The following is a 140670-nucleotide window of genomic DNA, read 5'->3' on the forward strand; positions in this document are numbered from 1 at the left end:
AGCAAAAGCCAAGTTAAACCTCTGAGCTCTATGTGAGAATACAGACTTAGGCCCGCAGCAACCTTTAAGGAAAATCGCGTGGTTACAGAAAAACCTAGACCCAGACCCCCAGCAACCCTTGAGGAAGCTGGCGCGGCTAGAAGCAAACCCAGACCCAGCTGGGCAAAGAAGTAAGCCCCCTCTGCAGTCCAGAACCTAACCCAATCTCTAGCTGACAAGCCCCGCTCAATCACTTGTAGATAAGGCAACCACATTGGGAAGATTAGAGTTAAGCTCAGTGTCCAAGTACGTAACTTGAGGAGAGTTAAAGTCCGAGCAATAGCTAACCAACTTTACACTTGTAGAGCCCTTGCAGACCACATCGGTAACCAGAACCAACAGACCTTGCTTGACAGGATTGCACCAACCACCAAGCTCAGTTAGTAGACCTCCCTCTTTGAGGAATGGCAGAAACAAAGCACTAGACTGACTTAGAGAAAACTATGTTTGACAAGCAGGAAAAAACAAAGCTCACTTGTATAGACAGGATAAGACCAAGCTTATCAGACAGCTGGCCCCTGTATCAAACTCTCTCATTGTTCTCAAACAACCACCACCGCTGCTTCAGCACCTCAGAAATCAACCAGGAAGAAATCCATCAAAGCCAAGCAACCTCTTGTGCTTCTTCTAGGTAAAAAAGAATTCTTCCCTAAGACCTATTTCTTTGTCTCATAGCCCTTAACATTTTAAATAAAAATGAACTTAGACAAAGCAAATATCTTCTAGTTGCTCCTATTTTTTCACTCCACCCTTAGGAAAGTAGATTTGTTAGATGTTATGGTGGCTGACCTTATGGGGCCTTTCCAAGTTGATTTGATTTATGGCAGTAAGTATCTGCTCACAATGTGCAATGTAGCAACAGGATATACTTTTGTGAAGGTTTTGAAACAGAAGTTGGAGGCAAACCAACATATCATGGAAAAAATTCTGTGCCTGGAGCAAGCCACTGGGAAAAGACTTGGGACACTCAGGAGCAACAATGGAGGTGAATTTGTGAACCAGAAGCTCAATGATTTCCTGGCGGCAAAAGGGATTTTGGTGGAAAAGGCCTTACAATATCACCATTACCAGAATGGGCTGATCAAGAGGTTCAATAGAACAGTGGCCAACATGGGGAGGACGGTCCTTATCAATAGTCCACTTCCCAAGGAATTCTGGAGCTATGCTTTTGTGTGGGAAACCTATGTCCTAAACCAAGTTCCAAATAAATTCAGTGGTGATAAAACCCCGCACAAATCTATGTTTGACAAAAATTCTCAACATGACAATTTCTGGTTGTTTGGGAGCAAAGGCTATGTTCATATTCCTCAAGAGAAACGGAAAAAATTAGCTGAGCAAGCACTAGAAGGTCACATGTGGCGCTGGGAGTAGCAACAAATCAGACAATCTGGGTGAGGCATCTTTTGAGGGATGTTCTGAAGAAAGATTGTGCAGGTCATTTTTTTGCAACAACCAGTCAGCAATTAAGGTTTTGATGGACAACGTGTCCAACAAGGGGACGTGTCATACTGACAGTGACTTCTACATCACCAATGAGTTGCTCTTTCAACGCAAGACAACTCTTCAGTGGGTAAGAACAAAGGATCAGCTTGCTGATATCTTCACCAAATGCATGTCACCTGAGAGCTTTGCCACTCTAAGAAACAAAATCTTGTCCTGATGATTTTTCTAACTTAACACAAGTCCCCCTGGTGGGAGGCTCGCTGTGGTTGGCCGCGAAGCGGCCCCTCCTGCAGGGAGGGACTTTTGTATTATCCCCAATTTCATAGGGGAGCAGAAAGTACCAAATGGCTGCAAGGTTTTTTAACTTTTTAATAGCTCCGCCCCCAGAAACTCCAAAGGTTGGAGCCACAGCTTTCTGAACTTTTGAAATCTCCTCTACAATTCTATCTCCTCAGAATTTTTGTATCACTGTCAATGTATTTTTAATAAATTTTTGAAAAGTGACTTCTCAAGAAATGGATCTGCACAAGGATTCTCAAGGCTGTATTGCTTGAAGATCCTGTGGACCAACAAATCTGCATGCTTTCTAGGTTGTATGTAAAATGAAACATTGTATGTACATAAGCTAAGATCACCACTTCCCGGCAAGAATATCACCCAGCCATGGGCATGGCATCACAGCACAGCTCCATCACAGGCATGGCTACCTGCCATGTAGTTATGTACATACATAGATACATGTGTAAATAAAAACTGATTTAAGCAAAACTATAATGTCATGAAATTGAATTAAAAAAAACTCTGCATTCTGAATCATTCATTCTCTGTGGCCTCTTTGTTGTTGGAAACACTCCCCCCTGCCCCAAGTCAGGCAGCCAGTCCTTTCTCTAACATCGGAATGAGGTGTTGGATCTGCTCTTCTCCGCTTGGGACATTGGCCCATTCAACAATGTGGTGAGCCTAATCAAAACTTTATTGCATCACTCAGACACCTAATCTGAAGGAATCAGCGCCAACACCCTCTAGAAATCATCCTCGTACACATAATCCAGGCCCACAGACACTTCACAATAGCCTAGAATCATCTCTACAGGCGCCTCAAACCCTTCAGTATTTGCTTTCATTGATGGCCCTCCACACTGGGTAATAAAATATGTACAAATTCAGGTTCAAAGTGGGAGAAAGTCCACCATCAAACAGAGCCAGACTATTAGGAAAGACCCTGATTTTTCACTACATCTTACTCCTCTATATTCCAACAAGGCGTAACTATTTCTCAGATGCATGGCGGCTGATGCACCATGGTTATTGTTTCCTCTTATGTCATCCCAAGCCATGTAGTAGATGCCTTGTTGGAGGATTTTGTACCCTGTTTCCCATCTTTCTCTTTGTCTCAGAACAGGCTGTTGTCCCCTCATTATAAATGTAGAGCCTTTTGGCCCATTCTGTTTGTCCCCCATCAGATCCCCATTTTCTCTGGTCACAGTTTAACGTTAGATATCATTAGAAATATACTTACCTTGAAAGAATTACCCTTATAGTGGAATACCAGTAACCAGTCTGACTCTACTCCTTTTCCCATCATTTCTTCTAGAAAGCACTATTCTCAATACTTCATCAGCCACACTTTTCTTTAAGAGTCCGTACTCTTATTCTTGTTCCATATTACTCTCCCAACCTGAGAGGCAGCCCTTCATGCACTCATCCCTCTCTAAGCTCTATTCCCCCAAGAGTAGTTCCACAACAGCCTCCTTATTCCTGGGCAATTTTTTAGAATTGACAACAAATATATCAGTGTCTTTCTGCACCACAGTGGCATTGTTTTCCTTGGATTCATTTTGATCAACACAAACCCAACCTGTGGCTGATGTCTCACACCCTCCTGCATGACAGTTGTGCTAACTGATTCAGCGTGCATGGACATGCATGATGAGCGCTGGAGTTTGAAGTAAATTTAATGATGTGGGTTGCGTATTAGCTTGTCAGCAATGGTCCTTGTTTGCATTATCACAGTGTTGCCAAGAGGCCAAACTGTTCAGCTCCGCAGGTGGCGGGTGGTCAGTTTGCATAAATAGAGCTTGGTATTTTGGCCACAGGAGATGATTTCTTCTCTCAGCTTGATGTGGATCAGGGTGTAAATGGGTCAGGCCAACCCAAAACTGACCCAAGACCCGTTGGGTTGGGTTTGGGCAGCCTATTTCCTAATTGGTTCAGCCTGCAACCCGACTACATATGGCGCCTCCAACAGTCAAGTTGGGGTTTTTTGGCATCTAATAGGCTGGGTCAACATAAGACCCAAACCAACCCAACCCAAAAAAGTATGACATTGGGTCGGGTTCGGGCAGCATACCCGACCCAACCCAACCCGCGCTAAATGTTGGGTTGGGTTTGGGCGCTGTTTTTCAACCCAAACCCAACCCGTTTATACCCTGAGATGTGGAAATCAGTCAGCCACCCACCAAGCTTGAAGTCATGGTGAAGATGGCCATTCTTGTGCAAGAAAATGCTGCTCTGCCTCCCGGCAAGCCTCTGCTCTTGATCTATGCATTTGTACATATCTGATTTCCAAATTTCTAACCCTCCCTCTACTGAGCTCTTGTATTTCTCTTTTCTTTCCACGCTTCCAGCTTCACTTTTTTTATTTTTTTTGTTGTATTGTGTTTTTCCGGGCAGATTGTTTCCTACCCCAGATGTGTGCGCAATAAACACCGACTCTCTCTATGTTACCGGTGGCATTGTGCGTTGCACATTGCGTCCCGCTACTACGAGCAAGCGGGAAAAACCTGCCAGTTTCATCTTGCCGCGGACGGTTGCACGCGGTAGTTGTGCTGGGGTGCCGGACATATGGCATGCATTGTTTTGGCCGTGTGGTTTATGAGCCACTGTGCATTGGCCGTCTATTCTGGCCACCCCATTTGGTGGACGTGCTGAAAGCCACCAACTAACGTCGGCTGCTTCCATCTGATGACGTGGAATTCGGACGGCAGATTGGGCAAGGGGGTGGAAGACGGCTTCATGAAGCCATCGTGGGGCCTGGCACGGGGCCCGTGACTGGGCCGTATGATGTTGCGGGGGAGGTCCTGTCGTGAGACGTAAAGGATCAGCCCGTCCCCAGACGTTCTAGTGCAACCGGGGTGTACATCCCGGAGTATGTCCCAGGTGGCATGAGCCACTTCAAAGTCGCTCCCTGCGGGAGGGTCCGCGTTGTGGCCAGCCACAGCAAGCCTCCCACCAGGGGGGACTTGTGTTAAGTTAGGTTGAAGTGTACATCCCTTGACTGTTTAAGGCCAGGCACAACAATCTTTGCATTGACCTACCACTATTTGTTCGAGATAGAAGTTTGCTTGGCAATCCACTTTGGCTGTTGCTCTCACCTGGTACTTGCTGCGGGCCACTTTTTGGCAGTTCCCCGCAGCAAGTGTGGGAAGTGAGGCAGCAAGGATGATTCCTTTGCTGACCCCAACCAGGGAAGAGAAAGAGGTCTGAAGGTTTCTATTCCCGGCAAACATCAGAAAGTGGGGGTTCAGGCGCAAGCCCAACCCCTGTCATGACAGGCGGGTGGGTGGTGTCTAAAAGTTCGCAACTCTGAAGCAAGCATCACACTGGTGATCTAAGGTGGGGGGAGGAGCTTGCAGCTAACTTATCAAAGTCCCTCCCCATGTGGGAGGTCAGAGTTCGGAGTTCGGGTGGTGGTCCGGGGGGTGACTCATTTGGGTGGAGCTTAAGTTTGGCTGGTGGCGAAGCCACCCCTCCCGCAGAGAGGGACTTATGGCTAAAGCGACTGTTTGGGTGGGAGACCACCCACCAAAAAGTGATGGAAAATCACTCTTTGAATTTTGTAGCCTGCAGCTTCAACGCTGCCCCCCCCATTATCGGAACTTAGAGCATCCTTACCGGTCAAGCTATGTTGGCGCAAGTTTTGACTTGCAGCTGTTGCAAACTAAGTTAGCGACAGCGATTCAGCCATATTGGTTTGGCTTGCGCGGGGTGGAGCTGAGTGGTGGGCGCGGGAAATGGCAGTTAGCTTTGAGCTAACCGTCACTAAATGTAGTGACGGTTAGCTGAAATTCAAGCTTCCCACTAATTTAGCTTGGGCTTAGCTACACCCGGTGTGGTTGAGATTGGTGGCTAAACTAGCTAATTTCGAGCTAAACTAGTCACCGGTAAGGATGCTCTTAAGCTGCTTTATACTTTGTTGATTTTTTGAGCTCATCACATCAACATCACATTTTCCAAGTTTTTTTCGATAAATTTTTGTAAAGCCCACCCATACTCAAGACGGCGGTCTTCACAGGCGGTGCCTGGCCCCGCAGGCCTGTGCGGGTCAAGTTTTTGTTTCTCTTATTTTGGCTTTGCTTGTCTGCTATACTTTTTCCTTTGAAAATCTGAGCTGACAGGAAGGAAGATGAGGTGCAGGCAAACTTAACACAAGCGTACCCTCCTCGGGGGAGCGTAGCGACCTCTGAAGGAGGGACTTGCCTCTAAAGTCGCATGTCTGGCCCTACAGAATCAAGACAAATGGCAGGGAGGACAATGGCAGGGAGGACCCTACGCTCCCCAATTTTCCCCAATATCACCCTCTAGACTTCCAAATCTCTCCTTGCCTTTGGCACCATTACAATCACCAGCTTCTTAGCTTATTTTCCCCCACTTCAAACTCCCCCATATGCATCCCCCCTTGTAAGAAACGTCCTGTAAATGTTGTTACATGGTGGATTTCTGTACCCAATCCCCCCCTTCGAGCCCGCGCGGGCTCAGGGAATTTCAAATTTTGAGCTCAAAAACCGCTGGATCACCTCTCCAGAACCACTTCACAGTAGGTGGAGTGGGCTAGTAATTATGTGTGTCAGCTAGGTAAAAAACTCTGAAATTGAAGCTGAGATTGCAGGCTACAAGTCTGTCTACTCAGATTTTTTTTAAACTAAAAACTACATTTTTAAAAACATTTTGAAAAGAAAATATGTGTTTTTTTGCCATAAACTCTCGAGTCTGTAGGGCCAGTGGTGTGACTTTAGAGGTAAGCCTCTCCTTCGGAGACGCTTCGCGCCTCCTCGGAGAGGCTTTGTTAAGCTCGAGGTGCAGGTGCATCTGTCGATGCTCGGGACCTCATATGTAGCTCGCATAACGAGCGAGCTACAGGCTCTCAAAGTTGAACCAGGATTTTGCCTCATGGTCTCAGGCGAGCACCCCCACTTTGGGTCGAAGTCCCTCCCTGCGGTCGGCGGCACTCTGCTCCCCACTCAGCCCCGCAGAGGAGGGACTTTGTTAAGTTAGAGCCTGCAGCGGAGTGCTCTATGGCTACTCCCTCGTCGGGGTTCATATATGGAATCCCGCCTTTGCTGGCGAAGCATGCGCATAGCGCGAAGCTCCGGCTCGATCACCCAGGTGCCCTACGCTTAGCCGCCTCCATGGACAGGGGGAACTCGTCGGTTCCCTCCTCGATCCCCTGCAATCTACGAGGCCAGTCACGTCGGGTTGATCAGTTGAGTTCGAATGAGACAGCTTGGTCCAACTTCAAACGCATGACAAGGGCATCAGTGATCACAGTCTCGATGTCATTACTTTCGCGTTTTGTTAACAGCTGATAACAATGTTCAAATTGGACGGAAATACTTAAAGCCTCACATCATCATTTGTCTTTCGCCCATCCATACTATCAACATATCTTATCTTACTCTACTGAACCCTTCGTAATCCCTTCATTAAGTATCTGTTTCTTCTTGTTTTACTGTTTTCTGTTCAGTCTTATTCATCAATCGTTCGTTGTGCTTGATTCTCGAATCATCAACTTAACCCGCGCTCTCCTCAACATCATCAACATCACCGACACACCAAACTCCTGGCTTCATCAAGCTCATCCGGTCGCATTTCCGCCGGGTTGATTCCTCCACAAGCACACTCACTCTCTTCAACCTTGATTGACGCGTCTTTTCAGGTAAGCAAAATTTCCAACCAACCCAGGAGGTTCAACCCTTTTGCTGATAGTCACTAAAAACACATCTTCTACATTCATTCGCGTTGCTACATTTGCTGCTCTTTCAGGCTAAGCAGGAATCAATCATTTCAACCTTTCCGCGGCAATGTGCGCAATCATGAAGCGGGCGCTTCAGTTACTTTGCTTATCAGCTCTTCTCCCCACGTGCTTGTCCGCACCATCCGCTACAAATGCCCCCCTTGTCGTCTATCCGATTCGCAGTCAGCGGCCTCCAGTAGCGCGCGTCGGCCATTCTTTCTCTTGGTCTTTGCTCCCCGGCACTTTCAACACCTCAACTGGCACCAATGGAATGACATTCAAGGTGGAAAATCTCCCCTCATGGGCCACATTCGTACCCGAAACGCAAACTTTCAGTGGTACACCCACCAGCTCCGACTTGGGTTTTACCACAGTCACAGTCCGGGCGTACAACTCGGCTAACACGGGGTCAGCATCTGATACACTTCGCTTGCTCGTAGCCAACGGCCAATCAGCAACCGTCAAACTACCCCTTCAAAGTCAGCTGGGAAATGGGGCCGTCTTAGGATCCGCCAAATTTGATCATTCCACGCAAGGCATCAGTGTCCCGCCCAATTGGTCCTGGTCTGTTGGACTGCTTCGGGATACTTTTGTTGCCGACCACAAGACTGGGATTTACTACACTGCATATGAAGCAGGCACAACCAGTTTACCAAGCTGGATCAAATTCAATGCCGCTACCGCTACTTTCGATGGAGTCAGTCCTAATGAACAGAAGGACACTCTAATCGTCGTGTATGGCAGTGACTACTTTGGCTACGGTGATGTTCAGCAAACCTTCAGAATTACGGTATCTGCACATCTCCTCGATCTACTGGCGCCACTTCCTGCTCTCAATGCGACTGCCCAAAGTATTGTCAATTACACGATTCCCTTTGATGCATTTACAATCGATGGGGCTCCCAAGAATTCCTCAGCAACAATCAGCGCTCAAGTCGATTTATCTCAAACCCCATTTCTCACCTACGACCCAGTCCATTTTTCGATCAGCGGAACTTTACCGGCATCTCTTGCTCCATCCGCCACCGTCTCGATCCCCATCATCTTTTCCACCCCTACTTGTCACAACGTCGTTTCGACCGAGCTCTCCTTGCTAGTGGTATCTGGACTTTTCACCGCACCAGTCTTACCCCCCTTATACATCCATCCAGGAGAGAACTTCAGCCTTAATTTGTCCCAGTACACTTCAAACCTCAATGCCACTTACTCTCTCGGAAGCATTACACCTTCAAGCGTCAGTTCATGGCTCCAATTCAACAGTCATCCGTTGATGATCTTGGGCAAAGCACCATCGACGTTAGAAAGCAAGGCCCAGAAAATCGATATTGCTTTAGAGGCCTCTGGATTGAATGGGGCGAGGTCAACTGCTCATTTGCCGGTGATTTTTGCCACGGAATCGAACAAGGATGGCAACTACTACATGAAGTCTGGCCTTCGGGCTGGAGTGAAGTTGTGGTTGATAATCATTTTCGGTACTTTGGGTGGTATTATGTTGTTGATTTTAATCATGAGAACATGTCGTAATCATTGCTCCGCGGACGGCAAACGAGAAAGCTTTCAAGATGTCTACCACCCATACTACACCTATGCAACTGGCAAAAACGGGGAGAAATCTTCTGACAGTCCAATGAAGGGGACTCCTTACAGCGCAGGCGATACATTGATCGACGCTCGCTCTCCCGCCTGGACCTCAAAAGCTGGCATTGGAGGGCCAATGATGGCAATAACTCAAACCGAATTGAGTATTGCTGGAGCCGAACCTGTTCCGCAGTCTGGCTTCAAGCGCCTGGACGTTTTCAATGTTTTCACAAAGCCATCCGCCAATCGCACCTTCTCGCCAACCCAACCACCATCCCTCCAAGGATTGGGAATCGCTGAATCAAATTACCGAGTTGTCCATGTCGGTACCGAGTCTGGATCAAAGCCCACTGAGGAGGCAGAGGTGGATTGGCGCTCTGGCTCTGAAGATTCTGGCAGTAGAGGAACGGACGCGGGCGTCAATGCAGCATCATCATCCGAAGGTCAAAGATCAAGCTGGAATACAACCGGCAGCTCCAGCCTTTTCTATTCTGATACTCAAGGCGATGGGAGCGATCTTGGCTCCTCTCGAAGCGGCAGGTGGTTAGAAACTCCTTCGGGATCTACACCCAGACGGCGCAAGGATTTCGTTCCCAGTCCCAGATTAAGGAACCAAGACTTTTCCTCACCCTCTGCATCATCGGCGGAAGACGTCGATATGGGCACTATTCGGATGGTCGTCAATGATGGTACCAGCTCTAGCCCAGCCCGTTCGATGACTGATGAGGACGTTAAAGCTTGTTCCGAATCGATTGGAGCCATCAAAACCGCCAGTTATCGTCGGATCACTGCTGACTACTCATCCGCCTCCGGTTTAGGGTCAAGTGAACCCAGCTCTGGTGCGCATCGCCCAAAGCTCATTCCTTTCCAGGGTAGACACATTCCAAGGGATGAAGACTCGCTTACTTCGTCTGCATCCGACGATCAATCCTCCGCAGCCAATCCCAGTGGCCCAGACTCCCACCTCCGGTTGAGCCGTCCAAATGAGCCTGATATTACTCGACGTCAAAGACTGAGCATACAATCGGATCAATATAGGTTTGAGCCGAGCACATCCAAGCCTGGATCTCCTGCCACATCAGCTATATTTTTTGCTCCTTCAGATCAACCCAGATTTCAAACCTCTAAGCCGTCCCCCTTATCCAACAACTATGCCAATGGTGTAACCAGCGCCGTTCGCTCGCATAGCCCATTGTATGAATCACATACAGCCGAAAGCTTTAATGAAAGTTCAAACCCGCTCGAAGGTCTTTCTGATCGCAGTCCCGTAGGAGAATCGGCGGTTTTCAGCATTGGAGTTGGGGAGCCATTCCACATGACACCCAGTGTGAAGCCTCAAACAACCATCGGAGCTGATGGGTTAGAGCATAGCCTGGCTCTCGGCGATGTTCATACCTATTACGCCTTGACGGATTACCCGACTCAACCGGAGTTGGATCGCAAACAACTGCCAGACTGGCTGCATTTCGATGCCAGTGAATGTGAAGTAAGTAAATTTATCACTTAGGTGATAACCATTGATATGCCGTGACTAATGCAATGCTTCTCCGTTCTAGATTTGGGGAATTCCGCGTAAAATCGACGCCGGTCCGATTTCGATTCAGATCATCGAGAGCAAGCCATTCTCCCGTGTTAATAAATCACCCACAGATCCATCGAATTCTATTGATTCACCTGCGCTTGGTCGTCAAAGAGAAGTTGAAGACGTTGTAGCCCGATTCACATTGGATGTTGTCGATAAAAGCTCTTTCCAAGGTTCATCTCACGGCAATGTAACCACGGTTACGTTTTAACCTGAGTCTTTTGATTGACAGTCCCCCAGAAATATCTCCGACAGTTTTCATTTTTTAAATTCTTCAACTTTGTAGCGTAATAATTTGTAAGATGCTAAGCAAAATCATGATTGTATTGTTTTTTTCTTTGATAACTATGCCCAGCCATGATCACTCGTTTTTTTTAAACCTTGGTTCAGAAGAATTCAGTTGACACTTAATCTTCCCCAGCTTTTGTCATCTCTACATCTGTTTATTTCTCACGTGGATTTAATCATCTTTTAATTTAACCCAGTTCATGTCACCTCAAGTTCTCTTTACCAAGCGCTGGCTTTTTCGCGGTTAGTTTTTGCTGAAGCATATTCATGTGCATATGCCAACATGTTGAAATATTTTCCAACATAGGGGATCTGGCCATGAGAATCTGAAATGAATCAGGCACCTAAGCAGATTTGTAAGTCAACCTCTTTAAATGAATATGTAAGCTTTGAGGTCCCACCCCTCAGCTGATCGCAGTCGCCAACGACAAGTTTGCTCTCAGTCTTATAGCCGTATCCTCAACAGAAATGCAGCCTGAACGGTGAATGTACAAGGTCTTCAGTCTTGACTTACCTATGAGATGCAGGGTCATAGACTCATGCGAACTTAACAAAGCCTCTCGAACGGGGGTGTAAAGAACGCGGCCCTTTTCACTTCAAAACCTGATTTGGAACTTTTCTCCAATAGGGGGGTTCACAATTGAAATTTGTAAAACTCTAGGACCCATTTTAACCTGTTTATGAACATATTTTTAAAAAGTTGATAAATTGCACTGATTGATCAGTCACACCTTTTTCTGGATATCTTGCCAAAATTGGAAAATTATGTTCATAAAGGCCTTAAATTGGCCTCCAAAGTTTTATAAAATTCAATTGTGAACCCCCCTAATGTACGATTTTTAACGTGTAATATAACTTCTTTTGAATTTTAAATTTGTAACAAAGATTTTGGAATGATAAGGTAGATAACAAAATAAATCTCTTAAAGAAAAAGGAAATTACAGCGCCTTCTTTGAATATATATAGGAAAATAACTTTTTAGAATTTGAGGGAACATCTTGGAATATAGAATTTATCTTGTATGATCGGTCCTTTGTTGTCATCTAATGAGCGCATCTCTTGATCCGTGCGCGTCGCGTAGAAACTTTTCGTAGATAATAGATGTTTTGACTTTTTGTTTCATGGTTTCCGACCCGTGTTTGACAGGGGGCGTCCAGGGTGTTGTCATGAGCTGTCATGTGTATTCTCTTGAGTATTCTCTTGAAGGAGTTGTTGTGTATTGTATGTATTTAGTTCATGCTGAGAGCCAAACGGTCAGGACTCGAGAGATGTCAGTTGTTAATCATCTACATATCAGAAATTCATGTCCCTTGAGACATTTGTAATTTTCCCATAAACCTCGGTACATAGCCGTGTTCCTGTTGGTCCATTCAGGTCCATTCCCGTCTAATTTCCTCCCCAAAGCCCTTGGAGTGAACATAAATACCAGTCGTTCTTGTTTACCAGCCAGAAAGTTATCATACAGCTAGTGAGATTGACGGCCCTCAAAATGACTGCACCCAAAACCACAAAAAAGAGAATTGATGGCGGATTGGATGTCCAGTTATTTCATAGTCGGCTCGAGTTCTTCATCAAGTCTTGGATGGTCTGTACATTCTTCTGGGCTTTTGTGATGGAGGAGCATTGATTGATTCCTTTCTCATGTTTACATCCATCATGTTTTTTGTTTTGTTTCTCCAGGGTGCTGGCGGGCCTGGTACGGAAAAATTACGATCATGCGGAGGGATCCTGTTGGGCGAATCTTCTCCGCGCGGGGAAAACAACGCACTGCATGTTTTTCTTTTCGGAGATTTACTGCTCGAAACGTTGATGTTTATCACCCCCACCGCCGTCACGATGATTTGTTCACCCAAACAAGCAGGTATCATTGCGCCTCTAACCAAGCCTCACCAGGATCAATTTGTGTCAAGTGTTGGCTTCAATGTTGATGTGAGAATGATTGTCAAGATTGCACGCTCAAACTGGAAGAAATACCTACTGGCTTCCGTAGAAGGCGTAATTTCAACATCAGAAGAAATCGGTTGCATGTCAGAAGATAGTAATTTTGGTGCAAGTCCCAGTTCACAAGGGTTTCTTGTTTATCTTTGCTGTTGCTTACCCTCCCCATTGAACTTCCGCGCAGAAATGGCGGTCGTTTTTGGAGAGCCAGGGGAAAGAGGAATTAATTGATGAGGCCACTATCATTTCAGATGAGGTCTCCGTGATCTTAGCAACCAAGCGCACTCAAGAAATAGTAAGTTTGTTTTGCTTTTCTGGCCAACTGCATGCTGAGCTGTCTTTGTGACTAATGATAAGGCTATCTCCCTCAACTTGCCAATGTTACTCCAGAAACGTACGGGAATTGCTTGTAAAATCAGTCGGCAACTGATGTCACTTATGATCGATCAAATCATCAGTCTGATACGTAGCGGCGAAGAAATGTATGTTGTTCAAGTTACTTACTTGGAATTCTTATTCAGTTGATCCTTAATCAAATTTGTGTTCGGAAATCATCAACAGAACAAATCAGGAAGTTGGAAAACTCATTCAGAACGAGAACCGTGGTGGTAGGATGAGGAAAGGATTGAATTTTGGGCCCGATGTAGGCATGGCGCTGAAAAAAGTTTCCCTGCCCCTTGGCATATCTTCCTGGCACCTGCTGACTCTACTTTTGCTCTTAACATAGTTTGATTGGAAAGACGTCCGTCTGCGCTGCATTCCCGTAGTTAGATCGAATGGTGCTTATAAGTTCACTCAGTCATCCCAGTTGGGTGCCATGCGACTTGGAAAAACGGGAATCTTTCTGGTTGGCTTGGGAATCCAATATAAATCTTATTGCTCGTATATACTTCGTACTCTAATGGTTGATCCACACCCAGTGAGCCCATGGTCCTTCCCCAAGATTGATGGGCACCGTATTGACATTCCATTGCCACCAGACACAACAAGAAAACTACAAATACTTGCTGGAATTGCATCAATTTGCTCTTGCAGAACTCAGAGCAGGGTTATCTGGCCATCAATTTTACAATTTAGTCTTCAGAAAAGCAAAATCCGACCGTCCCGAGCTTTGTCTTCCATTCAGCTTTGGAAACAGTGTAAGCTTCTCACACCGTTTGCTTGCAAAAAATAGAACAAAACCACAGCAGTACTAATCTTTCAATCCCATGTTTGATAACACTCCAACTCCGTATACTTAGGTTGGGGTAGATCCTAATAATCAATTGTTAAATTTGGAGAGAGACTGTTCCATAGTTTTGAAAAAAAATATGGTGTTCAAATTGTTTCTAGGCTTCTTCAACATCAAAGATCCGTTTGACAGGAAAAAGAACTACTCCCTTCAGATTGCTGATATCGTCCTGATTGGCGAAAAATGCTCTAGAATTATATGCGACAAGGGGAAGCCCCCAAATTTGGGGTTCCAGGGGGTGTTAAAGTCATAGGGGTTTGTAAATCACAGGAGGTGAAAGGCAAAAGGGTAATGTGACAGCTCAAAGGAAACATATTAAATTTTTCAAAACTTTGATGTTGCAATTCCTGGGTGACTATCTACAGAACAGGCATTCAGTCAAAGGAAAGCAAATTTGAAATGAAAACTTGGTAAGAAAAAAAATTAGTGCAAACTGGTGAAATAAATTCAATTTTAGTTGTGCTGGAAATACAATTGTTGGGCAAATTTTGATGAGGGGAATTCATAAACTCTGAACATGAGAAAGAAATTCTGTGTAGACAATGTTTTAAGTTTCATATGAAGCCTGGCCACTTTCAGGCTGATGAATCACTACCTTTGTATTTGGCTTGACTTGCTCCTTGAAAGTGCAACATAGAGCTGGCAATGACTAAAAACAGGTTCATGAAGCACAATACCAACATTTCAAATTGTTTGGCCTTGAGATTTATTAATTGTCAGGGAGAAAGCCAGATTGACAGGTAATTGCTTTCAAATTTTCTTGGAAGGCAGTCCAGATCACTCGTCTGGGTCAGATATGAAAGGAATGTGAGGAATAGCCACAGAATCATTAACTCGGTTACCTGATATGACTCTTGGCTTGCATGAATCACATTTGGACCCAAGTTTTCCACAATCAACCTGGTTCCATTACAAAGTCCCATTTTCCAATTCAGGTTCCTGAGCATTATTATTGGCACTCCATGTTTTAGTTGAAGAATATGAGGTGGGGACCCTGAGATGTTCAACCCTTTGATATAATCTTGCAAATATAGGTTTTGGGGATCATCTTCCACAGAATAAAAGCTTGTGTAAGTTCTCCCCTGAGATGGAATGGATTCTAGAATTCTATAGTTGATTTGTTTTAAAGAAATATTCTTGCAGTCTCATGAGATGACTCAAATTTTGCTCCTGAGAACCCCCATGAATGACCATAGAAGTAGGTGGGTTTATTTTGTTGTTTGATTGAGTGATACCTTCACATCTCCAATGGATAAGAGAAAATGCTGAAATTGAGGATCACCTGCTGCACACGTATTGGCTGGAAGTTAGATGATATTTTGTTGAATATATCTCCAGCAGTAAGAGTTGAAAATGCTTGCATCAACAATCTGGGGACATGTTCCCTTCCGCACCACTGGTAAAACCTGATGTAAATAACCTCCAAGTACAATTACCTTGCCATCAAAGGGTTGATCTGAATCCATCAAGTCTTGGAGTAATCTGTCTCAGTTTTTACCAATTCAAGGGCATGTCTATGTTTCATTGGGGCTTCATCCCAAATGATAAGCTTTGATTGCCTCAACACATCAGCCTTTTGAGAATGTTTTTTGATTGAAGAAACTGAATTTTGCAGAAGCTTTTGAGGAATTCCAAAATTCAACTGAGTAGTCCTGCCATATTGCATGTTCATAGCTGCAATTCCTGTGGGTTCACAGAGAACAGAAATTAAGATGGTATGGTTAGGAAAATGAGAGCTCACCACTTCCTGCACCTGTGATAGCAACTCTTTGGGTTGATCTGACATTTTCCAGTAAGCAGTTGTATCACAGATCCCCCTGGACCATCATTAAAGAAGCAAGTAGGTTGTTCTAAATAACATGCATTGATGATCTGATCAAAGGCTAATCTCTGCTGATTGTTCAAATGATTTGCATTGTCAATTTGAGATATCCACACATTGAAGACCGTTTTGTAAAAGGATTGGATTGATCACTTCAATCATCTGATTTGTCATGAGTGCATCATCTTGAAATCCCTGATGGATCTCCAGTCTTCAGTCATGTAATGGTAGGAAGAATTCCATAAACACAGAGGGTATGAAGGTTTAAATGTTGCTATAAATATTCCAAATAACTTTTGCAAATAAGATGGCATCATTTTTTCATTTGCTTCAGCCATTTTGGCTTCCAAATAATGATCATTTTACAACAGACCCCGGGACAAAGAAGCTGAACAAAAACTGTTATAGATTTGTCTCCAAAATGTACAAAGATCCTCAAAAGAGGTTGCACCAGTGACATGATTGAGTAGTAGCCGTAAATGCCATCTTTCTGGATCAAAAGGATAAACTACAGAAATTCTACCAATTGAAAAACCCCTCTGCCTTGGCTTCCATTCTTTGCTTGTGGGGTGCCATGTATAGTACTGGATGTCAAAACAAATTATAGAGAGAGAAGTTGCAGATAGTTTGAAAGAGAAAATCCTCCAGCATGCTTCTGGAGCTGCTAACCATCAAGAATCTCTGAATCTATTCACCCCATCAATATTTTCTTCAACATCCAAGGCTGATTTATCATAATATTTGTACAGGTATTTGACTGCACAAATTTCTACATTGATGTGACAGTGAAATTTGGCTGATAAGTATGAATTGGAGGGCACAACCCAGCAGTTGTCAATGACAAAGCGGTTATTTCCTCTTGTGATTGTTGGTTCATTGTAAAATCTCCTATACAAAGAATTTTCATTCATTAGAAGAATTTTCATTTATTAGAATTTCAGGGGTGTTGATTTTGGGATTGTTGTTATGAGTGTTGTTGAAATTGCATTTGATTTAGTGTTCTTGCATAATGTTTGGGAAAATGAACATCTGGAGGATTAGAAACCCCTCTTGAAAATTGTTGTGATGGAATGGGAAAATGAAAATCAGGGTTATAAACCCTTCTTGAAGTGTGTTCTGATGGTATGTATTCTCTAAAGTGGCCGGTCTGTTGATTACCAAAGTGGTGGTTCTGTTGATTACCAAAGTTGTTGTCCAAAATTGATCCTGTCCTGGTAATTTTGTGTACATGAAGATTATCTAGATCATTATAAATATGGGAAATATTGTTAAACCACCTCTTTTTTGTTATTGTGAAAATAAAATGAAGGGGAAGAAGATGCTGCAAAATAATGTTGTGTTTCTTTGAATGTAGCTTGCCGTTCCGCAGCATAAGCTCTTCTCAACTGTTCTCATTGGATTGTTGCATTTTTGCAATGAAAAAAGCAAAGATTTGAGAATTGGAATGGGGAAGTTAATTGAGGTGTGGTGAGGGGGACAGTATGAGGTGTGATGATGAAGGGGAAAGTATACTAATCAAAGGCAATGGGTGGTGTCTGATGAGTGGATTGGATGAGGTAACTAACAGCACAATGTGTGGTTATATATGTTCTGAGATGAAGGTGCAGACAGGAAAAATCCTCAGGGTTGATTTGTAGCCAAGTCAGACAAAGCAGATTGCTTGAATAGAATTGGTTGTTGTGTGTAGCAGTGTTTGATGAAGCAGGTTGCTTCAACAGACTCGGTTGTTTGTGTGTAGCCAAGTCCAATGAAGCAGATCTGTCATGGAAATGGATATACCCAACATCCCTCAGCGAGTCCGTTGAAAGGAGTTGGTTAACCTGAATGGACTGGGCAAACCCGTTCCTAGAGTTTGATGAACGGAGTCAACACACCCCAGCAAGTGAAGTCCGTTCAGCGAGCCTGTTGAAAGGAGTCGGTTACCCTGAACGGACTGGGTGACACGTTCCTAGAGTACGATGAACGGAGTCAACGCACCCCAGCAAGTCCATTCAGTGATTCCGTTGAAGGGAGTGTCAGTTTACATGTGTACCAGTCCGTTCCAACTTCCAGCAGCTCACTGCTTGGACAGAAGTCCGTTCAAACTTGATCAAGCAGTCTGGTTCAAACCAAACTGCTATGGTAATGTCTCACCCAAATCTGCATGACCAGGCTTGAACGGACTTGGCAGTACAAAAAGAGCATCGACGCCGGCGTTACTCGCATAGACAGATTTTGTACAGGTTTGTTTGGCCCCCAGACCCTATTCCTTTAGTTATATGTAGATGTAGATGTAGATATGTAGATGTAGATGTAGATGGATTAAAAGAACAATCACAAATCACGACTTGGACTGAAGAGTTTGATCCAGAGAAAGAATCAGATTGCAGCAGCGACAATGAGGAGCAAGGCTCTACCCAGGGTAGCGCACCCGTGGCCACTACTATACCCCATACTATACACATACACAAAACCCGCGCGCGGCGGTGCCTATAGTACACAACTCACGGTTATAGAAATGCCCTCTGAGATCCTCCAAACCTCTTGAGCCTCAAACCCTTCATCCCCCCTGAAATCCGACAAGTCTTCAAGAACCCCTCCCGATGTATCCTCCCAGCCAGACCCTTACATGATCCTCACAACACATCACCCCACCAAGTAACTAAACATCACCCGGCCTCTCAACATCACTCCTCAGCCCACACCGGCTGCCGAGCTCACATCGTGCTCCGGAAACAGCATCAACGCACACTCAGCTCAGCTCAACTTCAATACAACACATCAATTTGAAGCTTCCATATATTCTACACACCACCCAGTTGCTTTCTTGTTATTTTGTATTAGTTTGTTACTCTCATTAAATGCAAATTGGAATTGAAAAATAAGTTCAATATTGAGACAGATAATATGGTGACAAAACATGTGGATAGATTTACAACTAAATGTTTCTGCCATACATGGAGATTTAAGGGTTAAAAGAAAAACTGAGAGGCCTGAAAAAAATGGAATTGAGAGAAGAGAGATGTAAAAAACAGAAGAGAGATGTAAAAAACAAGTGCAAAATGTGGACCAAGAAAGACATGAAGTATAATCTAACATCATCGCAGTGTTGCTATGATTCATTCGGTTTCCCCTTCGGTGGCAGATATGAGGGCTCCGTCCGCTGCATCTTCACCATTGTCCAGTTCCACACCAAGGATTGTTTCCTCCATTTCTTCATCAACACCACCAAATAGTTCAGCCGCTAATGGATTACCATCCTTTACCTTGTCAATCATTTGATCCCAGTCTGATATGTAGTCCCGGTTGGCCAGAGGTTGACATTGCTGCCACAGCCAGTGAATCTTATCCGACCACTGGTGCATTAATGCACCATGAGCTTCCAAGCGTCGCATAATCTCTTGCTTGATTACAATATACTTGTATTTTTGCGAAAAACCGCCAAACAACAATTGATCCACGTGATCTGGGGAAAGCTCTTGGCCACCGTCTGCCAAATAGATATCCAATTGAGAAATACCTGTTGAAGGTTACATTGTCAGAGCATCTTTATCTAAAAATAAATCAATCGCACAAACACCTGAACTGACGATCTGCAAGGTAGGCTACTGATTTTTCCAGTCAATTGTAGTAAGCCACTCCCCATCCCACAGCCCGGCACAATTCTTGGGCGAGAAGCTGCAATTCCTCTTGCACCCGGCTGAGAGTTAATGTTGCAGTAATCCCCGCACGAACATCGCAATCAATTGCCCAAGGAGCTTTGGAATGGTAGTATAGACCATCATTCCAAAACCGATGATCAATCTCGAAGGTAACAAAATTGTCATACGTCAGGGGATAGTCAGCTGCATCACTCAGTTTCTGATTGGGGAACTTTGTGACATAATTGGCAAAGCATCAATTGAAGGCATCGATGTACTTCTTGACCGCTGGTCGGCGCGCCTGTAGGGCTTTGTATATTTTCTCCTTGAGCTTTGTACCCAAACGTGCACCGATCGATTTTGATTCAAGAAGAGGGCGCTTTTCGGCTTGGATGTGTACTGCCTGTACGAACAGGTCTGCTTTGGCGCTCCAGAGGAGCAAAAGAAGTTTTGATTCTTCATCTGTTCCAAGCAAGAAAGTCAGATCATTCACAAATCACCGTACCAGTTATAAGACATATGAAACATACCATTCATCACACCACGCATGTCCTGTTCACCTGTTAATTCATTCAGCTCCTCCCGCAGATTTTCTGAAAGCTCTAAGATGGAAGCCAAAAGATCGTTCACTTCTTCTTCAGTAGCTAAAAATATCTCAGGTCCGCGCAAGCAATTCCTAAAAATATGGGTCTATTAGACAAGTAAACGTGGATTGAATTGATTCACAAACACTTGCCTCAAGAGTTCTAGAACAGCCTCTTTCTTGTACAACGAGACCAACTTCATACGACGTTCTTCCTCATCCTCTGTGTGATTAGTTTGAAAATTCTGCTGTGCATTCCACTGTTCTTTGAAAAACTCAATTGTGTAGTTTGTGGGCGTTGATGAGTGCGGGTTTTGAATGTTTTGCAGGCCAGAGAGAATTGCTCGAGCTTTGTCACGGCGTTTCAAGGCTTTTCGAAATTTCCTCTCAAGCCACGAAGCTAGAATTTTTGAAGAGTTAACCTTTGGAAATTTTGGGGTTGGTGAATAAATACTTACGTAAATTTGTGATACCTGTTAAATTCAGATATGTCAAACAGTGGGCGATTGAACCCAGTCAGTGGTTCCTTGTTGCGTATCGTAGTGGGCTGACTAGTTTTGAAAGAGAAGACCATAGGCGTTCAAGCCCCTCGCCATCTGAGAGACCCCATCCTGTATTGTACCGGGGGTGATAATCGAGCTGACAGACCCAGTTGTGAACATAGGCATGAAATACGGAAGTCCCAAACTTGATTCGATGGCGATGTTCCGAAAGCAGATTTCTCTAAATGACTCAGACAAATAAGATGTAAGTAGAAACACAAGAACAGAACAGAGAATAATAAACTCACCGCATCCATGTATTTATCAAGAGAGCATCCGATGTCGTAGAGAATTCCAAACTTCCGTTCCTCGCCACACTCCGAAATTAGCTTGTCGATAATAGCAATGGGAAGACATTGTTGCTCGCCAGACTTGAATATGTTACCCATATATATGGCTGAGTCATGTCGACAGCAGCAGCCCATGAGTCCTGTATCATCACAGCCCTTCCAAGTAGACTCATTGCGCTTATCATCTGCAGCCTTGTGTGAATCAGTACACCGATCGGCCTGATGATTATCAATTCAAAATAGTTTTTAGTGATTGGGTTTCATGAAATCCTGACAGGAAAGTAGTTGAAATGACCTTTGAAGGGGGGCTGAGCTCGATTTCCTTTTCCCTTATGACCCGTTTCATATCATCAAACTCGTGGGGTTTGAGGAATATTCAAGGAGTTTGAAGAGGTCGGTAGTCCTTGCTAGCATTTGCGTGATGTCGATGTTGGAAATTACCATCAAGGCACACAATTAGCTTGTCTCGTGTGGCGTCCGGGTAGTCTTCGGCGTTTGGTGGACAGGGGCCAAAACAGGCAGGAAAAGACTCAGTTGCAAGGATCTCTTGCGGTTCCAGTTGTAGAACATTATATACAAGCTCGGTTGACTTATTTTCCAACGCACGATAAAGATCAATGGCCGACGAAAAAGGCTTCCGCATCTCGCAAGCCTAAAAGTGTGAGGAGTGTGAGGTTTGAGGTTCAGATGACAAGTACTGCACCGGAAGCAGTAATACTGAAAAGTACTCACATGTTTCTGTTTACGAGCAAATAATTGTTCGGACCGAGGTTCAAGCCAATCTCGCAAGGCAGTCATGAATGGAAAGGTGCCAACTTGGCAGTTATTCCATAAATGATGATGAAAAATGAGCAGGGGGAGGGAAAAAGCGGTTTGAGGTCTGATGGGTGATGCTGGGAGGAAACCGTGCTTGAGGAGACAAACAGCATTGCTCGTGCAGTTGCAAAATTTGAACTTAATTCGATGCTGGCCTGATAATTAGAAATTGTAAAAATCTGATTCTGACCCGAGCAAGCAGACATCATGGGGACTTACTGAATATATCCACCATGTCCACAAAGCGACTTCTCTTTTCTTGTGGAAGACAGTTGCATCTAACAAAAGGAGTATACGCATTTTGACCAGACCAGTTCTTTGTGCGGCCCTTCAGGTCGATGTACACCGCAAACAGTTGGTCCATAACGCTTGTCCAGTTGAATTGCTGGGCTTCCTGTCGCCAACGCTCCTTGTCTGCTTCGATCGCTCGATCAAGGTCGTCGTCTTCATCAAGGGGCGCAACTAACGTTAACCACTCGTCATCCAGTGTGTCGGGGCTTGTGTGATTGCCACTGGTACCTGATTCGGGCTCGTATGGGTTCTCCATCAGATGTTCAATGACCTCTTGATCGCGAGACAGTTGTTGGTTCTCAATATCACGACGAGCCAATTGCAGACCTAGAAATCTTGTACGTGCGGCAGCAATCCGTTCGGCGTTTTGCATTCTTCGAAGTCGTTGAGTGAGGGTGCCGCTCACAGGAGCCTTGTAGAGTTTTAATGCCATCCTGTGTGTATTTAAAAAAGCAAGCGTTTCACATGCAAAAATAGAATAAGAACCTTGTGCAAGTAAGGTGAATGACAGTAAGCTACGTGCCTGGAAAATATAATTGGTGATTCTCATTCGGCGCCGGGCGGCCAGAAGACTTGTGGTTTAAATTCCAAGCAGTATTGGATGCATTTAAGTCTTTCGATTCATGCGAGATGGGGAGTCGGGCAAGGGCCTGGTAAGATTTGAGTTGGTTGTTGGAAACGAGCAAAGGCGAGTCGACGAGAATGTTGGAAAAATGCCGAATCAAGCTGGAATCAATGGAGGGTTGAACAATTGATCATGTAGAGAGTTAAATGATCAATTGCAAAGTCAAAAACTGACAGCCTAACATGTGGAGAAATGAATGAAAGCGTTAGCAAGAAGCAAGTGCCCAAGCAGATGAGACTAGTCTTTCCTTGATGCAGCTAGCATGAAGAAGCTATACTTCAAAGAGTTTCCCAACCAAGTTCTTAAGTAGATCGGGATCACTCTTTGAAGGTCCAGCTCCAAGGCAAGTGCATCAAGTCAAGTTGGCAATGCGTACAATGCAGAAAGACTTACTCTTTATTTGGGTGAGATGCCGATGGCAGTTGGCCACGATGGAGAATAATTGCTGGCAGTTCGCAATAGGGGGCGGCGCGTCAAGTTGGCGAAGCGGTGGGTGGAGGGGGTGCCAGTCAAGTGGGTGAAGCGGTGCGTCAAGGTGATGCCAGTAACGTGGGTGAAGCGTTGAGTGGAGGTGATCCGTACACCACGGGTGCAAAACAATATTTCAAACCCGCTTTGACTCCGGCTTCAAAATATTTTCCAGCTTGAGTGGGGATAAAGCATTATTCCTATCCCCAAGTGCCTATAACTTTTTGGTTATAAGAACTGAACATGTAAAAATTTGGGAGCAAGAAGCAATCAATCACATTTTAGATGTGCACTCTGATGTAAAAAAAATTGGGAGCATGGAGTAATCAATTAATGTTTCTTTTTTCACATTATGTCCTTATTCCTTAGCACAAAAACCCTTTCTGAGTTATTATGGGAAGTCACTGGGAGGCTGAAGAGCAATTGGCAACATATGCCCTATAGTTGTAAAAGTTTTAGAATTAGACTGGTAGATCTAATTCTATAGACTGGACATGGTGAAAAATCATAAGCGTGAAGAAACATAGTATTTATTACCACGGTTGAAATTCATTCCTTTTCTCAAAGAAAGCCTTGCTGAGCTATTTATTATATTTACTTGGTATGTATTTTTGTTAGGTGCTCAAATAGATGTGTACACTGTTTGATTAAGATATTGATACCCAAATTTTCATATTGGAAGTGGCAATTTATCCAATTTTTAACAATTTTGTAACAATTGAATTGCATTCTTAGTGGGAAGTGGAATAGATGTGTTTCTCCAAAATACAAGTTATTTGTAGTGAACACTGGTCATTTCAGTGGTGATGATCAACATGTTTGAATGATTGAAACATCAATTGGTGGTATTACTGTATATTATTCACCACTTTCAATAATAAATTGTGGCAAAAAATGTCCTTGATAAATGTCCAAAAATTATAATTGGCAAAACAAATAATTTTCTCAGTTCTTCATTTTTCAAAAAGGGTATCCCAACTATAAGTGCCACTGACTTTATCACATTTCTACTGCTGGTCTTGAGACCCCCTTAATGAATCATAAGTATTTTACAGCCTAAGTATTCAGAATTGAAATGTTCCCTAATTAAAGGCTCTGGAAATTCCTCTTCATGTAATTCTCAGACCAAAAATATATCTATTTTCTCCCATTGCCAAATCACAATTATCTCTACCAATTATACTGCCATGCAATCTGGTCTAGCATCATGCCAAAAAACCTAGACCAAAAATATATCTATTTTCTCCCATTGCCAAATCACAATTATCTCTACCAATTATACTGCCATGCAATCTGGTCTAGCATCATTCCAAAAATCCTGTTAGCATCACACTAGCCCCTTCCTGAAAAGACCAATGATATCAATCAACTGCTGGGAAAATTTTTACGTCATTGATTTGTCAAACAGAAAAGGTTTATACCAATGTGTTGCTCCACCCTACTTTTACCTCCCGAGCAAATGTTCTCATGAAATCTGAAAGATGTTCTGGCCCACTCCCTAAACTTTTCACCATGAAAATAGTACCCTTTGGAAGGTGCTGTGAAAGTATCTGATTATTGCAAAGGTATTAAGTAGACAATTTTTAATGTCAAATAATGCTAAGGTGACCTTTTTTTGGGTACCTGGTAGAATTTGATGGGGTGGATACGGGTGTGGGTCCTGCTTTCAGTGCTACAGTACAGGTCCCCGGGATACACCCACCCTATGCTGATGCGGAGGATTGCACCGTAGCCATCAAACGGGATGGTGCCACAGCCCGCGGCTGGCCAATCTCACTCGCAGCACCGCAGTCCTACTGTTGGTTTACGTGTAATCCAACAGTAAGACTGCGGCAAATCACAACACCCGCCTTTGGCAACTTGCGCTTGACTCTCCGCGGCGCGTGCACTTGCGCTTGACTCTTGGCGGCGCGTGCACTTGCGCTTGACTCTTGGCGGCGCGTGCACTTGCGCTTGACTCTCGGCGGCGCGTTCACTTGTATGTATCTCCGGGCTTTTTTGCTTCTTCCTCATCTATTGGCTATTCATCTCATCGCTTCCTCTCAGGTGATTGCTCTAGAACTGTCCTGGAACAAATGTCTTATCAAGGTTTAGGATCATATCCGAATGGCGGAAATCACAGCGCAACATTCTTTTCTAGTGCTCAGCCCACTAGGGAATTTCAAAACCACACGGAAGGCCAGAGGTGAGCAAGTCATGTTATACCCTCTTTTGCTAATGATTATATTACAAACTGATCAAAATCCTCAATTATTTTCTATCAGTTTACCGTTTACATTTGACAGACGTACATTCAATCCAAACCCTTACCGAAGTCAATGTAGAAGTACAGATCTGAACACAAACATTAACACCTATAATAACCAGAATACGGGGAATTACCAACTTCATCGAGGCTCTGTTGGGATAGGCCAGACCAATTTCAACAGCAGCAGCCGCCAAAATCATTCAACCCCCTCTCAAAACAACTTTCTAGATCCTCGGCAAGCTCCCGCTCATGTAGAACCTCTTCAAGTTTCTTCGCATCAAGCTCCAGTTCGATCTTCTCATCCGAATAGGTTCGGCCAGGTCAATTTCAACCATCCAACCAATCAGCAAGATAACTTTTCCCACTCTCGGAATGACTTGATGGATCCTGGTCAACTGTCTTCACAATGTCACCCTTGTGACAGGCGTTCAACCCAGCTGGATCCTTGTTGCGGTCCTTTAAAACAGTCAGAACAGCGTCTTGGTCTTTCGCAGTATGACCCGACTAACCCGGATCCTTTTAACAGGTCCTCGCAAGATACCTCTCCGTCTACGCCGCAATACCGACATCTTGAGTCCGCAGTGACTCCAGCAACCCGTAAGACTCAAAACCGCTCAGATGTTTCCACTTCAAATTACCGCTCGGTGGCCGCGCCACGTGTATCCACACTTCTAAATCTTCAAGAAGAGCTCCGACGCGGTGAAGAACAGCTTCAGCATGAGCGTGCCAAGGCAGTCAAAAATGGTAAATGTTTCAATTTTTCTGATTTTTTTACTGCTGGGCTCTGTTTTTTGTACTGACTGAAGTGGATGTATGTGACGGTTGTGGTACATATCAAGCTGCCAAGAAACAGGCACGTGCTGATGCAAAGAAGAAGAAGTCCCAGGGAGCCGCAAGCAACACAAATCTACTTGATCCAGACGTATCCCTTGGGCTTGACTTCTCACAGATGGATCGGAACAAATCTAGGCTTGTCAACCATGAGGTTCAGAGCAAGCTCGACGACCAGGGAGAAAACTATCGAGATGGCGAGAACACGGCTGAAGGAAGCTTTGAAAACTCTGATCCTAGACCCTCGAGCAACCCTGAACCCTCAGCTCCACCAAAATCCAAGTCACAAATGATGTTGGCACCTCACCTGGTTGAGGAGTTGAAGACAATGGATATCAATGAGCTTCAACAACAAGTCAATAAGCATGCTCATTATGTCCGATTGTGCTCCGCTGATGAGGTGGAGATCCAAGAGGCTTACGAGGAGTTTCAAAGGCAGTTGCTTATTATTGCGGCAAGCAGGAGACTTCAATTTGATTCGGTGCAGTCCTATTTGGGTGCAGAAAACCGCACACGAGGTTCAAACATGTATACCAACTTTTGCCGGTATGATCCCGAGGCTATCAAGATCCGAGACGATAGTGCGTGCTTTTTTCATTCCCTTTGCACATTGCCAGAATCTTAGGCTAACTGATCAATATGTTATTGCAGAATCTCTTTCAATTCAAGAGAAAGGCTCAAAGTACGGAGCCTTATGGCGCGAGCTAGATGAAGCAGACCAGCAGAAGTACAAGGACCCAGAATTTCTAGCAACATTTCCAAATCCTTTTGTAAGAGAGCCCAAAACAGCCAAAGAAGCTTCCGAAGACGAGAATATTGAACTCTCCGACGCTATTGATACTGCTAAGAACAAGTCACGCAAAAGACGTTCTGGGAAAGGGATTGACGCCAATCGTTGGGCTCGAAAGGTACTGGTTGATGTGAGTAGTCCATCCGCAGTATTTCTGGCATACCCCTCCCAGCTTCAGTTGATATTTGCTGATAGTTTGACTCGTTTCCAGTTAAAAAACTTGGAGAAGTCCCATGCTATCGAAGGGTACTTAGTTGTAGTATACCCTCACCTGAAAGGCAGAGCTGTACTGAGTGGGGGAAGTAGAATGGGCGAGTCGTTCCTTGACATGTTTGAAATCGATCCAAACCCAACTGGTGCGTTTCTAGATTTTTTCAAAGGCCAATTGGCTTTGGGGAAGGTTATGGGGGGAGAAGCCTTTCTCCCCCCTCGAAAAAGGAAACGATTGGCGGCAAATCCTCATTTGACCATTGAGAATTGCGCAAACGACCTGGGTAAGTGTGTGCAATTAGGTTACAGGCAGATGCAAAGCATATGAACAATGCTGATGTTTTTTGACCTTTATCTAGCCTCGGGGACTGTTAATCCCATACCTGGGGGGGAGGACATAGATCACTTACATGCAGTTTGAACAAAATTGAAATATGCTCTTTGTACGTATCTCAGTATCTGCACTGTTTTTGTAGTGCTGATAATTTGCTCTTCAGTCAAAGCTACGAATGGTGTGGCACGTAGGGGATGGCCTGGCAAGAATACCCAAAAAAAATTGGCAAGCTTGAATGTTATATTGCGGGTCCAGCCAAATCCTCTTCAAGTTACACCAGCCTGTTTCTGTGGAAGGTCTGCAAATATTTCGGAGGGGGGTGCCGAACGACTTCATATTGCCATTGAAAATGGTTGGGTTGAACTTCTAGGAAGCCCCACAGCAGATGTCGCTCAATGTCTGGGTGATACAAACGAAGAAACACTTCTCGATGAATCGAATTGAGTTCGCGTCCCCGTTGGTGCCATGCCACCTTCAGAAACTACAAGGTCTAGGAAAATACGAAAGAAACCGACTATAAAAGGTGCGACCATCAAATCTGCTAAGCCAACAAACTCAAATTCAAGAAAAGAGGCTTCATGCTCGAAATCCAAGGCAAGTAAACCATCCGAACGTCAAGTGGTGAAGGAAGCAAAGAAAAAGAAGCAGAATTATGTCTCATCTCGCCATGCTGATGACAAGTCAGCTAGTTCAACTGAATCCAACAGTGAAGAATTGGAAGATGATCTTTTCAAGGGAAGCAGCGACAACGAGGACGGTGAAGACAATGCACCGGATGAGGGCGACAATGAGAGAGATAACTAAACTTTTGTCTCCACTATGGTTTTTTTATCATTGTTCAATTCCAAGTTTTTTTTTCCTTCCAAGCGCATGTCGTTGTAAATCTCTGGTATCCACATGTTTTGTCACCATTTTATCAGTCTCAATGTCAAACTTATTTTTTTTCCAGTTTACATTTTATATGAGTAACAAACTTATAAGACACAATCACAAGAAATGAAGTTAAAAAACTTAAGCAAGTCTGTGGTGTGAAGGAAATATAAAAACTTCAAATTGCCATGTGTTGTATTGACATTGAGCTGATCTGAGTAACGGGTGAGTGTGTTTTACATGGGGCCTATGCTGTTTCCGGAGTACGATGTGAGCTCGGAAGCTGGTGTGGGCTGAGGAGTGATGTTGAGAGGCCGGGTGATGTTTAGTTACTTGGTGGGGTGATGTGTTGTGAGGATCATGTAAGGGTCTGGCTGGGAGGATACATCGGGAGGGGTTCTTGAAGACTTGTCGGATTTCAGGGGGGATGAAGGGTTCAAGGCTCAAGAGGTTTGGAGGATCTCAGAGGGCATTTCTATAACCGTGAGTTGTGTACTATAGGCACCGCCGCGCGCGGGTTTTGTGTATGTGTATAGTATGGGGTATAGTAGTGGCCACGGGTGGGGTAGCGAAATATGGTCCCAAAGGTCAGATGGCGATCTATCGGGGTTTTATCAAGAGGAAGCAGAGGATTGCAGCCATGGTTCTGAAGAGGAATTTTCTACCAACCAATACGAAATAACGGAACGCGATTTTGCCGAGTTTCGTCAAAATGAAGAAGATCGGAGGAAAGATCTTAAGGAGGAGAAGTCCACCAAGGATAACGGCTTAAGATTGAAAAGGTCGGAAAGCTTCGAGAAAGACCAAAATAAGTCTAAACGTCAAAAACTTGTTACTGCGCCTTCAATTAGCGACTCAGTCGACATGGGCTCCAATTCAAAAATGGACATCGACGTAAGACCGCCGGTAGCCGGTGAAGATTGTAACTCCACGACTGGCAAACGAGCTGTCGTGGCCAATGCAGATATTCCCCAAACTTTTGAGGAAGTAAATAACGCTAAACGTCAAAAACTTGTTGCTGTGCCTTCAACTAGCGACTCGGTCGGGATAAGCTCCAATCCAAAAATCGACATCGCCATAGGATCGCCGGTGGCCGCTGAAGAGTATAGCTCCACTGCTGAGAACCGTGCGGCCCTAGTCAACCCCCACATTGCCAAAAGCTCCGAGCAAGAGCGGGGTGACGCTAAACGTCAAACATCTCTTCCTGCGATTCCACTCAACGACCGAGACTGCACGGAATCCAATGCAAAAATCGATATCGACTTAAATTCGTCGGTGGCCGGTGAAGATTTCCCATCTACTACTGAGAACCGTGCGGCCCTGCTAAATGCCGATATTCCAAAAAGCACCGACCAAGAACGGGGTGGCCCTAAGCGTCAAAAATCTCTTATTGCGATTTCAATCAACAACCCACATTGGATGGAATACAATGCGAAAATTGACATCGACATGAGACCGCCGGCGGCCGGAGAGAATTGTAACCCTAACGCTGAGAATAGTGCAGCCTTAGTCAACGCCGATATGCCAAAAAGCCCCGAGCAAGAACATCAGAACGTTGCACGCCAAAGACTTCTACCTGCACTTTCAATTAACAACTCATTCGGCATGGGCTCCGCAAAAATCGACATCGAGATAAGATCACAGGTGGCCGGTGAATATTGCACCTCCACCGCTGAGAATTGTGCGACCCTAGTCAACGGTACAACTATTACGCTGCGGTTAGCATAAGATACCCCCTTGGCGGTTTTTTAGCGCCGCTACGTGAAGCTTTTTTCTAGCGTTCTGTGTACTTACTGCTACAGCTAATTCATAGTTTGAAATATGTACGGACTTACTTCACGACACCCCAGTGCGCGCTTCTAGAAAAACACTTAGCGCACGGGCCCCCCAAAAAAGGGCTAGCTTTTGAGTTTTCATTTCAGATATCAACTAAGGGAGTCATGGTCTGTCTTGATTACCAATACCTGTTGAAGCTGAGAAATGAGGGTCGAGGCTGAGAGCAAGGAAAGAGGGGCCTGAGGAACAACAAGCTCAGAGAGACTATGAGTTAGACAACAAAAGGGGCCAAGGGAGCCCTCTAGGAGGGCGAAAAGCTGCTCGCTTGCTTGGCGGAAAAGCACACACGCTACAAGAGGTTGTATCCTGTAGAGACCTCAGGGAAATGCGCGCAGAAGCAGATGATTGTTATTCCTGTCTAAGCCTGTCTAAGCCATGGATATATAAGCTATTACAAGTGGAGGGGCCAGAATGTGGGACAGAAGGTGAACTATGCATATGCAATCTGGAGGGAGTGAGAGAGTGACAAGTCAGGAAGAGGACAGGTGTGACAGGGAAGGGAAAGCGGAAGAGGGAGAGACCGGTAACACTGGAATTTCAACAATACAGTTGCGAGGGGCATATTACTGTACAGAGTAAACCCCCGGGGGTCCCCGGTTCGGAATTTTTGGATCTGGGAGGGAAAAAAAACCCGGGAGATTCAGCCTAATTTGGCAGGATCTGACAATGAATTTATGAATGAACGACCTCTGGGATGGTCTTGAGTCCCAAGGAGAAGCAGCTGGTGATGCCCATGTGTGGATCAAACAGAACCTTGGCAGATCATCCTTGAAGACATATGTACCCGGGCAAGAACAGGAGCGACTGTGCCAAGAGTAAAAGTGGCGGGCTGCAGGTTGGAAAACCCATCTGCTGATGATTGATCTTTGAACGTGGTTGTCTCGCGCCATCAAGCTTGTTATGTACCTCTCCTATGTTCACATTGTGTGAAGGGTGATGAGAGGATTCTGAAGAGGGCACTTGGACTCTGTACTAAGGGCTGACGTGCTCGGACCCCATGGCTATGGGTTTATGAGTTCCATAGTCATGGAATTACAGCTTATAAAGCCATAATTATGGGTTTATGGCATGTACTTAGCAGCGGGTTTGTAATGTAGGGGCCAAAAAAAAAAAAAAAAAAACTGGCTGGTCAGAAACCTTAGCCTGGATAGAACTAGAATCTACAGCCTCCAAAAGGCCCAAAACTATCATTTATATGTTGTAGTAAGCCCATATGCATGGGCTTAATTTGGCCCGCGTCTCAGATTTGATTTTGCGGGCGAGGTCGTACAGTAATATGCCCCTCGCAACTGTACCCCTCCATATGAGGTGATAGGGGCTCTCCTAGCAACACTGCAAGAGCTACGCTTCGCTACAAAAAGTGGCTTGTTTGCGTATCAAAGCGGAAAAACACTACTCTGGATCCAGAGTAGCGTTAGCGCTAGCGGAAAACCGCTACTTTGAGCGGTAGCGAAGCGCCAGAACCGCTACTGCAGTTTTGGCCTGCCCGTAGCGAAGCGCTTTTTTTCCCGCTTTGCTACAGTATAGCGCAGCGAAAAAATTGACGCTTTTTGGTGCTTTTTGGCGCTAAGAGCGCTTTTTAGCGCCAAAAGCGTAGCAAGCGGGGTCACTTTTCTTCCAAAAGCGTAGCGGGCATGTCTGCCTTTTGGTGGAAAATGCCAGAAATAGTACTCAAACATCAATCCTTCATCATTTTATGATGTGCAGTATTGATGTTTGAATGGTGCTACAGTAGCGCAGCAAAATCACTACAGTAGCGTTTTTTCCGCTACTATAGTGAGAAGCGTAGCAAATTGTTGCTACTCTCCGCTAAATAAAGCACACTATTTTCTTCATTTTTTTCCCGTTAAAAAAATGTAGCAAATAGCGAAGCACCAAGCCCGCTACGGAAAGCTTAGCGAAGCGGGGCCAAAAACCGCTACGCTGCCTCTTTGAGTAGAGTAGCTCTTGCACTGTTGCTCCTAGCGACGCAAAAAAATAATGGAAAAAATAATGATTGGGCGCCCTTTGGGGAACTGAGGCGCAGGCTCCCGTTGTGGTGATCAATTCTGGAACACGTGTCAAATTGTCCACAGGGCAATCAGTGCGGCGCACAGGGGGTGCGGAAACGGTGCGGAGCGGAGCGGAGCGCACAACTAGACTCAGACTAAGCAGGCCAGCACAGACTGGATAGCGGAGGCGGTAACTGGGGGAAGCCATGGCAGCCAGAAGGGCGGCGTGTGGGATCCTGACATCATATGCTAGACAGGGGTGTGGAAGCTAGAGAGAGGAGTTTGATGGTGGTTGAAGGCAAGCGGCGGAGACAACAGGAGTTGGTGTGAGAGCGGAGCTTGGCGGATTACATGTGTGTGTGTATAGCGCTTGGCGGATGACAAGTGTGCGTCTGTGAACAGAGTTAGCGGATGGCGTGCATGGGAGGCGGGCAGAGGATATATTTTAGTTCTCTTCCTTTTCTCTATAAAACCACAGTGGGGGAGGGAGGATTCTGCATCATACTCCCCACAGACTCTCCTTTTTTTACGGTTTTACTTTACTTTGCAGATTGTTGTGCTTCTTTTACTTTGCATATGTTGCGGAGCAGAGTTTTACGTTGCAGACTTGCTTTATGTGTTACGGTTGTGCTTGCTTTACGGCTGTTTTCTTGCAGTTTTTGCGGAGTTTTGTGGCGGAGTTATCTTCTTTATGCGGCGGAGCTTTATTTTACTGTTTACTTTTGCAGAGCTAGATTATTTTACGTACTTTACTTTATTTGTCCCACTCAGAGCCCTACAACGCGGCAGAGCTGTGGAGCGGAGTTTCTCCAGATCACCCGACTTTACCTGGGAGTCATCTTGGAGCGGCGGGGTCCTGAAATTTCTACGCAAGGACCACTTTTGTTCACCACACCGTACCCACGGGCTAGCCCCGATTCCTAGGCGGAGGAATTTGGGGGAAGGTAAAAGTTTTTGATATGGTCCAGAAAAGAATTGAGAATCAGGGAATTATAAAGAGAGCATGTGGAGGGAGGATTTTTTGATTTGAAACAATGAGGATTCCATTTGTCGGGGTTTGGTGGATTGAGGATTGGAAGGAAAAGAAATCAGGGAAGCAAGTCCGCTAACAAAGGGAGAAAAATGCAATCTAGCACAGGCTTGAACAGGAAGAGTGTCAGAGTACTCAGAAGAAAAACTTAGAGTATTGGGAACAACAGGATTAGGATTAGGATCAAGAATGATGGATGATCTGAAACAAAATGTATCAAAGCATAGGTCCTTGTCCAGAGGTTTGATTTTAACAGCTTTGTGAGCTCCTACAGAGTAAGTTGGCATAGAAGGTTCCCCTTCCAGGTAATGGGTAGCAGTAGGTATGGCTGGTCTAAGATAAGTTGGTTGTTTTATAGGAGCTGATTCTGAGTGTCTGGGCATAAAATTTTCAGTAAGGGGATCCAAGGCAGGGCTTCCAGTAGTAGAGGGACTTCCATTTCTCATAGGTCCAGGGTTTTCAGGTAAGTTTTTTCCTCCAAAGTGGGTGGGATTGGCCTGATTTATGACTCCTCCAGTATTGGATTCCAAGTCAGGTCCAGGTTGTTGAGTTGATCCAAGGTTGGGCTGTCCTCTAGGTTCCATAGTATTAGGTCCAAGGTCACCAGTAGTAGGCATTTGTCCAAGGTTTGTTTCTCTTGAGAATACAACAAAAGAGGGCATAACAAACCTTTCTATAGCTGACTCCAAGGTGGTTCTAGGTAGGTATTGGGACTGAGAGTTGGATCTGAAGTGTCTGGCCATATTTAAGGTGGTGGTTGAATTTTACAAATTGTCTTTTGCAAAGTCACCTCTATGTAAAACATACCCAATGCAAAAGTACTCCAAACCCCCAAATCAATTAGTTTTGCACACACCTCCGACCAAACTGGTCAATGTAAATCCGAGTGTGTAAAAGCCAATCTCAGGGGGGTGCATTGGTATATTCACACCCACATCCCTTACACATCATAGTACATAGGGTGTGAAAATACTCACCCCCCCCCCCCCCCCGAAGTAAAGAAAATTACACTCCAACTCTTACAGTACTGTGCAGTCAGATGAGAATCCCACCACGCATCTCTGCTGTGTTCCCCACCTGTATCATGAAGATCCAGGATATCCCACCACATCAGATGCTTCCACCAATGGTCATAACCATCCCGCTCCTCGGGCCAAGACCTCAAGACCCCACCTCCACCCTTCACTTTCCCCATACCGCACCCCACATCTTCCGGCTCAAGCTTCTTTCAACTCACGTACTCTCCGCAACCTAATACCCCCACTCCTTCTAATAAACTTTATTTTCCTTTTATCTCCACCCACCAATGGCGCAAACACACTCCACCAAACCCAATCAACCCGCAAAGCGTTGTGGTAGACGGAAAAGTGAAAAATCAAAAGTTTTTTCTCATACATATATTTACTCACCCTAGGCCTCAAGATACCACCAAATGGACCTCATAAATGGATTCTACGGACAATTTTACCCCTAGTCACCACTGGAAGCGTCACTGGAACCCCGCTGGATTGGAAGTTACACCCTCTTGGACCCTCATGGACACAGCCAGCCCCAGTCATCAACCTTTCACCTCTCCCAGGTATAAACATACTCAGCACCAGCCAAACACATACTCTTTTCTATCCCTCTTATCTCCATTGCATATGCAGGGGACCAACCCCATTTCCTCTGTATTTGACATGTCCCCGCCTCATTTATGCACCCCTTGCAGCTGCATGCAGTCTTCTGACCCCATTTCTGCACTCCTTGCATTATTCTGACACCACTTATGCACCCCTTGCATGAGGTACCCCTGTATTTGACATTTCCCGGCTTTGTTTATCCACTCCTTGCATTAGTATGACATCCTCTTTCATTTCTCACCCCACTTTTTGCCTGTACTTAGTATCTTCTGACACCACTTGTACGCAGCCCACCAGCTAAAATCCCTCATCCAGGGTCCCCCTTGTAGCTAAAATCCCTCACATTTGTCTATATAAGGAGCTCTCTCCCCCCCAGTTGTTTTTCCTCAGCTCAGTATTCCCCAGTTATTTACATACCACCCATAGTTTTACCATTACCCATACAACACCTCATAACAGCCCTTACATTTGCAAATAACCACTGAGCTCACTCTCATAACTCTCATATCTCTTTCTTGACATATCACTTGCCTGTCACAAGTTACCTGGTTCCTGGTTCAAATCCCAACTAAGACATATACCCTTCTCAGTCCAGACACTCTTCTCAACTTTTTATATCACCCTCTTGAGGACCTGTGTTCAACCACCACCGGAAACATCGAGTCAACTTTCACCCTTTCCATCATCATACACTCTTAACTCTCACACACCTGTTGTCAAACAACTTCATCTGGAACTAGACCAGACCTATCACTTGATTAAAACTTGCCAAGCTTAGCTTGGTGGGTCTTGTTATCTGATAGCAGAAGGGCAGATTTTTGCACCTCCATCATCCCCTTCACCATTCAGCAAAATGGTTTCACAAACCTAACTTAACTAAGTCCCTCCCGAGGAGGCCAAAGGCCTCCCTCTGGGAGGGACTTAAGCCTTACAGGTGATTTTGGCCTGAGAGGTACATCAACATTCAGGGCCTCTGGGTGGTTCTGTTTTTGTGTAATCACCCTCTACATTCAGACTTAGAATCATCAGAAGGCTGGGTATATCATACCCTTTTCTGGTGGCTCTTGCTGGTGCCCAATCGTACAATGTGGTCAATGTAGAATTGAGAAAACCCCATGACAGCTAAGACAGCTGAGTTTTTGATGTTTTTTTAAGAGGTGGGGCAGGTAGAAATGTGACATGAAAGTGCATCAAAAATTAGCCAAGATGTATGGCTTTCAGATTATCCAAAAACTTTGGTGGAAACACCGTGGGTTATGGAGCTATAGCAACATTTGTTGGGGAGTTGGTTTTTGGCCGTTGCTCTCAGCCCTAAATCACCGATACCGCATAAGTCCCTCCGGTGGAGGCGCTTCGCGCCTCCAACTTCGGACTTAGTTAAGTTAGTTCACAAACACTTTTGAGTCTTACAGCGTAAATCCAGCTCACATTGTCCCTTGAAACCCCATGGCCAAGAATTCCCGCGCCCAAAACCGCCTTCCTTGGATATACCGTCCACCTCTGCTCATAGCGCCTCCAGCAAACAGGACGAGCCACCCAGACCGCCAACAGCTTCCAACTGGCAACTTCCATGGGGTATGAGCAATGACCACAAGACCTTCATCAACCATGGCTGCATCTTGGACAGCCAGGGGTACCCCATTTACCCCAATCAAAACACAACCTTTGTCCTCAAGCCCGGTGCCAAGATCTGTAATTTTGGCTCAGTTGGCTTCACCCGGCGGACCAATAACAGCAGTAACACAGACAACAATGGCGCCTTGTCCGGTTCAATTGCCTTGGTGTCCTACTTTTTGATCAGGAGAAATGCGACTACACAGGGTTGTAAGGGTCCGGTGGACCCTCACTGAAGAAAGGAGGAAACAGTGCTTGGGGCGGGCCGGAGCCGACAAGTTCTAGTTCCAAACGGTGGGGCTTTGGATTTCAAGGGCTATCTGGGAGAGAGGAAACTCTCTCTAGTAAGTAAAACTAGTCATGAAGGAAAGGAAAAGGGCTCACCTAGCCGGGAGAGAGGAAACTCTCTGCCGGACTAGGAAAGGAGAGGGTTGACTATGTGTACTCGTCTGCGCGGGGTTCACAATTCCGTGAACCTTCATGTGAAACCCTGCTGAAGGCAGGGGCTTCACAAGGGTTGCCTCCAACCGGCGCTGGCAAAATTGCTGATTTGCTCGAGAGGTGAGTGTCTTTATTCTTGTAAGAATCCAACCAGTAAAATTGCTGAAGAATTATCCATATAAATTTTTTGAAGGGACGCACCCTGTCCAGGAAGGCCGGCAAGTGCAACGGAAAAATCTACTGACAGTCCTGCGACCCGGTTTGATTTCCACTCCAGCGGTTGGGCTCTCCTCCGGCACCACGGGTTCCACAACCACCCATGGCCAACAGGCTAGCAAAGGACGGGTTGGCAATCGTCAAGAATAACCCATTGGCTGGAGCTCTGCAATTGAAGTTACTTACTCCTACTCCCCCGCAAATCTTGTACACTCTATTTCCTGCTAATTTCTTGAACGTTGCTCTCCAGATTGGAAACACAGGTGATCCCCAACAGCCAATCACCAGTGTCATAGACATACACAAGTCTCTTGGTAATTTGGATCGGCTGCGCCATCTCCGACGCACAATCCTAAGAGAAATGAACCTTGCCCCCAATAAGGACGGAGGCGGTGTGGGTGACAGGTTTGTCCACAATATGATTCAATGGCAGGAGTTAGTCCCTTTGACCCCCTCTTCTCTGCAGTACCACACCACCATACTGAATACTTCTCTCAAAATTACTAGACAGGGCCTGGAGATGATTTCATGCTTGTTCCACAAGGGGGACAAGCATTTCACTTTTCAGACTAAGTGGATGTCCAAGCGCCTTCTCAACCAGAAGTAGTCTTGGTTAAGAATGCCCATATGATGTTTCAGAAAAGCACCAATTGACCACCAATCAACAGAAGATATTGAAGGGCTTTGGACAACTGTATGGCATTTGTGCACTCACAGAAGGTTTGTTCAGGTCCATCCCTTTCCCTAGGAAACCTGTTGGCCCGTACAGGCCTGATGCAGGCCCGTCCAAAAAGCCTCCCCAAAAGTGTGGCCCCATGTTTTTTACGGGGGGGTAGAATTTTACAAGTCATAAGCCTTGTAAATTGCATCCATTGTGAAATTATCACAAGCTGGGAGGCATTCATAATTTTCCACACCTCCTCCCATATTTTCCACCATTGTAAAAAAAGCATTTTAAAAGATACCTTGGAATTTTTTTGTCCAACAGACTGAAATGTAATTTCACAAGTGATTCTCTTACAACAATCTCCCTTGTAAAAAATAAGCCCCGCAAAATAGCGCGTTGTGGTGTGCCAAATCTGTTTCAAGTATTAAATTACATAAAGTGTTGGTTGAATACATGAGAAGGAGGCATATTCTTGGATGTATTATTGCATGATTAGATTCTAAAGGTCATTTAACCCCTAGTCACTCACTTGAACCACTAGGCTAGCTCCACTCAGTCAAAAGTTATTTGGATTAAACTGTTTGTGACAGAACATAATCAAATACTATAGAATTATATTTGGTAGTACATAGTATAGAATCAGGTACAAGTACATAGTTAGGGTGTAGTTTATACAGGTGCACACACGTACCCCTGTATGGTCGCATGACATCATCAGTCACATGTTGGATCACACGTTTATCAGAAGGCTCACTAGCTAAAATCCCTCAATGGAAGCTTCCATGCAGCAAAAATCCCTCACAGGAGAAGTCAAACCAGCATAAATCCCTCAACTGACTTCCCCACAAGCAAAAATCCCTCACATTTTTCTATATAAGGAGCCTTTCCTCCCCCCTCATTTGAATTCAGCATGTGAATAGCAGCCACCAACCAACCAGTCACTCATTCATTTAACAGTGTGATCTCAAACATCCACTCACCCAACACCTGTGATCATAATCAGGTTCTTAAATAGCTTGTGTCATTGCACATCATCTACATTGTTTGATCTAAGTCTGATAGAGACTACTGCACATAGTGATCTCTATCAAGGTTTTGCCACAACAATAAATAAATTTTGTTGTCAGAATCCTTGTGTAGTACAATAGAGGGGCAGGTCCTTCAAACCACCCGTAACATAAATATTGCTTAACTGCAAATATCATATTTGTTATCTCCCCCTCACAGAACTGCCACCTGTCCCAAAGGAGTTCTCACATCTGGTGTCCCAACAGTGGCCTACAAATTCAGAAGATCAACGATAAAAAAAAAAAAGATTTATCAGCAACACGAAATCAATAAACAGTGGATAACAATACAGACGAAAACCGAGACGAGGAGAGGATTTGGCACAACCTTGGCTTGTTGGAACAGGAAAGAGAATTTGTCAGCAAATACATTGACGCGGTCCCCCGAGGCGACAAGGACATCCACGAGACCTTAGCAAGTGTGCTACAAGGAAACAACACAATGGCTGAATCAAGTAACAACCCGGAAGTGACTCTCAAGGACAAAGAAGAGGAGATTTCTCAGCTACAAGCTTTGCTGGAAGAAATGATGCAGGAAATGAGGGAAATGCGCAAGGAACGAGAAAGAATGCAGGCCTTACTTCACACACCTAAAAATACACCAGCCCCAGCACAACAGACTGCCTTAAGATTTGCCATGTCAACCCCTTACACAGATAGGGCACAAGGATTAGACACAACTATTGGAGCAGGAGATGAAACATTCTTAATGTCCCCAGGGCCATTACCTACAGCAGGAGGTCCATCACCAGAATCAAGTCAGGCCCGGCCCCGTACTAAAATCACCTTGCCAGACGAGCGTAAAGGAGTCATACTAGACGTAAAAAAGACGAACCTTCACTTTGACGGTACAGAAGTAGAAACATTTATACAGAGGGTAGAGAAAGTTGCTTCTATTCAAGGCGCTGGTGCAATTGATCTTGCATTTCAACTGCCACTCATCATTAATAATAAGAAGATAAGTGAAGCGTTGGAGCAGATGGAAGGACACGAGACGGGCGATCGGGAGCTTCTAAAGAAACAGATGATTAGGAAATGGGGAAGGGCTATTCCATTCAGGAAATATAGGGAGGATGCCATACCACAGTTGATCCAGAAGGCTCAAGAAAGTCAGGGTATTAAAACTAGAGTTGAATACAAAAAGTTTGTTGGTGAGCTTGAAGAAATGACAGATTATTTTGCTCGAATGGGATACAGTCACTTGAACCCAGAAAGCGGGAATCCTCTTTGGAGGGCTCTTTCCCCTGAGCTAAAGAAAGAAGTCACCAAAGAGTTAGCTCACGCCAAGGAGCTCAAGAAAACCATAGATGGGCGTAATATCATTCCAGAACTAGATACTTTAAAGAAATATGTTGACATGGCTCTAATAATCATTGATTTTGATGATGATGAGGCCACATCAGCTACTAAAGAATTGCCCAAAAAGAAGGTTGCAATTCAAGATCCTACTGAGACAGAGGAGTTGAAAGAGAAAGTAAAGAAGCTCACCAATGCACTAGAATACCAGACTAGAGCTGCACCTCCTCATCTAAGCAGGCCTTCATCACCCGGATTTTCAGAATCAAGACCAGGATTCTCAGACACACGGCCCCGTTTTACACCATTAGAGTGCTACTACTGTAAAGAGAGACACACTTTATCTGAGTGTGAATCATACAACCAGGACATACAAACTAGAAGGGTGTTCAGATATCAAGGGGTTTACTACTATCCAAATAGGCAGCCCATTGTAGTAGAAAACAACTCTTCGGTACGGCAGATGGTGCAGAAATTCCATGAGGAGCCAGATACTGGACGTTCTCCCTCTAAAGAAAACCAGGGACCAACATCTGCGGTAATAGAGTTAGAAGAGTGGGGATCTTGGGTTCCACCACAAATGCACATTGATGAGGAAGAGCTACAAAACAACATTGGATTTGGGCTCAGAAAATCACAAAGGATTCAGGAGAAGAACAACCCACCCAACAGTCAACCATTACCTACCAAAAATCAAGAGTCAACCAGCAAGACTCCACCACCCAATCAGGAAGCATTGAAAGCCCCCATTAGAAGAAAGAGCTTTCCAGGATCCTGGCTGGAGGAGGAAGAAAATGCAGAGGAAGAGGCAGCGCAGCATAAGCCATCTGCATTCAAAAAGGGTAGACAATCTAGTGATACACCTCAAGGAAGGAAGGAGGAGTTAACCAGCAAACTAGACAAAACCATACGCAACAAATTTTATAAGCAGACATATACACTCACGTTAGAGGAAATCATAAAGATTGCTCCACATTTCCTGAAGGGTCTACAGGAATCCCAACCAGAATCTGAAACAACCGGGAAAGAAGTAAACAATGGTCAATTGAATTGTTCTATTGGAATTGAACCCAAAGAGGAAGAAAACACACGTCTCAATTACGCTTGCCCTGTTGGGATGGTAGATATGACCATCAACAAAAGGAAAATCAGGACTTTAGTTGATACAGGTGCAGAAATGAACATCATCCCAGACACTCTGGCAGATCAGTTAGGATTAGTAACAACAGAGATTTTTATGCGTCTTAGAGGGATTGGAGGCCATTTTACACCAATTGTTGGATTAGCAGAAAATATACCGGTTAGTGTGCTTCCTGGCTACATCCATTTGGCCAATTTTTTTGTTGTCAGAGGTTCCGTCCACACAGTCCTGGGTCGTCCATTCCTGGCAGATCATAAAATAAGATTAGAGTTGTCCAATCAGAAGGGGGAGGTCTTGAGTTTCCCTGACTCAGAAGGTAGAAGAATGTGCATACCTATCTGCTTACCCAGCACACCAGGCTGGCACAAGGAACCTCCTAAGCTTCGACAGAATTGTTCCTTTCAAGTGGTTGATTGGGATTTTTTGGGACAGCTTGGAAAGAATATGCTAAACAAAAAAGAAGAAAATATCCCTGTAATTGACTGGGAGCAGCTGGAAGATTTGGAACGTCTTCAAAACCCTTTGAATCAAATTAGGGAGGAAGAAAGCCCACATCAAACAGATATACCATGTAGCTCCATTCCTGATCAAAATATAACAAAGGAAGACCCATGGAGAGTTTACCTGTCAGAACCAGTAAATTGGGCCAATGAGATGGGCGCTGCTAGTCTCACAGAGGATGAACAAAGGCGCACAGATTTACCACTTGCAGAGGCAGAAGTAGCATGGGCATCAGAACCCCACAGAGATACCATAGAACTGGGTTTGGAGTGGTACTGGATTGAGCACTATATTCCCCGCCGGTTCAGGGATGTTTTTGACAAAAGAAACAGGCCAAAGAGGGGAAGAAAGGGGCAAGAATGGCTCCGGGAGTTACCAGGAGGGTTCACCGACTCACTGGATTTTTTGCAGCTTTTGAACTTCTCAGCTGGGGAAGCTTTTGTTAGGCACGGCACTTGGACTTCACATTTTGGTTTTGTCAGTAGCAAAACACAACAGAGCTTGTATTCCGGTGGTGGTAAGAAGTGGTATAGGACTCATGTCTCTAGTCAAAAGCCTAAAATAGATAAATGGAGGAAGCACAAGTTTTATCCTGCCACTCTTGGGGGGGCAGATGTTTGTTAAACAAAAAACAAATAAGCAATGTTTTTTTTTTCCTTTCTTTGAATTTCTATGAATATGATTAGAGTTAGAGATAGGCAGAGGAGGAAACAAGCTTTCTGTGTTATTAAGGGAGAGAGGAAAAGATAAAAAAAAAAAAAAAAAAAAAAAAAAGGGGGTTGACTACTGGAGACGGTAGCATCAACCACTCATTTTTTTTTTGTGTGTTGTCCATTCCTTTACTGTACCAGTTAAATTTCAGAATCCGCCAGTCTGCTCCATCACATCAGGACTGGAAGAGGGTGCATAAAAAAAAAGGGGGGAAATATATTAAGTTAGCAAGTTGTAGAGTGTGTATAGAAATAAGATAGAACTTACTAGAAATAAACAGATTTAATGTACCAGTCTTCCGCGGCATACATTGAATTGGTAATCTCACGAATAGCTCCCCGTTCGTCGCGAAGGGGGCTGAAACCAGTGAGAAAAGGTTCAAGGACTTGAAGGAGTTGGAGAAAAGCGGCCCGGAACCGGACGCGAGGATCGGTCGGGGGCAGGTTCACGGTAGGAGCGCGGAACAGAAGAGGATCGATTGCAGGAGGAGGCGGCGAGGCGAGGCGGAAGTGAGCTTGGAAGGGGTCATGAAATTCAAAGGTTAAGGGGTTGTTGTTGTTGGGAGAGCGGAGGACAGTGTTGAGGAACGTATTGGTAGCAGTCTCTAGAGCGGTCCGTTGGAGTTCACTGTGATTGGAGAAGCAAGGGGTGCTTGGTCGCGGCAATAAGACGTCCAACGAGGGAGCAGCCTCAACAGGAGCTTTGCAAACTCCTACCAGAAAAAAAAAAGGAAGAAGAAGAAAAGAAAACGGTCAGATAGAGCAAACAGGAAGGAGACTATACTGGCATCACGAGTAAACCTACTTTCAGATCGCGCCGCCACAAAGCGGCCCTTTGCGTCTCTAAGACGGGCCTGAGGGGGCTTGGGTTTAGCCTGAATTTGCCCGGAAAAGCGAGCTCGGCGGGATCTCGGCCTGGATCTTCTGCGAAGGGATTTGGATGGGTGGTAGGTTGGATCGCTGGGGTCGTCGTCGATACTTGAGCAGGAGCTTGGAAGCTCAGTCATGGATTTATATCCAAGGGTTGGCTGAAAGGGGCCTTCGGATGGTTCCTTATCACCTGCAAGAGAGGGAGGAGGAACCATTCAGCAAACAGGGGACGAAAAACATTGTAAAAAAGGTGGATACCTAGCTCATAAGCCTCGATTAGTCCAGTCGCAACGGTGGTGTCGACTGTAACCATGGGTTCCACCGGGTCAGGAGTATCTTTGCGCGAATCAATACCTTTTTAAAGAAGGTAGTGTTGGGCGCTGTCGTCAGCAGTGGAAGGATAAGGTAACAGTCAAACAGAAGGGAATGCAGGATACAGTCGTCGAGTTCGTACTCTCCGTCCTGATCAGATAGTGCAACGGCGGACATAGCCCTTTGGTCACATGGCCGAGCTGCCGCTATCAAGCGTTCCCGTCGTTTGCCAAATGTTTCGCCTAGCCAGGAAGCGACTGAGAGCAGCAAGCATTAGTGTATACGGATTAGAAGAGGATTTTTGCTCAGCTACTTACCTGGCTGGAGGCTGTTGTCAATGATTGATGGTGGGACTAAAAATAAATAAAAATGAGCAGGATGCCAGACACGAGTCCAGAGGAAGCAGCGGTAGGATGCGTACCAAAATTTGACATGGGCTTGTGCTGAGAGCCTGGGTTGGAGGAACCAACGTCAGAAGAGGCATCACCTGTAGCTGAGGGGAACAAAGACAAAAAAAAAAAAAAAAAAAAAAAAAATTAGGGACTTTTGGGTCTTGAGAACAGGGTAGGATAAATGGTAGACACGTACGACGGAGGCTACCATCAAATATTTGCCGGATCACAGATCTCAAACAAGGAGGGGTATGGATAGATCCAAAAGAAGTAAAAGAGTCACCATCCTCATCAAAAGGGTTGGGAGTCAATCAATCAGAAGAGATAGAGTAGACGGAACGGTTGGGAGAGTGGGGAGGAACCTCAGACATGACGGGAAATGATGCTGGAAAACGAAGAGGAAAGTGAGAGGAAAGCTCACCCTTTTATAGACAAGACCAATCTGTAAAAAAAAAAAGAAGAAGAACCAGTCAGCAGCAAAGGTGCTTCAAGTTATTCGCACGATAGAAGCGGACTCAATAAGGTCTTCTGTATCCATTGTTGGCACCACCTGCACGGCTTATTCTTTTCTGAAGCATGAGTAAATGAAGGGAATGAAGGCAAAACACATCAGCTTGCATTTGTCATATGGCGAAGCCAATAAACTTAAAACTTTGGAGTTGGATTGGCGTTTGGAGGGGGAACGGAGGCGGCAACGGCGTCGGCAGATCATTTTTTTTGTGGGATGCATTCAGCCCAGTCGCATACACACTGGACAACAGCATATGTACCTCAGGAGGCGGAAAGAGGGTCAATTAGAGTTTCACGTACAGGGAGGAAGAAAATTGTGGCAAGTATGTACGTACTTTGGAGCCCATCATTATTCTGAACGGCGACCGGCGAATTGGCAAAGGTGACAAGCAGGGAGAGAGGAACTGAAGCGGCGATAGTCCAGAAAGATCACCTTTGTGAAAGTAATGGAGCTGGCGGCGAATGAAGTACAGGAAAGATCACGAACTACAATTAGTGGCGTCCATAGAAGCGGCATTCTGTGAGGCGTCTACAGAAGAAATGTTCATAGAAGTAAAGCAATTGCTCCAGTCAGTCGGCAGCGTGTCTAGGCTATACTGCATTAGCCGCACACAGAGATTTTGGGGAGATGACGAGACTTATGGGACTTACGAGGCCGTGAATCAATGCGTCGGTGGCTGGTACACCGGCATGCTCTTGATTACAAGGGTCAGCTCGGCTGCTTGAGTTCGAAGAACCCGCATGCAAGTTTACACTCAAGTGCATATATCTACATAAGCGCACCCTAGTACAGCAGTTTCTTTCGGACACATCTGTACCAGACTATGTACATAAGAACCCAATATAACCACTATAAGACACTTATGGGTTTACTTGAAATAAGCTATGGGGGTAAACAGATCAGAAGGGAATAGGGAACAAATGGAGGGCAGGATTAAAAGTCAAGTATACCCATACAAAAAAAAAAATCACTGGGATTTAGTTGGTCCTGTATGACCTTAAACTGCGGCAAGTCCTAAACAGACTGAGAAACTACAAAAATATTTTCAAACCATGGCAAAATCAGTTCTAGCAGCGAAGTACAAAACAGTGGATAAGAAAATCAGACCAATTAACCATCCCATGCCTCAAGACATAAATCCCCCGCTTCAGCGCCCACTCTTGTCAAGGGATCCTTACAAAACACCTCTCACACCTCATCCACCTGAGTTTATTCCTACTGCCAGGATTACTCATGAAAGGTTGAAAGCGGTGAATTTTGGACCACCCAAGTGGCTTTCTGAGCAAGAATTAAATCTCTTAAAACACGTCATTGTGATACGCAAAAAGTCAGTGGCATTTGATGAGGAAGAAAGAGGCCTATTGCACCATTCATACGGCCAGCCATACAAAATCCCAGTTGTAGCGCATGAGCCATGGCAAAAGAAGCCAATACCAATTCCAAAACCTATTCTGCCACAGTTTGTAGAATTAGTAAGAAGGAGAATAAAAACTGGACTATATGAGCAATCCACATCTAGCTATTCTAGTCCAGTTTTTGTGTTACCAAGTCAACTGGGAAGCTCAGGATAGTTCATGACCTTCAAGTCTTGAATTCAGTAACAATAAAAGATGTGGGGCTACCCCCGAAGATTGAAGAGTTTGTTGACTCTTTTTCAGGAAGAGCATGTTACGGCCTAGGGGATATAATGGGTGGCTACGATGAAAGAGAACTTGATCCCACATCTTGGCCACTTACAACTTTTGAGACGGTCCTTGGCAGACTACAATTAACCCGACTTCCACAGGGTGCAACTAATTCGGTAGCAGTTTACCAAGCTCAGATGACCTGGATCCTTCAGCAAGAGATACCGGATCATGTGGGGATCTTTATTGATGATGGAGGGATTAAGGGACCAAATTCAACCTACAATAATGAGACTTTGAAGGAGAACCCGGGAATACGGAGATTTGTCTGGGAATATGCTATTACCTTAGAGAGAATTTTATTTAGAATAGAAGAAGCAGGGCTCACCATATCAGGAGAAAAGTTTGCTTGCTGTGTTCCAGCTTTGGACATAGTAGGACACGTTGTTTCGCAGGAGGGTAGAATCATGTCAGCTCAGAAGGTCAACAAGATACAAAGCTGGCCAATACCTAGGAGTAAAAAGGACATCCGTAGCTTCTTAGGTCTCTGTGTTTATGTTAGAATGTTCATCAGAAATTTTTCAACCATAGCTGCATCACTCAGAAGACTTACCAGGGATGACGTGGAATTTGAATGGGACAATAAATGTCAAAATGCCTTTGAAGAGTTGAAGAAAATTGTTGGGGAGGAAATCATATTAAAGAATTTGGAATATGGGGAGGGGGCAGGAAGAGTAACATTGGCGGTAGATTCCAGTTACATTGCAGCAGGAGCAGTTCTCATGCAAGAAGACAAAGAGAAAACTTACAGACCAGTAATTTATGAATCAGTAGGCTTTTCCAGAAGAGAATCAGATTACTCCCAAGCAAAATTGGAGTTGTGTGGTGTGGCAAAAATTCTAAAGAAATTACAGACTATCCTTTGGGGACAACATTTTGAGCTTCAAGTTGATGCAAAGGCACTTATAGAAATGATCAATACTCCAAGTCTTCCTGCGGCACCTATGACAAGATGGGTTGCATTTATTCAACTATTTTCGTTTGATTTAGTACATAAACCAGGGAAGACATTTACAATGCCAGATAGCTTGTCAAGAAGGCCCCCAGATGATGATGAAGAATTGAAGGAATTTGACGAAGAAGAACCTTGGGTAACCCCTCATCCAGGCTTTGGAGCTAAGGAGATTAATCTGACAACTATTGGGGTGGAAATAGAGGCCAACACACAAACAAAATTTTGGCGGAAAATGGAGGAATATTTGACTACTTGGAAAAGACCCACCAATTGTGAAGACAATGAATTCATCAAAATAAAGCGTAGGTCTGTGATGTTCTTTGTGGAAGGGGGTCAACTAAAAAGGAGGCGGATACCTTACAATCAAATAGTGGTCTCAAATCCACATATTCAGGTTCAGGACCTAAAATCTTTACATGAAGACTTAGGGCATAGAGGTGTATTGGAAACCTACAGAAGAGTGAGAGAAAGGTTTTGGTGGGAAGGAATGAAGAAGATGGCCAGGAAATGGGTTCAATCATGTGAATCCTGTCAAAAGAGGAGCAAGGATTTACCTAAGGAAGAAGGAAAATCTACTGCCCCCTCAACTTTGTTCCAAAGAGTAAGCATGGATGCAGTACATGTCAAAGCTGGTAAATGGAAATACATTGTAGTTGCAAGAGACGATTTCTCCGGATGGGCAGAAACCGTGGGTCTAACAAATCTCAAATCAAAAACAATTGCAGAATGGTTTGTATCCGAGTGGGTGTGTTGGTATGGAATACCAAAGGAAGTTACCGTTGATGGAGGGGCAGAATTTAAGAAAGAATTACAGTTGGCTATGAAGAAAACTGGAATAAAGCTTAGAGTTGTGACCCCTTATTACCCAGAAGCTCAAGGGATGGTGGAGCGAGGACATAAAGAAATAAAAGATGCACTAATAAAAATGTGTGGAGAAGACGGCCGGAAATGGAAAGAATACTTACCCTTAGTAACTTTAGCTGATAGAATTTCAACCAAGAGGTCAACTGGATACACCCCATTTGAACTACAATTTGGACAGCCAGCAGTCTTGCCAGTGGATATGGAGCTTAAGACCTACCTCAGTGTGGATTGGACAGAGATCAAAACTACAGCAGACTTACTTCATATAAGAGCAGATCAATTAGCTCAGAGAGATGAGAGTATCCTGAAAGCCAAGGAAACATTGGAAAAAGCTAGAAGAGATTCCGTGAAATACTGGGACCGCAGACTTGCACATCAAAGAAGGGAACCGCTTAAACCGGGGGATATGGTCTTAGTGTATAATAAAGCTTTGGAAAATCAGTGGGGTTTGCTGTTCAAACCCAGGTGGAATGGACCTTATAGGGTAATAGAGCAGATAATGAACGGGCCCTACGAGCTTGAAGAACTTGATGGGACCAAGCTGGCACGAAGATATGCTGCTAATCAGGTGAAGAAGTTTTATCCACGAGGAGAGCTGTATGAAGAAGAAGACACTATAGAAGAAGAAGAAGAAGAAGATGATGAAGAAGAAGAAGAAGAAGAGGAGGAGAACATTGAAAATGCAGAAGACAGGGAAGAATAGATTGAGTGTACATTCACAAAAAAAAAAAAAAAAAAAATTAAAGAGAATCTAAGCAGAAATCATAGAGTATAAATAATCTCAACGGTAAATCAAAATAGGCAATGAAAAGTTGGGAGACAGAAGTAAAGATCTGTATCATGGATAAGGACTGAAGACATATCATGGGACGGATAGACTTTCATTTGACAAGGAAGGGAAGTTTAAGCAAGGTTCATACACTAGTAGCTACAATATATGAGGATTAGTTTTGGAGTTTAGAGTTTAGGTTAGAGATATTGGGTAAATGGATATAACTATTGGATTAGATATATCTACAAAGTTAGAAGTGTTAAGTGTTTGAGCTACTGGTTATGGATATTGTGCAGGACTTGATTCCAGTGTTAAAAGGAAAGATAGAAGTGCTGGTTTATGTCTAGGAACTTTGAAGTAGATGTAAATTTTTTTTTACTCTTTGTTTCTTTTGTACCCTTTCTTGCTTTTGATACTTGAAACAGGAATGCTGCGGACAGCATTAAGTTGGGGGTGGATGTGGTGTGCCAAATCTGTTTCAAGTATCAAATTGCATAAAGTCTTGGTTCACTGTATGATAAGGAGGCATATTCTTGGATGTATTATTGCATGATTAGATTCTACAGGTCATTTAAACCCTAGTCACTCACTTGAACCACTAGGCTAGCTCCACTCAGTCAAAAGTTATTTGGATTAAACTGTTTGTGACATAACTCAATTAAATACTATAGAATTATATTTGGTAGTACAGTGCCCGGAAGAAAGTTTTCATGACACTTCTTTTGAATAGGAGACTTACAAACCATGCCTCTTAAGTTCTGAGTTATTGGGAGGATGGACAGAAAGGTTTCAAAAGAATGAATATAAGTAATGTTTTTGGAAAAAATAAGTGCATAATAGCTGAAAATATTCTTTCATGAAATGATAATTTTGGAAAATCTTTAATACTGTTCCAAAAAAAAAAAGAAAAATCAGAATCAGTAAACTGACATCCAACATGAATGATAATAAATGAAAAAAATGAGTACCAAAATAAATTTCAAATTTTGGGTGGCAGTGAAAACACATCAAATACTGTTTTTTTGTTACCTGCAGTGCAAATTTGGAATTTTTGATGTGTTTTCACTGCCACCCAAAATTTGAAATTTATTTTGGTACTCATTTTTTTCATTTATTATCATTCATGTTGGATGTTAGTTTACTGATTCTGATTTTTCTTTTTTTTTTTTGGAACAGTATTAAAGATTTTCCAAAATTATCATTTCATGAAAGAATATTTTCAGCTATTATGCACTTATTTTTTCCAAAAACATTACTTATATTCATTCTTTTGAAACCTTTCTGTCCATCCTCCCAATAACTCAGAACTTAAGAGGCATGGTTTGTAAGTCTCCTATTCAAAAGAAATGTCATGAAAACTTTCTTCCGGGCACTGTACATAGTATAGAATCAGGTACAAGTACATAGTTAGGGTGTAGTTTATACAGGTGCACACACGTACCCCTGTATGTTTGCATGACATCATCAGTCACATGTTGGATCACACGTTTATCAGAAGGCTCACTAGCTAAATTCCCTCAACGGAAGCTTCCATGCAGCAAAAATCCCTCAATGGAAGCTTCCATGCAGCAAAAATCCCTCACAGGAGAAGTCACACCAGCATAAATCCCTCAACTGACTTCCCCACCAGCAAAAATCCCTCACATTTTACTATATAAGGAGCATGTCTTCCCTCCTCAGTGGGGGCATGCCACTCAGGCAATCCTAATCAGAACACACATCTCACTCAGAAGCTACAAGCTAAAATCAACATAAATCCACTAGTGTGATCTCAATCAAGTTGCCCATCAACATCTTTCATACCTCAGAGGATATATAAGTAGTCAAGTAGCAAGCATCACCACTTGTGCTCTTAACAAGTCAAAGTGATCTTAACCCATTGTACTCTTAACTGAAGGTTAAGGAGGAGGACAAAAGACACTTTGAATAGTTCACATCTTCCATTAGTCTTTTTTTTTGCAACATTCTATATCTCAGCACATACTTCTCTCACTCAATAAACATATAAACCATATAAACCATATAAAACATATCTTACGTTCCTACTGATTTCCACCACCAACTCCATTTCCCCGTATCCACTCAACATTTCCGCTGAATTCAAGTTTGATCTAGGTTTGATTAGAGACTGCTACATATAGTTATCTCTATCATTAGTTTGCCACAACAATAAAAATAAATTTGTTGTGATAACTCTTGTGTAGTATTATAGAGGGGCAGGTCTTTCAAACCACCCGTAACAGTTGTAAAAGCTTCATACATACTTGAAATATTATAACTGCTATTTCCCCCTCGCAGAACTGCCACCCGTCCCAAAAGGAGTTCTCACATCTGGTGTCCCAACAGTGGCCTACAACCTTCAGAAGATCGACAAGTGAACTGATGAATCCCTGCAACTGACACATAATAGCAATGAACAAGTGAAGGATTCAAATGCGGAGTCTCACCTCAACATAACATTTGAAGATATGATCTCAACTGATGTGATCTTAAATGATGTGATCTTAACAGAGGTGATCTTAAGTGATGTGATCTCAACAGATGTGCTCTTAAACAATGTGATCTTAACCAAGGTGCTCTCAACCAGAATGTGATCTCAACCAAGGTGCTCTCAACCAGAATGTGCTCTCAACCAAAATGTGATCTTAACAAAGTCACCTTCACCTCCACCTTATACACCAATTTAACTCCACCTTAACTCCATATTAACCCATGGGATCATCATCCAGTAAATTTGGTATCAATCATGCTAGATGGATGGATCAAGGGAGCAAGAGTCAATCACACCCACGGGGTCCATCAAGACCTTAAACTGATTCCATAGTTGTGAAGAGGAAAAGGCCCATCATGACCGTAAACTGATTACATAATTGTGAAAAGAATGGTCCTGCATGACCATAAACTACAACTCCAATCAGCTAGGACCTTTATCAACATGAATTGCTGGATCAAAAGGAATAGAAATCAGCAGCTATGCTGAGGACTTACTGGCACAACCAAGACTGACATGAATGAAGAAGGAGATAATTATGGCTCATACGTGATATCCTGTCTCAATCTTCTAGACCAAGTAGTTTATCAAATTAACAGACATGGAAATGTGGAGAGACACCCAAGGAGGTAAAATATTGGACAACATTTGGCCCTTTGTTATATAAAATAGAAGTATAGTTAGGCCTTAAAAGGAATACGATATGATGGAATGGAATCTGTCAGAAACATCAACCACATTCCTTTTCTTTGGGCCAACGACAGTGGTACAGAGTTACCAGGAGAGCGTTAGGATCCTTTGATTCGGGAGTGGCAGAGGGGGAAAAGGTTTACCTAGGACATACATATACTAGAATTTGAAATAGCAGAAGGAGACTAGATCAGAAAATAGAATATCTGTTTGGATTTGAATCAACACCACACCAACAACTTATCTGAGGAACACGAGGAATAGGAGAGAAGGATACAAAATTTGGTAGAAAAAACAAGGATTTACCACAAAATCCATGGATAGAATTTCAGACAGGCATGACAAGACAGAAGACAGGAGGAAAAATTTATATCATGAAGAAGAACAGAAGACACAACATGGAACATTAATCAATTTCATTTTTGAGGAAGGTAGGGTAAGCCGGATTCATACACTAGTAGCTACGGTTAAGATTGTTTTTAGAGTTTGTGGTAGAGATATTGAGTAAAATGGGTAGAGCTAGTGGGTTAGTTAGTTCCATAGATTGATTAGTATTGAGTTTATTTAGCTACTAGTTATGAATAATGCGCAAGGCTTATAATTCCAATAGTAAAGAGATAGATAAATGATTCATGTTAGGTGTAAGAGCTTCAAAGTAGATTTAGATTGAGTACTACCTGTTTTTTGAGCCTATTTAATACTTGAAACAGGAATGCTGTGGACAGCATTAAGTAGGGGGTAGATGTGGTGTGCCAAATCTGTTTCAAGTATTAAATTACATAAAGTGTTGGTTGAATACATGAGAAGGAGGCATATTCTTGGATGTATTATTGCATGATTAGATTCTAAAGGTCATTTAACCCCTAGTCACTCACTTGAACCACTAGGCTAGCTCCACTCAGTCAAAAGTTATTTGGATTAAACTGTTTGTGACAGAACATAATCAAATACTATAGAATTATATTTGGTAGTACATAGTATAGAATCAGGTACAAGTACATAGTTAGGGTGTAGTTTATACAGGTGCACACACGTACCCCTGTATGGTCGCATGACATCATCAGTCACATGTTGGATCACACGTTTATCAGAAGGCTCACTAGCTAAAATCCCTCAATGGAAGCTTCCATGCAGCAAAAATCCCTCACAGGAGAAGTCACACCAGCATAAATCCCTCAACTGACTTCCCCACAAGCAAAAATCCCTCACATTTTTCTATATAAGGAGCTTTTCCTCCCCCCTCATTTGAATTCAGCATGTGAATAGCAGCCACCAACCAACCAGTCACTCATTCATTTAACAGTGTGATCTCAAACATCCACTCACCCAACACCTGTGATCATAATCAGGTTCTTAAATAGCTTGTGTCATTGCACATCATCTACATTGTTTGATCTAAGTCTGATAGAGACTACTGCACATAGTGATCTCTATCAAGGTTTTGCCACAACAATAAATAAATTTTGTTGTCAGAATCCTTGTGTAGTACAATAGAGGGGCAGGTCCTTCAAACCACCCGTAACATAAATATTGCTTAACTGCAAATATCATATTTGTTATCTCCCCCTCACAGAACTGCCACCTGTCCCAAAGGAGTTCTCACAGCGTGGGGCCAAAAAACTTCAAATTCACAAGGCTTCACTTACAAGGGATGTATTTTTGCCTTCACAACGGTTGCAAAATTCTCACCAGGCAAAAGAAAATGTGAAATTTACGAGCCATATAAAAATTTGCAAGTGATAAATTTCAAAGCGCCAAACATGGAGAAACAAAAAATAAAAAAGAGACCACGGATACCCAATAGCCAAACCTCGTCATCCCTAACCAAATTTAGCTTTGCAAACCCTTGACTCCCCGGAGGCTTTTTGTTTGCAACCGCTTGCTTGTTCCGCTCCAGATGTTGCACTGACACTCTCTTGGGGCCGACTGGCAGTACTCTTGGGCTTTGTTTGAGCCATGGAAACCTTGGCGGCCTCCAAAGATGCCCCCTCGAGTACCTTCTTATCTGCCGCCGCCTTGATTTGCTGATCTTCCACTGTTGGAGGGTCTTCAATCGCTGGAATCAGTGCCTGAATCGCTGGATTCAGTGTTTTCCTGCTTGCAGATGGATCCAAAACATTGATGGCCGACTGATTTGTAAATTGGAAGCGATTCACCGGTCAAGGCCGCTTGGTCTAACATTAATTTTGTCGTACATACAACGATCTCCGGGCACCACATCACCAATCTGGAAAAAGAGGACAATCAGAAAACCTAGCAAAGAGTACATGATTAGTATGCCCAAATGAAGGAACCCACCTTGAAAGCAACAATATCACTTGGGACTAAATTAGCTGACTTAATCTCTGACCAGCTTCTGTTGTGCCGTGCCTTCGCTTTTGGGGCAAGGGAGTCGATGAGGGCTTTGACAGCATGGCCAGCGGACCTTTCTTCGTAGCATCCAATCCCGGAGCTCTGCGGACAAGAAGTGAAGCTCAGATGAGACTTTCATCTCTCCAATGCTAGCTCATAATGACTTACAATGAGGGGCAAAGCCGTAATAACATTGAAATCCTGCCAGTCTGGGGAGCAATGTTGTTGGAGAGTCCAATCGAGACTCACAACAATGGGCTACATAATACGAACCCAGTCCCATGCAAGTTCACACATGTTGGTATTGGATGCCTGGAAGGCGGCATCCAGGCCATTTTTGCTTGTTCTAGGAGTGCAGAAGGCAGCGTCAGTGATTACCAGCTTGTAACTGCAGCTGGTTTACTCACTACAACAGCACCCAAATGTCTTCGAGGCCAACCTTTTCGCCATTGGGGGAGCAAAGCGACCTCCGAAGGAGGCGGAGGGTCCCTGCGGGACGGCGTCCCCCCTCCACAAAGGGAGGGACTTAGTCAAGTTAGCTTGAAGCTGGCGTATGAGGTCGGTGGAGGGCAGGCGGCAATAGAAGGCGGAAGGACATACTTTTGAGTGGGTGGAAATCCAACGTGATTGAGGCGTTGAGGCGTGTAAAATTTGTGTATCATCCTTAGTTGGAATACTTTTCCGGGTGAATACAGCATTGTAAAACAAGGCTTGTAACCTGTATCCCGTAAAAATACATTTTGAAGTTCTGATGAAGAAATTCCAAAGGAGGTGTCACAAGGTTTGTGAAACATGCAGTGTAATATTATGTAAATGCTGTCCACATGGTATATTTGCATGGTATGTTTTACAATGTATAATTTACAAGGGCCAAGACAAGTCCAAAAGCCCCGGAAAAATACATATTGCCCCATACATCCCATAAAATCCCAACGCATCCATTTCACAAGGATTATGCCTTGTGAAATAAGTTTTGTAAAATTCACGGACCCGGTTTTTTACGGGGCTGTTGATTTTTACAATTCCTCTTTTACAATGTAAGGACATTGTAAAATGATAACATTGCAAAATTACACATTATCCACAAAACAAATAATTTTACAAAATTGCTCACAATTGAGGGCATTGCAAAACCAGAGAATGTAAAAACTAATTTGTAGATTTGCACATGATCCCTTTTTATGTACAAATTTACCATGTCATTCTTACCACGCCCAGACATTGCAATGGTGCACCAGAGAGGCAAAACAATTAATTTTGCAAATTAATTGCTTTACCAAGTGGGGCCCATTGTAAAAAAAGTAATGTAAAATTACATATCCCTCCGCAGGCGGGCAATTTTGCATTGCCTTGCAAAAAAAGGCCCTATGGCCAAGAAAAAAATCAAAACAAAGCAAAACCGCCACGTATCAGAGGGAGAACAATAGTGAAATCAGATGACTTAAAAAGAAGCCCAAGTAAAAAGCAAGGAGGCGGAGGAGAAATGATGGGGAGAAGAAAGCACAATAAATCAAAACAGGCGAATCAAACACCTGTGGTACCCCTCGAGGACCTGCGCAACCCTACTCTTGTCGGTCTCGCCGCCAATGGCCCACCTGCACCTTTTCGAGGTGCAGGTTGGCTCGCCATTTGATGAGGTTGATCCTCCTTGCCAATCACCAATTGTGCTGGTTGGCTGGCCGATTGAGCATGTTGATTTTTCCGGGTCACCGCATACTTTTCTTTCTCGATGTTCCAGTGAGATTTCCAGTTGGCAGCCGCGCGTGCCGTAATGCGCTCCCAATCCGAATCGTTTAACAGGGCAGACACAACGTTCAACCGGTTTGCTTCAGCAGCCTCCTTCCTAGGTCGTCCTTGCTTCCCGGTTGGTTTATTTGCAGCTGTGGATTTCTGCATTGGTTGATTATCTGAGGCACGGTCACAAGCTGGGTGTTTGGGTCCGGTGTCATGATCACTGTGGTCCGGATGGGAAGGGTCGCCAATCTGAGCAGTCTGAACAACCGGGCGGACCTTTGGAGGGCGGCCACGCCGGGCTGGGAGCTTTTCAGTGGGGTTGATCATCGGTGCACGAGATTCCACTTCTTTGGATTGAGGTTTTGGCTTGGTAGAAACCGGCTGAGCCTTCTTCAGACAAAGAAGGATCTTGATTGGTTTGCTTGGTGGACTCAAAGGATTGCCTGGAGCATCATGTTGCTCACCATCTTCACTGGAATCTTCTCCAGTTTCTTCGCCGCTAACCTCAGTGGAATCTTTGCTGGAATTGTCAGAGCTGGAATGTTGGGAATCAGATGAATAGTCCGAGATTTTCTCCTTCAGGTTCTTGGTAGATTTGTTTCTGATGATCGCCGGTTCGGCCGGTTTCAAAGAGTCCACGGTAGCTTCACCATTGTAAGATATTTTCAACAGGCTCTTCATGTGTGTGAAAGGAAAACCCAAGGAGATTGTGGGGTTATCGCAGCGGATCCTCTCAATACTTTGGTCAACAAAACTAGCTTCATTGTCCGTCCACTCTCGCGAGTAAAGAAGCCAGCTGGTATTTGGGTGAGCTCCACTGATCTTTCCGGGGACGGTGTCGACCATCTGAGCGTAGCCGGCATTCACACGGTCATTGTGTAGCCAAATCCCGGTAACTCCTCAAACGGTTTGCAGTACCTTTCCCCAATAGTGACCATCTCCCCAATATCCTCGCGACATGAGTGTGTATACCTCCCCCGATATGGTGAGCTTGAAAGGCCAATTCATCTCACCCATGAATTCAACCTGTTTCTGTTCATCAATGATTGTTGCCGAGTCGATTTGAAAGTAAAGGTGAGGGGGTGATTTGCCATTGGGGAATGAGATGATTGATGTTTGTTCTAGGAAGTTGCTGGGGGAGGGATTGTCTTCACACTCCAAAGGCTTACTTCGACGGGGTTTTTTGGATCGCTCGGCACCACAACTCTGGCATTGTAGACCGGAAGTTCCAGCCAGTCCAGAAGTTGACCACCGGGTGATCAGAAGCCCAGCGTTGGCGCAGTTGATCGCATTGGCTTCAAACATAGAGTTAGTGACCTTTAGGGCCACCAAGCGGCGATCTCCTCGGGGATGATCGATTGGCTTCTTGTGAATCTTCCGGGGGCAAGAGAATTCTCGAGTTTCTTGAATGGAAAACAGACTCTTGAGGACCTCCGACGAGTTCGTTTTTGGATCCAAGATGATTTCCATGAAGAAATCACACGATGCAAAGGAACCCGGGATGAAGGAGTCAGGATGGAGGCTCCTAGCCGCTTCGAATAGTTTGTTTGATCCACGAGTGAGGATCGATTTGAGATTCTTGTTCTGGATGAGCTCATTGGTGGTCCGGGAAGTAAAATGGGAGACAAGAGTGTGGAATAGACTGGTATTTTTCCCGCCGGGGCTTTGGAGCCAAAGAGGGCTGTAGATTGCATAAAGGGAGTCCAACGCAGCCGCCAACCAACATCGATTCCGTGTTAGCGAATCCTTTGAGGCAGCGTACAACATGAAAGTTGTGTGCATCGCCCTGTTGATGTTAAGAGATTTTGGGGGCCTGCCGAGCTTTACTCGTTTGGTTGGATGATTGACAAGGGCTTGGGTGGTGTCTGGAGGGCGCCCATCGTTCATTGCGGCCCTCTGCCGCTTGGTAGGTTTGATCCAACCAATCGAGTGGGCGATGTCTTGCTGGTTCTTTGGCTTGATCCCATACCGGATGGGGATGCCACGCATAGTGAGCTCGTGGTCCTTCTCCAAAGCTTTGACAAATGCAAAGAGCTTGGCAAAACCTGGAATCAAAGCCTTCTTTCCAGAACTGATCAATCAATCAAGTCAGTGTTTTTTTTATCTCCAAACCAGATTTAAGATGAAAAGACGAGGAACCGAACCTACCTGAACATGTAGTAGACTCGGTGCATGCTCTCCTGAGCATTAGTAGAACTTGGGAGCTGATCATTGCCGTTAGGACAGTCCTCGAGCATCTTGCGGCGGCTGGGGAAAAGCATCGATTCAACATCGGCCATAGTCCACCAGTCAAGCCAAGCCTTGACCTTGGGGAATCTGCGCCGCATCTCATCGATTCTCTCGTTGTGGGTTGGCCCACCTTTTTCACACGGCTGCAGCAGGGCAAGACACTTGGCTTCAAATAAAGCCTAAAGTGAGATTAAATGTAAGCTAGTGTTGACGTCTCAAATAAGAAAACAAACCAGAACTAACCTGCTCATCAGGCATGATGACCGCCCGGTTCCGCTTGACCCTTGTCACTGATTGTCGGAAGTGCTCGCGGCATCCCTTCAGTTTCTTCATGGCTTCCTCACGGTTGGTTTCGCCAAAAACATCCATGTACGCCGCCACAAATCCAGATTGTTGAGCTTTGGAGAAATCCACAACACTTCGCGCCATGTTCTCGCGCTCGCTTTGCAGGAGTGAGGGGATGAGGAATTGGCGGAAAAGGACAGAGAAGTGGACTTTGTAGTACAATTCACTCAGCCCACGTATCCAGCTGAGCTGGACGGGAATCCATCGAGAAATTTCGTCGCAGTACATGGAGGTTGTGAGCAGATAACCTGTGGCAAAGAAGCGGTAAGTGACGTCCGAGATCAAGCCGCCCGAGTACAGATTGTTGTTGTCTTCGCGACAATCCAGAAGCCTCTGAGACATCCACTCAGTCTGGAAGGTGATGTGTTCATGTCCTGCGTTGCACGCAATCAATATGGTTTCCATGCCGTTCCTGTCAAATTAGATCATTAGATTGTAAAGTTAGCAAATGTAAATGTAGACAAATCGATTCAAAAATAAAATTACTCAACAGCTGCCATTGAAAAAGGTCGTGCATGAACCTATCACTACTATCATTAACACCCTTCCCTGAACCAAAATCGATCTGCTGAAGTATCTGACGACAAAGGTGACAAAGCCGGTCCGAGTGGCCAAGGGATTCATGGATGTTAACAACACTGTCACTTGGCTCGCCAGGCCCACCGGCTTTACCAATCTATATTTTGATCGGAAAATATTTTAAAGGTCAGCTTATCTGGGTGAAATGAAATTGGAGGGAGGGGGAGCTGGGCAGAAACAAAAAAATCAAACCTTGAGCTGGAGCGCGGATGCCTTAGGATTTTTTTTGACAGTTTCAACTAGATCCTTCTTTGCCAAGGGGTCTGGTTTCTTTGACGATGGCCACCAATGATTGTGATTACCTCGGTGTCGGAGGAGACCCCATCCAGTTTTCTTGTGGATATCGAATCAACATTGAGTTCCCAAGCAGCTTTGCCAGCGGATCTTCCCTGGGCATCGACCTGCAAGCCCTTTGCATGAGGGGTTACTGAAATGAAGAAAAAAGTTTGCATTCAGTCCTGATGTTGTAATGAATGAGAGGGAACTAAGGACTTACGTGCTGAGAAGCTCTTCAATTTTACCGTGTCCAGTCGGCGGGGGGCCAGCATAATCACAACCATTCTCATCGCATCGTAAAACACCACGGCAGTAATATCGCGTGACTTGCCACTCGTCGGACTTGGTGTCGTTGCTGGATCTCTTGGTGAACCCAACCGATCCAAAATTCACAATCTCGGTACCGGCGGTGAGGACAAAAGTGGTAGATCCATTCGGGTAAAGCGGATACCCCTGCCTGTCTAACCGGCAACCATGATCAATAAAAGTATTGAAGCCTTCATCCATGGCGGTAGGGTACTGCCAGTTTGGCTCGTCTTCAGGTTCGGTAGGATTCGGCTTTTCAATTTCAGGGTGGGCGGAGGTTTTGGAAGTCTGTGTGTTTCCGGAATTGGGAATGGATATTGCGGGGGTCTTCACTATTTTGGGCGCCAATATTGTGGGGGTAGCAGATAATGTCGGATGATTGAGAGGAGGAGTGGGAGGAGGGTTGCGGGCGGTGTTTTTCTTTTTGCGGGCCATGGCCGCCGTATCAAAGGATATGTATTAAGGAATAAGCAAGGTTATAGCTTATCAGGTATTAGGCGTGCAGATTATTGGAATATATCAGGATTGATGTCTATTAACGTATCAGGAGCTCTATTAAGGTTGTTGATACCTGTGGGAAAGTCCGAAAAAAAGTGATCGATCAGGCTGACAAAGAAACCTAGAATCTCTCGACTGACCAGCTGGAAGATGGTTGTGTCAAGCCCTAACCTAGGCCGTCACTGTGGAGATATAAGCTATCTAGGGGGGTGAGATAAGCTTCCCAGAGCTTGGATGGGCTGCAAGTCTGAGAGGTTGTAAGCTAAGGTATTGTAATACTAATTGTTTGGTAGGTTATGTACAGGTTTACATGCACTGTAACATGCAATGTAACAGCGCAGACCGTAAAAGTAAAGATTACAGGTCACCCGGGTGTGAATTACAAAATGTAATTTACATCCTGTGAGCTTACATTGCGCGGTTGGGACGACATAAATTGTAAAACTAATTAAATGCATGTATTTTTGCATTTTTACAATGCCCCCGCTTTACAATGGGGTAGCATTGTAAAACACAGTTTGTAAAAATCACTCACCCCGTTTTTTACTCAGGTTGACACATTTTTTTTTCTTACCAAGGCTACTCTTTCAATGGGCCCAGTGGGCTTAGTGGGGCCCATGTGGGCCTCATCAGGCCCATCCAAAAAATCTTCCCAAAAATGTGCCCCCTTGTTTTTTATTCAGTTTGACCCATTTCACATTTTAGCAGAGCATGGGAATTCCAAACAAATACTATTTTTTCAATGGGCACAACAGGCTTGGTAGGGGCCCATGTGGGCCTCATGCAGGCCCGTTCAACTAATTGCCCCAAAAATGTACCCTATTGTTTTTTACTAAGTCTGACACATTTTTATTTTTTTGGCTGAGCACGCTCAGTTGGCATTTTTTTTCAGTAGGGAGTGATTTCTTTCAATGATTTTCCCAACCTCAAATTTTAAGTAATTTTTTTGGGGAATTCAATCATCCTTGAAGTATCATGTCCTCCTTCTGATTTCGGGTTGGATGAACAGCATCATGCAGCTCTTCCAGAACAGCCAGAAACCCTGACCAAATGTCCTCAAAGTTTTGAGGATATGGGGTGTTTGCAGTTTGAATTTTTCTCCCACCAAAAGTGTCAAAACTCATCATGCCAGTTTGCCGACCTATGGACCAAGTCTCCCCTGTGGGGAGTTCGCTTTGCGAACCGGCCAGGCGCCCCCCACAGCGGCAGACTTGTGTTAAGCTTGAGGGCTATATTGCTAGCAATGGTAGAGAGAATGTGGTCCGGGATCTCTGCCAAGCTAGGCAGGAGGGGGAGTAAGCATGTTGTTTGGTGAATGTCACATGAAAGGGTACGTGTACCCTTGTAAAACCCGCCAGGAGTGCGGGGCTTCACACAAATGCGTGGGCAAGTGTTTGATTTTGAGATTATCAGATGTCATAAGCAGGACAGGAAAGAAGGGGAGATGAAATAGGGGCGGCAGGCGGCGGAAGCCAGAGACTGGCAAATGAGGCCATATTCACGTGCAAACGTGAGTACCAGCCTTATCATTTGCTACACAGTCAGATTAACATATCAAAACACTGTTTCAATAGCGCACAAACGGAGCATTTACATCCGCCAACTTCGATGCGACAAGGAAGAATGAGTTCTCTGGATTCTCCCGATGCCCCTATCATTGGGGTAAATCCGACCAAAGACTATTCAGTCAAAAAAATTGTTCCCAAGGATTTCTGTCGGTGAAACACGTTTAGTCAGCAAGTTAACATCAATCACTCGACCCACAGGGACTATTCTCGCGCTGTCGAGGAGAAAGAAGTGAATCTGAGTTGAACTTACCAATCCAATAACCATCGGGATCTTGGATGAAAGCTAAATTAGACCGACCACCGGGAAAAAATCTTGAGCCCCGCTAAAGATTCCAAAGCGATCTTATGGAAAATCACAAAAACCACTTACCAATCCCTTTCATTGAGCCGTCATTTAATTTTTTCTGAAACTGCAGCAAGCAAATGATTCAGGACGGCTGATGACTCCACGTGACTTGGGACTTTTCGATTGATTTGAGACCGAAGATGTGGCTGAAGGGAGGGTCACATACTTTAACTTGTTTCTCTTCCAAGTAAGCACAGGTTTTTTCAACGTCGTCGCAAGTTATCGCAAGATGTCCAAACCCTTGAGGAGATTTGTTACCATTATGATAGCCGGAAAAGTTATCATCGGATTCGGTACCCCAATTATGGCATAACTCCACGATTCCTTCGCGATGGAGTGGACTCGCAGACTTTAAATCTTGATTGGAATCCTGGAATCCTAAGAAGTAGTTTGTAAACTTCGCAGACTCGACTTCCATTTTTCTCAATAGCTGAATGACCGATACGCGCGCATGAGGCGAAGTTTTTGATCAGTCTCAGTAGCTGTATTGAAAAGGAACCTGCGGGAATACATAAAAACTAACTAACGCACTTTCATCCCCAGAACATCTTGATAAAATTCGAGGCTGATTTTGGGATCCCTAGTCGATCATTGAAGTTAGACATTGGTGCGTCAGCCAATTAAGATTATTTGATACAAAAAAAATTCTTCAGCTTGTTTGGATCTCACTTGATTCTGAACATGGTGTGATCTGAGAAAGAGAAGTTGAATTAATTTGGCTAGGGTTCTCGGTAAAAATTATTGTTAAATGGGCATAGGCAAAAAAGAGAACTCACTGAGCTTAAAGGTTTGTTGGGAAGCGATGTGCGACCTGCGAATTGAAGAGTTGGCAAACAAATAGGTAGGGTTCGTGAGATTAATCAAGCGATCAACGATGGTCCTCATCCTAGCTTCAAGCGACTTTGTCTCAGGGACTGAAGATCGAAGCAAAAAAATAAAAATAAAAAAGGGATGTAAGTTAGGGTTGCCCACGGTTTTTGAGCTTACATGTTGTTCAAATCGTGCTGAATACAGGCTTGGGCAGGCGTATGGATTGTCTTTTCTTGAAGCGATTGCTGGATGCGTGATGCTACACACCCCAGAGGACAAGAACCCCAGTGCGTCATGAAGTGTCGATGTTCCGCCCGTCGGATATCATAGACTCCCGGAGCATCCGACCACTTGTACATACCGTCTCGAACAAAGCAGCTTCAACATTGGTGAACAAGTTTTTATCTTGATTATGACAGCCCTTGGCAACTTTGTAACAATCAAGGATGAAGAAGGCGAGAGAAACCTCAATGTTCTGGAGGAATTTCGCCTTCTACGTTAACATAGCCAAGGTGACACTGCCATTGCAATCAACTAAAAATATTGCGGACGACATAGACAACGGACAATAACTCCTTGAAAGCTGTTAATTAACATCAAGCGCTAAAATGAAAAATAAAAAGTACAAAAGCTCTATAGTCTATAAGTAATAATCAAAATATTGACCGATCTGCACTATCCGAAAGCGAGCCTGTTAGCCAATTTTTACAGTGTACAAAGGCTTCAGAGGAAAGAAACGTTCTCTATGATTGGGCAATGAAAAGTAGTCGTTGCTGCTCAAACAACTTGTGTTTTTTCATGCCGGTTTTTTCGGCTCTCTTCTAGAACAAAAAGCAGGGTCTGATTCAGTTTTCTTTATCGGAATCATGTTTTTCTAAGGAGGATGTGACTCCTTCCTTAACCTGAACGGGTTTCGAGTGATCCCTGAAACTTTCGCTAATTAGTTGGATGGGTTCGAGGGGTGGCTTCGAAATCGCCGCATTCTTCATAGACATGGAAAATTGGGCTTTGGGTTTAGGACTTTTGGGCAAAAGCTTTCGGTTCTTGAGTTCGGCGGTGGACTCTTTCGGATCGAGGTCTCCAGTATCACATTCTGACTCGGAGGAATTGGTGCCCCAGGAAACACTTCTGAGGATCATCGGAGATACAGCTTTGGAAGCCATCAATGAAGGCAGTCTTGCTAGGGGAAGCGGATTGGTTTTGGAAGTGCTTGCGGATAGTATGTTGTCGAGGGGCAACGCTGGCTTCATAATCGAGTCCAGTGAGTCAGGCATACCGGGTAAGTTGACACGAGGCGATAAGCCCATCGCTGCATTGAAAGGGGGTAAGCTTGGCATATCTAGACGAAGACTTGGTCCTGACAAGCTGAAGTTGGCATTTTGGGAATGATCGGGCTTGACATGGTCCAAGAAAGCAGCAAAAAGGTGATCGAAAATCGAATTCAGGCGCGTCGGATACTTGAGTAAGACGCAGTATGCTTCGGTAACAACTGCGAGCAACATTGCTTGAAGAATGTCTGGTAGTTTGAAGTTCAGCATCGTGATCCTGGTCTGTGGTGCTATTGGCCCTTTAATGGGCTTTTCGGTTGGTTGAATTTCACTAAGTTCTGCATGACCAGAGCTCGATTTATCCCCAGCCAGGGGCAAAAACCTTTCAAGGGATTGGTCGCGTGCTGAAGTCAAATTAAACTTCCCCGTACTTCCGATATTTGTGAGACTGATTGCTTGGTCAGGATGAACCACACTTCCGATAGACTCGGCAAATTTGACTGCTTGGGTGGGATTGACCATTCCGGCTATGTTATCCATGGTAGCCTGGACTCTGAAAGCTGGGCTTGCGTAAAACATGTCCAGCTTCGATCGAAGTTGCTTAACTTTGTCGTTTTGACCTTCCGAATGAAACTGCGAGCGACTTTCGAGCGCCGATATCCTCATTTGGATGTGGTTGAGTATTCGAGGGGTGTATAGCAGAGCAGCGCGATCCTTGGACCTTTGGACTCGGACAGCTCGCTTCAAAATGGTTTTCATCAACCCTACGAGGCGGGGTCTTTAAATGAAAATGTCAGGAAAACTATTTGCTTAGCTAGCGATTAGCTGAACGAGTGACTCACATTTGGCTTTCGATGAATCCAGGAGGGTGAGTACGTGTATGCTTTGGATCGTATTTGTGGATGCCCCAGTCCAAAGCAAAGATCGGTTTTACCGGTAGATGGTTCATGAGCGATTGTAGGCCCATCGTACTTGCTTCCTCGCCGTCGGTGACCGATGCCTCATAACATTCGACGTCAAAATTTTCTACGAATCGAAAGCTCAATCTGATGTTTATCGGGGGCATGTTGTCTGGTGAACCTTTTGTCCCGACGACATTAGCAAGCGTTTCACTCAGGCAAATACGCATCAGCCTTTGTATCCAGTAGTGGTGAAAGATTGCTATCTTCACGTCAATCGCGATGGACGAAATGTCAAATATCGATGCGAGAGCTTCCTTGCTAACCTGCACTGGGAAAGCAGGAGTGAATTGATTTAATCCACCACCCAGTCTGGTACCCCCATAAAAACCAGGAAAAAGCCGTTTGAGTTAATAAGGGCTCCTAGATCTAGAGAATATGTGTTGCGCTCACATACTAGCGCTTTCATTTGAAGCTGTGGCCAAGACGTTCTCGGGGGCCTTGGGGTTCGTTAAGACATCACTGATTGGCACCAGAGCGGAAAAGAGCTCTACAGACAAGTAATGTTCAGTGAGTTTTCGGAGAGTCGCTTGACGGTTGTGTGTTTAATTACGCTCCATGAAGATGTGACGCGGCACTTACCCAACAGTTCAGCTGCCGACGAAGAGCTCTTGCCGATGAATTTTTGGAGAAATTGACACGCTTGAAAGGAGTCCATTGTGGAGACAGCTGAACAGCTTCGGAGTTTGCGATAACTGGGAGATAGTGTGATGGACGTTTGTAGACTAGTAGGACTGCTTGTGTGGATCGGAAGGGTTTCTTCACGTATTTGGTGGATTTCAACAGTTTGCCGGTCCTCGGAGCTACACCCAGGGTTTCTTCACCAAGCGAGGTCCAGAGATTGACATCTAAGAAGGCTTCATTAAAAAACGGATTTGCGTCGTGGTGGGTGGGCGTGATGAGATATTTTACAGGGTCAACACGCATCAAGCTGTGCAATAGTACCCTTAAGCACGCCTACTGACCAGTGCCCAACGCGCAAGCTAGGAGAGCTTGCTTGAAAAACGCACAGTCCAAGTTTAGGATTTGTCTTTCATGAATGCGCTCAAGCGTTTGTGATAACATTCTACATTCACTTTCCACCCTGTGCGAGACTCTTTGGAGCTTTGATCGAGAGAAAAGCCTCGAGAGCGTTCTCCTGTCCTCAGATGGCCGTGATGACCTACCCTGCAATGACGGGTCCGGGGGCTGATTGAATTCGAATCAGCAGAACCGATGACAGATGATCTTTCCTCGCGGGTCATGCGCCGAGACTGGAGCTATTCAAGATTACAATTGCGTGGTGAGAAGCAGCAAGTTGAGCAGGCCAATCGCAAGTTGTGTGATGATAACGGCGGAAAGGAAGTTGGTATCTATTCTGAGGGAGATGACGTCAATTACAACGCCATGATTGAAAGCTGATCGTGAAGAGATCACACGAGGCCAGGCATTAAGCCATTGTTGACCGTTTCTTCCTGTTTCTCTTTTCTCATCCGATTGTCCAACAGTGAACCCCTTCTTCTATTTATCATTGGTCGCGCTATCAGAGATTGCCTCAATCATTTCTCTCGCTTCCGACTGCTCAAACCCGGGGCCGTACCATCACATTCTCAGTTTGATTTCTTAAAAAAATCAAAGCGCTGCCCAGGCCATGCGCACCAGCCATTTACCTGGCCTACTACCGCTGACCCAGCAAACCGTTTCTCAAACGATAGCTCTCTCGGCACACGTCCTCCAATTGAACCGGTTGATCACAATGTTGCGAAACAGCGCTAGGATCAGACTCATGCAGAAAGCTGATGGATTTCAGTCTCACGGAAGGGTAGTTATTTGATTTGAGAGAAATGGCATGTAAGCAGTATGTCGGCGGGTCGGCGGGACATAGACTTTATAATGTATTGGATAACTGGAGAAAAAATTACCAAGGCAGAAGAGAATGAAAATGATGAGCCGATACCACTTTCTGAACTTTGGAGAGGGGAACATTTGTTTTAACAGAAAGAAAGCTGGCGGTGACACCTTGTTGTCTCAAAAAGGCCGAGTGGTTACTATATGTATTTGCCGCACCAAGATGCCAGATTTTAGAGTCTCGCGATTGCAGCCTCCAATTGTTGGATCTGTACTGGCAAACTCTCGCGTAACTTTGCAGTTTGTCGTGGTTCTCGGAAGCGTGACAGCGCAGTAGGATCATTCGTAAACCATTTGATTCCTCGCTCATCGCAGTTTTTGAACAGGCGCCTCTCGACGACGTAGAGGCATATCGCATCGACATACCTGCTCGCAGCGGTCAAGCAGTAGCTTCTCAAGATCGTCCTCATCTGAACATCCTCAGCGCTTCCCTCAACACCCCATTTCTTTGCGAAATCCGTGTCCTGGAGCGTGGAGGGCTGGTTTATCTCGTCATCCAATACTTCGTGAGCGTCGTGATCCATGATTTTTTTCTGTTGGTGAACGAATTCCATCATTCGTTCCGAAAAGTAATTGACGAGTATCTGGTCGCAGCGTTGTCCAATCACTTGTGCAAGCGTATTCATGGCGATTTGGCAGACTTTGGCGATGTGTCCCTGAGTTACCGACAACCATTGTTCTACGACGCGCTTGCAAAGGATTACGAATGCTTCGAGTGGCACCATTCCTTTTAGCTCGCGACCCCTAGTGGCCCTCATGATACTTCGGACGTCCAATGATTCCGTTGCTTGATTTGTTATCGCAATGATTTTCTTATGAAACGCCTCGTTGTACTGCGTCAGGGAAGTAACAATATGCGGCGAAAATTAACTACGATGGTTTTGAGAGCCAGCGAGGAAGAGAAAAAAAGACTGCTTACATCCCGAACTAGAGATCTTAGGTAGTGTTCCTCGCTAAAGTCTCCTGCGCCATAGTGGCCGTCGACTAGGTACTTGAACTGTTGCATTACATGATTGATATTCCTTTGAATTGACATAGATTTTTCAAGATCAGTCGCGATAGCAGGTCCAAGCGCCTCCAACTGTGCCGACAGGGTCTCTTTGCGCTGAATGATGTCCTTTCTAATCCCGGATAGTTCCTTCTCGACTTGATCGGTTAACGTGTCAGTCAGCTTTTCGATCAAGCTCTGGATTCCTCTTTGCGTCACAGGGATACTGGACCAAGGGGGACGCTCGAAAAAGGCAGACTCCTTTTTCAAGGTTCCTTCTCTAGGATCACCTGCCCGACAATCCTCATAGCCTTTGTTCTTAATAATGTGGTATCCGCGCGAAAGATGCCAAAGTTTGCCAGAAAGTATTTCGAATACTGGACCCTCGGTTCCCCGATCAAGCAGATCAGGTTTTGTGAGAACACACAGAGTCCTTTTCCCCGCTTCATCGAATCTCCGGATATAACTTATAGCCACGTTGTTTACGAAATCGTGATTGGCTGGGATGACTGCTAGAACGATGGTTCGGGGCTCAGCTATATATGTCTCGACAAGCTTTGCGATCTCTTGTACGATAGTTTCAGATTGGCCGACGGCATGGGTGTGGACGTAGCCCGGAAGATCGACCAATGTAAGCATGGGTAGTTCGGGTCCATTCAACTCGACTGTCAGGATCTCATCATAAATGGATCGATTTTTGGTACCCTTGAACAGTGCCTTGGCATTTTCGATGACCGCGGCGACATCGTCCCTGGATTGAGGTGCTTTTAATTGTGGGTGAACTTCCCCATTGACGAGAACTCGAGCCGAAAACTCAGTGGCAGAGCGCATCATCACTTGAGTCACGAAGCATGTACACATGCCCGCGTCTTTGGGGAAGGTTACCCCAGAAATATACTCAAGCAGAGCAGATTTCCCGCTCGACTGATCGCCCACCACGGCGATTTGCGGCAAAGGGATTGTACTCGCCAGGCCCAACTTCCTGATTTCATCGACTTTATCCAACAGGCTGCGGGGACAAGAAATCGTGGTGCCATCTTCGTCCATTGACAATTGAGGTGCCACACCGTTGATTTGTCGCCGGCATGTGGTGCCTCCGGCGCAGGGGAAATTGGTTGGGTCTGCTAAATATTCTGCACTCGATGACATGTGGCGGGGTGCTCGCCGGATCGCCCTGCGAGGACGGGAGGGACTTGTGTTAAGTTGGGATGACATGGCGCCTTGGCGCAAAACATGGAAAGCACGCGCGAATGTGAGAAAAGAGCAAAAGAAAATCGAAAGCAGAGTCGCGTCTTTACTTACCGACTAATCAACGAAAACTTCGCTAACTTCCTTTAGAAGCCAATCATATACAAAATATGCTGTCCGCAACAGAACACCCCCGGAAAAGATATTAGAGCTTCGAATCAACCATCTTGGATTTCAGCAGATTCTCAAGCTTACGATGAGAGTGACAAGCGTTAGCGCAGAAATGAATTTGAAACCAAGTAAACGGGAAAGAAAGCCTTCAAATGCGTTTGCTTATAAAAACCCTGGCAGTGACGAAAATTATAACATGAACGGATAAAGTTGGGAAGGAGGGAAGCCCGATTAGCTTTTGATGTCTACAGAGTCATAATTGAAAGGCTATTTTCTGAACTTTACTTACGGTATCAGTCCCGATTTCCCTAAAGATCACAACAGATAGGATAGTAACAACTGTTTGAGGGTTTTTCGCCAACAGGGCACTACAATCAAATAACTCATATCAGCTGTTAGCAAAAACTAGCACGAAGTATGGACGTTTGCGCTTGACGTCGGTTTAGAGTACGGAAATTTGTATTAAACACACGATATTTTTTTACCTTGATCGCCGCAAAAGTGGCTCCGAAATTGAAAAGATCAGAGCGGAAACGATAGACAGGTTGCAGACTTCCGGCACTGCACTGTGACTACACAGCACTCGGAAGTAGGTCAGATTCTGGTTGGGATATTTTGAATCTTAGAGGTTTTGGATTGCTGATGATAGATTTTTGGCACGAGGCGACAGGGATGCTATCAAAGAGATGGGTTGGTAAGAGAGGGGTTGGTAACGACGATGACAACGAACTCGACGTAAGGTGAACTCGTGGAGACAACAGCAGGTACGTATTTATACCCCTGTAAGTCCCTGTAAGCCAGCTATCTAAGGACAAGAAGGATACATGTCTGGGAGACAAGAAAATACCCCAGAGGAAAAGAAAGAGAAAGCTTCGAAATTGTTCTATATCGTCTAAGATTAGTTGGAAAAACCCCAGAATTCATTCTCGACGAGAACTGCAAACTTTTTCGAAACTTCTTAGAAGGCTGTTGAAACTTGTGAGTCATCAAGAAGCGAAGCTTAAAAAAGAAAAGGGGCGGTGTGAGCTAAGGATAGTGGTTGGGCGGGGTGTCGAAGATCAAAGTTTTTGATGCTATCAGTCAAGAATTGAACCTCTAGTCCTACAGATACGGGAAATGGTCGCAGGTCTAAAAAAAATTGCCCTAAAAATGGGCCAGAATTGCGGTTGAGGGTTAGCTGAAATTTTCGCAGTTAAAGACCCCAAAAAATACACCAACATGTTCTTCAAATATGAAAGAAAGTTTGCTTTACTCAAAGACCGCTTTCTCGATTCTCAAAGGGATGATGTACCAGGATTAGCGGCAGCCATGGCTGAGTTCATCAATGCATGGGCTTATCTGGATATGAAAGAACCGATTGTGCTGAAATGCAGATGTTGTAGTAAAAAAAATACTAAAAAATTAAGGATATGCAGATGTATTATGTTGTACTCCAATGTATAAAGAAACTAGAGAGTAGTCAAGGTGTGGTGACGGAAAGGTGTTTTAAAATTAGTATGCAAGTCCTTCCCTCCGCGAACTTAACTAAGTCCCTCCCCCGCCTGAGGCTTTGCCGGAGGCAGGTGGGACTTAGTTAAGTTCGCTCCCTCCGGGAGTGGTGGCTTCGCGACCAGCCAAAGCTGCACGTGCCAGAAGGAGCAGGAGCAGGACCTGGCAGGACCTTGTGTTAAGTTCGACTCTGCCTCTGTCACTTGAGCGCCCCAAGCCACCACTTTCGAGTCTTTTTCTGGTTGAAGTTTGTTGTTCGACTTTGTTTTTTTTTCTTTCTTCCAAGGTGAAGTTTTCTCAAACTGTGAACATCTCAGGACCAGCCCGAGCTGCTCCTGGTTGGAAGTAGAAAATAGTACCCATGCCATGGTGAGCAACAAACCGACATGGTTACCACGGTACAAGAACTCCACTTGGTGGAATTCACAGGGGCCAAAGGCCGATTTGTGGAACCGACGGAGGCCGATTCAGCACTTACCGGGCCCAACCTTGTCGGTTCCGTGGATTCTCTGCCGGATCCACGATCCCGCTTGGCAGGGAGTACCTCCGGCGTGTAGACAATGGGTCAATGTGACACTGAGCTGGAATGGATAACTTACACTGATTTTGGGTCACTATAAAACACAGAAAGAAAGGTGAAAAAAGCTCAAATTTTTGATGGAAGTACTGGCTCATTTCTTTTGTGTGGTCTATCCCACCAACGCTGCAAATCCGCGAAGAGTGGCAAATACAAGCAAGAATGAGGAACTTTTTATTTGGAGGGAGATTGGTCATCTGCTGAGTGATGAAAAGCAAGAAACAGTGTATCTATATACCAGGTATCTCAGTCGTATCTTCTCCGCTTATCACGGTCGTCCTTGGGTGGCCGGTCGTCATCATGCTTTCTTTTGTCGTAGTCGTCAGGTTCTCTGCGACTTCCACGACGGTCATCATAGTCCTTGTCTCGATATCCTCGGTGATCGTCGCGACTTCTCCTGTCTCTGTCGTCTCTTGAGTGGCGATCACGATCCCGATCACGGTCCCTGTCTCGTTCCCGTTCCCTATCCCTATCTCTATCTCTGTCCCTGTCCGCGCCACTTGGACCAGCTGGCGGCGACATACGTCCCTCTTGCTCTCGACCCTTCTCTCCTCGACTTCCCCATCCATTCTGCGAAGTAGTTGAATTCTGGGCTGCTGCGGCTTGCGCTCGCTGTTGGCCAAAGTGGGCCGCTTGAAGACCTGCAGTCAGACCAGGATTGTTGTTGAGCAGTGAAGGGGCGTTGAGTCCGTGTGGACGAGTGCGCCATTCTTCAATCGTTTGTCGAAGTTGCAGATATCCTAAGTGCATCTGTGATTCCATCAGGCAACATCAATTTATCAGAGAAATATTTGCTTATTTTTCGAGTCAACACCAGCGGCTTACTTTGCCGCCAAAATGGTCAGCCAGACGTCGATCACTGTCCAATATCGAAAGATACGCCCCACAAATATCGCAGACACGCAGCTTCTGATGACCAGACGCTCCAGAAGTTTCTGTAGAAAGATTGCAATGGTGGGTAAGTTGATGATCGAAACAATCTTATATTGCTGGATTTATAGGGACTCCTACTGACCAGTCAGCTGCTGCAGCTCTCGCTCTTTCTCCAGCTTTTCGGCCTTAAGAGCTTCAGCTTTGGCCAATTCGGCCATGGATTGATCAACTTGACCGGATTCCCCTTTGATTTTTCAACGCGCAGAAGTTGGAACATGTCAACTAAACGGACTTTAATTGTTAGTAGAAAGGCCATCTCGCGAACGGTAACCGACCTAAATTTTCGACTTCAGCCATGGCCCCTTCGTACGCAGTTTGAATTTCTCCGATTTCACGCATCTGGAGCGATCAAAGTGGTAAGCAGATCAGAGTCACAGTGGCCCGTTTCAAAGAGTCCAGTAGAGACTAACCAGGGCGGTGGTACGGTTGTTCTCTTCGGGCGTCTTTTCCAGACGTTTTTGGGCTGCACGGATACGTCTATCGCATTCTTCGACGAAGCCAAGGATGTTGTTTTCATATTCTCTTCTCATCGATTGAACTAAGACGGCGTTTCTTGTAATCAACATCTAGACATCATCCCTTCGCCTCTTTATTGTGGATTGGTATGATGAGCGAAATCAACTGACGTTCTTGAGGAGAGACGATCTCAGTACTTTCTTCTGGATTGTCACTTTGACTGCGTTTCAAGGCAGCTTCGTACTCTCCTTTTAACTTTTGAGAATGTGTTTTTGCACAGGCACCCAAGTCCATTTTCTATTTCCCGAAGACAAGCACCATCATCAGCTTCATCACCCACAATGAGCACGGGAGGAAAGAAGAGGGACTGAACTGTATTTGTAAACAGATCGTGAGGGCATGCTCCACAGAGATAGCTTCGGCATACTTTCGGATCGGTGAATTTCAAGTCGACTTGAATCTGCACAATGGCAATGAGGAAAAATAAAACTTGTCAATTCAACTGAGTACCACTTCATTGTGATTCGTGTGATTTCTGGCTGACTATACCCATCGCCTCCGCGCCCATGAGATGTTCCAAGTTCTTTTGCAATCGGGGGGATACAACATTCGGTTGGCAAGGTTAGTCAGGATGGTATGGGGAGCTAGAGGGTATCAGCGAGTGGATGTGGACGTACCTTGCGTTGCAGTTCGGCCAATCGACCCATCTTGCGATGATGTTGTGGTTCTACCAGGAGTAAAACGTCGGCTGGTGCTGTCGATGGCTGCTCCAGTGGCTGGCAAGTGGATGACAGTGTGACACGGAGTCACGGACACCAGGAGGAAGCGATCCCCGAGCGAACGGGTGACCGGGTACTCCGGGGCTCGGTGGGTGCAGGCGCGTTTCTCGATCGGCGCCTTTCGTTTGTCAATACCCACCGTAGGACCCTGGCAAGCCTCTGCTGAATTGGCTCATGTGGTAGCAATACAGCTTTTGTTTCCAAAATGATGCTCATGAAAAATTGCAATTTGGTAGCATTTTTGGATTTTTTCTTGACCTGACATACTCATGTAGTTGCTGAGAGTTGCCATGGAAGGAAAATTGCTCCAGGTCAGAGAAAAATGTACTCAGCTGCCAGCAGGACAAAACAAGTCGTCAAAAATAGAAGATGGCTGAAAATAAATCATTTCATGGAGGGGGTGAAGATTAAGGCCCTGTTTGGCAGTGTCATATTACACAGCGTAATAATAGGAAACATGCTGCATTAGGGGGGGGGGTTCACAATTGAATTTTATAAAACTTTGAAGGTTGTTTTAAGGCCTTTATGAACATAATTTTAAAATTTTGGTATGATGTCCAGAAGAAGGTGTGACTGATCAATCAGTGCAATCGATCAACTTTTTGAAAATATGTTGATAAACAGGTTAAAATGGGTCCTAAAGTTTTACAAATTTCAATTGTGAACCCTATTACATATGGTAAAACATGTCTTTTTAGGATAAACTTTTGAAAGTCAACCCTCATAAGGCTTGGCAGTTTACTTCCAAAAGATCAGGTGGAAAAGTAGTGTCTTACACAATGTAGGGGGACATGGCAAGATTATTTATTGCCTAATAATCTCACTGCCAAACAGGGCCTAAATTTGTGAACGTACTCAGAGTCATGTGAATGGAATCAAAAATCGGGTTTCAAGCACAGAACCCAATTTCTGCGGATAGCAAAAGTGCATTTTGGCCCACATGCACACAAGCCAGTTCAATGGAGGCATGCCCGGGTCCTCCCAGGGTGCCACCTGTGACATGCAAGTTAGACAAGCAAAAAAATCTAGATTACACGGATCTTGATGGAAAGCCTCCAAGTTTTTGAGTTGATCAGTTGTTCTGAATCCATTGATTCCTAATCAGAGTCAAAGGGCAGTTCATTGTGAAAGATTGGGTATGGTAGTTATCTTTTGGCAGGCACACTATGTTTTACAGAACACATCCTTCAAGATTTCAGGATGAGGAAGGAGCTTGTATCTCCAGCCTCTCAACCAACAATGCATCTATTACACTACAGTTAGCATGTAATACCCTAATTTAGCAGTTTTTTAGCGCTGCTACGCTAAACTAAATTGTAGCAGACGGACTATTACAAATACAGCTAACTCAGATTGGGCAAAAAAGTGCAATTTTTGCTACAAATTACAGCAAATTTAGCGTAGCTAAGCGAGCCGCTAATTAGCTGTAATTTAGCGGGTTGGTATTACACTAAAAATTACAGCCCCAGATTATTAGCAACAAGCACTACAATTTAGTTTTAGCGGTGCTAATTACATTTAGCAAATAGATGCATCATTGTCTCAACCCATGAGTTTGCAGTGTCATTCTGTGACATGTAAATGATATCCATGTACACGAGAGCCTGCACTTTATCCCCCCTTTAATGCTCAAGCCTCCTTCTTTTCTGCTCTATGTAATCAATCAGAAAATTTAAAATAATAATAATAATGAAATTCCTCCTCTTTTGGCTCTGCATTCTGTCCCCAGACAGTGTTGAAAACGCCAGTGTGAAAAAGTGTGCCCCCTCACTATCTTCTCTGCTCCTGCTGATGTGTAGCCTCCACCCCGGGGAATTTTGTGTTGCACTCCACCCATTGGTCTCCGCAGTTTTTCAGGTTTGCCTCCGGCTCCCACGAGTTCTCTGCTGGTCCAAATGTGCTCCAACTAGCAAGGTATTGCGGGGTCCACCCTCTCTGCCAACAGTCCAAGACCCTATCCACTTCCACTTTAACTGGCCCTGGGCTCCGTGTGCGCTGTTCTGCTATATTTCCATCAGGATTGTGCTGCAGAGTGACAAGACTGGGTGGACTCCCTGCAAGGGGGTCGGAAGGGTCAGTTTGTGAGTGGGACTAGAAATTCTACTTGTTGAAATCTTATACCAAATTCCACTGAATGTTATTTATGATAATGTCTTACCATAACATGTAGCTTATTTTTGATCTGATTAAATCTTTATGGCGGCCTTTTATGTCATTAGAACTCTGAGGAATAGCCTCCTGTATTATAATCTTATTCAACTTATGTCTCTAAGTTATCTTTATTCATTATCAACTTTAAACTTTATTCATTATCAAAAACATGTATATAAAACTTTATACATACAAGTAATTCATCAGTTCTCCTCTTTTCCTGAGTTGACCACCTTGTGCCCCCTCCAAGGATCTTGAGACTGTTCACCAAAAACACCCTCTCTCCCTTTTCTCTTACCCTCTTTGGTGAGAATTCTAACACTACTAGCTATTGGAAATGTTCCTAGCCAGTGGTGGTCCCGTTTCGGGCTGGAGTGGGTCGTGGAGACGTTCCGCCTGTCTAACCAAACCTTGTCACCAACTCTCTACATCGGATTCGGAGTATCCTTCACGCTCCTGTCAAGCTGGCCTTTCGTCATCCCTTGGGCCTCCTCTGGGCAGAGCTTGAGCGCCGCCTGCACTTCCCCCGACTGCTGGAGGTGCTCTACCACTGCAAGGACAAGTTGCACAGTTTGCAGTCTGCGGTCGGCCTGCCGCTCGCGTCGGATCCCGGGCAAGCCGCCCCGCCCGACCCGGGCCGACCCACAACACCCACCCCCCGCCGCAGAGCAGGCGTGCAAAACACGAATGCCTCGCGCCGCGGGATATACATGCAGGAGCGCGGCGCGGCGCCAGAACGGGGCTGTTGGCAGCTGGCAGAGTGCATAGCTTGCACACTTTGAAGAATTAGATACATTGCAGAACAGGGCGGCCATGAGCCGGCAAAGACGTGGTGGAGCGGGAGGAAAGAGCGACGCAGCGAGTGGGGGCTGGGCGCGGCGGACACCAGGCCGACAAACACGGGGCCAAGCGGAGGGAGCGGTGCTACTTAACAGGCGCGGGGGGAGACAACAGAATGGGCACCGATGGCGCGGAGGGGGGGCTGAGAATTAAGAGAGAGAGAAAGACGAAGAGAAGAGACCGGCGGGCTCACAGCTGACTAGGGAAAGCGGCGAGATGATGTATATGATGTATGTATGCATGGCGTGTATACGTTAAGCAAGTAAAGAAGTGTTCGAGAGAGAGAGAGAGAACGAGATGGATAAAAAACGGAGACGTATTTGGAGTACACACACTCATCTACACATACGAGAACAGTCGCGGATACATAGCACATAAAGAGAGAGAGAGAGGAGGCAGGATGTACACACACACATGTGAAAGACGCGCTGAAGAGAGAGATGTAGGAGTGGAGAAGCGGCGGCGCGGCGGCGGACGAGCGAAGGAGTGGAAGGATCGCGGAGCCGGGTGTGGAAGAGGCCGCGGGGCACGCAGGATGGAGAGTGCGTGAGCACACAAAAGGGGAAAGACCGCAGGAGCGCAAGAAGGGGATCGAAGCGTCGGGGGGAGCAAAAGAAAAGCGGGTTCAGCGACGGAGAGCGGAGATCAATCGGGGCTGGATCCGGGGCCGTGGACGGGACCGGTGTCTGGCGATGCCGAGCGGGAAAGCCGCGGGGTGGCGGGGTTACGCAGGATGTCGAGGCTAGGCGGGCGGGAGGCGGCGGGGTGTTCGATAGCGAGCCGCTTCCCGGCCCTCTGCCCGCCCTCCTCCTCCTCGTCCTCCTCCTGGAGGTGGTGGTCGTCCTGGGCGCGGGCGTTATGGGCGGAGCCGAACGGGAAGTCGTCGTCCAGAGCCGAGCGCGGGCCCTGCCAGACCGCCCAGCCGACGGCCAGCCCGACGACGCTGACGAGCTTCATCCACTGGTAGACGAACGTGCCCCAGCCGGCGCTCTTGGCCTGCAGCCTGCCGACGACCATCGCCGGCGCGTTGCGGGCGCGGACGGAGATCGGGTAGTAGTCTGTGCCCGTCGCGCCCTGCGCGAGATGGTCGTGGTCGGTCGCGTCGATGTAGTTCCAGTCGGCCGTCGACGCCTCTTGCCCCGCCCGGTCCTCCTCCTCCTCCTCCTCCGACCCATCCTCGTCGTCGTCTCCTCCTCCGCCTCCTCCGCGGGACGAGTCGCACTCGCTGGTGTACGAGCAGGTGTCCGTCGAGGACGGGATGCCGAGCCGACGGAGCGCCTCCTGGCGGCGGCGGCTGGTCCGACGGAGCGCCCGGTGCGAGGACGAGCGCTCAGACTTGCTCGTCGTCGTCCGCTCCGAGGGCGACATGCGGCCGACGGTCGTCGAGCTGGAGAGCGTCGACGACTGGCTGGTCTCGCGGAAGCGGAAGGCCCCGCCGCCGCCGCCGCCATGGCCGCGTCTTCCCTGGATGAGCAGCTGCTGGCGCTGGCGGAGAAGCGCGTCGAGAGGCGGCTTGGGTCGGGAGGCCGACATGAGCCCGAGCGTCGCTGAGCTGCTCGCCGACCAGCTCTCGAGCTGGTACGAGGCCGCGCTGCTGTACAGCCACTCCGTCGAGTCCCGCTTGCGTTCGGTCGTCAGTCGCTGGCTTGACGGCGTCTCGTCCGCCCACGTCAGCGGAGTCTCGGCCACTGCCCGTTGGAGCTCGGTGTAGGTCGTCTGCTGCTGGACGATCCGTCTCGAGGGCGGCGGGCCGAGCTGGGCGAGCGCGCCGTACTTCTTATCATCCTGCTGATTTGGGGAGGAGGAGGTCCCATTGACGATAGGAGAGCTGGTGGCCTCCGGGCTCGCTTCCTCGGGGTAGAGACCGCCGATCTCGGAGAGTAAGGTGCGCAGGGGCGTCTCGCTGGTGGACCTGATGCTCTCATCGCCCTCGCTGAGGGTCTGGAAGGAGGACATGGACGCGACTTGTAGTCTGGCCAGTTGCGAGTATTTCGACTGGCTCTCTGGGGAAGCTTCGAGGGAGCCCGGGTTCAATCGAGCCCTCGAGAGAGCCTGGCCTCGCATCGACGGCGAGCTGGGTTCCCGGTCATAGGATAAGGACGGGTTGGACTCGGGGATCGTGATGTCGCTCCCGAGGCTACCAGGTTGATGCTCTGGGGCGGGCCACTGTCGTTTCCTGAATGGATGGACGGATCAGTTGATTTTTTAGAAAAACAAGAGATTCTTCTCAAAAGAGACTTACTTGGCCTTGCGACTCTGCTGGATCATCTTTCTATTCCCAGAGGCTTTTCTCGCGGACTTTGCTCCTGGTGGTGGTTCATCTGCGGGGAGGGGTTCGCCGTCCCACTCGATCATCCCGCGTCGGTCGTCCCAGGCGAGCTGCTTGACCTGCTGTAGCTCCGACTCGGCATCCTCGACGAGCAGCTGGAGTTCCTCGACCTCCTCCCTCGCCTTCCTCAGCTTGGCCTTCATCTCCTCTCGCTCGTGGTCGAACTCGCTCTGGCTCTCCTTGAGCTCGGCAATCTTGTTCAGGAGCTGCGAGACGAGAGCGCGTTCCTGAGGGCTGCTCTGGAAGTCGATCGAAGAGCGGGAGAGGTTGGAGATCGTCGAGCGCCTTGGTGAGAGTGACAGGAGGCTCGAGGATTGGGATCGAGGACAGCTGAGGGGGGAGGGGGTGGTAGTCTCGTCGAGGACGATCGGGATGCTGGGCAGGTTCTGGGAGAAGTTTGCGGTGGATTTGGTGGGGGTGCGCATCTTGAGGGCCGAGTCGTGGTCGTCCATGATGAGCCGTTTCATGTCGCCGACGATCTCCTCGACCATCTCGCCCACATTGTTGTTCTCCTGTTCGAGATGGGCCAGCCGCTCCTCCTCGAGCAGCGCGTTGCGTTCCTCGGTCTGTTGGAGATCGGCCCGGAGGGTGTCGAGTTCCTTGACGAGCTTGCGGAGTCTCTTGCGGCCTTCGAGTTCGGATTCGGCGGTCTCTGCCTGGAGCTCGGCGAGCTGTTCGGCCAGATACTCGTTCTGCTGGGCCAGACGGTGTAAGGTGGCTGGTGAGGCTGAGGCAGGCTGTTGGTGGCGGAGGTGGGAGTTCCGGGTGCTCTTGCGACTGGAAGAGATGGAGGAGATGCTGGAGCGGGGGGAGACCTCGGGGCGTAGACAGTGCGGGAAGCGGGCGGCGGGGCCGGCTGGGGTGGCTCGCTGTTCGGGATTGATAGGGGGGGCTGGATGGGTGGATTTGGTGGGTGACTGGGTGAGGTTGAGGGATAGTTCGAAAGGCAAGTCCTGTGGGTCGTAGTCACTGGGTGAGGGGGGTGGGCGGCCTTCGATATACTGTGTGGAGTGTGTTAGTGGAAGTTAATTCTTGGAGGGGGGGTGGATGTTTTCTTACCTCGGATCGGTTGGTGATGTCTTCGAATTGGCGATGGTTGGAGGGTGGTGATTCGCCAGAGACCTCTGCGAGCAGTCTCTGCTGGCGGCCTCGGAGGGCGATGTTGCTTTGGAGGAGGGACTGGCCTGGGAGGGTATGTATGTTGAGCGGCTAAGCGCTGAGATGAAAAAAAAAAAAAAGTGAGGAGGGGCTGACCTATTGCGGCTGCGATGCCTAGATCTGTGGATGTGTCTGGTCAGTGTGGTGGTTTGGGGATAGTGGGTGGCTTCTGCTTACCGCGTTCGCGTTCTCGGATGACTCGGTCGGCCGCCAGGAGCAGGCTTTCCAGTTCTTCTCTGGTCTTGGCGCCGACCCACTCGTGGGTGATTGAGTTTGGTTGCTGTTCTTCGTCCTCCTTCTCGGCTGGTGGCTGTTGTGACCATGCGTCGATGAAGCTCTCGCTGGCCTTGAAGTCGATTCCTGCGGGGGATCTCTCCTGGAGGATCTTGGCGACCGTGCTGAGGGGTGAGTCGGCGAGGTCGTTTGGTGGTTGGCTGTTGCTGTTGCTGTTGTTGTTGTTTCTGTGTGAGAGTGATTTCCTTGCTGGTGGGCGTGGGCGTGAGAGGAGGATGTTGTTGTCGAGCATGGTGGTTTGTGTGGTAAAGTGGATGGTCAAGTGGATGGTGTGGAGTGGATGGTGGCTGGGGCTGTTCCTGCCAGCTGGGGTGTCCCCGGATCGCCCTCGGATCAGGAGACGCGTCCCCTATCACCCGCCAATCCAATCCGCCTATGTCCCACTCCACTCCACACCCTCCCTTCAACCCGGCGGCGATGGCTGGCCAGCCACCCGGCAGATTCCAAGGTGCGTCCCATCGGAGACATCCCCTCCTGATCCTGACGCTGACACGCTGGCGACCGGGCAGCCAAAAATCTGGTCTATCTCAGGATATCGCGCCGATGCGTGCTGATGACCAAGATCCTGGTCGACCCCCCCCACCTGGGCTGGTTCGAAGCCAACGCCAGAGCCATCCTCGCCAAGCTCATCGAGATCCTCAAGCCGAGGGTGCTCACCAAGCTGCACGACGAAACCCACTCGACCGCCAGGAAGAGCAAGCTGGACATCTACCGCGGCTCGGGCTTCCAGTTTGGGTACTACTTCAGGTCAGCACACACCCCACACATCCATCAGAACCACCCATTGATGGCCCCCACCCCCCCCCTCGCAACCCAATCCAGAAACCTCTCCTACCAGCACTCGATCCTACTCAAATCCAGAGAAACCATCCATCCGATCGAAACCGAACCCCAAAAAGACGACCCCGAGCAGCTGGAAGAGGAAGACACCAAACCATCCTGCGCCCTCAAAGTGCACTATGAGCCCTTTTCAATCTTCGGCAAATCCCTCATGGTCATGCGAGTCCAGCCCCACTCTTCAGCCCCATCCCCACAGACAACCTGACATATCCCTCCCCAACCACAGAATCGAGCCTTTTCCGTTAGCCGGTCCGTCCCAAACCGAGAACCCACCACCGTCTGCCGCTGACGCGAGACCAAAACCAAAGCACCCTCGAGCCCAGCCGACTCGCCCTGGGAAACCGCTGTTCGTTCCTGAGGACGAGGATGGAGAAACCCTGGAAGACATCAGCTTGGATCTCAACCAGCCACACCAAACCCTGCTCTCCCAACTCATCAAAGACCCCACCTCGGACCGTCAGTTGGACCCCAAGTCCCAGCCCCAATCACTGCGACTCGACGATTTCCTTGTCCCCGACCAGCCTCCCCAACAACAACAACAAAAATAGTAATCATACAACAACAGACTTCATGTAATAATAACAGCCTGTGAAGCATGCTATGTGCAGGGGAAAATACAAAGAATAGAAGAAGAAAAAACATGCAAGGAGCACCGAGTACGGAATGCTAGAGCTAGTCTAGACGGTTGCATGTAGCCTCGGCGAGATAAACGACCCCCAATGCTAGGGTCCTAAGCAAGCTCGATCGTACGAGAGAGACACGTCCCCAAACAAAGAGCCAATCGATGCCCCTGCCAATCGCTTGCTAGCTCCAGAACCCTTCCCAAGTCTTTTGACTGTCTTCTCACGATGAGCTTGGGTAGCCCTGGTTCTCGACCTCAGATTCATTCCATTTCTTCAGCACTTCTTGCCTTCCATTTTCGAGCAAAACGGCGGGCGACGTGAAGCATCAACGGGCCTCCGGGGCCACGGGGGAAAGCCGGAAACACAGTGCTGGGGGACCCCCGGGGCCGCCGGTCCCCCAGCACCAGTGACACGCGTGACGTCATAGGGCATACACCGAGGTAGCTTCCCTCGACGGTATACTCGCGAAAGTCGACACCATGCCGGCCTATGCCGGCGTCTGGCGGAGAGCCTCGCGGAAGCCGGCCGAGTCGTCCCACAGCCCAGTCCCCTCTCTGGCCTGACCTCGACGGGGGTCTGCACTTTCTTTCGGCTTGTAAGCCGCGTCAGCATGTGTGCCGCTTCGACGTGGTTCGCCCTCCCTGCACATCTATTCATGTCCAGCTTCTGCGCTGGTGTTGGTGCCGCTGGAACTGTGGGAGAGGTTGGGCAAACGATCGGGGTGGGAGTGGCGTGGTGGGTTGGTAACCCTGGCGGGAGCATGTCCCTCCCATTTTTCCTATCGAGCAATCCGGCAGCCTCAGTACTTGGCCTCAGGGAGTCAGGCTTGAGTTTCATGTGAGCACGGAGACAAACGAGACGGCTGCCGTCGGACATCCGCCTTCTGAGGGCAGTAACCCATGTTTGCTGCTGACTTGTTGCGTTGGTGGCCGTTATGGAGCGAGTATCCGACGCTGGCAGCGGTGAGGAAGCGTATCATGAGGACAGTTTTGCCGTCCAGATTTACGTAACTCGTTTTGGAGCTCGAAGCCGGCGAGATTTTACTCCAAGAGCTGCGCAAAAGTCGTCCGAAACCAGCTGAAACCAGCCATTGCGATTGCCAGGATACAGGAGCGACTAATGCGCTGTACGTCATCATTCCATGGCACAGGCCGACTGGTTGCCTTTTTTTTTTCCTGGTTCGTGGGTTGAGCTATTTTTGCGGCGGGTGGGCTATGGCGAAAATGGCTCAGCCTCCATCTCTCACTCATATCATCTCACTCCACCCACTTGGCACCTCGGCCTGCTTCCGTCGCTTTTCCCAAAATCACAAATATTCCTTGAAATGTCCTCACTCCATCCATCCCCTCAGGAACATCCACCATCCCCTTACCATCCACCGCCTGCTCAATAACATCAACATCGCTTACAAGGGACCACCTCAGCCTGCCTCTTCGCATCTCGTCGCTCGCTTCATCGGCCGCACCCAACCACATACTCTCCTCGGGCTCACCAATCGTAGGTTTCCGTCGCTTCTCTTCTTCCTGTGAACACATCATCCTGACCCAGCTACATCTTCAATCCCACTCCATCTCGTCCTTTCCGACCCATCGCACGTTCCTTTCGAGTACGCAGCCCTGCACGACATGAACATGTCTTTCCCTAGCCATTCCACACATCCCCTTGACCCTTCAGTCTTGTACACCGTCTATCCGGAGTCTCAATCATCAAGCTGCCTGCCCCCGGTCACCCCGATCTCACCCACTCCCCGTCCTCCCCCGAACCCCGTACCCCCGCTGGCAGTATCTACCTTGTCGTCAACCCACGGACATCACATGAGAGACATCGCCTGGGCCCCTGACGACCAAAGCTCATTCCACTTTCGCCAACTCGACTGAACTGGGCTCGAAAGCCCTCCCACCTGTTTCCCCGCTAAGCACCGCCACGTTCATGAATATGTAAGTCGAGCTGGCTTCTCTCTCCCCGGTCATCGGAGAAACCTATGAACAGCAACATGTAGTCAGCCAGCTCAATCTCCGAACCATACACCATATTCCATCACATGGTTGCACACCGCACGGATGATGGGCAACTGTTTACATCCATCGGATGTCCGCCATTAGGGGCGTTACAGGGTGCTTCGGTTGCTCGCGGACAGGGCCAGCCAGCAGTTCAATGAAGATAATGAGGTGGCTGATGCACGGCGACCGAATACAGCCACAACCCACTCAATGGGAAGTTGCTGTGCACGCAGCGCCTGTCAACTCTTTCGGCTCTCACGCTTGGCTGTCAGACGCCCTTCACACTTCTCTCGACCCCGTGTGAGCCTTACCCCGGTTGTCACACACAGCAATCTCGGCTTTCGAATCTCGGCCCGCCCCTGCGTCAGCTTCGCAACTCTTCCGACCCCCCAGCCGATTCGCACCTCCCACCCATCTCGAACTTCGCCGCCGCCAAACAGCCCCAATCACACCCCCGTTTCCTAACGCTCCGCACTCATGGATCACAGTAGTATGCCTGGCATGGCCCCACCCCCAATGGACCACAGTGGCATGTCCGGAATGTCCATGGAGCCGATGTCCCGTCCTAAACCGGAACATAGTGGCATGGGAATGATGATGTAAGCGGCTTTTGCCCCTCTCCTCTCGCTCGCACATGCGCGAAGCCTCGATAGTGTCCTCATTCACTAACGGGTAAATGGACGATTACAGGAATACGTTTTTCGTGGCCGGCACACCCACTATGCCCCTGTGGTTTGACGGCTGGACGCCGTCCACCGGCGGGGCAACCTTTGGAGCCTGTTTCGGGCTGTTCGTGCTGACGGTGGCCGTCAAGCTGCTGGGCGCCCTTCGCCACCAAGCTCATCTGGCGTGGTCGATGTCCAAATGGCACGACAGCGGGCTCACCACTCACAACACGATCGACAAGCCCAGCAACAACCCGACAGCTCAAGCCAGCTCCTTCCGACCCACTCGACCCGCTGTCCCCTGGAGCGCCCAACGTGATGTCCCCCGCGGTATCCTTGCTGCTCTCCACGTCGGTCTCGAGTACTTTCTGATGGTGAGCCCGACCGGCTTCGGACCTCCTAGCCGTCTCTCACTATACAAACTCTGACCCCTCTCTCCCTTCTTCATTCTGCAGTTGGCCGTCATGACTTACAACGTCTACTTCTTCGTCGCCATCGTTCTTGGCCATTTCGTTGGCGAAGTGGCCTTCGGAAGATGGAGCACCGTCCAGGGAGCTCATTGCTAATCTCGCACTGTCGAAAGATCCCATCCATTGCCCAAAACCCACTGATTGCTTCCTCCTCTTCATTCCCTTCTCCTCTCTCCACGTATCACCCCTATTCGACCTTCCGTTTTAACTTCTAATACTCCAAGCTTTCTCTTGTGAGCTTGTATTAATCGCACAAACATCAAATGTGTCCTCGCCTCCCTAGGTACCCACGTCAACCTTTGTGCACCTTTTCCTCGTTCAATATCCAGGGACAATGAGCAGGAGGAGGACTTTGGAAGGATTTTTCCCATGTGTTCTGCAATTAATATCTCAGATCTGAGATCAATCTTATTTAATTCAACGGCCCAAGCAACGACAGTAGCTGTCAGCAATAGTACAGAAGTTCCGGTTCATCGCCAACTTTGGCCGCTGGGTTCAAAACAATCAAGTTTCTCCAATTGTGCTTAAGTGCAAAACTGTGTAGTAGATGTTTGAATTGTCTGCCAACAGTCACAACCCCTTGTTGGGGGTGATTATCCCTTCAATCAAACACTACAAGGAAAAGTAACTCAACCACCACCAGTTGATGTGTGGGAACTCAAAGGAAGTTCATGTCCCTGTAAAATTGTTTCAGCAAGCTGCACACTGCACAGTTAAACTTGCTGAAAAAAACACTATGGTTGAATTGGGTCATGTCCCTGAAATATTGTTTCAACGAAGCTGCACAGTTAAACTTGCGGAAAAAAAACACTATGGTTTAATTGGGTGGACTTGCAACATCAGTAATGATGGAGTTTGTTGCATCACATGTCAACTGGTGTGAGTTGGGCAGCTTTCTGATGATAGTGAGATTGATAAGAATAGACCCCCTACATTGGCAATCCTAATAGACAACAAAGCAGAGCAGACTTTCAATGTTGGATTATAGAAGAAACTGTCTGGATGACAGTTACTGGATTGCAACTGCGACCCCTTCAAGACACTTCAGGTGTTCAAAGTTGGGTTCATCCATCTCCATGTTCATCCCCCAAACATCCAGGGTTTTTGTGGCCAGAAAGCGCTGTGCCTTGCAGGAATTCTGATACAAATGATAATCTTGAGGTTGCACCCTTTCATCTTGATTTTTTGAAGAAATTTCACACTTGCAGGTTCCTCAGGCTTCCCTGGCCCACCCACGCTCAAATATTGCCATCCAACTGTCCATGTGCAAATTGCAATCAAAGAAAATAGGTTCCTTCAAAAATTATTGATTGGCATGTACAAAACGTAAAGAGAGGAGCATGAAAGGGAGATGCAGGTGCATATCACCACCATTGAATTTGTAATTGGATGGGATGTTTCAACTGGGTTGCAGAGTACCCAAACTTTGTTGTCTGCAGCTCACTTCAACTGACATTCACTCAACCCAGCAAACTAGGGCAAGATAATTGGCTGGATTGACTTGTGTGTGAAGGCCACTTAATCAACTGGGTTGGACATCACCATTCTAATTTTTGCATGAAGGCTTTGGCCTGAAAACTGTTTAGGATGTAATTCCCTCCCACAGGCTGTCAACCAATACAAGGGACTTGGGTGGATTAGAGCATTCATATTTATTGGCTAAATTTCCAGGCTACAACTGCAATGTATGACTTTGTGTTGCCCAAAATTGACAAGCAGGAAGGGACTTAATTACTGACTGGGTGACTTCTTTTTCAAGATCTGAGGCCTCCCAGAGGTGATCTAGAGTCCCAAAGCAAGATCCATCTGCAAAAATCTGGAATTTTTTGGTCTATATCAACGTGAAGTGATCCATTGGTTTCAAATATGCCGCAGAGGCTGCCCTAGCAGGAAGAGCCAAAAAGTTCTCTCCGTCCGGGAATTGAACCCGGGTCACCCGCGTGACAAGCGGGTATACTGACCTCTATACTAACGAAGACTTCGATGAAGGCGGGCAAGAAAACACAGTATATATTCCACCACTCAAACAGACCGATCAAATCCCTAGCAGACCAAACCACCTCGGAAGACTTGCGGAATGATCACTTGACTATGAGACGTTGAGCAGATCTGGTTTCAAGAATAGCCAATAGCCAGGTCGTATAGCATTCCAGCGATTGATTGACAGACTACAGTGGAGGTAAAATCCAACCCAATATGAACTGTTGCTCGTCAGCTTGACTCGATTTTGACCGTTTGCAATTCTTTGGGGGGCATCTTTCGCCTGTCCGCCGTCTGTTTGATTTTTTTCCGTCGCCCAAGGCATTCAAGAAATCCGGCGAAAGTTGTGGTTCTGAGGCTCCATAGGAAACATTAACAAATGGGTCGATCTCCGCACTTCCTACCAGGATTGAACATTGTGGACAAAGCCTCAGCGGAGAGAGATGACCATTCCGGGCGTCCGTCTGGTTAGATATTCTAGAGCCAACTTGGCGAGATTGGGTCAATGATCAGTTGGAAACCCAAATTTCGGTGGTCGAGGGAGATGCATGACCTCGGCTCAGCTGGACATGCCACGGCCGAACAAGGGATGGTGCTGCGCGCAGCTAGTGAAAGGTGGAAGATGTCCGCCCTGGCCCGCAGTCCTGCCCTATTCTGGCGCTGATGAGCACCCGTGACACCCGCGGATGCCCCACTGCCCTCGCTCAGCCAGGCCCCGAGTATTTTAGCCCTGACCGGAGATCGCAGCTGCCCACTCCACCCACTCCCAACCACCACTCCAGGCTTCAGGTCAGTCTCGGGCTAACTGTCTCCCCTTCCGATCTCCGGAAACCATCCCAATCTAAACCGTTGCGAACAACCATCCTCCGGTTCTAGGTTTCTCGTTCACGACCACTTTTGTCCTACATCCAACCGCTTGACTATCTACAATGGCCGAATCAACCACGATTCCTACCTTCAAACTTGTTCTCGGTTAGCTCTCTTGCCACCGATCTTAGCTCTCCTCCGCTTCGAGATCGTCTGCTCTCATCTTAGCAGCCCTATTGACTGACCTCGATCATTTGCTTCGTCGTCGCGCAAACCCTGCTTGATGGTCTTTTCTGTCCTTCTTGACTCCCACCGTTGACCAACCGACACTAACCAGTCGGTGATGGAGGTACCGGTAAAACTACATTTGTCAAGAGACATTTGACCGGTGAATTTGAGAAAAAGTAAGTATTCCTCCCCATGACGCGTGTCGAACCGATTATTTTTGCTGATACCCCAACCCTCGCCTCAGGTACATCGCCACACTAGGTGTCGAAGTGCACCCCTTGGCATTCCATACCAACCATGGTAGGTGAAGCGATGTATGCTTCCTGTTAGTAACCCGAGACTAACTCGATCACCCCCATATAGGTATGATCTGCTTTAACGTTTGGGATACCGCAGGGCAAGAGAAGTTCGGTGGTCTGCGAGACGGTTACTACATCCAAGGCCAATGTGGAATCATCATGTTCGACGTGACCTCCAAAATCACGTACAAGAACGTTCCCAATTGGTTCAGGGATTTGGAGCGCGTTTGCGAAAATATTCCAATCGTTTTGTGCGGAAACAAGGTTGACGTCAAGGTGAACTATACTCCCGACCTCATCTTGCCCAAATCCGCATGCTTTTGTCACCACAGTCAACCGAGCGCAATTGGCACCTCTTGATTTTGCTTGCAGGAACGTAAAGTCAAGACCGGTTCCGTCACTTTCCACCGCAAGAAGAACCTACAATACTTCGAAATCTCTGCCAAATCAAACTACAACTTTGAGAAGCCTTTCCTTTGGCTAGCTCGAAAACTATCTGGGTAATTATTCGTTTGCCTCTTTAAATCAAGCACGTCCGATTGCTGGTGACCTAACCGAGACTACTCGCATTCCGCTTCACAGAACAACCAACCTCGAATTCGTTGCCGCCCCTGCCTTGGCACCACCCGAAGTTGCAGTTGATGCTAACTTGATGGAGACTTACAACAGGGAGCTCGAAGCCGCCGCTGCGGCCCCTCTTCCTGACGAAGATGATGCCGATCTTTAATGGAACAACCCCCTATTATCTGATTTTAGTCATCTATCCCCATACAGCTTTATCTCACCCCCCTATCCCCACCCTCCCCACCCGCCTATTATGATTGTTACGCTCATCTCTCTACCGATGAAGCCTCTCCAAAACGCCAGAAACCAAAAATGATTGAAATGTTACAAAGCTTTTATCTTTCTCCCTATTCACGCTTTGATTGAGATGGGCCTCCTACCACCAACCTCAGCCTCTTCACACTGACCAGCAATGCTTTCATCAAGTGGCGCTGAGCACACAACAAACGTTCTGTCATTCAGGCAGGATGCATCGCCTACTTTCCGATACCGATATCGACTTAGCAAAAATCCTGTAGCCAATTTTTACTTTGCCCATATGAGACACCACGGAAATACAACGCATGCCATTGCTTGCTTCCTCCCATGGCGTTCTGGTATATGATTGTGCCTACGTAGATTGTGATCTGATGGTGAGCTCCCGCTCCGACAAATCAGCAGTGTCGTTGCCTTGGTGCCTAGGCGGCCACAAGTACCATGTGATGATTAAGATGATTAATCCCTGTACTTGCGTCTCCTGGTCTCAAGTAAATTTGTCAGAGCCAGACATGCCTCAGAATGTGATCACCAGTTCGGCTGCTTGACCGAGGGAGGAGGCCACCAAGGCCTGAGCATGTTGGGTCCAAGATTTATTTACATGAGGAGAGCGCCATCAAGAACATCTTTCAAGTTCAATCCATAATACCTCAAAATGCGTATCCCAGTAGTGATGTTGTATTTCCTCGTCGGAGTCGCATTGCATTCCCAATTATTAGCCCGGCCGAGTCTATGGGAAGGAGCTACCCAGCAGCTTCAGCCGTTAGTTGGTGAAGCAGGAAGACCAAAATTTATTTCTCAATTTCCAGATGTCTTGGACAGCAGCAACGTTCAAATGGCAGCGGCAAGCTGTAAGCAGACAACGAGTACTTCTCGCAGTGCCGATTCTAGCCCCAATACTCGACTGATGCTTACTTTGATCCTTTCATTAGTCGCGCCCGAAGACGCCGTATCATATCACCGTCCAGAAAAGAGGCCCAAGATTAGTCAGAAATTTGATTTAGGGAGCTCGGTATCATCCCACTTGGCACAAATGAATTATGGCATGGGCAGCTTCCAGAAGGTTCATGACTTGGGAAACGTGCCTGTACCAGCAGGTACATCGGCGTCTCACACTTCACTCTTACCACCTCCCTATCATATGGCTGAGACATCAGAAACCGCAGGGTTACCACTTCCTGAATCCGATAACCTCCTTCCTGGATACAACTGGAATAACTTTCATGAAGAGCTGCCTGCTGGGGAACAGCCACTTCCATCAGCCGATGTTACCCTCCATGGGCCATTGCCATCACCTGATTCCCTTCCTGGGTCACTTCCATCCTCTGATGTTGGCCTTCCTGGAAATGATGAAAACATTCAAGGATACCTGTCGGCTTTACCACTTCTGCCCCCCCAGTTTGCCCTTCCTGAATATTTTCAAAACCTTCATGGAGGCCTGCCTCATTTTCCTCCTCCCCCCTCTGATGTTTCACCTCCTGGATATTTGGAATACTTCCAAGGAGAGCTCCCAACTTCAGTATCAGCATCAGACCAACTGTTGCACTCTATGCCATTTTTTCCCAACTGTTGGCAAGCTGAACCCTCTGGTCTTGATTATCATCCCAAAAATTTGCAATCTCATCATTCCAATGTCCAAGAGAAGCAACCTTTTTTTGAATCACAAAATGAACTCAGCCAATATCTTCTCCAGGATGATAGTAAGTCAAGATAGCCTGCAGCTTTCCTACTTCCTTGGAATAAAATTTAATTTATTTCATGTCTCAATGGTCATGTAGGCCCAACCAGTTTCTGTCCTAATTCCAACTTAATATCAGATTCCTCTGGTCAAAATCATCACCACCACTCTTTTAAGCCAGTGGAGCATTATGTACAAGAGTTGGAAACCATTATTCATTCTGGAAGAAAATGCAAGCACATTCCAGGTCAAGAAATAGGCAAGTAAACCCCATCACATAATTTTCTTTTTGGTCTTGAATGAAATTGGCTCTAATTTGATTTATGAAATAGAACCAAGCAGTTTCCATTCTAATTCCAAACAGGTACCACATACTTCTTACATAGACAAGTCTAGGTGTTTTTCACAAAAAAAAACCAACCTTGAGTCAAGGAAATTTCTTGAGGAAAATTCAGTAAAGCATTCAGGCAGGCCAACAAAATCTTCACAGCTACTTTCTTCTTTGAAGGAGACTGAAAGGGAAATCCTGGTATGTGATCTAGGTCCCAAGGGTATTGCTGGAGTACCAGAAATAAATAGAGCTCATAAAAACTCTCTGCCAGAAGTATCAGCTAAAGAACCAGTTCATTCCAATAGAGAAACACATTCCTCTGGATACAATGAGAAAACAAGAAATAAGCCAGAAAATTGGAATCAAAAAGAACAGGTAGAACATGCAATAGATGTTTATGAATTGCAAAACTGGAGGTTGAATTATTTGTCTGAATTAGATATAGAAGATGCACCTTTTGACAAATGCATTGAACCATTCAATAAGCACATGAATATGCTATTTAAAAATGTAAAGAGAATTGGAGTAAAAGAAAATGAAGAACTCATAGAAGGAGACTATTCTTCCAAGAAGAGCTCAAGGAAGGGTTTTTTTCATCAAAACTGTGATCAAATGCAAGGGAAAATCAAAAGTATGATTAAGTTCATTCTGCTCACACACATAATAATCTGCAAGGAATTGAATCTTCTTGAGGACATCAGCCATGAAGAGTTGGCTCAATGGTTATTCAATGAATCATTTTACCCAAAGAAAGGCTTGCCTATTTTGGGGATAGGAAATTGGGGGGATCATTCCAACCAAACCCAAATTGGAAAAGTGCAAAATGTTTTGCTTAATGAATTCTTATCAAAGAAAAAATACACCTTGAAGAAGTCTATCACAATTGTTAAGTTTTGGTATGATCAATGTAAGCCTGTGGTTTGGCAAAAAATCTGCCATATGAGTCATGGGATGCCTCCAGAACAATATCTTAAGATATTGTTATGTCAAGCACTTTCAAAAGCTAGTATATTTGACAAAAATTCAGCCTACTTTGATCAGTCTGCTGAACTAGGTTACTTGAAAATACCAAAAATTCAAATAATCCCTGATTCAATGAAACCTAGAAGGGGTGCCACAAAATATGAAGAAAGCGATATAGTAAAATATGTCAAAGAATTAATTGATCTTCAGAATTACATATCTAATAACACAGCAGATTTTGAAGTTGTAAAGGGTCTTCCAGTCTTCCTGCACAAGTCAAAAATTGGAATCCTACCAATATATAGGATGAGGATCAATTTAAAAGCAGCAACCCTTGCGTATACAAGACACATACCATCCAAATTGAATTTCTTAATCACCAATTTGGAAATGTGTCATGAAGAGTTGATTGCTATCCAGAAATCAAAAGGCATGAATGTGGTTTGGAATGGTCTGGAGCTGTTCAAGGAATGGTTTGGAAATATCTTAACCAAGAGGGATGAGAACAGCATGCCAGTCTTTGGAGATGTGGAACTAAAGAACAATGAATTAACACGTTCAGACTTTGGTCCAATTCAAATACTTCTGATAGAACATTATTTCAGTGATCCAGATTCATGGGACAAGGTGTTTCAGGTTTCACTTCTGTTACTTGATTACTGGTACAGAAAACATCATCCAAATTCATTTTTTGAAAAAGAGGAAGATTTCTTGGAATGCATGATTGAATCATTAGGACCTAAAGTGGAAAAATTACACAAGGAAAAAAATGAAAGAATAAAAAAAGAAGCAGGAATAATGAATAAAAAAAAGCAGCAATAGTACCTTTGTCATCTGCAAGTATTTAATCAATAATGATGAGTAGGGGGCTGAAATTGATTTTGTATTTCATTTATTTTCAATTTGTTATTACTGGTGCACAAAAGTTGCTTTCTCTATATTGAGAGAATACACAGAACTAGAATTTATACTTCATTAGAATATTGTTTTACTCATTCTAATTAAATTATTTGAATAGTTTAAAATTTTGGAAAGTAAGGAGTAAATATACTTAGGAGCAGGAAATTGGCCCCTGCCTAGGTCTGAGAACAGTTGATGAAGATTTGAGGTAAAGTTGGTAATCATGGTTTGTGATCTAGGTAAGATTTTTAAAATGTTTCAACTTGTTAGCTTTCATCTATCTTCTGTGTCAAGGTAAGGGTAACTTACTTTGTCAGAGCTGTATTGCTCTTTTTTACCTACCAGCTTAGAAGCAACAACAGAATTGTACGTTTGAATCTATCTTTAGTAAAAGAGTCTCCAATCAGCTTTCTGTATTTCTTTGGTATTATTTGGCATGGGAACCAATCCATCACTGATTTCCTTTCCTTTTAAAGGTAGGTTGTGTGATTTGATATTTGTAATAGAGAGCCAAGTATACAAGAATGAGATCAAGCATTTAGCATTGAATAGTTTTTCACTTGGCTCTTGAGGCAATTGAGTGTGGTTTGATTTTCTTACCATGCTCTGCAGCTGATTGATATCACAGCAAACGCCTCACTTAGCAGCGGGGGTCACCTTGGTCTGTACTCTTACAGCCTTCCGTGATTCACAAGATTTGAAGCAGCCTCTGAGACTTGGATTACCCCAATGAGAGATAAGACACAGAAACTGATAACTTGGACAGTTGTTTTAGTGATAAATTCCGCTGTATTTTTGGTGGTTTTGAAGTAGAGAAGGTAAACAAGTTTGATCAGTCCTTTGGAAATGAGCCCCAGGCAAATGGACATGCATGGGCTTGGTCCAAAATATACTATTGAAATTTTGCTTTTTTCAAGTCAATTGCTCCGTGATTTTCCATGCAAGCCTTGCAACACCCCAAAAAGGATGGCAATGTGCACACATTGCCACAATCAATACATTGCTATTACATAGGTCTTACCACCAAGTATAACCTTGTGGTAAAATAATTTGACTGAGATTTAAAGAATTTGTTACTTGGTTAACTGATCCCATCCCTCCATAATCATATTGCACATACTGAAGAAATGTGAGGTCCAAGTTGGAGAGAGGAGAGAACAGTGGCCTGAGGAAAAAAGCTCAAGGCTGGGTTTGAAGAAAAAGGAAGCCCAAAAAGGGGGCTATTCTGCTATTTTGTGGGAGGAAAAAAGCTCTGCACTACAAGAGACTCATTGGTCTCAGGGAAAAGGCACAGAGGACTTATGTTTTTTATTCTACCTATGCTAGTGATATATAAGCTATTACAACTAGGGGCCAGGGTGTGGGACAGAAGATTAAATGCATATGCATCTGCAGGGAAAGGAACGAGTGTGACAGATGGAGGAGCGGGGAAAGAAGAGACCAAGCTGTGAAATTCCAACACATACATCCTGCAAGTGATTTTGTATGATCATCCAAAATCCCTACTGAGCACCCTTGCTCAGCACTGGAATGATCCAAGCAAGAGAAGCTTTAGAGCATGGCACTAAGCACACATTGCCTTCCTTTTTGGGGTGGTACCGGGTGTTTGAGGAAAGTGTTGAAGCTGAGAACTGAGGTCAAGGCTGAGAGCAAGGACAGAGGGGCCTGAGGAACAACAAGCTCAGAGAGACTATGAGTTAGACAGCAAAAGGGGCCAAGGGAGCCCTCTAGGAGGGCAAGAAGCTGCTAGCTTGCGTGGCGGAAAAGCACACACGCTACAAGAGGTTGTATCCTGTAGAGACCTCAGGGAAATGCAAGCAGAAGCAGATGATTGTTATTTCTGTCTAAGCCATAGATATATAAGCTATTACAAGTGGAGGGGCCAGAAGGTGAACTATGCATATCCAATCTGGAGGGAGTGAGGGAGTGAAAGGGAGAGGACAAGTGTGACAGGGAAGGGAAAGCGGAAGAGGGAGAGACCAGTAACACTGGAATTTCAACAGAAAGTAAGAGGGTTGTTTGAGGAAAGTAAGAGGTTTCTTTGAGGGAAGTAAGATACATGTAAGAGTTGTGTTAGAGGAATGTTAGAGCATGGAAATTTGCACTCATTGCCATCCTTTTTGTGGAGGTGTCAATGCCTTTGAGTCCCAGAAGGACTAATTTTTCATTGGCTAGGTTTGTGGTCCAAGCAAGGTCTCTGCCAAGGTCAGAAAATGCTTTGTACTCTGCCTTGGTGGTAGAGAGAGACGCAGGTGTCTGCTTTTTGGAGTTCCAGTTGATGGTGTCAGTGGTTCTGCTACTCATAGAGAGCTGGCCCCTATTACCTGTTGGAGGTTACTAGGCACCCATGGGTGGGTACCTGTTGGAGTGCGCAGGTACCCGCCAGCAGGTGCAGGTGCAGACAATGGTGAAACAAATACAATGGAGGACTTCCCTTTGATACGGCCGTGTAAAGTCAGATTTGGCACTTGTAAAGCCAGATTTTTACACCCTGGTTTTACACGCACTTTTCAGCGGCTAGATCAAACCAGAACATCCCTCTCAATGGCCGGTACAGACCGTTCATGGGACAAAATGGTAGGAAAATTTGCTTCAAATTTTTCAACTAGCTATTTTATAAGTCAAGCTATCCCAGATCATGAATGATGGGTGGTCGGCAAGTCCTGGAAAAACTTGTGTCATAATCATGTCTATTGAGGCACATAGCCGCGCCACCACCGGAGCACTCTGCTGCGGAGCAGACCTAGTGATGATACTGTAGAAACCTATCTCGATGTATTTAGTTCAACCTATTTTCATACGTTGTACCTTATTCATCTTCTATTGTTTTCTATTTGTAAACTCACATCATCTTCACTCGACTCCTCGCAGGTATGCCTCAGGTTCTTTCTCTCATCACCATCACCATATTCTAGTCTCACATTGTTTCTCATCCTCACCAGGTGTGCCTCCACCTAGCTGTCTTGTATCTCTGTTTGCGTTGCTCACAGCGATACCGCTGTCTTCACAGGTTTGTATTATGTTTTCATCATCATTCATCTTCTATTGTTTTCTATTTGTAAACTCACATCATCTTCACTCGACTCCTCGCAGGTGTGCCTCCACCTAGCTGTCTCGTATCTCTGTTCGCGTTGCTCACAGCGATACCGCTGTCTTCACAGTTGTCCCCAGCTCGTCGCCCATTAGGTTATGAGCCCAGCGGCGTAATAGGACACAACAAACAGTTAAACCGAACAGATCCGTCAACATGTCCGATCACAAGAGTGTACTGCAGTCCCTCGACAACATCCCCTTTCCAACATGGAAAGGACAGATGAAAGGGTACCTCCAAGTACAAGGACTCAAGATGTACATAGACTCTACCGTGATTGCTCCCACCGACTACGCAGCAGCACTGGCCCACAATCAAAACATGGGAAAAACCGCCGGATATCTCTCACTCTACCTTGGACAGAATTATTGCACCCAATTTGTCAAACCAGACAACAAGAACAATCCCAGAGCCATCTGGCTCTTGATTGAAGAACACTTTGAAGCCAAGACAGGCGACAATCAAGCTAAAGTTGTACAGGAGTTTTTCTCGATCAACTTCAAACGAGACAATGTCAACGGCTTTCTCACTGATCTCAACGACCACATCCGCAACATCGAGGCAGTCGGGGTCAAAATAGTGAAGGCTCCTGCTGAATTCAAACTTCACAAAACCTGGATGTCCGAGTTCCTACTCTCCAAGGTTCCTGCCTCCCTCAATATTTGTGAGATTCTCCTTACCAAACGGCCCCTCACAATCAACATTCTCAAGACGTTACTTGAAGGCAAACGCAGAGATCAAGCCCCAACATCCCTGTCCTCGTCAGCTCCGGTCATAAAGCAAGAGTTGGTGATGGCAGCCGCTACCGAAGCTGATTATCCGGTATGTTCAGATGGTGTACATAATCCAGCAACTCAACATCCCGCATCAAAGTGTCGTCAGCTCAGGAACAAAAAGAAGAAGCAAACAGCGAAGAAAGCAACCACTTCCAAACCAGCGCAAGAGTCCGTTCACTCCGATTCATCCTCCATCAGTACGACCAGCAGTGGGCTGCTATGTATTCGACAAGCTCTAGCCGCAGTCAAATCAAAAGACGTCTGTTTTCTTGACAGCTGAGCTTCCCATCATATGTTCAGCGACCGATCCCGTTTTACCAATTATCAAAAACAATCCACGCTCATCACTCTAGCTGATGGCAATACTCTTGAATCTGTCGGAGAAGGCTATGTGTCAGTTATTGCCAACGACGCCAGTACTCTCAAATTGAAGGCATTGCACGTACCCGACCTTGCTGGCACTCTCATTAGCTTTGGGAGAATCTTTGAAAGAGGTTGTGATATTGTCAGGACCGGTATTAGCTCCTTCAATCTAGTTCGCAAGAAGTTGGTCATTCTCTCTGCAGCTGTCATTGGGGGTGTTTGCAACATCAAACTAGCGTCCGGTTCCAAAGGTCAGTCATCCCTTCCTACGGCACATCAAGCTATGTCAACTGACGTCACTACACTTCACAGGTCTGCCGGACATCCAAACCTCAAGGCTTTGAAGAAGTTGTTCCCAGGCATTTGCGCTTCAAAAATCGACTGCGAAGCGTGCTCTCTTTCAAAATCCCAAAGGCTTCCTTTTCCTGGCTCCCTCCCAGAAGCAACTCGACCGCTAGAGTACGTCTACATGGACCTCAGCGTTTGAATCAATCCCAGATCCTTCAGAGGAAAAGAATACTACTTTAAAATCACGGACTACTTCACCCAATATCGTCACGTGTATCTACTATCTAAGAAGTCCAAAGTGTTTTCTTTCTTTCTACAATACTATCATGAAGTAACCAATCATCATTCCACCAACATCAAAACCGTCATCTTTGACGGAGGTGGAGAATTCAATTCAAACAAATTCCTGGACTTCCTCAAAGAGAAAGGAATCACAGTACAAGTTACCGCTCCATATACCCCTCAGCAGAACTCAGTGGCTGAGTGAGGAAACAGATACACATCTGAAAAAGCGAGATGCATGCTCAAACAAGCAAAGCTTCCCTCCGAGTAGGGGGCCAAAGCGGTCTCGACGGCGGTTCTTCTAGAGAACATCACACCTATGCAAAAGCTGAAGTGGGACACTCCCCACAACAAATGGTTTGGCTCACCATTCAACGTCTCTCGTCTCAAGCCATTCGGTTGTCAAGCTTACGTTAATATTCCGAAACAACTTTGCAACGGGAAGTTCGGAGACACATTGAAAAAGGGTCTTCTTGTTGGTTACCAGCTGGGGACGCATAACTGGCGCGTCCTCCTTCCAGGGGGGAAAGTAGAGCGCTGTCACGATGTTACCTTCAATGTGACAGAATTCCCAGGAGTCTCTACATTCTCCCCAGCTGACCCATCCTTTCAATTCAATCCACTCACACCCTTCGGATTTGACGAAATCATTGACGACCACCCTGCACCTTCTTCTCCGTCTTTGGACTCAATGCAAGACGTTCTCAACTGGAGATCGGCGGAAGACGAGCTTAATCCTGACTCTTTGTTGATTGATGCCTATTCCTTCTTCAACAATCAAAACTCCTTTGATCAAGACAGCAAATTTCAACGGGCCAAGCCTTCTCAAGCATTGTCCAATCAATCACCAGCACTCGCTCCACCTCGACCAGGTTACGACATTCTGCTTACGTTGAACATTGCGCCGAAGAACATTAGCTCAGACATTGACCCCTCCCATATCCTACACACCAAGAGGAGGGCTAACCTAGCAATGGCGCTGTCTGCATCTGATATTCCTAGAACTCACCGGGAAGCAATGTTATCCTCCGACGCGTCGTCTTGGACTCAAGCAGTCGAATCGGAACTTGCAGCCATGAAAGACTTGAAGGTCTGGTCCATTGAAATTCTTCCTGGCGACGAATCCTTGTTGGGAACAGTTTGGGTCTTCAGGAAGAAGAAGAACTCTGAAGGGGTTGTTGTCAAGTTCAAAGCGCGGCTTTGCGCCCAGGGATCCCAACAAAAAGAAGGTTATGGATTCACCTATGCTCCAACCGGTCGATCAACCAGTCTAAGGGCAGCGCTGATAGTAGGTCTTTCTCGTGGTTACGCAATCCACCAAATGGATGCAAAGAACACCTTCCTCAACGGCAAGCTCAGCGAGTCCGTCTATCTTCGTCCACCACCGGGTCTGGATGTTCCCAAAGGCTATTGTCTGAAGCTTCACAAGGCAATCTACGGACTCAAACAAGTGCCCAGAGTGTGGTACGCAGAGCTCAAGAAATTCTTTGTTTCCATCAACTTCCTTCCATGTCCGGCAGATCCTTGCCTCTTCACCTCGCAGGTTGAAGGCTGGGAATGCTTTGTTCACGTGTACGTGGATGATATGATCATAATTAGCCACGATGTCAATAGATTCAAAAGTCTCATCTTGGCAAAGTTCCGCATGGAGGATCTTGGCGAAGCAAAACACATTCTAGGCATCAAAATCTCAAGACCATCGAAGAAGCGTCTTCTTCTGAACCAACAGGTGTATACCCAATCTATTCTGGACAACTACGGCTTTTCCGGATGTCGGACAGCTTCAACTCCCATGGTTCAAAACACAAGACTAGTGAAATGTTCAGACGACGAACATCAGGCATTCCTTCAGCTCAAGGTCAATTATCGCGAAGCACTGGGTCTCCTGAATTACCTGGCAGTATTGACACAACCTGACATTGCATTTACACTATCACAATTATCTCAACATCTTGAAAAGCCGGGCATCACTCACTGGAAGGCCGTCCAACATCTTCTACGGTATCTGGAGGGAACAAAAACTCACGGTATTCTTCTGGACGGTACAGGGAACCTCAACAACATCTCTGTTTACACCGATGCTGATTTCGCGAATTGCACCAACGATCGTTGGTCATACTCGGGTTACGTAACACTTTTTGGAGGAAATCTACTCTCTTGGCAATCAAAGAAGCAGCAAACAGTGTCAACGTCAACTACGGAAGCGGAGTACCGGGCGCTTTTCAAAGGAGTTCAAGAATCGGTTTGGCTCAAATATCTTTTCACCAGCTTATCAATCAAATTCGACCGCAAGTTTGAAATTTTTGTCAACAATCAAAGCGCAATCGCGTTGGCAACCAATCCAATCTTCCAACAGCAATCAAAACATATAGACATAATATACCATTGGCTGCGCGAAGTAAACGATACAGGTCTCATACACATTAATTACATTTCGACACAGAAAATGAAGGCTGACATGTGCACAAAGGCACTAGGAAGGCAGAAACATCTTCAAGTGATTGCCAATCTCAACATTCACCGGCAATGAGAGAGGGGGGGTATTGAGGCACATAGCGGCGCCACCACCGGAGCAGACCTAGTGATGATACTGTAGAAACCTATTTTGATGTATTTAGTTCAACCTATTTTCATATGTTGTACCTTATTCATCTTCTATTGTTTTCTATTCGTAAACTCACATCATCTTCACTTGACTCCTCGCAGGTATGCCTCAGGTTCTTTCTCTCATCACCATCACCATGTTCTAGTCTCACATTGTTTTCCTCTGTATTGCATCATATTGTATTGCATATACATTGTATTTGTATTGTATTGCTCATCCAATACAATAGGCTGTATTTTTCACATTTTGTATTGCCCCCCCATATGTAATATCTTTTGGATTGGCTTGGTCAATACATTTTATTTAGACTGTATTGTATTGTATTGGGGGGGGGGGGCAATTCAATACAAATAAACCAAGTCATTTTGTATTTGCAGAGAAATCCAATACAATGTATATGCATATACAATACATGTATTGGGTTTGTTGCACCATTGCTAACAGGGCTGTCAATGCCACCATTCCACTGTAAATCCAAAATTGCAGGCCTATCAGAAATGAAACCAGTGCACATGAAGTACATGAATGATTATCATGTTTAAGAGCACATTATCATTTTTTCCATAAGTGATGGTTGCAGGTACGTAATTCAAGGATTTGAAATGCCTATAAATCCCATGGGAAGTTTTCTATTCAGGTATCATGATTGGCATAGAAATTCAAACTACGTGGACAAATCAGTGGAGGATTTTCCAGGGATTTTCCGTCAAGATATACAGAGCCTGCAAAGCCAGATGTGGAACCCCTGGGAATACATTTCCGAGAAAGCAAAGTTCTGTTTTTGGCTCTGTATCAACATCTGCAGGGGCTGCAGATTCAACAGGAAGTCATCCACTTTTCTTATTATCTCACATGTTTTGTCAATTCATCAATATCAGTGGTTTGGCTTCCTCTGAGCTTGGACCCAAACATATTATCCCACAAAGTCACTGGTTACTTTTGAGTGTATTTATTGATAGGACCAACAACTTTGTCTTGAACTGTAGTGTTTTCCTTGAATCAAGGGATATGCTTAGTTATTAGGTCTGGTTCAATAAGGTCAGAAGTAGTTGAACGTCAGACAAGCAGCATACCCAGAGAGCCTTCCCTACCAGTGCCATCATCAACCATTGTGCTTGGAAAATGTATTTGAAGGAATTTTCGTGAGAGAATAGCAGGAGATTTTTTTTTTTTTTAAAAAAAGGAGATACAATCGTTACAAATAGTCAGGGGAGATATGATCGACTGTCGGTATGAGGAAGACCATATAGTCTTGATCGGGAAAGCTACATTTTCAGAGGAAGAATTTTCGACGAGATACTCCCATGTTCGGCTGTGAGATAGATGATCAAAAACGACAGGAAAGATGGAAAGAAGATCAGAGGTGAGCCGAGGTGTTGTTGGCCATACGGAGGAAATGGTGAGTAAAGAGAAAAGAGGTAGGTCGAAACAGACCTTCCATTCCCACTCCAATTCACGGCTGGTATTGCGACCTTGACTAGCCCGCTGTTTGACATTTTTCATGAATTCATTTAGCCCTCCACTTTTCCTGGGTTTCTCCGAGGTTTCAGGGTCTTCGGAATCGGATCGCTCTCCCCTTAGGAACTTCTCTTCGATCCCGGCAGATGTTTTAGATTTTTGCTTCCTCTTCTTGGAAGATGTTGGACGAGAAGCTGGAGTATTAGTTGCTGCTGTGGATGTCGTGGGCGCTGACATATCGGTGGTTGCAACGTTGGAGGAAGTGGCTAGGTTGCCCGTATCTTTACTTCTTTCTTGGCGTCGCCGCCCCGCTCTGCTTGCTTCTTGCTGTCTTTCCAGCTCTCCTAGTTTTCTCTCTCGGCCTATCTGACCTGGCAAGACATTCTGGTTCAATCCGCCAGCTAGAGTACCCCGCTTCAACCATCTCACTTTCAACGTAAATCGGGGTCCGATTTCTTGAAGTCGAGTCCTAATGGTTTCATCTCCCTCCTTTAAAAATCTTGGGTTTGTCAGCGAAAGTCATCATCAGCACAATGGAGCAGAAAAGTGATCTACATCAGCAATCGCCATGTGGAGGTGCAAGTCAAAGCCACGTGAACTTACACCTTTTCTCGTTCAGCAAAGACATATCGGTATCTGCGGAAAAATACAAAATCTCTTTGGTTTTGCATGCTCACGACCTGTCGCCCCTCAAGTTCGGGGAGAGGGGGGAAGACGGATTGCAGAAGAGTTCCGATGCTCAAACCGAGCGGAGTCGAGAAGTTGGAGAGGACAAGTTCAGGGAAATGTGACGTGGGTTTGGCGTGTCCGGGGATAGCCTTACTCGGGACGATACTGGTCATCCTGAAGGAGGCAGTAGGACCGTAGGGTAATCTGGAAATCGTCATGTGCGCTAGAAAACGATGTAGTCCAGAGAGGGATTGTAGGGCAAACAAATTTTAGCAAATCATTTCTAGTTGGAATTGGATGTAACATACTTGGACCACTCCGATTACGGCCACCATGAGCTTCGCCAATGACAACCAGGCTTGCGTAACCTCGCTCACAGGCCCAACGACAAACACGAGTAAGTTCGAATCGTTTCGTCTTTCTAGGTATAATGTCGCAGTTCCTCGATCCCCCAAACAGGCCACCAAGCTCGTGCATGAATGCCAGGGTGAATTCTGAGGGTCTCGGCGAGGTTGTGATCAATGTGCGTGGCTGCTGTTCCGGTGGCGCAGTAGGTTCGGGTTGGCTGGTGCCTTGTTCTGGGTGCGAATCTTCAGGCGGATTTGGGGGCGCATCTGCAGGAACAGCAGGAGGGATCTCTTCGTTCATGTAGGGTGAAAAGAGATCATGAAGTCTGCCCATGTCAAAATGCACGTTGTCCAATCCCGGTTCGGCTCCATCAGCGCCTTCCTCCGTCTGCGGTAAATATTCGACCTTCACCGGGAGCATCCGCTCGTCATCGCCATCGTCGCCAAGCCATTCTTTCGTTCCTTCGATCGTCCGAGGAACGTTTGCTTTCAGTCGAGCTTCGCGAAGTGAGGGGTCGGCTGCTTCGGCCTTCTTTTGCGCAACTCGCCGAGTTAGTTTCGCCTGGGCCTTGTCACGTTTGAGACTCTTGGAGACTTTCGACCGGGTGACCTTGTTGGCGATTTGAGAGGTGGAGTTGATGACTGCCATGTCGCTGGATGACGGCGTGAAAACAGTAAATTGCAGCGGGCAGGCGCGTGGCGGCCTGGGCCCGGTTGGAAAACATTTGCCGAGCAAATTGAATATCGACATGCATAATCCAGTGTGGTGCCGATATGCATAAACCCTGCCGCCACACTATACCGGCAACAATCGTCCTATTTGCATAAACCAGACGTCTTGTGTATGAAAGCTCAGGACAAGACGCCAGAGGTCCTTTTTACAGGTTGGATACGGCAAAAGAGAGCAACAAGGCAACCTCAAGGAATGGGCTAATTAAATGTTTTGGGTTTTGTTGGAGACACCCGAGCAGGAGCAATCAATGGCTCAACATGAAACCTCATGAAACCATACATGGTCCGGCCATACAGCAGTTCCGAGAAAGCTTGCGTTTCCGGACCTGCGATTCTGCCCCCCGAACTCGACTTCAACTTCAGCCACATCCCCCCTGTATTCTAGACAGCCCGGGTTATACAGGGCTGAGGGGCCTGACTGGGCAGCCTGATGCCTGGTCATGCCCCACGGGCGCAGGGGAGCGGAGGACCGCTGGACTCGAAATTTGACGAGGAGTCCAACGGTGCCACTCTCCAAAGCTAAAAGCTAGCTATCACAAAGATAGCTTTTGCACCGAATGCATGTTCCTGTATGGCAACGGCCATACAGGAGGCAATACAGGTGGCTGAAGTCGAGTTTGGGGGGCAAAATCGCAGGTCCAGAAGCGCAAGCTTTCTCGGAACTGCTGTACCGCTATCCCTGTAAGGTGTCCAGGTCCAAGTACAGCTATGTATGTACATATGTATGTATCACCAACCCTAGGGACCCTGGAGCACCTGAGCATTGCTGCCGCTTGGCAGTTCCTGGGGTATTTAAATGAGTGGCACACTCCATAATAGGAGTGTGCCAAAGCACACTCTGTTGTAGGAGTGTGTGTTGGGATACACATATGCTTATATATCATAGGTTGTATGCTTCAATCAAAACACCAGTAATCTTGTATTTAGTCCACACTAGATTACTGCAGTAGTTTTCCTCTTGGTGAATTCAAATCATCTTTTTCTCACTCACAAAGTGTCACTGGCCTGTCAGCCGTGAGCTTTGGTTCTTCATCTTGTGTCCCCTGCAACAGTGTGCCAAAGCACACTTTGTTATAGGAGTGTGCCAAAGCACACTTTGTTATAGGAGTGTGCCAAAGCACAGGCCGTTATAAGTGTTTGCCAAAGCACACTCCGTAATAGTTAGGGCAAGGATAGCCGCATAGGGGACTGGCTATCCCCTACTGGGGAGGGATTTGGAAGCACAACATACACAAAAGCTGCAAAGGACCTAACCAACCCCTTACCAACTAGCAACGTTGTAACAGCTGCGCTGCTTTTAGCGCAGCAAAGCGGTTAGCGCAGCGGTTTTTTGTGCCGCTGCGCGCAGCGGCCAGACCGCTGCGCTAACCGCTTTTTGTTTTTCTGGGAAAAAAAAAGATAATTTTAGCGCGCTAAAAAAAGCGGTCACATAGCTCTGAACCGCTGCGCTACAGCAGTAGCGCAGCGGTTTGAAAAAGAAGAAAGAAAATGGTCTAAATCATGTTAAAAGAGGTTTAACATGCAGTTAAATTCCGCTATCCGCTAAATTAGCAGATAGCGCAGCGGATTTCCACTTCCGCTGCGCTATTGCTAATTGCCCTGGGTGGGTAGCGGTCAACCGCTGCGCGTAGCAAGTAGCGCAGCGGTTTTTTCAACAGCTTCCGCTACTTGCCTCTGGGATGTAGCCATGTGACCGCTGCGCTGCGCTAAATGACCGCTTTTTTTAGCGCAGCGCAGCATTTACAACGTTGCAACTAGACTCAGGCACATTTTTTGAGCCTTGGATAACGGTGTCGGTGGGTACCTCTTCTGTGGTAGTCCGTCGAATAGAAAGTACTTTTACAAGTACCAAAAGTGAGGATATACAGAGATGAAAACCGCCCCGTAGCACGGGAGGCTGGTAGAGCAAATGCTACCAGGTCTGGCAGACCACTGGAAAAAGGGGTTCTCTGGGGTATTTGATTACTGATCTGAAGATGAACTACTTACTCTGTCTTAACGGAGTTGGCAAGGGGTACGGATACAATTAGAGAGGGCACTTGGCACCCGCCGGCGGGTACCCGTCACAATTCAGCACATAATTCTATGCGCCTGCAGGTAACCACGGCGGATGCCAGGGGTTCCATTTTATTAAAAATACATGCAGGGAGCTGCATGCACGCAATGGGTACCTGCAAGCGCATAGAATTATGTGCTGAAGTGTGGTGGGTACCCGCCGGCGGGTGCCAAGTGCCATCTCTAGATACAATGGAGGAGAGGCGGGATAGGACTGATGGAAGGGGAATGAGGAGTTGAGGTTGGAAGGGAAGAAGGTTGATAGAAGGAGACGCAAACTAAGGATCTTGGTATAGATAAGCCCCAATCGTAGACTACTTATAACGTAAGTTGGCTACAATGTTGGTGGGCTTGGTATCTGGAAATCTGAAGAGAAAAAGGTCTTCTCAACACTTGGATTCTAGGATTATATATGAATGGTTTAACCTTCCGCAGTTGTATGAACTCCACAGATGAGAAGTCTGGCTTTCTCAAGCTATGCTATAAAGGGAACCTCTATTGGACTAACATTGTATGGATTTTTGTATATACTAGGTCATTATATGCTAATTTACCTTTCTATGTTGTCTTGGGCGCACTTTCTTATCTTTGGAGCGCGCTTTGACTTTTCTATTTGTACTTAATAATGGGTGTTAGCCCCTTGCGCACCCGTCAGGGTAGTCAAGGGCTGACAAACGGCCCACTATAAACATTACAATACCTGTTATTGTAAAGATGAACAATTGAGACTCGGGTACCTGCTCATTTTTTTGCAAAAACCAACACCTCACACCGCACCCGGCACCGCTTGGAGGGTACTGGTGGTACTTTTGGCAGGTACCCCTTGTTCCATTTTTTGTATTTTTCAACAGACAGGAAAGACATCAGCGTCCTGTCCGTTTGCACGCAAACAGACAGGACAAAACATTGGGTCCTGTCCGTTTGCGTGCAAACAGACAGGAAAAAACATTGGGTCCACGCAAAAGGACAGGACAGGCGCCATGTGAGCCGCAGCTGCGCAACTCCAAAACCGCTTTCCAGCCCTTGGGACCCCAACCCCGGGGGAGCTCTCAATTTCCGACCAGTACATATCCGCGCAGGTATTGGCTCACACACGGAGGCATCTGCCAGCGTATGTGGATGTCAGGAATTGGGAAGAAATGGCCTTGGATACCCAAACACAAGCGGGTATCCAGATTCAAATCAACCATCTCTATCACAGGCTACCCAGCTGCGGGGGTGGTATCTCTGGGAGGTACCCGGGTACCGCACCTCTTTTTTCAAAAAAACTGGCACCTCATACCACACCCGGTACCGCCGGTGTGGTAGACGGAAAAGTGAAAAATCAAAAGTTTTTTCTCATACATATATTTACTCAACCTAGGCCTCAAGATACCACCAAATGGACCTCAAAAATGGATTCTACGGCCAATTTTACCCCTAGTCACCACTGGAAGCATCACTGGAACCCCACTGGATTGGAAGTTACACCCTCTTGGACCCTCATGGACACGGCCAGCCCCAGTCATCAATCTGTCACAACCTATGCACTCCTTGCATTAGTATGACATCATCTTTCATTTCTCACCCTACTTTCTGCCTGTATTTAGTATCATTCTGACACCACTTGTACGCAGCCCACCAGCTAAAATCCCTCATCCAGGGTCCCCCTTGTAGCTAAAATCCCTCACATTTGTCTATATAAGGAGCTCTCTCCTCCCCCCAGTTGTTTTTCCCTCAGTTCAGTACCCACCAGTTATACAGATATCACCCATTAGCCATTATCATCACCCTTACACTTTTATAACATACCATATCACCCCTCTTATCTGCAATAACCACTGAGCTCACTCTCATATTCTCATACTCTTATATCTCCTGGTTGCATATCACACACCTGTCACAAGTTACCCGGTTCTTGGTTCAACTCCCGACTGAGACATATACCCTTCTCAGTCCAGACACTCCTCTTAACTTCTTATATCACCCTCTTGAGGACCTGTGTTCAACCCCCACCGGAAACATCAAGTCAACTTTTCACGCTTTCTGTCATCATAAACCCTCTCAACTCTCACATACCTGTCATCAAACAACTTCATCTGGAACTAGACCAGACCTATCACTTGATTAAAACTTGCCAAGCTTAGCTTGGTGGGTCTTGTTATCTGATAGTATAGAAGGGCAGAGTTTGCACCTCCATCATCCCCTTCTCCATTCAGCAAAAGGGTTTCACAACCACTTTTGAGTCTTACACCGGACGGGTGCGCGGCGGGTGCAAGGGGTACCTGCCAAGCAGTGCGGGGTACCCCCCAACAGGTACCAATTGTTCATCTTTATGTTATTGTAACAGAAACTGCATTATCCAATTATGCAAATTTGGTAACATAACTCAGCCACCATTGTTTGGTAACTGTTGAGGTTAAATTACAGGCAGAGTCATCCAAATTGATAATGTATCTGCCCACCACTGATTGTATTGTATCTGTTTCACCATTTGTGCAGGCATCCAGTCTGGGCAGAAATTCAGGCAGGTACCCAGGCACAAATTTCCAGTTTTCCAGCTAAAGCTGGCACCTAATTCCCATTGGCGGGTACTATGCACATGTGAGCAGGTAACTGTTGGAGTGCACAGGTACCCATGGTTAGTACACGTGAAATGTACATAGGAGAAATGGGTTCAGCTCCCACAGGACACATAATATTTTATGGATTTTCACAGATGAGATGATTTCTGGTGTGGATTTCAGACAGGTACATGCATGTGGCGGGATGAAAATTTTAGTGCAGATTTAGTGGACCAAGATTTAAGATGTGGTATACAGCAAAGTGGAAAACCAATTTTTTTTTTTCCTCTTACTATATCTTTACTCATACTAGGCCTCAAGATACTGTCAAATCAACCTCAGAAATGGATCCAAATGCCAATTTAACTCCTATTAACTACTGTAAGCTTCACTGAAACCCTCCCAGATTGGAATTTAACCCCCATTGTACTCCTCAGGACGCCCATCATGCAGTCAAACACCCAGTCACCAGCCTCAAGTCAATAAACACAGCATTATGCCTATACACATCACAGGATACAAACATACAAACATACATCTCTCCCTCAGCCTACAGTCATTACATAGTATGATTAAGTATTGTAATATTTCCATATTATGACATCATCTTACATTGACTCTGCATCCTCAGAATTCATTTATGCACTCACTGAATCCACATGGTGCTTTGAGAAGCTTTTATGAAGCTCTACTGCGTATTTAATTTATGTACTCCTGTCATATTATGACATCACTTGTATCTACTCTCACCAGCCAAAATGTCTCATACCCCTGTCTAGACCAGCTAAATTCTGTTAACCGCCTGTTCAGGCCAGCTGAAATATCCTGACCAGGGCCCCCTGGTAGCTAAAATCCCTCACATTTGTCTATATGCACAAGGAAAAATATAATGTCACTATATTACAGGTGAAATCAGCCTAAGTCCAATGATCTACCCACCAGTTGCACAGTTGCAATGGTGGGTTGCAACTTGAATCTACAACAACTGGGCCTGTAGAGTAATGTAGCAACCTTGGGATGATCCCCCTGTTGAGCAACAGGCCTCAGCTAGTCTGTGTATGCTCTTGACCCAATCATCAGCAGATGTCACACATGATATGTCACAGAAAGTAATGGGGATTTGGGAAGCCAAACTATAGATCAATGACCCCCAGCTACCCAAACTACAGGCCCTTGAGCATGCTGAGCATGTGAAGATAGCACTAAGCCATTGACGAAAGCAATACAGCAAGCAAAAAGCAGCTCAACAGGTGAAATGCTCAAGCAAGGAGCTTTCTGATCTTATAGACGCAAATGCAAGGATATTAGCAGACAACGTCAAAGGAGCATTCAGGTTGAATGCGCAAAAGAGAAAAGCAATGCTTGCTGAGCACTCAGTGACCAACGGGAGACGAGTAACACTTGGGAAGTACAGGCTGAAGAGGGTAAAGCTCACTGAAAGAGCAAGCATTCTCAAATGCTTCAATAGGAGAGGTGGACCCTCCAGACAAGTTCACACCCACCAATATTAGTATAAATAGACCAGTCCAGCGGCCCAGTTGTATCTTCTCCTTTCTATCATCTTATTATCATCTTATTATCTTATCATTATTCACCTTTGTATATACACATCACATAAGTCTGGTAGCCTCGCTCAACAGACTTATCAATAGAATATTATCATTATCAATTTATAGCTTTAAATTAACACCCCCCAACGCTAATGGTACTAGTAACACCAATTTTGCAAAGGCACTGGTTATTGTAACATGTTTTATTGCTGGTTATTTTGATAACCAGGGGTGAATCACGTGTATGTGTTTTAAACCTGGTTATCAAAAGAACTACAGGTGAAACATGCATACAACCTGTAAGGAGATGATAAAGAGCACTCAACATGCTCCCACCATCCATTTTTTCACATCAACACCTTTACATCCCGCATCAGCTTTAATTCAAGCCAATCATCAAAAAAAGTAGCAGCAATTGTTACTTGATTTCACCTGATGTCTTCATTTCAGTACTCCCCAGTGATACAGACACCACCCATAACACTTGTTATCACCATTACACATTATAAAATCCCATAACAAACCTTATTATCTGCAATTGCCAATAACCATTGAAATCACTCTCATAATATCATATCTATTGCTTGCAGAATTTCTCCGTACCATTGTCCCTGTGTAGTGGCATCAGCATTCACATTTCATATAAATTCCACAATTTTTCCAGTCCTTGGTTCAGATCTGGCTCATTGTGCCAAATCTAGGCACCCCTTTCAACTCTATATACCCCCAATCTCAAGGAACTGAGTTCAACCCTCACCTAAAATATCAATTCACCTTTCACTTCTCCACACATCCTCAATCTAACATTTCACATACCTGTCATCAAAAAACTTCATCTGGAACAGACTAGATCTATCACTTGATCAAAACTTGCCAAGCTTGCCAGCTTGGTGGTTCTTGCTAGCTGAAATCCAGAAGGGAAGATTTTTTTCACCTCCATCATCCCCCAGAAAAAGTGTTTCACAATCACTTTTGAGTCTTACAATAGTGATCAAACTGGTGACGCCACTGTGGTAGACGGAAAAGTGAAAAATCAAAAGTTTTTTCTCATACATATATTTAATCACCCTAGGCCTCAAGATACCACCAAATGTAACTCAGAAATGGATTCTACGGCCAATTTTACCCCTATTCACCACTGGAAGTTTTGTTGAAACTTGCCTCAACTTGTGACATCTGGTGCCGTCCCATGCTATCAGTCCAAGATTTCAATCCTGTGTTGCAAAGTGTGTTGTGCTTGGCAAACTCAATCTCATCAACTGAAACCTAATCTCTCCCATTTTTCCTTGAGATTGCAATTGGATACCTCATTGACTTCTAACTTTACTCATCTTTCCCTTCCACTCAATCTCATCTTCTTGTTGATCCGCTCTCTGCCTCTCATCAACCAAGATCAAAACCTCAAGAACTCTTCAAGATCAACACTTCAATTGATCCTTTGACAAGTATCTGTGAAGCTTTAGCTAGGATTGCCTGTTTAGCTTCCCACTTGGTGAGAAATGTGAACCCACATTTCCACAATCTGCTCTTCAATCACATTCTCCCTCATCATACTAACTCCATTCTATTTCTCATCAGTTGTCTGTATTCAGCGCTTTGTGCACTCTCTTCTTAGTCTACAGTTGTGCTCATTTTCTTCCAGGGTTGGTTTTATTGATTGTTGTCTCTCTTTCCATTGGCTTCCAACAACTAATCCTCAATCTCATACACTCAGCTCAACTCTACAGCTTGTCACCTCTCAAATCTTAGTTGTTTTTCTACAGATAGCCATCTGTCTCAGGGTTTTTTTCTTTATTGACTTTTCTATCTCCTAGTTTGTGCTGTTTTTCTTACTTCCTTATTTTTTTTAAATAGTTTTTGGACTTATTTACTCAGAAATTCAGTCCCAGGTTCTTCAAGTGTCACTGGAACCCTGCTGTATTGGAAGTTACACCCTCTTGGGGCCATCCCCAGTCATCAACCTGTCACACCCCTCAATTCACCTTTCCCAGGTATACACATAAACAGCCCCAGCCAAACACAAACTCTTTTCTATCCCTCTTATCTCCACTGCATATGCAGGGGACTAACCCCATTTCCCCTGTATTTGACATGTCCCTGCTTTGTTTATGCACCCCTTGCAGCTGTATGTAGTTGTCTGACCCCATTTCTGCACTCCTTGCATTAGTCTGACACCCTTTATGCACCCCTTGCATGAGGCACCCCTGTATTTAACATTTCCCTGCTTTCACTGTGAAAAAAACTCAAGAAAGTGTGACATGTGCAATCCAGGTTCAGACTTCAAGTTCATCCAGGTTTATTCCATGATTTATCACGGAGTAGCTCAGCTTTAAAAAAACATAGGGAGCTTTGGCTCAGACAGTAGTTCAGTGTTGGACTTGTGCACAGTCTTTGCATGTGTCAAGCATGTACCTCAACACCTGCACAGTACTGCTCAATTTTCACCAACAAGGGGATGTATGTACATACACATACATACATACATACATACAAGCCCTTGTCAACCAACCCTTGGGAGGAATCCCTCCATGTCAACAAGGATACACACCCATGTCAACCAGGAGGAATCTCTCTTGGCCATCAAGGGCATACATGCACGCGTACGTATGTCAACCAGGAGGAATCCCTCCCGGCCAACGACCATATACAACAGTGTCAACCAGGAGGAATCCCTCCCGGCCAAGAACCATAAAAATTGGTCAACAACTATATAAAAACGTGTTTACCAGGAGAATCCCTCCCTGTCAACAGCTATTCACAACATTTGACCAGGAGGAATCCCTCCCGGTCAATGAATCTGTACTCTAGTCAACTGGGAGGCATTACTAGTTGACCGGGCAGAATGCCTCCCGTATGATGACTATACACACTAGTTGAACAAGAGGGATTCCTCCCGGTTGATTGGGAGGAATGCCTTCCAGTCAATGATTATATACACTAGTCGACTGGGAGGAATCCCTCCTGTTTGATGAATATATAGTCTAGTCGACTGGGTGGAATGCCTCCCGGTCAATGACTGTACAAACTAGTTGACTGGGAGGGATTCCTCCCGGTCACAATGACTATGTACTCTAGTCAACCAGGAGGGATTCCTCCCGGTCAATGACTATGTACTCTAGTTGACGGGGAGGAATGCCTTCTGGTTGACAGCTATTTGCAATAGTCAACCAGGAGGAATCCCTCCCGGCCAAAGACTGTATACTCTAGCCAACCAGGCGGAATGCCTCCCAGTCAATGACTATACACACTAGTCAACTGATTCCTCCCGGTCGATGACTATGTACTGTAATTTACTGGGAGGGATTCTATACGCACCTCCCGGTCAATGACTATGTACTCTATTCAATCAGGAGGAATGCTTTCTGGTTGATGATTATACAGACTATTTTACCGGGTGGAATCCCTCCCTTTCAATGAATCTATACACTAGTCAACCGGGAGGAATCCCTCCCGGTTGACAGCTATTTGCAACAGTCGACTGGGAGGCCAGTCAACAAGTGTGTACAGTTGTTGACCGGAAGGGATTCCTCCCGGTCAACTGTTGCAAATAGCTGTTGATTCCTCCTGTTCAACTAGAGTATAGATTCATCAACCAGGAGCCATTCCTCCCAATCAACGGTTGTGAATAGCTGTTGACTGGGAGGAATCCGGTCAGCTGGGGTATGTAGTTGTTGACCAGGAGGGATCCCTCCCGGTCAACTGTTGTGTATTATCAATTCAACTGGGAGGGATCCCTCCTGGTTGAGTACTGTGTTATGGAAAACTCATGACAAGGGCCGTTATTACATCATCAACCCTGTGTATACAAAATATGGCTTAGGCTGGAGGGGCTGGGCTGCCCAGCTGGCTTGGCAAACCTTGGGTGTCCCAGCTGAGTGTTTGCCTGAGGGCTCAGAGTCTTCTGTTTTGTATACCTCATTCAAGTGCAATATGCACTAAAATCAAGTTGAGCAACTTCCAAATATTCCTGGAATTCATTTGTATGGGACTGGTGTCAACTATGAATGGACTCAAGTAGCATGTCAACTGACAGCAGTTTCTTGAGTTTTTTTCATAGTGTTTGTTTATGCACTCCTTGCATTAGTATGACATCATCTTTTATTTCTCACCCCAATTTTTGCCTGTATTTAGTATCTTCTGACACCACTTGTACGCAGCCCACCAGCTAAAATCCCTCATCCAGGGTCCCCCTTGTAGCTCAAATCCCTCAAATTTATCTATATAAGGAGCTCTCTCCCCCCCAGTTGTTTTTTCCGCAGCTCAGTACCCACCAGTTATACAGATACCACCCATAGCCATCATCATACTTACCCATTATATGCCTCTCATACCACCTCTTCATCTGCAATAACCACTGAGCTCACTCTCATATTCTCAAACTCTCATATCTCTTGGTTGACATATCACATGCCTGTCACAAGTTACCCAGCTCCCGGTTCAACTCCCGACTGAGACATATACCCTTCTCAGCCTAGGCACTCTTCTCAACTCTATATATCACCCTCTTGGGGACCTGTGTTCAATCCCCACCAGCACCATCAAGTCAACTTTCACCCTTTTCACTCATCATAAACTCTCACCTCTATCACATAACTGTCATCCAGCTTCATCTGGAACCAGACCAGACCTATCAATTGTTTAAAACTTGCCAATCTTGCCTTGTTGGGTCTTGTTATCTGATAGCAGAAGGGCAGAGTTTTGCACCTCCATCATCCGCTTCACCATTCAGCAAAAGGGTTTCACAACCACTTTTGAGTCTTGCACCACAGGTTTGCAAGATTCTCAGCGCTTTTCAATGTTCATTCATGGGCCTTTGATTAGGCTCAATATCAATCAGTGTGGCATGCACACTGGCATCAAGACATATCAGGATTTTCTCTGCCGCACACAGCAGGGGTTTTCTTTCCTTTTCAATGTTCATATCTGTTTGTTATTTTTCTCTTCTGAATGTGTTGGATGGATTTTTAGGTGGTGGGGTTTTTGTTTGTTTTGTCTCCTGTGAACAGTATTCTTGAAGAATGGATGACTTGAAAATTTCTTACCAAGACCAGCCTTTATTTCTATGCAACCACTGGAAAAATGGATCCAGGAGTAGGAACATCTAGCGCAATGTATGGCATAGCTCTGGTATACAAAAAGACAAGATCATGGAGGACAATGAGCAAAAACCAAGGTTGCTTTTGGCAACTGGAGCTAATATACGGCTGCAGGATTATCCACATCTCAAGTTTTTGACGGAGGATGTGGAGTACTTCAGCAAACGGTTTGAACCACCAGTGGTACAATTAAACTTGTTCAACAGGTACAAAGAATCAGGTGGTGAACGTTTTCCTGGAAGGCAAGGAAATGAAAGGGTTTGAGTTTAAGGATTTGTCCAAGCTTAAGGAGGAGATAATTGAGCAATGTGAAGACCAAGGGCCTCAATAATGCAAAGTTGACCTGGAAAAAGTGGCTTTAGAACATGCAGCAGTAGGTGGAGTACATGGAGTACATCACAAGCTTTTATCAAGCCCTGAGCTACTTGGAGAAGAATGAAATAGTTTCAGCCAATCTGGGAGCAAAAAAACAGACTTTCCTTAAGGGATTTAATTGGGCCTTTACAGGCCTTTATGTAAAAGGTTCTTCTTAGACTCAACAAAAAGTTTCAGATGATAACAGTGCAGATGGTAGTTCCAAATCCAATACCCACTATGAAGATTCTACAATCAGCCATCAAAGCAGGGCTCAAGGTCCTGGAAATCATGGATGACAGCCAAGGAGATGTGGGTGCCAAGCCAGTGTTGACTATGCAGGCTCCTGAGACAAGGATGTGAGTGAGATGATGGATAAATTGAAGGATCTGAAGCTGTTAATGCATGAGGCTGCACATAAGCCGCCAAAGGAAAAGCCAGCAGCAACGGGATCAATGGCCTCAGCTCCTATCACTCAAACAAATGGCCAGGCGGCAGGAATGCAGAATTGGAAACAAGGTCTGCCTATGTGCAACTGCTGAAAGGAGGTTGGTCATATGCAGAATCAATGCTCTGAATTTGAGGCAAATAGGGACACAGTTAAGGTAATTTCTTGGGGAGGGGAGTTCTTTTGGCTGGATTGGCAGCAAGTGGTTGGAAAGGCTCTGCTGTATGTAGTACAGAGCCAATTTGGAGCAGGGAAGTCCTCTTCTAAATGAAAAGAGGTGGAAGAAAGGAATAAAATGGGAGTTGTCAGAGGGATGGTATGGAAGCTGCCAGTGGTGGCCTGTGATGTCAAGTGCGTTCAGATGGGGGAGGTTTTCCTTGATGATCAAGTGGAGAGGATGGGCTTGGATCCTATTCTGGCTGCAAAAGCTGGGCCAGAGGTGGTGAAACCACCTGCAGTAGCTCCAACAATTGGAGGCAACCAAAGGAGGTAGCAAGGAGGTCAATGGGCTCAGACCTTGATAGAGATGGTGGCTATATCACCTGTGATGGGAGGGTTGAGAGAGTCAGGGGAGAAAACGGCAGCCGCAACAACTACAACAGCGGAGCTTTGAGCTACTCCAGCAAGAGGCTCATGAGTCATAACCTGCTGGAGAGTGAACTCAGAGAAACTGATAATTACATTTCAAAGGGAGGAAATTAAACTAAATGGTATATCTGCAAAGACCTGTGACAGGTTTTGCAGTCAAGATATAAACTAGTGTCACAACAAGCCTACGGGTTCCACTTCCTTGTTACCTTCTTCTACACTGTCTTGCCTGCTGTCTTACGCAAACATGTGGATTGAGCACCTTTTGATGTGGGCCATGATTGAAACAGGATCCATGATCAATATCCTACCAGAAAATTTATCTAGTGTTGCAGAAAATTTCCTTCAAGATCTGTACCATGGGGGGCTTTACCTGCAATGTAGAAAGGGTAAATGAGGTTGAGCTTTGGGGATGGTTTGTGTGTACAAGAAGTTGTTGTGTTTGGTGAAATGGGCTAAGGAAATCATCCTAGGTCAACAATTCTTATTTCCTTTCAAGCCACAGCCGTGCTTTATTCCTATTAGGGCTGATGGTTGAGGGGGGAGATGGAAGCCAATACAAGGCAATCATTTGCTAACCTCAAAGCAGAGATTGGGGGACAGAAGTGGTGGAGGAGGTACCACATAGTTGTGCGCAGAACCTCCTGCAGAGAATTTTTAGATGTTGGCCAAGTTATTGACTCAGCTAATACAGTTGACCTTTAAGAAGTGTGAGGGTATAAAAATACAATACAAATATGTATATGAAATACATGGCTTATTTAAATACATGTACTGTATTTGTTTCATCATTGAAGGCACCTGACAGTTGAATTTGGCACTGTATGTCACATTTATGTAGGCAACATGTGTTCATGCACAGCTGAATTAACTTTGATCTAATTCCAAAATATCAGGCTGGTGGAACCAGCAGACATGTCAAAATGAAACAATAAAATATGATTATTTGCCAATACTATGTCTTTCATTGTTTTTCAAATACCAAATAATTTGATGCAGTGTATTCCATCCAAAACAGATACCATACCATGTATTGTATTGTATTGAAAAAAATCTGGGCAATGTGGACTAGATCCAACATCCAACCCCAAAAATAGAACCAATTCTGTGCTGTATTGGTGACCCAATACACAAATTTCTATAACTGTGTATGAGGGTGTATAAAATAACAAATCTACCATTATGTAATTGATGGGTTTGAAAAAACCCATCTTTTTTAAATGCTATTGGTCCTTCAGCTGCTCCATCTTGGGATCCACATGTGACAAATTCTATTTTTGGCTAATTGACTGGTTTCTAGTTGTGTATTCCTTACATTTGATACTCCCTATTTCAAATGGGGCTTGAAGCATATATTCCAACACACCCCCTTGCTTCATGCACCATGAACAAACTATGAATATTGCATATGCAAATCATGTATGTTTGCCATGCATCATAGATAATGATTAATGCATAACAATTATGAAATCGAATATTGCATATGCATATGGAAGCATGAATATAAATTATTCACAGGGTTTAGACAACTTTAATTCAATTCACTGAGAGCATCCGTACTGATAATGTGTTGAAATTACTCAGGTGAAAATAATTGTATGTTGTGGGATTTGAACCCATGACCTTCTACATTCATGAGAGCTGCTCTTATACCACTGAGCTAAACACACAGTTGGTCTTACTGGTGATTTTTGGATATTAGATCATATAGCTTGGCCACTCAAAATGGGGCTTGAAGCATATATTCCAACATTTTTTTCCTCCAATACAAGACCAATCCAATGTATTGAACAGGAAACAACTCCAGTATCAATAAATACTGATACATGTATTATCCCAGTTCATGTTGGGGCATTTCAAGTCCCCAACTAAAATTGAAGTTGCTGGTTGAGAAATTTGGGAGATTAAATAGCCTTAAAATGGCTGTGGGATTTTGATTTTCAGCAAGAACTGATGTTAAACACAGTTGATTTTAATAAAATTTTGCTGGTTGTGGCCCAACATGAACTGGGCTATTGGATTGGGCTGATCCCTGATACATGGCAACAGACCTCAAAGCAAACATGTTGTAACATGAGGTTTTGGGTTGAAGATGGCCATGTGACCTCAGCATAGGGAACTGTCCAGCATTTTTGGCAAGAAAAGCATGAAAATCACTTGTAGTTGTTTGAAATTGATTTTCATTCATAAAATTTTCCATGATGTCCTTATAAAAATTAAAGTTTAACTTTTGTTTTTGTGCTTTGATGATTCAATTTAAGAAGATAAAGAGAGTCAATAATGTTGAGATTGAGGCTAGGGTCCATGATGAATTGCAAGTGGCTGGACTCTTGTAAGAAGACCAACATGTTTTTTTGTTAGCACTTAGCATAAACTCCTGTCACATCATAAGGAAAGTGAAAAAGAACCCTCACATTGTTTTGCTTCTTGGCCACAGCAGCTGCCAATATATCAATCTTCTCATTAGCTTGATAGACAAAAGGGCTTAGAGATTCCGGGTTGGGATTGATTGTCAAAGAAATCGATTTAGTTTTGAGCATAGGGAGGCCAGCAAGAGGGCTACAATCAGCCTGCATCTCTATCCTTGGATTAGGATTATACCCTGTACTCTTCGGTTTTGCTCGTACATAGGGCTAACACCATGCATCAGTCCTGTCGCTTGAAATCTTCGTGCAAAAGAGAATAACGCAAAAGACAGAAGAACGAAAAGGACAAAATAACGCAAAAGAATGGTATGACTTACTGCCGTTGTTGATCGCGCCGGATCGACTGCCAGACCAACTCTGGGGTAACTGAAAGCAAAAAAATTGATCATGAGAACAATTGGAAACTTGAGTCTCATACTTTCACATCAATTTTTTTGGAGTATAAGAACCAATCTATGTCGTTGTAACAAGCGGTGGAACTACAAAGGTGATGATGAGTAAAGCATATGAGGTATCTATACTATATGATGCTGTGAGTTCTGATAAAGTCAGGTTATGAAGAGAGTATTTACAATGGGTTGCAAATTGCAGTTTGCTATGTCTGACCTGATGGTGTGAAAGATCCTGGGTTACTCAAACAAATCTGTCAAGAAAATATATGAGAGTCACAAATAAAAATCCAATCCTAATACTTTATACCTATTTTCCATGTAGTTGGTTTCTTGCCAGCATAGCTTCCGAAGACGGTGTTGCTAACGAGCGTAGCTATGGCCGTGGTAGCCAGAGTTGTGAAATTTGGTCAACAAACGCCTGGTTTCTCGAAAGAAGTTTAACAAAGTATGTAGTCTCACCGAGAGCAGATCTCCCTTTCTCTCTGAGCTACTTTGACATGTGATGAAAAATTGATTTGGTCCTCGACTCCATCAGGGGGCGTAGCTCTGCAAGTTAAGAATATGTATGTCGGGAACGAAGGCCGCTGGGTCGCGACTGAATGGGGCTGGTCTCCGGTGTCGATAGCCACGGTCGATGTCTGGCTTGACTCCACAACCAAAGTCGGTTAGGTAAAAAGTTGTGCATGTTTGTATGACAACAGCGTCGAACGTAACACTGACAGAGCCCCTCTACCCTCCTCCTGACTTTCGTCGGAGGGAGGGTGACGCTTCACGAGACGGATCACCGCCTGCAAAGCGAAGTGGCATTCTATCATGCAGCTGAATGGCCGGAGCCGCGAGGCCGACCGGAAGCAAAAGTTGCGCCCCGAGCTTGCCAAAGTCTGACCCGCTCGCGCGGAAAGCGCTCGGCGCAGGGTCCCCCGTCTGCGCACCAGCTTCTCGACGAAATTGAAGAAGCTCAGCTGAATGTTGAGCCTATGTAACCTATCCCTCCCTCCTACTCGTAGGTACAACACTGGTCGCATTGCGCTGACCGGAGGAGGGTCCCTGTTGGACGGTATCCCCCCCTATCCCCCCTCCTGCAGAGGGAGTTAGCTAAGTTGGATGTTGAGCGGTCTATGTACATATAACTTGACCACCTACATTTGGGGGTGGATTCACAAACAGTTTTGATGCCACTCGAAGCAGATATTGTCGCCTAAGAAAAAAAAGGAAACAAAGCTACAGACGCATATTATTCTAGCTTTCTCCGGCACACATGATCCTTATAAGCAAAGAAACACAAAAACAGTACAGAAGACATAGCCCAACATTAGAGCTCCATGTACTACACAGGGCCTGCCACTCAAAACCAACCTTTACTTTATCCTGTCCAGGTAACAGGGCCATACTGTTAATCACATGAGACCCACCAGACCACTTCAAGCTTATATAACCACCAATCCAAAGGATAATTACTGCCAGAAAAAGTCAAGCAACTGCAAGTAGTTGACATGCCAGAGCTCCAAGCAAGCTTGTGGTATTACACAAGCCTTTTTCAAGGCTTACTGTTGACCAAGCTTCAATGCACAGTTGTTGTGCAGAAAAAGCTTTAATTATGCGTGTTTGAGTGGAGCTAGAGCAGCAGTTCCACAGCAGTAACCTGCATGTCAACTGCTAGCAGTTGAGCAAGTTTTTCTGGTAGTAAGTGCAGAAATTATGAACCATATATAATTATTTTCATCAGCTAGATGAACAAGACATAGGCCCCATTTGGAGCCAATATAATTGCGCGATATAATCTGGAAACTTGTGACATCTGATCAAGTTTTGGCGGACCTGATCAGATGTCACATAGGATGTCATGCAAAAAAACTCATATATCACCTGGATTATATTGGCTCCAAACGGGGCCATAAATTTTCTCCATTGGTTTTTTTCATTTTGATACAATGATTACCAATTGTTAATTCCATGTCCAATTTTCAGTTACTTTAACCACTTAGTAAAGTAACTGATTTTTGCTTTTGTTTTTCCTCATACAGCTGCAGTACAAGTCTTGTAAAGTTTGATTTTTTTTCTCATATGGTAAAACAAGTTCCCCTAAGTTCCCTCTATTATCCAGCTTATGAATCTAAAAGGTTAATCCTGAAAAACAGAAAGTAACTGAAAAAGCAACTACCCATTCTTGCAATGAGCATTACAGGCCAGTGGCAAGTCATAATGATAATCTACTATCTTTGGACCACTAATCTAATAATTTCAGCTCAGGGAATAAACTGTACTTGCCTTGCTTTTGGAGCCTGAATAACAGTCCTACAGTCAATAAAAATACCATTGCCACATGTCTTGATGTGCAATTGTTTTTTTTTCTGGTAAGAGCCAACACCAGCTGATTTATGGAAATAAATGTGAGAGACCCTGATTGCTTGCAGATATTCTTATCAAAGATGTTATGTGAACATATACAACAGCATTGGTAATGTATTAATTTATAGGTAGTAGTAACTACCGTGAAAAGTGATGGCTGTTTAGAATGAACATGTCATCGCGAAAGAGCCCATCCTCAAAAGTGGACCAGGCCTCAGTGCGCACAAAGGGGCTACAGAGTAGTAGGCTCGACACCTTCTCCACAGACAGATAAACACACAAGCACGCACAGACACGCCCAGAACCATACACTTAAATAGATAACTATTCTTAATGTCTTGGGAAGCGGGAAACAACACATTAAATTATTCACGGCTTCTTTTTTCTTTGGAGGGTGAGAAGAGAAGAAGGGTGTGACGGCAGCGGGGGATGGACTTGTATATGGAGAGAGAGAGGGGGGGTACAGCAGTGTATGGGGGAAGGGAGACAAGAAACATAGCAAGCTCAAGCTAATCATTGGTAAAACCTTCTATAGAAATACTTTTCTTTCGGCTTCATGCGGCCACGACGCATGCGTAAAACGCTGTTAGTTGTCAACAACAAACAAACAAGCTGCTTTTTCTCTTCATACTTTCTTTCTCATACATTCTATTTTTTGTCATTATTTTTCGTGTTTTTTTCAGTGTTTTGGATTATTGCTGAGTAACTATTTTGGTGCAGATAGAGATGATCTGCTGGATTTTTTTTGAGCGTAAGTCAAAAAAAAAGGAGGATGGCGATGAAGGAGAAATGAGGTTGGGGTTGGTTGATGAGCGCGCGTTAAATGGTCCTGGTGCTACTCTTTTAAGCATCCGAGAATCCCAAGCGGCGGTAGCAGACAGCAAGCGATTTGTCTTTCTTAGTCAAGCGGGTGGTTTTTGATCGGCCAACTCGAAGGATTTCTATTAAATTGTTGCATCGATAGGCTTTTGATTTTTATTGACAGGTGAGGAGTCTTTTGATGGTGGCGGACTAGCTAGCTCAACATATTAGACCGACGAGTCTTGCGTCCGTGGGGGATAAGATGCGCTGGCTGAGTGGGCGTTGGAGATTGCGGTTGTTGGGCGAAATGCTGGTGGATAGACTGGGTTGAATTGATCGAGCCCGCGGTACCGACGGAGTGCGACAAAGGCTGCCAGTTAGATCCTTGAGGGGAATCAGAAGGATCGCCAGCGATACTATCAGCTCTCCGTTTGCCGCTGAGACTACTGCTGCTGGCTTTCCGCTTGTAAACACGGCCGGCACTAGCCCGTTGAGCGGCAACTGAAGGATGAACTCTGCTTCCACCTGACTGGGACACACTCGAAGCACACGTCGGCGCAGGTGAGGCGGGATGATAACGAGAAGCATAGGGCGAGTCATTCGAGCCGTAGTAGGAGTAGGGTGTCGAACATGATGAAACGGGCAAGTAGCCACCAGAGCCATTGTAAGGCTGCTGTCGGGTAACCAGATCGAAAACTTCATCTGGTATATGGACATGACATTCACCAGCCAGGCGTGACTTGTGGCAACTGATTTTCAAGCCACCAAAGCTTGTCAATATGACATCCTGATCGACTGCGGCAAATAAGATTAGTTTGTAAAGAACGAACCTTTTAGCATGCTTCCACCAAAAGAGCTCGGGCACTTTGACTTCTTGCATCTTGACTCCTTCCATCGGGACCCACTTGTTACACTGATCATGGAGGGATGTAATGATATCAGCAGCCAATCGAGCATCATGATATATTAGAGGGAAGTTATTTACCTGGTGACATCGACCTTCTTTCAACTCGAGTTTTTCGTTTGCTGCCACATGACAGCGTTTGACAAGCCTGATTTCGACCGGTGGCGAAAATGGCAAGCCGTCGGCGTTGTTGATGCCGTGAAAAAAGCTCAGATGATACGAATAGCTGCTAACTTTCATCTTGAGCCACAACTCTGTGTCCCGACCTCCTCGATCTTTTGGTTCAGCACAGATGCAGCATAGGCCCAGCTTTTCGGCACCGACGCCTTTGACGTAACGAGGGGTGTATAAATCAAGATATCCATGCGCAGGAGTGTTGAAATTACTGTTTGGGGGAGTCTTCATAACCCGAATTTTGTAGGACTCGGCCTGTGACTTGATTGGTTCTCGGTCCCCAAAAGCACTGGATACATAGAATGATCGATAAAGGCGTGGAAAGTGGGGGTCGATCGGGACCTCTGGAGGGAACGTTCGACGGGTGAAGAATCCGGGCGGAGAGATCAGACTGGTTGCTTGAGTAGAAATCGAAAAGGAGCTCTTGGCGTCATCATCCATCATGGCACCACTACCATGAACCAATGAAGTGGCAGCACTGAAATGTGTCATACTCATTGGAGTAGAGACTGCGGATGTCTTGAAGTGAAATCGCCCGTTAAAACTGGTTTGCGGTTTACTAACTAGGCTGTAAAGAGAGAAAGTCGACTCCTGCCCAGGGGTAATATTAAGTGCCGACCCATCACCAGTGTTGGAACGTGAGGTACAAGTAGAGGCGCTAGTTGAGGCGGATACCGATATTAAACTTTGATTGTGACCCGTCGGGAATCCATAGCCAAGACTGGACGGCACAGAATGAGATTGGCCGTTACCGATACCGGAGGAATCGACGAGATGGTGGCCGTCTGTAAATCCGAACAACCATTTAGCAAAGTGACAATCAAAGACAGAAACTGATCAAGAGGTAAATGGTTGGAGGGCTAACCAGGATGTTGGGAAGAGATTGGGACTGAGGGTGGGTTTGGGTGGAAGCGTTGATCGTCTAGTTGAGCCTCCTCATTCATTTGACTCCGAGTTCTATACCTAGGCTCGTTGGGGGTTGGGGGTAGCTGTGGTGTTGGATCAGATGGATCGTTTGGCTGGGAATCAGCACGCGAGCTAGCGCCACCACGGCCACGTCTAAGAGACATCCCATGCTTTGGGGGTTCGTGGCGAGATAAGGTCAAAAGGATTGAAGCCGCATCTTCGGAGGGTGGATGATTTGGCTGGTCGGCAGAGTTAGGCTCCAAGTGGTGATTCGAGCTTGCCTTGCCTTTTTGGGGGGTTGTTCGTTTAGGGGCAGTAGCCCTGGTAGACTTCAAGGCATGTTGGGTCAACTGATTAGTATTTGGTTGGGGTTGTGAGTCTGTACCCGTGCCTGCCTGGGGTTGATTGCCTTGCGTATCGTGGATCACGCTATCCCGGGGGTTTTGGTTGATCTGGGCGGTCTTGAGCTCAGGGCTGTTCAAAAGGTGATGACTGTTACTCGGAAGTCCATCCTTACTACGATGAGAGTCGAAGGTAGACTGGATCCGTCGGGAATCCGCTGGGTGCTCGTCCTTGTTCAGCACTGATCGGAGATCCTGAGCAGAGCCAATCGAGGTTGAGTTCAAATGGCCGGCTGAGCGAGATGAGCCAAATTGAGAGGAAGAAAGACAGTCATAAAAAAATGGTTGGGCAGTCGAAGAATCGGAAAGTTGGCCTGGGGGTTTGGATTCAGCAGGATCGGGTTGATTGACGAGACGATGGACGAGGGAGCGTGTACGATACGGGGCAGTTGGTTGGTGGATGGCTTGACTCTTGGGAGCAGAGTCCGGACCAGTTGACGGTTGTGGATCCACGTCTTGGCGTTTATCCAAGGCGCTCGTCGGATTCGCATGGCCATTTTGGGGTGGCCACTGAGTCCATTGGGTTGAATCAAAGGGTTGATCGAATTGAGAGTTCTGAGGGTTTTGATGAAATTTTTCAACTACGCCTCGGAAAGAGCGATGAGCTTTGTGTGAAGCAAAAAAGGTATCTGAGGATGCTTAACAAAAATATGCACATGGAAACAGCAAACTGGGGTCAGTAAGACGGTCAATTGGAATGAAAGCGGTGATCGGAGTGAGGGGTTTATATTTTTTTTTGATGTTTTTTTTTTAAACTTACGTTCTGGGGCGATCTCACCGGGTGGGGCCATCATACACCTCTGATCGGAGGGCGAGAGAATCAGATGGTTATCATGGGGATGATAGGGAGTATCCGACGGGTGGTCGAGAGGGAATGGGTAAGGATGGTTGAGGAATCCAGCTGAGGGAGTCATGTGAGGATGATGGATGTCGTTCGGTTCATGAGTCGATCTGGTTGAGTCAGATTGAAGCTGTTCGTCCTGTCCTGGATGGGCCTGGTAGTGGTTGGGACAAGCGTGTGGGTGGTTGTTGCTGGGTGGCTGGCTGTCTGTGGGCTGGCATGATCGGGTTCGGATAGCAGCTGCAGACGTAGGCATTACGCGTGGTCACGCAAATTCCTCGACGACCTGTAGGGTTTTTGTACAGACACACACCACAGAAGAGTTAATCAGACATCGGAATGAGTTTGAGGTCGTGGGCGATTAAGATTAAGAAGGATAAAGCCAAGCGATCATTGGTGGATCAAGAGCAAAACAAACAGAAAGGGATTGGAGAGAAAGCACTTCGAGTGGGTTGTCCAGGCTGGACAGGGGGGCAAGCCTCGAGATTGGTTTAACCGAGAGAGATGGTATTTATGTGGGTGGTGATTTCTAGGGAGTCCAGAAAGAATCTCTTCTCATGGCGAGGCAGGCTGAGGCAGAACATACATACATCCCACTGCGCAGGAGGGGAGGGGGAGGCTAAGGATACATGGCCCGCAACTCAGGAGGCCAATCTTCAGGCGCGGACAGTGAAATTTACATACACCATAAATATGTTGTGCCTCGAGTCTCGACTGCAGCAGGAATAGTCACCCTTGCCGGTCTGATAAGCTCTGATATGGGATGGGGAGGAGAGGATGAGAGGATGAGAGTCTTGGAGCGGTATCGACAAGTCAGAGGGAGCTGGCGAGATGACTGGATGCGACAAAGAAAAGATGGGAAATGCGGTGGATGAGTGGCCTGCAGAGACTCATCTTATCGTGCTCCCCTCATAGAAATAAATATCAAGGTTTCCTGACCACCACCACGACGACAAACGAGTGGTGCTACGGCTCGGAACCCTGCCTCTGTCCAAAGGCAGAGATACAAATAGTGACGCATACAACCATCATAATCTTAAATCAGGCCAGACATAACAACCTGCGATGGTTACATTTGTCTCGCTGCATCCAGTCAGCCAAGAGCTAACATATTCGATAAGAACGCTGACCCCAGGGAAGATGGATATGGTGGGGTCGAGGGTGATCGAGCTTGGGTATGAGCTTTGCAGGACGCAGGAGGACGGTCAAGAGGAGAGGAATGGATGAGGATGGATGTCAAGAGGAGGAAGACTACATAGAGAAAAGAAGCAAACAAAATCTTATTCACAAACACCAGTGGCAGTGCTTTCTCTTCTCCGCTCGAGTGGTTTGTTTGCGAAAAATGGATTGGAGGAGCTCGGGATGGGGCTGAAAGACTTTATAGGCCCACAACAGCGCTTGCTTGAGTGCAAAAATCACCCCCAATCAAAAAATAAAATAATGATAAAGCATTAACACAAGGCCGAAGTGGACCGGAGACGAAGTTCTTCGAACACGAGCAGGAGATCCAGCCATCTCCATCCCCAAGGTCGAATACATACAAAGAACAACAACAACGATCCGTTGATTAAATACATATTTACTTACATGAAAACCAACCCATCCCATCCCAGCCATAGATAAGCCCCCACTCGGAGTTGATATGTATCCAGTTCATGCGGATGGAGTCTTATTTACGTTTGTAACACTCCAATCCATCTACAACTCCAAAAGGGCCTTATAATAGCCAGGGATACATACACAAACTTAAGGGAGTTCTGGCATGCATAACTGTATTTTGAGGAACATGCTATCAACAGGATATATCGACGGGTGGCTCCAGAAAAATTTTCATTTGCATGTTGTACATATCATGTAGGACTTGTAGGGCAGTTCACGTACTGCTGATTTTGACATCAGCAGGTAAACCGTTTATGATGGTTTGGCTTTATGCAGCTGAAAGCCGCAAGAATAACACGCAGCTGACTTGCACAAGCAAGGCAAATCAGTACGAGCATTCATGTTGACCGCCGCAACTTGGGCTGGGGAAGTATGCTGGGCCCGGGCATGTATGCGATGGCTCAGAGTGGGCAGCAGATTCTTGATGGGTTTGGGAGATTGCTATGTAAAGTGGGCTTTATTGATTTAATGGAGTTCTTCTGTTAAACGCCTACTATTCCAACTTCCATGGATGTATGAAGATTCAAGCATCACGAAGACGCTGAAGTCAGATGAAGTCTTGATTTTTGCGGTTAAAAATTTCACATGTCACGAAAAACACAGTATCTATGATACTCGGTTAGTTGCAACAAACAGGGCCTTATAGATGATAAGGAAGAAGAATTAGAGGAGTATAACATACATATCACACTCGCACTTGTATCTTACATAGCGACTAACACACAAACAAACAAACAAAAACGATATACAAATAAACAAGAAAAACGCAAAAGAAAACACTTCGCTAAGATAAGGAAAGAAAAGAAAAAGGCTGGAACTGTCACCAAACAAACAACCGTTTATCTACAGCCGCAGAGGAAGAGGACGAAGGGGCCGCTGGGTTAGGAGCGGGAGAAGGGTTCTGTCTCGAGTTCTTGCCACGATTGGTAGTAGAGTGAGTCGACCGATCAGTAGTATTAGGAGTAGTAGTCGCAGTATGAGAATAGATGGAAGGGCAGAGTCGTTGCGGATGATGATGCTGTTGTTGCTGTTGTTTCAGTTTCTCGTTGTAGCTTCGGATCCATTGCTTAGCTTGGGCCAGATCGGACGGATGAAGTTTCTGGGTCTTGATCTCGAACCGCTCGGCCCAATGAGAGAGATCCACCGTTTTGTCGACCGGCTCCTCTTCGTGATCATCTTCCCCTGAAGGAATGCTCTCCGACTTCCAATGTGAAGACGGTTTCGAATTCTGATGATGACGTTGGGTGTTTCCTCTTGAGGTAGGGGTGGAAGATGGCTGCTTGTCAGAAAAGAAGATCACCAGCTCGGTCTCTTGGTCCGACTGGGCATGAAGTTGATAATACAGAGCACATTGAAGCAAGGATCGATGTTCACGGGGCAGGTCGGTGCTGATCAAGGGCCGATAGTCGATTGGAGGATCTTGCTCTTGCTCTCCTTCTCTCAACCGTTCGCGTTCTTCATCCTCTGAGAGTTCTTTGATGAATGCTATACTGGCTACTTCTAGGGGAGGTGCAATGAATCTTTGACTCAGCTCTTCCCACCCGCTCTCATTTCCTGTACGCTGGGGGACAAAACACGCTTTATGGGCTGAGTCCGTCGAACTCTGTTTGCTCGAGGTTTGGAATTGTTTGTCTAACCAACACGTGGCTTCTCGGACTAATCCATGGATCGGTGGTGGTGAAGTCTTCAAGAAATCTAATTCAGAAACCACTGTTTCGATACAGGAACACGATGAAAGGGAAAAAAGAGATATTCATTTAGTTCATTTTCTAACAAAAATTGAGAAGAAATGCAATGTACCATCTAAGGGGATAACGATTTTATATTTTGCTTCGCGAACCCATTTTTTGAGAATCGGTAGAGCATGAATGAGCATGGAGGTATCGATAAGTTTGATAGGTACAGGTGTAGACGAATCAGATGAGGACGGGGTGGGATCGGTGCTGGAAACGGGTTGAAGCAGGGTTTTCTTCTTCGATTGATTCCTGTTAGGATGACTTGATTTAGTTTGATGACTGTGCTGAGTGCGAGGAGGAGGCTGATGGAGGTCTCTTCTGAAGCTTAAGTCGTCTAGGTTCCGCTCGAGTTGTTGTACCTTATGTTGCAGGAATGCGGCTCCCAAGGCTCTCGACATCTTTTCTCGGTCGGGTATGATGGGCAAGATGCTGGGTTGTGGCTTAGTTTTCGAGGAGCTTTGAACTGGTGGCTTGGCTGGCTGATCATTTTGCTGGTTGTCCATCGGACTGAGAAATGGAGAAGGAGAAGGTGAGGTGATGGTCAAAGGGCGGGGACAGCTGACCAACAACAGCGATGGGGATTACATACTGGGCTGGACAAAACTGGTCAGAAAGTGGAATAAATGGGGCAGAAATCATTGCATTCATTTTGATTCAACTCTGCTCCCCGGCGCCAGTGCGCGCCTTCGGGGCGCCAGCGGACCATTTTTTGGTAGGCGCCCGCTTTTTTTTTTTTTTTTTTTTTTTTTTTTTTTTAAAGTGCTATTGATTTCACATTCCGCACTATTTATCGAGCTAATTTTTGTATGTACAAACCCATACTTCTGTAAAGTAATAAGCTACGTCATGAAAAAATTGTGGCGTAATCAGAGACATGTGATACCGGATAGTGTGTGTATGTAGAGGTAAGAATTTAAGGGAAAAAAATAGGAGAAAGGGAAAAGTAAGAGATGAATAGAGAAGAGAAACTATCTATAAATGTGCCATCGATGAGAGAGATCATTGGTAAGACAAGTCTGAGGAAGGAAGTTTATGAGATCAAAAAGAAAAACAGGAGGGAGTATTTGCTTTGGAGTTCGGAAACCCCAGCCCTTCGTCCCATCCCACCATAGAATTTGAATCAGAGCGCTTCAAAGGGCCCCCGCAACCTTGCGCAAGCATCTGATAGAAAAAGGGGTTACTCAGGTTATCCCCCAATAACCCAAGGCCCGTCGGTCTTCCGGGATTCTGGGCTGAGGTCCCTAGTCCGCCGTCAACCTTACCACCCGGACGTGGCGGGTGCTAGTCGGGGGTCCCGATCCCCGCCCCGGATAGCCTTGAGGCAGCCTGATGCCGGAGAGCAATCTAATTTGTACCTCGCTTTGTCCTCCCACAACACCTCACAAGCATGCTTCGTTTCCCGACTTCGATTCCTCTCAGACCCGCCGAGTTTAATGAGTTTAAAGAAGCGATCCTCTCTCAGAAGGATTCTCAAGACACGGGACCAGCACCAGCCCAATCGTCGAGCGCCCAACCCAACTCAGTCGACCAAGCTGTCGAACGTGAGCGTAAGGAACTCCGTGAGCGCGCTCAGAAGTCGAAGGCCGAGCGTATCGGTCTCTGATTCGCAGCAGACATCCACCCGGCCAAACTCATCGATATCCAAGTCGGCCTTAGAAACTGGAAATATCAAGCAAAACGTAAAACTGGTAAGAAAAATCTAACTTTACTTCATTCTTAACAGGTAGAACCAGAAATACAATTCTGCCCGAGTATCTGAGAAGATTCCGAGATTGATCATTAATTGATTTGTATTTCAATGAAGGGTGAAAGAGAGCGGAGACATGGGAAAGTTTCAACAGCAACCAGGACATAAGCCAAGTTGTTCATGATAAACATCGCACTCGTAACAAAACATATTTTTACATCGGGGACGATGATATACATTCATTGAAGGATCGTTAGCTTTGGCGGCATTAACCGGATCACCATTACTTTTATAATTGGCCGGGGGCTGTTTGTTCATTTGCGTTTCTTTGTCGCAACCAAAGCATTTCAAAGTTTGATCTGGGAGACTGGATACCGATATATATTTTTTGCATAGATATCGCTCATCCGTTTTCTTCATGTGAGTACCAAACACAGGCCGATAGGAGAGAGAGAGAGAAACAGGCAAAGGATGTAATGGAAAATGGGTAAAACTGACGAATTAGCGTTCTCAATTGCTGACGGGAAATAGATGTCGATAACTTCTAGCCAGATGAGGCGAGCTGACGAAGGTCAAACCAAGACAAGACAGTTTGTAGGGATTTCGCAGTTTTTAGATCCACAGCGAGGGCAGATAAAGCCGGTCGACTGGAGCTTCGAATTGCATGCACAGAACGAATGGCTCGATGCATCCACTTGGTGTTCGTCATGGGTGATCTTATTTGGGAAGCCAATTTGGATAAGACTTGAGCTTTGCGTCTTCGGTCCGTTCGACGCCGACTTCGCGATCGGTGGAGGTGAAATCGCCTCAAGCAACAGCTAGTTGAAATGATGTTCATTCAAATTACGCCATATTGACCTAAAATTACGAAGTAAATGTCAATTTCAGAGGAAAGGCATCTCGAAAAGACATATCAGGCAGAGTCTGTTAAAACTGGCCTTGTGTGCATTTACAAATCTCCTTACAGATTCTGACCTCTGCAGCTAGACCGACCATGGAGACTCTCATTCTAGAAATACTGAATTCAAATAATCAGAGAATTGGGAGTCAGGTTTTCCTTTACAGCATCGAAGTCGGAGAAGATGGATAGATTGTAGATATAGCTTTTTGCAGACGTTTCCGGAAGTCAGGTCCCGATGATAATACCTTGGATTGACGTCCGATGTTTGAGAAGGGTAGATCACGATCAGACGCGCGAGTGGAGAAATGCGATGAAAGAAGAATGGTTACCAATCTTTCTCTAAGTTTTCAAGGGTTTTATTGATATCATCTGGATCACAAGTAGTAAGTGAGCCAAGATTACGAGTACCTCCCTTGAGCCATGTGATGGTAAATGTCTACAAAGATAGCATTGAGATCGAAGAAGGGCGGCTTTCAGCAAGGAATTAAAATGTATTTAAGATAAAGAAAGATTGACAAACTAACGCCAGACTAGCTCGAGCCATCTCTAATGAATTTTGCAATGAAGGTTCTCCAGAAGGAGTCAATTTCGCTTTATTGCTGAGTGCCTTATGATGATCCAATGGATTTCCTGTAGACCCACCATTAAAAGTACACAGGAAGATCAGAACGATATTTATCAGAAATTCTGGCAAAAGTTTACATGATGTTGAGGAATAAGAACAAAAGATTGTATAGAAGTTGAAGATTAACCTGATAAACCACTCAACCTGTCGGCAATTGCGTCCTTCGTGATCAGGATACATACTTGACTGATTGGATTCCGATCGAAGAACTCTGTGACGAATTCCTATAAAATGTCGAGGGAGAGGTAGAAAGAATTATTCAGTCGGCCATTATGAGGAAGATTTTCATCATCAAAAGTTGGAGGAAATGAACTCAATACCTTGGCATAATCAAGCGACATATCCAGTCGGTTCCGCCGAAGGTCGCGATCGGTCATGGCGAGCGAAACATCTATTATCGAACAGAGATGCCTGATGATCTCGCGTTGAATCGAAGTGGTATCACGTATGACTCTGTTGAGGATGAAATAAATAAATAAATAAACCTGGGTCATGAGTTATCCTCACCTAGTTGGCTATGGAGCTGGTTCTCACCTCCACCGTTTGTTTGCAATCAGTTGGTTGACCGCACTTTCGAGACTGCCAGATTCGTCTTCCCAGGAGTATCCTTCTCCGTCTTTGCTGGGGTAGGCTGTTGCGTTCTTCTTGTGCTTCTTCTGCGGGCCGGCAGCCTTGGCCCGATCTGTCTGAGCTCCTTTCGCTTTTCGGTCCGCCCTTGCTGCCGTGCCGGGTATCCAATCGCCATCCGGGTCTTCTTCCGAGCGACCCACGTGCGCGTAATAAGGAAGAGTTCGCGGTGGAGATGCCCTGGGCCCGGTCGACAAGCCCGCGTGACAGGTGCTCGCTCTGAACACTGTGACAGCCCGCCTGCAAGTGTAACAGAACACATCAACACCCACATTCGCAAGCATGGTAAGTTGTTGTGCAAAAAAGGGAATAGGACGTACGGCAAGAACTGAGGACTCATCTTTATCTCATCCGATCAAATTGTAGTTGATATTCTCAGTCTTCAAGACTCTAACCGGACAAGAAGTGACGATTGAACTCAAGAACGATTTGGCCATTCAAGGCACTTTACCTAGCGTGGATCAGTTGAGTACAACAAACGCTTCTATGATCGGTATAAATTAATCGTATATATCGGTCACCTAACTTAACTGAGTCCCACCCTCCTACAGGTGGAGTGGTAAAACACTGGTCGCATTGCGCCGACCGGAGGGAGGGACTTACACGCCAAACGGACTTACAGGCTGACAGCATTTGTTTTTTTGGTGGGGACTTTTTTAAAACTGCTCTCACCCATCCATTTCCTGTCCAATTTCATTATTGTTTGGATTTCCATGATGACCAAAGTCTTCTTTATCCATGTACTATACCCGCCTATCCCCAACCTGTCTTCTTGATCTGCAATGTCCCTTGTAACATCATGAGTTTTGGATTCTGTACAGTGTGAACTTTGTAATATAGGATGAAGCGTACCACAGATAGTCACAAAAAATGGATCTGAGGGGTTCTGAAGGCCTTGAAAAATTTGGAAAAATTTGGAGAGATTCTCCTTGATCTTGGGAATCTTTTGTTCCACCAAACCTTTTCTGCCCAATGGGAAAGGGTGAAGCCAGAAGCATTTGAAAAAATACATAGTTCTGATTCTGTCAGCCCAAACTTGGACATTGGGTGTAAGTCCCTCCTTGGGAGGGTCCCGGCGGGACAGTGTCTCCCCTCAAATAGAGGGACTTTGTTAAGTTAGATCAGTCACCCACAAGCTGATTTGATATTGCTTGGGCTCGTGGCTTTCCCATAGATTCCTCAACCTCAAACTTGAAAATATAAAAGTCCTCGATCAAGAGCAACATCCTCACATGGTCAGCATATTCCAGCCAGGGGTTTTTTGCCTTGTTTGTTTGAAAATCATATGGTCCTCCTCAAGTTCCTTGAAAACTGACGGCAGTAAACATATCTATCTTAATCTCCAAAAAACAAAACCGCGTGATGATATTGAACGAAACGCGTTAGATGGCGGTGAAGAACTGTTTCATAAGAGGCTGAGTGGTCAGATACGTACAAATCCTAAAAGCTGCCGTAGACACTCAACTACTGGAAGACGCAACCCGTAAAGGTACACCAAGCAGCTGAAGCTTGGGAGGGAGTGGGTTGCTGGAGGCGGCTGTTCACCGAGCAACACGGAATTAAAAATAAACCACAACTCCTTCTCAAATGCCCTGTGGCAAAGTTGAACTTGTAGCTGCCCATCTCGGACATCCCAGCTTGATATTGTGACTTGAGTGGCTCAACACTGTAGATTACGTGAGGAAAACTCTCCTCAGCCCGGGCTTGTCCAGGAATGAGTATGGTTTGTGCTGCGACGAGTCTAGGAGATGTCTGACATCTATGTCACAACAACCCCCCTCTTGTCGCAGACGCCATTGCACGTACAACAAGTCAGACAAGAAATAAGAGTAGAGAAATATAAAAAGTAGGAAAAGGAAAAAAAGAAAGAAAAAATAACATACATTGCACAACACCAAAGATCACAGTTTACAGAATAGGGGGGTTCACAATAGGACGGTTCACGTAGGGCCAAAATCAGCAAGACCAAAATAAAGTTTATCCCACGGTGTGGTAGAGGGAAAAGTGAAAAATCAAAAGTTTTTTCTCATGCATATATTTACTCACCCTAGGCCTCAAGATACCACCAAATGGACCTCAGAAATGGATTCTACGGCCAATTTTACCCTTAGTCACCACTGGAAGTGTCACCGGAACCCCCCTGGATTGGAAGTTGCACCCTCTTGGACCCTCATGGACACAGCCAGCCCCAGTCATCAACCTGTCACAACCCTCAAGTCACCTTTCCCAGGTATACACATACTCAGCCCCAGCCAAACACATACTCTTTTCTATCCCTCTTATCTCCACTGCTTATGCAGGGGACCAACCCCATTTCTTCTGTATTTGACATGTCCCTGCCAACAGTGGGCTGCTACGCTGCGCTAGAAATCAGCTAACTGCCAATTACAGCGGCGCAGCTGGCAGCAGGATTTTCCAAACTCCCTGAATTGTGCAGTCCTAATTGACTGATTCCTCAGGGAGGCTTATAGTTCAATCCACGCAAGGCAAGCAGTTGAATGCTGCAAAACAGACCATGTTAGCTGAACTGTCCTCAAAATGGAATTTTGGCTCTGCATCTCATAATGACTCCCTGATGCAATGGTCCTGCTGTACCATTTTGATCAGGGAGTCTCCTAGAATATTCTCACCAGTTTAAGTCATTCAATGCTGTAGAAAGGGCCGCGTAATCCGCTGTTAGCTCATTTTTTGGTGTAGCGTAGCGGCCCACCGTTGTCCCTGCCTCATTTATGCACCCCTTGCAGCTGCATGCAGTCTTCCGACCCTATTTCTGCACTCCTTGCATTTGTCTGACACCGCTCATGCACCCCTGTATTTGACATTTCCCCGCTTTGTTTATGCACTCCTTGCATTAGTATGACATCATCTTTCATTTCTCACCCCACTTTCTGCCTGTTTTTAGTATCTTCTGACACCACTTGTACGCAGCCCACCAGCTGAAAATCCCTCATCCAGGGTCCCCCTTGTAGCTAAAATCCCTCACATTTGTCTATATAAGGAGCTCTCTCCCCCCCAGTTGTTTTTCCCTCAGTTCAGTACCCACCAGTTATACAGATATCACCCATTAGCCTTTATATCACCCTCAAACTTTATAACATTACCATATCATCCCTCTCATCTGCAATAACCACTGAGCTCACTCTCATATTCTCATACTCTCATATCTCCTGGTTGCATATCACGCACCTGTCATGAGTTACCCGGTTCCTGGTTCAACTCCCAACTGAGACATATACATACCCTTCTCAGTCCAGACACTCTTCTCAACTTTTTATATCACCTTCTCAAGGACCTGTGTTCAACCCCCACCGGAAACAACGAGTCAACTTTCACCCTTTCCATCATCATAAACCCTCTCAAATCCCCCATACCTGTCATTGAACAACTTCATCTGGAACTAGACCAGACCTATCACTTGATTAAAACTTGCCAAGTTTAGCTGGGTCTTGTTATCTGATAGTATAGAAGGGCAGAGTTTGCACCTCCATCATACCCCTCACCATTCAGAAAAAGGGTTTCACAACCACTTTTAAGTATTACAACGGTCCCAGCCAATTTGGCTGGGTGGGCTTGCTGATTTATAACATCAGCAGGGTTGAAAAATACCTACGTTAACCGTCCTATTAGGATAAAAATAAAGGGTAAGGGTTATTTAAGGACTTTATTATCATTTTTTTAAAAAACATCTGGCAAGATGTACAGGATTGGGTGTCCCCTGAGAGTCAGAGCAACTTCTTCATTTTCTAAAAAAATATTCATAAAGGCTTAAAATTAGCTTTAAAGTTTTATTTTTATCCTCCTGTGAACCCCCCTAATATATATACAGCCCAAGGCTTTTAGTAACTACTAGAGTTCAAGGCGGCTACGCCGCTGCCCCTTTAGAGGTACAGCTTATGCAATGTTTAGGCTAATGCTGACACAGCTACACAACTGCACATTCCCTCCAGAGACCACCCTACATGGCTTGACAGTTTGAATCACTATGATTCATAAGAATCTTTGCGCATTTAACTGATGTCAGTTCACCCTCTTTGTTTATATAAATAAATTAAAATTAAAATCATTCAATTGCATTGTGCAACCATCCACTTACTTTCCTCCTTTGACCAAAACAGAGGACACTGAATTGGGCAGTTGAGGAGAATTTGAACAAAAATGTTTGCTCCTGCACCTCAAATATGCAAAAGAGCACTGATCACCAAACAAGATGGAGTGCTACAACCAAGTGGATTCTGGTACTGGTCAATGTTTTCAGACCCATTTGTGGTGTGATTGCTTGTGTTCCTTGATATCAGCATAATCAGCAAGGTTACCTTTAACCACCCCACATCTGTTTGTAAAGTCAAGCTCAACATAGGTGTGATTAGTTTTCAAGTTTTTATTCTCAAGGGCATGCCTTGAGGTCATTCTTTCCCAATATTTGATGAAAGACACATTGTGTATATTTTACAGTGGATTTGGTGCTTGGTTTGCATGTAAGTTGGAGGGAGTTTCTCTGAGGATTTTTGATTAGAATGGGGCTGATCATAATTATCAGCTTCTGTTGAGAAGTAAGTGTTAGAATCACATCATTGCACAATTGAAATCAGAAACAGAGGGTGTAAGCTGTCCATCAAGTTACAGCCTGAGCCAATGCTCAATCAGCCTTCAATCCAAGCAGTTTATAGAGCTGAGCGCCTAAATTTCCCTCAATTGAGCCCGCCTTCAGCTGATGTGCGCGCATTCATTTGAAGCAATCAACCGTCTGAGTTTCACTATCTTGACTTGTTAGTGGCCAGAGAAGATGGCTGCAGGGGAGCCCTTCTTAGGATTTCTGGCATTGGCAGCCTTCTTGTTTTCCGCGGAAGGCTCACAGACATCTCTCTCACCAGACAGCTTCAAGAAACTATGGAAGATGACCCGGTAAGGTCTGGTTTGTATGAAGGGATTCCAATTTGAATTGTTTCCAAAAACAAGCACGCCAAAATCCAAGTTTATTAAAACCACAGTTTCACAGAAACTGACTTCATGGGTTCATGCTGCATTTCATTGAAATTGCAGGCAGAAGAAATTAAAAGTTTGAAATTTGTGTTCCTTAAGTTTGAAAAGTAAGTTTGAAAAGTTTAAGTTTTTTTTTTTTAGTACAGGGTTTATGGTTTGTTTGAGTTTAAATTATTGTTTTTGTGTGTTTTGATTGTGTTCAAATGTTTTTGTTTTGTGTAAGTTCAAAGTTTAAATGTTATTGTGTTGTGTGAGTTCAAAGTTTAAATTTTCTTGTTTTGTGTGAGTTTAAAGTTTAAATTGTTAAAGTTTTGTTTGGGTTTGGAATTTTTGTTTTTTGAAATCAAGAAGGGGCCTACTCAAATGAAATAGGAGGCCTTCAGGGAGGGGGTGGACAAAACCAGATCCCCTGGGGGGACAAACAGCTTCCCCCCCAGCCCTTTAAGTATCCGACCAAGCTCACACACCCTGGGCCCTGACATCCTCCAAACCAAAACTTGACAACTTGCTTGTCAGGGCCCTGCGGCCTGTACAGGCCTGTACACACTCATCCGAGTGTTTACAGATCAGCTTGAGAGCTTGAATCCTCAAGATGACCCGTCAGGGTCATCCAGACATGTTCTGGATCCGAGGAACTTGGCTGTGAGTTATAGTTCAATTGTGTCCCCACTTGCTGGGAGGCATCCTTCCCGAGGTCTCCATCTCCTCTCAATATCCGTCTGTAGTGGTATTGGGCTCACACCTCTCGACAACCGGTACAGACCGGCATCAATCAGGTTCACTCCTCCTCTCCAATGACTGGTCTGTGCCGGTCATCAAGGGGAGTCATAGCTCTCAATGACTGTTCTGTGCGGTCATCGAGGGGAGTCATAGCTCTCAATGACCGGTGTGTACCGGTCATCGAGGGGACTCCGCAGTATATTACCCCTCAATGGTCGGTCCGACCGGTCATGGTCTCTCACCTCCCGATGACCGGTTGGACCGGCCATCAAGGGGTCACACACCTCTTGATGACTGGTCAGACCGGCCATTGAGGGGTCACACACCTCTTGATCCAAGCTGGACCCCCGCGCCCTTCTGCTCCCCTCCTCCCCCTCCTCCGATGACAACAACCCGGCTCCTCATCTGCCCGTGACCACCATGGCTGGCCCTACAGCGGCCCCAAAACACGCCCCGTCACACCCGCTCCAGGCATACATATATTTCTCTCTATAACCTTTCCGACGGCACAGCGGGGCTGACGGTGTCGGCGTTCACTTGTAGCCGCCTGGGGCCTCGCGGTAGCCCATCAGAGGCGGGATCAAACGCTGGGCCATCGTCCACGGGCGCCTGCATTGGACCTAACAGGCGCCTTGCGCCTCGAGACGAGGAGGAGGCCGTTCTCGCGTAGCCTTGGCTTCTGCTGCGCCCGAGATCGCTCGGGACATTCTCCCTCCCCGTCTCCTCTTCATTATCTCCCCAAAACAACGTCGTCTGTCTCTCTCTCTCTCTCTCTCTCGTATATATATGTGTGTATAGTTTCTCTCATCTTGGAAGTGGGCGGACTGGACAGAGAGGGGTGGGGATGTGTGCCTCTATCAGTGTCAAATTTCAATATATATTCTGCTGTGCCCTGTCTCCGCAGTTGTCCTATAAATTCTCTCTCTCTCTCTTGATCTCTCTACAAGGTGTGACTAGATTTTATGACAGGTGCTGCTCATAACACTCATATCACAAGCCAAACTGGTCATCCTACTCTAAGTGCAGCAATAGTGTAATTCTGCTAGAACTGAGCATGAAATGTGTCATCTGTTAGCATTTTTGTGATATTGCTAACATTTCCAGCCAGAAAACCTAGCAGCAGTTCTGTGTTAAACAGCTATTGTAACAGAAAAATCTATTGAAAGCAAATAAAACCACTGGAACGGAGTGTAATATTTTGTCTCAGCTTTGAGCAGTGTTGCACTCAGCTCACCATTTCCTTCAGAAAAAATGACTGCTGTGCTGCATTACTTCAATTTTCAAGTTGAAAAATCAATCAAATGCTCCTGATAGGTGTAGCACTGCTAAAGTCAGGCCAAAATCACAGAAAATGAGAGCTGTGGCAAAGGCAACTATGCTTGTGCAATGTGGTCATTTAGCACAGTGTAGTATGTGACCCACCTTTGTCAAATGGATTGGTGGTTATTTAAAATGCAAGATCAAAGATATTTGTGTATTGTGGCAAGCTATACAATCCAGGTGTTTTGTATTGCTAAGCTGATAAAGGAAATCCACTACCTGTTTATTTGTATTAAAAACATGATACAATACTCATAATTGGTACAATATTGTATTGTATCAGTTTCCCTTTTGATTGAATCACAAGGTAGAAACTAGGAGTTATACATCTGATAATCCATACACAGGACTGATGTGGAATCTATAGCAAGAGCTGCCATGGTGGAAGGGTGTGGAAGGAAGCAGTTTCCCAAAGATGTGGGAGAATGTGTTGCATTATGGATTGAGCACAGCTGTGTTTATTGAAGTATTGGAATTGGATGAGATTAGGTGGGAGTGGCAATGGGCCCTAAATTTTGCAGCGGCGCAGCCGCCTTGGCCTCTAGTGTATGTAGATATTGAGATTATTTTGTGAGTGAGTATAAAAAGGGGCGAAGAGAGGGAGGCAAGGAGGGAGAAAAGAGAGGTACGGGGGGGGGGGGGGGGGGGACGAGCAGGGAGAAAAGAGAGGTGGAGAGAGAAACAGAGATAAATCAACATAAAGGACCAACCAGTTCCTGGAACCAATCCGGCAATCAG

General features: G+C 45.7%; 23 protein-coding genes across 23 annotated transcripts; 11 read left to right on the plus strand and 12 right to left on the minus strand.

The window, feature by feature from the left end:
* Nucleotides 1–7574: 7574 nt before the first annotated feature.
* Nucleotides 7575–10866, plus strand: PtA15_5A264 (uncharacterized protein; the record flags this gene model as incomplete). Its single annotated transcript, XM_053169006.1, has 3 exons — nucleotides 7575–10247; nucleotides 10506–10559; nucleotides 10630–10866. 3 exons carry the CDS (start codon nucleotides 7575–7577, stop codon nucleotides 10864–10866), a joined length of 2964 nt encoding a protein of 987 aa, XP_053020246.1.
* Nucleotides 10867–12432: 1566 nt separating this feature from the next.
* Nucleotides 12433–13804, plus strand: PtA15_5A265 (uncharacterized protein; the record flags this gene model as incomplete). Its single annotated transcript, XM_053169007.1, has 7 exons — nucleotides 12433–12528; nucleotides 12624–12938; nucleotides 13066–13176; nucleotides 13239–13363; nucleotides 13443–13524; nucleotides 13609–13728; nucleotides 13802–13804. The coding sequence occupies 7 exons, from the start codon at nucleotides 12433–12435 to the stop codon at nucleotides 13802–13804; spliced, it is 852 nt and encodes a 283-aa protein (XP_053020247.1).
* Nucleotides 13805–19810: 6006 nt separating this feature from the next.
* On the minus strand, nucleotides 19811–22509 carry PtA15_5A266 (uncharacterized protein; the record flags this gene model as incomplete). Its single annotated transcript, XM_053169008.1, has 4 exons — nucleotides 19811–20016; nucleotides 20085–20230; nucleotides 21925–21940; nucleotides 22005–22509. 4 exons carry the CDS (start codon nucleotides 22507–22509, stop codon nucleotides 19811–19813), a joined length of 873 nt encoding a protein of 290 aa, XP_053020248.1.
* A 2735-nt stretch (nucleotides 22510–25244) lies between these two features.
* PtA15_5A267 (uncharacterized protein) lies at nucleotides 25245–28386 on the plus strand (the record flags this gene model as incomplete). Its single annotated transcript, XM_053169009.1, has 6 exons — nucleotides 25245–25354; nucleotides 25434–26161; nucleotides 26257–26829; nucleotides 26900–27168; nucleotides 27250–27394; nucleotides 28061–28386. The coding sequence occupies 6 exons, from the start codon at nucleotides 25245–25247 to the stop codon at nucleotides 28384–28386; spliced, it is 2151 nt and encodes a 716-aa protein (XP_053020249.1).
* A 603-nt stretch (nucleotides 28387–28989) lies between these two features.
* Nucleotides 28990–30327, plus strand: PtA15_5A268 (uncharacterized protein; the record flags this gene model as incomplete). The annotated part of the gene is made up of 2 exons (XM_053169010.1): nucleotides 28990–30096; nucleotides 30316–30327. The coding sequence occupies 2 exons, from the start codon at nucleotides 28990–28992 to the stop codon at nucleotides 30325–30327; spliced, it is 1119 nt and encodes a 372-aa protein (XP_053020250.1).
* A 4021-nt stretch (nucleotides 30328–34348) lies between these two features.
* On the plus strand, nucleotides 34349–34564 carry PtA15_5A269 (uncharacterized protein; the record flags this gene model as incomplete). The annotated part of the gene is made up of 1 exon (XM_053169011.1): nucleotides 34349–34564. The coding sequence occupies one exon, from the start codon at nucleotides 34349–34351 to the stop codon at nucleotides 34562–34564; it is 216 nt and encodes a 71-aa protein (XP_053020251.1).
* An 8093-nt stretch (nucleotides 34565–42657) lies between these two features.
* PtA15_5A270 (uncharacterized protein) lies at nucleotides 42658–43943 on the minus strand (the record flags this gene model as incomplete). Its single annotated transcript, XM_053169013.1, has 5 exons — nucleotides 42658–42660; nucleotides 43035–43297; nucleotides 43390–43644; nucleotides 43713–43808; nucleotides 43892–43943. 5 exons carry the CDS (start codon nucleotides 43941–43943, stop codon nucleotides 42658–42660), a joined length of 669 nt encoding a protein of 222 aa, XP_053020252.1.
* An 18185-nt stretch (nucleotides 43944–62128) lies between these two features.
* On the minus strand, nucleotides 62129–63528 carry PtA15_5A271 (uncharacterized protein; the record flags this gene model as incomplete). The annotated part of the gene is made up of 8 exons (XM_053169014.1): nucleotides 62129–62157; nucleotides 62264–62296; nucleotides 62384–62423; nucleotides 62526–62789; nucleotides 62891–62939; nucleotides 63029–63050; nucleotides 63136–63245; nucleotides 63347–63528. 8 exons carry the CDS (start codon nucleotides 63526–63528, stop codon nucleotides 62129–62131), a joined length of 729 nt encoding a protein of 242 aa, XP_053020253.1.
* A 486-nt stretch (nucleotides 63529–64014) lies between these two features.
* Nucleotides 64015–66054, minus strand: PtA15_5A272 (uncharacterized protein; the record flags this gene model as incomplete). Its single annotated transcript, XM_053169015.1, has 4 exons — nucleotides 64015–65215; nucleotides 65280–65708; nucleotides 65790–65886; nucleotides 65979–66054. 4 exons carry the CDS (start codon nucleotides 66052–66054, stop codon nucleotides 64015–64017), a joined length of 1803 nt encoding a protein of 600 aa, XP_053020254.1.
* Nucleotides 66055–67456: 1402 nt separating this feature from the next.
* PtA15_5A273 (uncharacterized protein) lies at nucleotides 67457–69318 on the minus strand (the record flags this gene model as incomplete). Its single annotated transcript, XM_053169016.1, has 2 exons — nucleotides 67457–68116; nucleotides 68203–69318. 2 exons carry the CDS (start codon nucleotides 69316–69318, stop codon nucleotides 67457–67459), a joined length of 1776 nt encoding a protein of 591 aa, XP_053020255.1.
* Nucleotides 69319–71941: 2623 nt separating this feature from the next.
* On the minus strand, nucleotides 71942–74155 carry PtA15_5A274 (uncharacterized protein; the record flags this gene model as incomplete). Its single annotated transcript, XM_053169017.1, has 12 exons — nucleotides 71942–72069; nucleotides 72196–72445; nucleotides 72521–72630; nucleotides 72711–72812; nucleotides 72904–72967; nucleotides 73039–73166; nucleotides 73255–73381; nucleotides 73458–73544; nucleotides 73629–73667; nucleotides 73762–73860; nucleotides 73934–74022; nucleotides 74131–74155. 12 exons carry the CDS (start codon nucleotides 74153–74155, stop codon nucleotides 71942–71944), a joined length of 1248 nt encoding a protein of 415 aa, XP_053020256.1.
* A 3344-nt stretch (nucleotides 74156–77499) lies between these two features.
* On the minus strand, nucleotides 77500–80867 carry PtA15_5A275 (uncharacterized protein; the record flags this gene model as incomplete). The annotated part of the gene is made up of 10 exons (XM_053169018.1): nucleotides 77500–77649; nucleotides 77710–77987; nucleotides 78068–78262; nucleotides 78339–79030; nucleotides 79097–79801; nucleotides 80102–80184; nucleotides 80243–80367; nucleotides 80438–80461; nucleotides 80519–80726; nucleotides 80826–80867. The coding sequence occupies 10 exons, from the start codon at nucleotides 80865–80867 to the stop codon at nucleotides 77500–77502; spliced, it is 2502 nt and encodes an 833-aa protein (XP_053020257.1).
* A 143-nt stretch (nucleotides 80868–81010) lies between these two features.
* On the plus strand, nucleotides 81011–82661 carry PtA15_5A276 (uncharacterized protein; the record flags this gene model as incomplete). Its single annotated transcript, XM_053169019.1, has 5 exons — nucleotides 81011–81083; nucleotides 81145–81382; nucleotides 81458–81634; nucleotides 81702–81947; nucleotides 82526–82661. The coding sequence occupies 5 exons, from the start codon at nucleotides 81011–81013 to the stop codon at nucleotides 82659–82661; spliced, it is 870 nt and encodes a 289-aa protein (XP_053020258.1).
* An 86-nt stretch (nucleotides 82662–82747) lies between these two features.
* PtA15_5A277 (uncharacterized protein) lies at nucleotides 82748–83233 on the minus strand (the record flags this gene model as incomplete). The annotated part of the gene is made up of 2 exons (XM_053169020.1): nucleotides 82748–82876; nucleotides 82973–83233. The coding sequence occupies 2 exons, from the start codon at nucleotides 83231–83233 to the stop codon at nucleotides 82748–82750; spliced, it is 390 nt and encodes a 129-aa protein (XP_053020259.1).
* An 88-nt stretch (nucleotides 83234–83321) lies between these two features.
* On the plus strand, nucleotides 83322–83975 carry PtA15_5A278 (uncharacterized protein; the record flags this gene model as incomplete). Its single annotated transcript, XM_053169021.1, has 2 exons — nucleotides 83322–83595; nucleotides 83647–83975. 2 exons carry the CDS (start codon nucleotides 83322–83324, stop codon nucleotides 83973–83975), a joined length of 603 nt encoding a protein of 200 aa, XP_053020260.1.
* Nucleotides 83976–84575: 600 nt separating this feature from the next.
* On the plus strand, nucleotides 84576–85329 carry PtA15_5A279 (uncharacterized protein; the record flags this gene model as incomplete). The annotated part of the gene is made up of 3 exons (XM_053169022.1): nucleotides 84576–84697; nucleotides 84789–85137; nucleotides 85219–85329. 3 exons carry the CDS (start codon nucleotides 84576–84578, stop codon nucleotides 85327–85329), a joined length of 582 nt encoding a protein of 193 aa, XP_053020261.1.
* A 2813-nt stretch (nucleotides 85330–88142) lies between these two features.
* On the plus strand, nucleotides 88143–89274 carry PtA15_5A280 (uncharacterized protein; the record flags this gene model as incomplete). The annotated part of the gene is made up of 6 exons (XM_053169024.1): nucleotides 88143–88185; nucleotides 88358–88424; nucleotides 88493–88548; nucleotides 88612–88823; nucleotides 88920–89047; nucleotides 89130–89274. The coding sequence occupies 6 exons, from the start codon at nucleotides 88143–88145 to the stop codon at nucleotides 89272–89274; spliced, it is 651 nt and encodes a 216-aa protein (XP_053020262.1).
* A 747-nt stretch (nucleotides 89275–90021) lies between these two features.
* PtA15_5A281 (uncharacterized protein) lies at nucleotides 90022–91080 on the plus strand (the record flags this gene model as incomplete). Its single annotated transcript, XM_053169025.1, has 2 exons — nucleotides 90022–90217; nucleotides 90299–91080. 2 exons carry the CDS (start codon nucleotides 90022–90024, stop codon nucleotides 91078–91080), a joined length of 978 nt encoding a protein of 325 aa, XP_053020263.1.
* Nucleotides 91081–101916: 10836 nt separating this feature from the next.
* Nucleotides 101917–103868, minus strand: PtA15_5A282 (uncharacterized protein; the record flags this gene model as incomplete). Its single annotated transcript, XM_053169026.1, has 4 exons — nucleotides 101917–101955; nucleotides 102078–102600; nucleotides 102705–102993; nucleotides 103079–103868. The coding sequence occupies 4 exons, from the start codon at nucleotides 103866–103868 to the stop codon at nucleotides 101917–101919; spliced, it is 1641 nt and encodes a 546-aa protein (XP_053020264.1).
* An 18797-nt stretch (nucleotides 103869–122665) lies between these two features.
* PtA15_5A283 (uncharacterized protein) lies at nucleotides 122666–125933 on the minus strand (the record flags this gene model as incomplete). The annotated part of the gene is made up of 5 exons (XM_053169027.1): nucleotides 122666–123200; nucleotides 123282–123364; nucleotides 123437–124314; nucleotides 124395–125474; nucleotides 125597–125933. 5 exons carry the CDS (start codon nucleotides 125931–125933, stop codon nucleotides 122666–122668), a joined length of 2913 nt encoding a protein of 970 aa, XP_053020265.1.
* Nucleotides 125934–128156: 2223 nt separating this feature from the next.
* Nucleotides 128157–129575, minus strand: PtA15_5A284 (uncharacterized protein; the record flags this gene model as incomplete). The annotated part of the gene is made up of 3 exons (XM_053169028.1): nucleotides 128157–128249; nucleotides 128481–129046; nucleotides 129137–129575. The coding sequence occupies 3 exons, from the start codon at nucleotides 129573–129575 to the stop codon at nucleotides 128157–128159; spliced, it is 1098 nt and encodes a 365-aa protein (XP_053020266.1).
* An 884-nt stretch (nucleotides 129576–130459) lies between these two features.
* On the plus strand, nucleotides 130460–130848 carry PtA15_5A285 (uncharacterized protein; the record flags this gene model as incomplete). Its single annotated transcript, XM_053169029.1, has 2 exons — nucleotides 130460–130667; nucleotides 130796–130848. The coding sequence occupies 2 exons, from the start codon at nucleotides 130460–130462 to the stop codon at nucleotides 130846–130848; spliced, it is 261 nt and encodes an 86-aa protein (XP_053020267.1).
* Nucleotides 130849–131999: 1151 nt separating this feature from the next.
* Nucleotides 132000–133252, minus strand: PtA15_5A286 (uncharacterized protein; the record flags this gene model as incomplete). The annotated part of the gene is made up of 6 exons (XM_053169030.1): nucleotides 132000–132096; nucleotides 132185–132290; nucleotides 132413–132509; nucleotides 132606–132738; nucleotides 132820–133152; nucleotides 133233–133252. 6 exons carry the CDS (start codon nucleotides 133250–133252, stop codon nucleotides 132000–132002), a joined length of 786 nt encoding a protein of 261 aa, XP_053020268.1.
* Between the last annotated feature and the right edge of the window lie 7418 nt (nucleotides 133253–140670).

The sequence above is a fragment of the Puccinia triticina genome, chromosome 5A (assembly GCF_026914185.1).
Source record: "Puccinia triticina chromosome 5A, complete sequence".
NCBI lineage: Eukaryota > Fungi > Basidiomycota > Pucciniomycetes > Pucciniales > Pucciniaceae > Puccinia > Puccinia triticina.